Source organism: Chenopodium quinoa, unplaced genomic scaffold (genome assembly GCF_001683475.1).
Source record: "Chenopodium quinoa cultivar QQ74 unplaced genomic scaffold, ASM168347v1, whole genome shotgun sequence".
Lineage (NCBI taxonomy): Eukaryota > Viridiplantae > Streptophyta > Magnoliopsida > Caryophyllales > Amaranthaceae > Chenopodium > Chenopodium quinoa.
In genome coordinates this window covers 1,854,366-1,969,235 of record NW_018742770.1, presented here as the reverse complement: position 1 = coordinate 1,969,235, position 114,870 = coordinate 1,854,366, and the positions used below count along the sequence as shown (strand labels likewise).

Below are 114,870 nucleotides of genomic sequence, written 5' to 3'. Positions count from 1 at the left end.
GCAGCAGGGCAATTTTGGATGATATGCTAAGAATTCTCCTCTGCCTCTCCGCACACATAGCAACGAGGGTCATCTGTTAGATTTCTCACAAAGCGATTTGCGTTTGTCATTAACCGATCTTGAATTGCAAGCCATATGAAGAAACAAATTCGCTGAGGGACTGGCATTCTCCAAATATCTTTCCATTTTTCTGAGTCAGCATTATCGATCTTTTCACCATTTCGGATGATGTCCAATGCCGACTTCAGCGTGAAACCCCCTGAGGCACTTCCATTCCAATAAATTTCATCCGCTGCCTCTTCATCTTCTACTAGATCATGGGAAGCAATCTCTCCCAATATTTCTCGAGGAAGGAAATCGACAAACAACTCGAATTTCCATCCCGTGTGTTGATCCCACATTTCTTTAATAGTCGAGTCTTGGATGCTTATAGGTGGTTCAGGATGTGCACTTTCCAATAATGGAGCCTTGGTTGCCCACCTGTGATGCCAGAAAAAGGTTCTTCCCCCATTTCCCACTGCCATATTCACTCCTTTTCGAACAATGTCCACACTACTCATGATCCCTCTCCAAGTATTCGATGCAACTGACTTGTCCTTGAACATATCCAAATCACAACATTAATGATATTTTGAGAGTGAGGTATTGAGGCATAATTCAAGTGGTTAGTGTTTCTTTCCTTGTTCCAAAACATCTTGGAATATATTCTCATTACTGTCCATTTAGTGACTTTCCAAATATATACTACCTCTGTTTCTTTTTAATTGACACATATTCCTTTTTAGGAAGGTTCTTTTTAGTTGACACGTTTCCTTTTTGGGTAAATTTTTTACCTTGCATTTAAAAACTACCCCACTTGCTTTTTCATTCTCTATCACTCTCTCTCCTCTCATTAAAATATGTGCCTAAATCAAACGCGTCAACTAAATAGAAACGGAGGAAGTGTATAATACTACCTCCGTCCCCTTTTGATAGTCCCTTATGGGCAAATTTTAGTCCCAAAATGTTCACCCCATTTGCTTTTTCTAACAACCATTAATATTAATTTTTTACTAAAATTCCCTCCAATTTGCAACAATACTTGTGCAAAGTTATATTTCCCACGTAAATTTTGTTTTCCCATGTACTTTTATTCACTACGTGAAAAAATGAAATTGACACCAGTTCAAACCCGGCCTAAGGAACCGGTTTGAACCGGTGCCAATGTGAGGGGTGCCAAAAGTGGTTTAATAAGGCACCGGTTCAAACCGGTGCCAAAACTTGGCAATGGCACCGGTTTGGTTAACCGGTGCCAAAAATGGTCAACAAAAATTTTTTTGTTGTTTTTGGCACCGGTTAACCGGTGCCGAAAATGCCCAAACATATATATATATATATATATATATATATATTTTGTTTTTTCCATCTAAAAATTAAATAGCCTAAAATAAATAACAACATCAAAACATAAAGCCAATATCAATCATCATCAAAATTTGCAATATATGATCAAAAAAATATTACAACATAAAAAACTTTGATTGCAGCATATAAATTAAAAAAAAATTACAATTTAATTTTTTTTTTTTAAAATTACAATATAAATCAAAAAAATTAAAAAAAATCCATTCATTCTTGTATCTTGCTTCTTCGATTTTAGATCTAGAATTCATACCTGCACCAATTAAAACCAAAAAAAAAAATTGATTAATATAATTAAACTTCGAAATCGATCAAAACAATAACCCAGAAAAAAAAACTTGAAATCGAAAAAAAAACCCAGAAAAAAAAAAACTTGAAATCGAAAAAAAAGCCAGAAAAAAAAAACTTGAACTCGAAAAAAAAACCCAGAAAAAAAAAAAATTGAACTCGAAAAAAAACTTCAAATCGAAAAAAAAGCCAGAAAAAAACTTGGTCTCGAAAAAAACCCAGAAAAAAAAAATTAAACTCGAAAAAAAACCCAAGAATAAAAAATTAAACCCAGAAAACGAAAAAAAATTTAAATCCATTTAAATCCATTATTCGAGTAAACCCAGAAATTGAAAAAAATTTAAATCGAAAAAACCCAGAAAAAAATTAGAAATCGAAAAATAATTAAAATCCAAAAAACCCAGAAAACAATAAAAATTTAAATCGAAAAAAAATTCGATTAAAATCTGAAAAAAAAATCAAAATCGAAATTGATTAAAATTTTGATTAAAAGAAAATAGATTAAAAATTCGATTCTAATTAAAATCGATTAAAATTTAAAAAAAAAACCCAAAAATTCGATTGAAATCAAAACAATAACCCAGAAATACGATTGAAATCGATCAAAATAATAACCCAGAAAAAAAAAAGAATTTAAACAGATTACAATTTTAAAAAAATCGATAAAAAAATCAATCAAAACAAAAACCCAGAAAATTAAAACAAAACCCATAAATTCGCAAAGTCATCGGTCTTGCATGTTGTCTTCATAAACCTAGATAGCTTTAGAAGGAGAAGAAGGAGATCGAGAAAGATAAATTGAAAGAGGAGGAGGAGAAGGAGATCGAGATCGAAGGGAGAAAGAGGAGGGGAGGAGAGGAGAGAGAAAGAGGATGAAGGGTTAGGGGGATTTAAAGAGTGATTCGGTTTTTTTTTTTTAAATTTTTTTTATGGATTCGGTTCAAAAGGCACTGGTTCAAACCGGTGGCCTTTATGTATTTGGCACCGGTTTGAAGTGAACCGGTGCCTTATATCTTGGTTCATTAACCCGCGCTTTTTTTAGCCTATTTTTGGCACCGGTTTGGCATGAACCGGTGCCATTTGGAGGTTGCCTTTTTGTATTTTTCTACTAGTGATTACTTTCTCTCTCTACTTTTTTGCATACCCAATGTCAATTTACCTTTTCGATGTACTTTAACTATTCTTATTTGTGTTTATTAATTCCCGTGAAAAAGGCCCATAAGGGACTATCAAAAGGGGACGGAGGGAGTATATATTAAAAAAAAAAACATTTATGACATTTTAAAAGCATAAATATTTTGTTAAGTATTTCCTATCATATTTATTTAATACTTCATATTACTTATTCTTAAATAAATTATACCCATACGACCATTTTCTCTTCATTAGACCCATCTTCTTCACCAAAATATTAAATAAAATACTCCATTTGTTCCTAAAAATTCGACTAACTTTGCATTTGCACGGTTTCAATGAACACATCTTTGACCACTAATAATAACTTCAACTATATATAAGTAAAATTTTTTAAAAAGTTGATATTTGCAAATTTACCATAGGGAGAATCTAATAAGATCAATTTTGTTAATTTATTTTGATGGTATACATCATAAAATATGGTCAAAGTTATTTTATTTTGATCATATGAATAGTAAGTGAGTCGAACTTTCAAGAATGGAGGTAGTATATTTTTTTTAACAAATTACCTCAACTACTAAATTTTTTGTGATAGTATATTGTTACACAATTTGAAAAAAAAAATAAAAAATAAATATTATGAGTATCTTGATGTGCTTTCAGTAAGGAAATTTTGTCAAGAACTACCAATTAAAGCACGTGTTTTGAAAACAATTACCTATTAAATTTTTTTAAAAAAGAACTACCACAAAGTTGTAAACAGTTAAAGTAGCATTAACACTCTAATAATTCCAAGTAAAATATTCGGCAAGTTTCCCTCTTTACCATTACCTCATCACCATCTAAATTGACTAAATTACCCTTCTTAAAGGTAAAAGGCTAAGTGCCAGAAATTCTTGCAAAATTGTTTAGAGTGGTAGTGCTAATTAAATTTTTTACAAATTTGTGGTAATTTTTAAATTTTTTTAATAAATAATTGTTTTCAAAATACGTGCTTTAATTGGTGCTTGTTGACAAATTTTCCTTTGAGTAATTTTTAAAGGGGAGTACTAAATGCAGGATAATTTTACCTAAATGTAGAATAAGTTATTTTTTAAAAAAAAAATTATATTCCAATTTTGTCCTTGTTTTAAAATAATCCTTTACACTTTTTTTAAATGATTAAAATTAAATCAATCATTCCAACTGTTTAATTTACAACCATATTCTAACATATTCAATCTTGTATCCTATTTAATACGGGTATTCAATACTAAACAAATTCCTAGACAATAATGAAATGCACTACGACATTTTTTTGAGGTATGAAAATTATGTGTTGTAATAGATGAACAATCAAACAACATAAAATTTTCATCTTATACGACTAAGATTTTTGAAGGTCTCTAGCATCCCCTTATACAATTTCTGGGGGTCTCAAGTACCCCCCAGATAGGATTTCCGGGGGTCTCCAATACCCCCGGCTAGGATTTCCGGGGGTCTTCAGTACCCCCGGCTAAGATTTCCGGGGGTCTCTAGTACCCCCGAAAAACAAAGTCGGGGTACTAATAATGAAAAATTATAACAATTCAACAAACAAATAAAACGAAAAAAAAAACCTAAGACTGGATGGTTTATGAGCGGTGAACGACTTCTACGTCTCTAGGGCTTAGATTGAAGAATTTTAAGGGAAATGGTGGAATGAAATGAATTGCAAAAAAAAAAAAAAAAAGTGACTGAAATGAAAAAAATTGACGAGTATAATGAATTGCAAAATAAAAAATGTAAAAACAAAAAGCCCGGTGAAATGGCAAATCAGTTTTTTATTTTTAAAAAGGGTATTTCAGTCATTTTATTATTTTCATATCATTAATTAATTTCTTCATTTAGGTTATTTTGTACTGCATTAAGTACTTGAGTTTTTAAATTGGCAACATTGCCCTCCAATCCTCCATTGTCAAATTAACTTTTTCTTCAATCGTCCCACGTGGCTTTGTGAGTTCAGTTTGTCAACACAATAGTGGGATTGAGAGGATTTGGACTCCTTTTTAAAGAAAACAAAAAAACTTCTTCCTTTCCAACTTTTTTGACGAGAGCCTTTCCAAATTTAATCAACTGCAACTTGATTACATTTTTTTTTTTGGTAAATACCGAAGGCTTTAATATCAAGACATCAAGTGCATCTTCTGTTTCTTCAAGGGTTATCAATTTTAATTTATAATTAGTAAGTAGTGAATTCCAATTCGATTTTAATGGTTGATTTTTGTATTGCATGTTGGATTTTAATTAATCAGTAGTCTATACTCAATTATACAATGCAAGCACTTCTACTTCTGTCTTTCACCTCAATTGTATATTTATTTTTGATTTTTGTTATAGGAAAATGGGTCAGCAATGCAATTACCCCAAAAACAATTCTCCACAAACAAGATCATTTCTACCATTTTCATTTTCCTATGATGTGCTTTTTCTGGGACAGGTATATATTTTACTTCTTTAACAATTATGTGTTGTTTTTCGATCATAATCTCGTACTGCGGTACTGGTATCTATTATTAAGTTTTATACCCAATTTTAATTAATACGTAGTACTTCGTATGTTGATTTGGGGTTGTTCAAATTTATTCTTCCTCCATTCCAATATAATTGCAACAATTGGACCCGTTATACAATTCATCACTCTAATTTGACCACATAATATGACACAATTATAAATATGTGACATATAAAATCTGCTTTGAGATGCATAATTTTATCATTGTTGCAATATTATTAGAACGGAGAATGTATATTAAAAAAAAAAAAAGTGGTAAAACAAGAATTAAGCTTTAGGGTGTTTTGTTTTTTTGTAGTAGTTGGGAGGCATTTTGGTAAAAGCCACGCACTAAAAGAGAATAGTAAACATTCGTCTATTTAAATATACATTCTAATTATTGTTAATTTGTTATAGTAAACATTCGTCTATTTAATACTCCCTCCGTCCCCTTTTGATAGTCCGGGCATTTTTCACGGGAATTAATAAACACAAATGAGAATAGTAAAAGTACATTGAAAAAGTAAATTGACATTGGGTATGCAAAAAAGTAAAGAGAAAAAGTAATAAAAGTACATGGGTAAACAAAATTTTCATGGGAAATATAAATTTTCACAAGTATTGTTGCAAATTGGAGGGAATTTTGGTAAAAAAATTAATATTAATGATTGTTGAAAAAAATCAAATGGGGTGAATATTATGGGACTAAAATTTGTCCATAAGGAACTATCAAAAGTAGATGCGCCAAGTAGTGGAAACTTGGTAATCACTACTAACTACTCCGTATTGAAATTTTTTAGATGTACCGGATGTAGGGTATATAAAAGGATATTTTTTTTTATAAAAACGATTAAATAAGAAATAATTATCAAAATGAGTGAATTAAAATACCATTGATTCGTTGAATACACAAAATTCAACTACGAAGTACTCTTTTTTGAAACCCAAAAATAATACGTTTCATATTATTTGCAATGATTAAACATTTTTTAATCATATTTTATGTCATTACAAATAATATGAATTAAGGTAGTAAAATAAAAAGATTACATAGTAATACAATGCTTCACACTCATCATAACCAAAGCTTCACTACTACTCCCTACCTTATTCCAACCTACAAACAACCCTTATACTCTCTCTCTAACAGCTACTTGATCGATCGACCTATGGCGGAAGCAATAGCAACAGGATTAGCGGTAGAGGCTGCCAAAGCCGCGACAAAGTTGGTGACAGCTTGGGTGTTGGATGAGATAACACTTGCTTGTGGTTTCCAAGATCAACTTGTAAAGCTCCATGACAAATTCTCCAATATTCAGGCATTACTGGAGGATTTGGGAAGTGCTAAGTATGTTGAGAAGAGCAGATTTGTGAATCTTTGGCTCAAAAAGCTCACTGATCTTGCTTACTCTGCTGATGAACTCATGGATGACTATGAATATGAGTTAATCCGCAGGAAATTCGAGCTGAAGAACAACCATCCATCATTCAAGAAAAAGTGCTCCAACTTTTTTAGTAGTGCTACTAACCCTGCTGTCTTCTGTATTCGGATGAGTTGTCGGGTTCGTGAGATCCTTTCGAAGTTTGATGAGCTGCACAAGGAGGCTAAGAACAATGGTATACAGCTCGGGCAGCTAGCCAGAGAAGAATAGCATCGACTAGTGTTGGCTACTATGTTGATAATGAAGTATTGCATCAAAATCGGAAACATGCTGGCGCGAGAGGTTCAGAGTTCATTGGGAGGAAGTCTGATGAGGAGAAGTTGCTGCAAATGATTTTGAAACCTACTGGCGAGGATGTTGATCATCTTTCCACTGTTGCTGTTGTTGGAATTGGAGGTATATATTTCTTTCACTGTATTTGTTCTTGTGCCTTACATAATAATGCATAATTAAAAACATTGTCATTATAATGTTAATCAGTCAAAGCACAACTAATGACTTGGATACTAAATATGATCTGACCTGATTAATAAATTAATAGTTTGCACATTCTACTATATGATCACAATTCTCTCTAAATCTTAAAACACTCATAAAAAAAACATTACTCTGTTATGTATATCTTGTCTTGATGTAAGGTCATGTACGTATTTACATAACAGTGTACTAAGCATTCATATCACTCGTAGTTAAAAGTAAAATAATTTTTTTTTAAATATGTAATTACGATCTGACAATTGATATCTCCTTTTCATTTATCACTTCTTTTTGATTTTGAACATAATTCATTTCTATCCCACTGTCCCAGAACTAATTTTCTTACAATTTCAAATGGATATCGTCTATGTTTTCCAGAAGAAATTGCCTTTTAAAAAAAAAAAAAATCAAATATCACATACCTTTTTAAGGTTCAATATTTCCTCTCAAATTATTAGAAATAAGAATTAAGTGCTATGTTTAAACAAACTTTGGCTTTGATAATAAATCAAGAGTCCCTTCACCTTTAGCACTTGCAACATTTATTCTTTTGAATTTTGATACCTCTCAATTAGTTATTACCACATTGCTTGGAGGCTCTCACAAATTATAATGGATAATAATCTTTTATCTTGTGTAAACAGGACTTGGCAAGACAACTATAGCTCGGAGGCTATATGATCATGAGAATGTTAACGCGAATTTTGGCGAGAAAAGTTGGATTTGTGTGTCTGAGGATTTCAAAGTTGACAGACTTTTGAATGAGATGGTTGAAAATCTTACATCATCCAAATGTGACTTGACAAACACTGGTGGAATTACAAAAAAACTTGGAAGTACTGTTGAAGGGGAAGAAATTCTTTCTGGTGCTTGATGTTTGGGAAGACAATCAAGACTCATGGAATTCCTTCAAAAATGCATTGCTGAGTATTGGCGATCTATGTGGTTGTGTAATTTTGATTACCACCCGCAGCATTGACGTCGCAGAGAAAGCACGTGCCTTCTATCAACATAAATTGCCAGGTTTATCTGAAGATGAAGGATGGGCTATGTTACAACAAAGAGTTTTTAGTGAGACATGTCCATATGATACTTCTTTCAATTATGTTGGGAGAAGAATTGTTAACAAGTGTAAAGGTGTTCCTTTGGCCATAAAAGCAATCGGTGGCACATTGCAGTCAAAGAAGCACGTGTATGAATGGGAATTGATTGAGAATAGTGAACAATGGGATTTTCAACCAGGAGATATAAATGATATCCTTCCATCATTAATATTGAGCTTCAACCATTTGAATCATGTGTACGTTAGGCAATGTTTTGCATATTGCGCAATCTTCCCTAAAGATTTTAATATGAACTAGCATCAATTCATTAATCTGTGGTTGACACAAGGTTTTCTTCATGATAAATCTGCAACTAGCAGCTCCACTTTGACAATGGAATTGGTTGGTGAGACATATTTTAATATCTTGCTGAATCATTCCTTCTTAGAAAAGAAAGAAGGTTATTACGTTGATGGAATAAGGTACAAGATGCACGATTTAGTGCATGATCTTGCTGCCTACATTTTAGAGAATGAATTGTTGGTCTGGAAAGTTGGAAGCAAACGGGTAGATTTCTCCCATGTTCGACATTTGGTGTTTGATTTAGCAGAGAATGAATCGCCACCTGAAACTTTTTCTCATTGGTTGACGACAAGAAAGCTAAGAACATTATGTTTTCGGGGTAGCGTGCCAAGCTGGAAAAACTTGTTTGGCAGTGCAAGATTTGTGCGAGTATTAATCATGGATGATCTTGGGCTAACAGAGGTTCCATTTTTTATTGGGCAGCTTGTTCATTTAAGGTATCTTGACCTATCTTATAATGATTTTGATATACTGCCGGCATGCATTTGCAAACTTTATGAGCTACAAACACTTAGAATATTTGGTTGCAGTAAACTGGAACCACTACCCAGGGAATTGCATAGGTTGGAAAACTTAAGACACATATTGACACAAGATACCCTGTTGGCATCAACAAGACTACGACAGTTAACTAACCTTCAGACTTTACCTCCCCTTGAGCTGCGTGATGGTGAAGGATGGACCATTGATGAACTAGGACCTTTAGATCAACTTAAGGGTGAGGTGATAATCAGAGGTCTTCAACATGTGAAAAACAAAGAAGAAGCAAGACAAGCTGGGCTTGGAAGGAAGGACAAGATTGTGAAACTACATTTGCAGTGGCGTGATGATAGAGAAGCAGTCTCTCAAGTCAACAATGATGAGGATGTTTTGGATAGCCTTGAACCTCATTCTAACTTACAGTCATTATACGTGGATATGTTCATGGGTGTGAGGTTTCCTTGGTGGATAATGACAGCACATATGAATCTTGTAGAGGTGAGGCTATTACGTTGCCTGAGATGCCTAGAGCTTCCTTCGCTTGGGCAACTACCTTTATTGAGGATCTTGATGGTTGGTATGTTGGATGATTTGGAATGTATAGGGGAGACATTTTATTAAAGTGGACATAACAACTCTAGTGCCGGTATTGAGGCCATTGTGGTTGGGAGTGCAGAAAAAAAGGTATTATTTCCATCTTTACAAGAGCTTCGCATTATGACTTGTAAAAGGCTGACCATGTGGATGCCAGCATCACCCTATATACAATCAGAAATTTTATTTCCTAAACTTGAAACTCTTGAGATACAAAGATGCCCGCAACTTGAAAAGGTACCTTGTTTACAGTTACAATCAGTGAAGGATTTGAAACTTGACAAAGTTGGTGACACACAATCCTTGAAAATGGAAAAAATGAAGGTCCTACCTCAAAAGCTGTCATATTTTTCAAAGTTGGAGAATTTGACTGTGAGGTATTGTGAAAACATGAAGAGTATACCCAATGGCCTGATGTCCCTTAAGAAATTGGCGGTACAGAAATGCCCATCACTGGCTTGTATTCCAGATGACCTCTCTTCTCTGAATACATTGGAAATTCGAGTATGCCCATTGCTAGCTTGTATTCCAGATGGCCTCTCGTCTCTGCGTGAATTGATTGTTATTGATTGTGAAGGGTTACAAAGTTTGCCAAAAAGTCTAAAGGAATGTTCATCTTTAGAGCTCGTGTGTATTTGTGAGTGTCCACTGATTAAGGGTCCCATCCCAGATTTGGGCAGATTGGAGGGACTTGTAAAATTGTATTTGATAAATTCAGGGGAGTTGATGATTCCCTGTCTGCAGTGGATCCCAAATCTTCATAGCCTTTGGGAATTAAAAATTGGTGGATTTGGAAATACCCCGAATCTTCCTAAGCTTACGTATCCCCATTCCCTAAGGAACCTATCATTGCAAGACTTCCCTAATATCAAGTTTCTGCATCAACAATTCCTCCCTTCTACCCTTCATTCTCTAGAAATTTTTAGATTTGATGAATTGGAACAAATTCCAGAGTGGATAGGCAACCTGTCATCTCTTCAGTCCTTGACTTTACTGCACTGCAACAAGTTGAAATGTCTTCTACCTTTAAAACATGCCACATTACAAGCTCTATATATTGCTGACTGCCCACTTTTGACAGAAAGATGTGCCAAAGACGGTGGATATGAATGGCCTCACATCTCACATATCCCAAATATTCATATCAGTTAGCAAAATGGCCTAGCCTCATTGCTACCGTTTCAGGTCATATTTTTAATTCTTTAGGGTAGCTTTTAACATGTATTCATTTTCGCTGTATGTTAATAGGTAGATTCTTTAAATGGTACTCGTAGTATGATTATCTTTACATGTCTTAATTTTAAAGTTTGTCAACTGTTTTAGTTGGTCTTAATGTCTAATACAAACCATTATTCTCCTGAATTGTTAAACAGCTGTTTCAGGTCCTTTGCAAAGATTAGAGATGATCGATGTTTGGAGTGGATTCTGCTCTTTAATCTCAAAAGCACATCAGCTTTCAAAATTAAATAATGTATATGTATGTATTCTTCGAGTTGTGACAAAGCTTGACTATAGTAGTCAATCCTTATCATGTATGTCATTGACTTACAGTTCACTTGAATTTACAATCTATTTTAGCAGTCACAAACTTTGCAGTTTTAATTACGAAGTATGTAGGACTGTAGGAGAGTAGATTTGTGGAAACTCTGAAGAGTTTTGTGGGTGGTCAGGCTAGGTGGAGCAGTGTTAATTAAAAATGCTCCACAGGTTAATTATGTTAGATGATCATGTTAAGATAAAAATATATGTTAGAAGATAATGGGACATGGTCCACATAGACTTTAGAAGAATTGCCGCCCGGGAAACGTGCCCTTGGTAGCCAGTGGGTATACAAAGCAAAATATTTTATTTGAGAGATATTGAACGTCTCAAGTCAAGATTAGTGGTGTTCGACAATCATCAAAAACCGGGCATTGACTATAATGAAACTTTTACTCCTGTTGTAAAGATGACTACAGTACGGGCTTTCTTAGCTATTGCTGCATCTAAGAATTGGGAACTTCACCAGATGAATGTTCACAATGCATTTCTTCACGGTGACTTTGATGAAGAATTCTACATGAAATTGCCTTTGTTTTTTCCACCTTTAGAAATACATCAATTTAGTGGAAACTCAATTTATTATGTGTGGATGACCTTGATGTGGAAAAAAATAGACCTCTTTCCTTTTTTTTTTCTTTTTTTACAATACCTCTCTATTGTGGCATTTAGTAACCCCCCTTTCCTAACCTATGGGACAATAAATTAGTAAAAAAAAAAAATTATGAATTTCCCCAAATCATGTAAATATCACTCACAAAGTACATGACAGTTGCTAAAGCCCTGATATTATAGTCACATCACATTTTTAAATACTCCCTCCATTTCTTATTTCTTGCAACAAAGGGGGTTGCACGGTTTCCAAGTTAAAGTTTTTAAGCATAATTATTAAAAAGTAAGGGCATGTAAATAATGTAATTAAGGAGAAAGAGTGAATAATTAATTAAACAACTAAAAGTTCAGCACCCACACGCCACCAGAACCACCAGCAACGAAAAGCTACCACCTAGAACCACCAACGAAACCACCCGAAACCACCCAACGAAACCACCCGAAACCACCCAGATAGCTAGAACCCACGCCACCCACAACCACCACCCAGACCCACCACACCAAACCCACGAAACCACCAAAATCCCTACTCCACCCCTGCGAAACCACCAACACCATCGAAAACGACCAGCTCAAGAACCACGCCACTAACCCCACGACCCTTCTCCACCCCTGTGAAACCAAAAACCAAAAAAAAAAACCACCTTTACCACCTTTACCACCGAACCACAAAAACCCACGACACCACCTGCAAAATCATCGACGAACCACCAAACTCACCAACAATCAGATCTGAAACCCACTAAAAGGGTGGTTTGGAATTTGATTATGAAAGATGAAGATGATGAAATGATAGATGAAGAAGGAGAGAGAAAGATAATGGGTTTGATTATTTGGGTGTGATTTCATACATAATTAATTTAGATTAAGGTTATAATGGATTGTTATTATGTGTAGCATTATGTGTTAAAAAATTTTAAATAAGAGTATATGGGTCAAAATAACAGAAAAAAGTTTCCAAATAAGGAAAAAAATAAGTTTGTTGCAAGAAATATGCCACACCCCAAAATGGCAAATGTTGCAAATATATAGATATTGCAAATCTGTAGAAATTTAAATAGAATATTACTACTTCCTTTCCTTACTCCTTAGTTGCAAATACGGAGTACAGAGTAATAAAAACGGAGATACTCCATAGCATAAAAAAAATAAAATAAAATAAAAAATTGCACAATTGGTTTGGACGTGGCATGACTTACAAAATTAATTGCATAGTAGCACATGAACTTTTCCAATCGTACATAACTTGTTACTTGAGTATAATTGTGCAAAGCCACGCGTTAAAGAGTAAAATCATCAAATTGAGGAACTAGAAATGGAGGAAAGTTATGTATTTATTAATGCATAATATTGATTAAAATATTATAAAAACACATGGTAAAGAGAGAAAAGATGAGAGAGATAGAAAGAGAAAGGCATGTAGGTGGATCACACCTATATTTTGATCAGATTGTATCACGTGATGGGGGACTACATGTTGATTGTTCCACTGAAAGTTTATATAGTACTATTGAATCCTCAGTGGTACTATTTACACATAAATTTAGTACAATGAATGCATATATAATACCATTATGTGCACATATAGTATATCTGTATATTCAATGGTACCATTTGATCATCCAATGATATCAGAATATTTATTCGTTTGTATATATGCATAATTACATAAATACCCTTTGTTATGCATTTCTAAATGCCTAACATTCCTCCCTTTAAAATTCCTCCATCAAATTGCCTCCCTTTTTTACTTCTATTTTACAAAATTATTTTGAAAAAGGGGATACAAACATTCAAACCTTAGCTTCTTTAATAATCGTCTTGCATTTGGAAGATAAATTGGGAGATAAATTGCAGCCAATGATTCTTAATTCTTTCGTCTAGGAACTTAGATCGTCTTCCCACAGTTGCCAATTCGCCATTGTTGGAAGTGGAGTTAAATTTACTGTCTTATTGTTCTTGAAATCTGTTACATTTTGATATGGTAGGATTTACTCCCACCGACAGAAAGAATTTTTATTTATTTTTTCAAATTTGATCTATAATCTAATTGTATCTGTATGATATTAGTTTATTTTTTTCACTCTAATCTTCATATTGATTTTAGGAGAATTTTGAAGGTGTTAAAAATAGTATAGTAATGGGATTTGTTGAAAAATTAGATACGCAGTATGAGAACTGATTGAGGCATATTGGCAAGTTGAAACATTCATAGCCTCATAGGGCATGTTCTCTTCGGTTCAACTTTAATAAGGGTCTGTTCCGATTGACTGAACTCAGCTGAACTGAACTGAACTGAACTGAACTTATTAATTAGTGATTTTTAACTACGGATTAGTGATCTTTGATTATTTATTACTATACATATGTGTATATACAAATGTACATATTAAAATATTTATGAAAAATATACTATATAATTATAATTATATGTATGGAAAATATATTAAAAACTTGAAACCTCTAAACATTTTAAACACATATACTATTTATTATTATTATTATTATTATTATTATTATTTATTGATGATTATTATTATTATTTATTGATTATTATTATTATTTCAATTATTATTGTTATTATTATTATTATTATTATTATTATTGTTTTTGTTGATGTTGTCGTTATAATAAGAGCTTAAAAGAATGAAATTTGGCTTTATATCATTAGCAATATCATTAGACATAAATTAAGAGTTGAGCTGAACTGAACTGAACTGAACTGAACTTATTAATTAGTGATTTTTAACTACGGATTAGTGATCTTTGATTATTTATTACTATACATATGTGTATATACAAATGTACATATTAAAATATTTATGAAAAATATACTATATAATTATAATTATATGTATGGAAAATATATTAAAAACTTGAAACCTCTAAACATTTTAAACACATATACTATTTATTATTATTATTATTATTATTATTATTATTATTTATTGATGATTATTATTATTATTTATTGATTATTATTATTATTTCAATTATTATTGTTATTATTATTATTATTATTATTATTATTATTATTATTATTATTATTATTATTGTTTTTGTTGATGTTGTCGTTATAATAAGAGCTTAAAAGAATGAAATTTGGCTTTATATCATTAGCAATATCATTAGACATAAATTAAGAGCTGAGCTGAACTGAACTGAACTGAACTGAACTTATTAATTAGTGATTTTTAACTACGGATTAGTGATCTTTGATTATTTATTACTATACATATGTGTATATACAAATGTACATATTAAAATATTTATGAAAAATATACTATATAATTATAATTATATGTATGGAAAATATATTAAAAACTTGAAACCTCTAAACATTTTAAACACATATACTATTTATTATTATTATTATTATTATTATTATTATTATTATTATTATTATTTATTGATGATTATTATTATTATTTATTGATTATTATTATTATTTCAATTATTATTGTTATTATTATTATTATTATTATTATTATTATTATTGTTTTTGTTGATGTTGTCGTTATAATAAGAGCTTAAAAGAATGAAATTTGGCTTTATATCATTAGCAATATCATTAGACATAAATTAAGAGCTGAGCTGAAATGAACTGAACTGAACTGAACTGAGCTGAGCTGAACTGAACTGAACTGAACTGAACTGAACTGAATTTCAACGGAACAGAACATGCCCTAAGTTCTATTCAATTTCTTTCTCTTATAAACAATTAACTTCGGCTCTATTTAGTTCAGTTCGGTTCAGTTTAAGTTCAGTTTAGTTCAACTCAGTAAATAAAAACAAGCCCTTAACCATTAACAACTTAACACGTCTTGTTTAATCCACGATCTAAAAAATTTAACACATATTATGAACTTTATGGTACACTCAATGTAATTCTTTTGTTTTCTTTTAATTATAACATGATCTCATTAAACAATCTTTAAGCAAAACAATTAAGGCTTGTTTGGTTGACAAAGGAATTAATTTTCTATGAGCATTTGTATTTAATGGGAATTAAAATCCCACATCAATTTTTCTAGAAATTAATTAAACTTATTTGGTTGTTATAGGAGTATTTATGAGAATTGGAAATTCAAAATTCCAATTATGTTTTATGAGAATTTCTGAGAAATCTCATGATTTTACACTTCCCACATTCTCATTTTTTTATGGTCTACCAAACAAGCCCCTTATTTCCAAATTCATGAGAATTTTCAATTTTCAATTTTCAATTTCTCCATATTATATGCGCAACCAAACAATACCTTAATAATGTAAGCTGTAATCTAAATTAAGCAACGCGTAATTGATATGATGTTTGTCATATTGTCATGTGATACGTCAGTACATTATGTCATTATCAATGTGAAATGAATAAAAGACACACCATTACACCAATAAGGGCAATGACACCACACACGGACATGGGCGGACCCATGAAAAAAAACAGAGGAAAAAAAATTTAGGAAAAAAAATAAAACTGGAAAAATAGTTATATAAAATTGAGTGTAAGAATAAATAAGAAGTTTGCCTTAGCTAAGTTGGTAGTAGGCTAGAAACAATATGTCAAGTGGCCCAATTTTCGAGTCACAGACTGCAGCGAGTATCTTTGGCAAATGTTTGCTAAGAAATTAACATCACAAGATAATATGGCATTCGAATCCCCCTTGTAACATCACTTTTTTTTTTTGGTGTTTTATTTCAACCATACCACTCAACTACTCCCTTATTCCTATTTCCCAATCAAACCCAAATTACTTGTATTGTGTATCCTTTTTTTTTTTAAATAGGTTGATGCTAGTTGAATTATCGAAATAGTCCTCCCATTATCAAATTTCAAGGTCCACCTCTGCACACGGATACAATATTAATTGTGTACTACATCACCCTCTTTCTTTCGTGGGGACATAATTTACTTCATTGCCAAAAGTCACACATCAAAATAGAAAAAATACCATTAATAATATGAGACTGAAGGACGGGGCCAATGGGCCTATTATGTCTGTGATGGAAATATTATACCAGGACTATTACTTTTCTCAATTTTGTCTGTTTCATTTAGATTTATTTAAAAAAATAAAATAAAATTGGATTTGGTTAAGTTGTTATTAATCCTTTGCAAAAAAAAAAAAAAAAAAAAAAAAAAAAAAAAAAAAAAAAAAGACCAATAACATGCTCCTATTGAAAAATTAAGAACCAATCTATCTATCTATCTATCTATCTATCTATCTATCTATCTATATATTACACTAAAAGACAAGCGCCTCAATGTGAAGATGACAAATGTCACTCTCTCATTGGCTTATCTTATGTATAAAATAAATCTATATAATTACTATGTACATATTTAAGCATAGTTATTTTTGTTAAACTTCAAACAATAAAAGCAAGTTTCTATACATGCATAAGATTCTCATGATTTCCTAACATAAATATTGATTTAATTTTTTATAATAAATATATACTTTCCAATACTACAAATAATCCATAAAATCTTTCCAATCTTTATTTATAGTTAAGTTAAAGAATAATAACTAATTTGAAGCAATATGATAAAAGTGGCATAATTAAGGAAACAAATATTTTGTATTTTGGAAGGCTAATATTGTTTTTTTTTTATGAAAATGAAATAAAATCGATAATATTTAGTTTGACGTCAATTATGAAATCAATACAAACATTTAAAAAAAAAATCAGATGTACAATAAAATATTGTGCACCTATTATAAAAGCTACCCTGTAATGAATGAAAGTTATTTATGCTTTATTGATAAAAGTTACCCTAAATATCAGATGTACAATAAAATATTGTGCACCTATTATAAAAGCTACCTTGTAATGAATGAAAGTTATTTATGATTTATTTATTGATAAAAGTTACCCAAAATAATGTAAAAGTTTTTAGTGTAAAAATTACTTTTATCGTTTGTTGTACTCTTTGACAAATACTGAATGTTGAGCCGAAATGTTGTCTTGGAAAAAAATACATAATCTTGAACATAAATTTAATTTTAATCGGCCTTTCATTTTCTATACAATGTCTTTTACAATGACCTTTTGTTTTTCTTGCATAAAAAAAAAAAAAAAAAAAAAAAAAAAAAAAACTGAACCAATAACCAATCTACACAAAAGGAATAAAAGTTAAATTGAATTAGACATTTGACGGAAAAGGGATAGATATAAAATATATTATAACTATTACTCATGTTTTAAATTATAATATTCGTATTAACAATGCAATTACTTATATTTTTTTTTAGAAAAACCAACATTTTGATTTAAAAATCGTGCATTGCTCATGTATTATACTAGATATACAACAATCATGTGCAATAATTTATATTGTTTTATACATAATAATACTTTTAATTATAATAGTATGTGTATATAATATAAAAAAGTATACGTATATAATATAATATTTTATAACATGTGTCCTCCATACCAAGTGTAGTCCCAATCAACACTACACCAATTGGTTGTTGGTGTAGTGGTGATTGAGACTACACTTGGTAAGGAAGACCAGTGTGCTCCCCTGCAACAACAATCGGAAGGGGAGTGGAACCTAATAACCTAGAACTGATTCTCAAATCTAGATTAGCCCAAAGGGTGAACCGGATAGAACACCCAAAACTCAATGCATATATGACGAAAATTAACTTATCCTTTATCTATCTTATACAAAACTCAAAAGTCTATTTTTTTTTTCAAAATATGATAATAACATTTGTAAATTTTTGTTAATATGAAAGATATAAACCTATCAAAATGTATATATAGTTAAATTGTTTAATAACTTATATCGAATGCGTAGTTTTATTAAAATTATTTGCATGTAATCATTAAATGTGTTGGATGTTGTGTAGTTATGCAATGTCCAAAACTTTAGTTGAGCGACTTTGATTTAGTGATTGTACGGTAAAAAGATATTGACTTCGATCTTGAAACCTAATAGTCTAATAAATTCTAAATAGAAAAATTAAAACAAAAGGAAATGAAAATAGTAAATGGCTTTAAATATTGAAATAAACATAACCTTTTAAATCAATTTAGCGAATTCAAGAGACAATTTTAAGGCATTTAAAATTAAATGGGGGAAAATATATGTAAAAAGAACACTTTTAAATATATAAATGTTCATGCACTATTATAAGAGTTTTGTTAACCTTTTTATAATTAAGGTAGGGATAAATTTTAGTAATATATACTCCGTATATTTTATTTATATAAAATTATTAGTATCCATACCTATATACGAAGTATTTGTGTCGTATACTATATTTAATCAGTTGTTGGTTATATATATGACTATTATATAATATATATATAGTTTTTGGCACAATGCTTAACTTAGGAAAATATATGTTCTGGTAGGTCAAATATAAGGTTATTATCGTGTCTATAGATTTAATAAGTGCGACGGGTAAATAAAACATGTATATATTAGATTGATTGTAGCTACTGATGCGGATGGTATGATAAGAAAATTTTAGTTTTTTTTCTCAACAGGAGATATAAATAAATTAGTCCACTTCTTATATAGCTATTTGGAGTATTATTCAATTATTTTTCAATTAATAAAATAACATTATAAAAAATTAAAAGAAATTCAAATAACATAAAATACTACTCAAATAACGTTCCTTTAATTTTTTTTTATTGACCATTAGTACAAGTCCTTTAATAGTAAATGAATTACCTTTGTTTTTATTTTTATTTTTCCTACGGGTTTAATAATTTGATTAAATTTATAATCCGTGCATCGCACGGTCACTATGCTAGTTTATTCATCTAAATTACAAAACAGAAAAAGAGGGATAATTTGGAAAAAAAGTAATTACTAAAAAAAAAGGAGAAATGTAATTTTGAAATACCCAAAAAGAAAAGCAAGAATGTAAAAAAGGAACGAAAGGAGTAATTGAAAAAATTGGCAGACACTATTGTAGTTGTAATATTTGAAATTTTATCCATAAACTTGAACCGAATATTCAAATAACTCAGGGTAATCATGTTTTTTGTAATATATAAACATAGTTCTTGTAAGTATTTTTTACCTTATAGTTTAAATATATATGAATAAATATCTTGTTACACCACAACTATTACTCATATTTTCCCTTAGTATCTGTCAATTTACCCACCTAAAATAATAAATTTGTATTTTACCCATGCATAGTACCCAAAATAATAGATAAAAGTTGTAATATAACACATGGTAATCATGTTTTTTAATATATAAAAATAGTTCTTACAAGTATGTGTTATCTTAGAGCATCATCACTCGTGGTATAATTTTATACCACGGTGTAAAAACTCATAAAAACATGCAATTTTTTACTACATTGGTGGTATAAAACTATACCATTTGATGGTATATACCATCTCATGGGAAACAATTGCTTCGATCCCCGTGAAACATAAACCAACCAGGTCACACCATGTGACCTGGTTATCATGTACTTTTATTTTATTTTTTTCAACTGCATTTTAAGAAAAAATTATAAAGTAAATAATTATGAAAAAATTACCATTGTTCATAATTTTTCAAGAGCTACACATAGACATCCATATTGATATAGTTTTATATATTTTTTCGAATTCACTTTTTAATGCATAAATTGCTTATTTTATTTAATTAACTTTACAAACATTAATTAGTTATTTCCAATAATAAAATGAAATATAATTATAATTAAATTAAGGGTATTATTAATATAAATAAGAGAGAGAAAGTGTGGTGGTAAACTTTTTTTATACCGTGGGTCGAATGATTTTTGGAAAAAGTATATTGTATTGTGGTATAGATGATGTGGAGGAGTGAGAAAGTGGTAGAGAGTGTAACACCCCAATAATTCTCTCTTTAAATATGTGAGGACCCTGAACAATATTCAAGAGAATTACTGGCGTGTTACCGCCACGTGTTCAAACGTCAAGGCTTTATCAGAAAATAGCAGCGGAAAAACTAAATCAGTTATAAATAAGTTTTAAAACCAACGAATGAAACCAAATTAAGTCATACAACTTGGAACCATTAAGGCCCTTATTCGAAACCCAATAAAAGTAGTAAGTGATTAAATTTAGTGTTCAAATAAATTCAAACCCAAAAGAAATAGTGTCGAATAAAATCAAATTAAAATAAATTCAAACTTGCAAAAGAAATAAAATGCAAACAACCAACTCTCTACTCAAGATCTCACAACCCTGATGAATGCTGCATGTGTAAGAACCTGTGGTAATTCTGCTCCCTAATATTACAAGTGTAAAAATTGGATCGTCACAGGGTCATTGAAAGGCGAAGGCCATGACCAAAGAAAGACACACAAAGCACGCAATCAGCAAAGCTGAGTACATACAAGCTGCGAAATAAATTAAGAAATCCATAACATGCTACTAATAATCAATCATCATGCATCATTAAATTATACACTCAACACACGACTCAACTATTTATATTACTAAGACTCCATTAATTAATAATAGGTAAATCATTATTTTTATTCATTGGATTACGCAATAGACAAGGTTGTCCAACCCATGCTCCATTTGGAACATCAATAAAAGAAAAACTCCATGCCTCCTTTCGGAAACATCAATAAACATCCAACGACCACGGGCGCGACTCCGTGACCGTAGTTAGTATATGTGAGATCTCACCTAACTCCTAGTTTTGAAAAATATTTGAAATAAGAGACTCGTAGATCAGACGACCTCGAGAAAAGTACACGACTAATACCCCATGTACCCCAACCCCTGATTGTCATTACTCCAGAAGTGCACCAATCCAGAGTTTTATTGCTCATCCATCTTGCACTTTACGTGATCTACAGGTTTAGACTTGGTGATGACTCATATGCATAACAATACAATCAATCCAATATCAATTCAATCAAGTAAAACAACTTTCAATTTCAATTCTTGATTTATTAGTGGCAAGCAACATTTATTATTTATTCCTTTACTACCTCGGTGTAGAAACACCTTGAGTGCATAAGGCACCCCAAAACCTTAACCTCGTCTTAGAAGACTTAAATTCTTCCTTTACTTATCCTGCTTGCATAATCATGAATGAGTAATAAATTAACAATTACACCAATCATATACCTTTGCCTCTAAGCGCACCTTGCATAATTAGAGTACAAATAATACTTGCAATATAAAATAGTGCATGTAATACGAAATTCACAATGTATAACCAAACAATTTAACTTAGTCATCCCTATACATGATACTAAGTTCTCGATCCGTCGTCCTTAAACATGCACCTAAAAGAAAGGTTTCGTAACTTGTACGTACCTTGAGCAAACGAATTTGTATGCCACTTTACTAACTAGAAATCACCTTTAATAAACTCCTCTCCTAAGCCAAATAATAACATCTCAATCAATACCTAATCAATCAAATTTACAGCAATACTAACTTACTTTAAAACCTTCAAAATCCAAATCAAACAACACTTTAAAACCTTCCCTTTAGTTAAAATTAAAGGCTTATATATAATTCTTTAAATTTTCTTTATAAAAACCTTAAAATACACTATTATACATGAAATTATAGCAAGTTCAAAGTCTAATAAAAATCTGAAAATTATATAAAAACCCCTAATAAAAATCTCCCTTTTCAATGGGTGATTAAACTCTCTTTATAAAACATCAAAAGTAGTACTTAGAAACTATTTCCAACACTTAAAACTTCAATAAAAACATATATTTATGCTTAATTAACTTTAAACATAATTAATTTTATTAATCAAACTCAAGGATAATATTTTAAGTATGAAAAAACTTCGTTAAAATCAAAAACTGCCCGAAAATCAAAAACTTTTCAATATACTTCCTCCGTTTTCTTTTACTTGCAACACTTTCCTAAAAAGGAAATGTCACAATACTTGCAACACACTATAAAAGGAAAGTTATTTTAGGGAAAAACTATACTATATCCCTTATTTAAAGCACATGGCCCACTATATTACACTTCTAACAACCACTCATCCTATTTTAAAGTTTATTGTATCATGTAAACCCCCACCTTTCTTAATTACCGCGCTAAAGGGTCTGTTGCATCTAAAAGAAAACGGATGAAGTATTAACTTTGTGTAATTTAAATTAATGCACAATTATATGCAAAAATATTATTGGTCAAAATAGTAAATTTTAGAGATTGTTTAAATGTAACACTTAACAAAGTGGATGTAGGACTTTGTATTATATTTTTTAAATAAAATATATTATTTATACACATTAGTATATTTGAGTGATAATCTACATTTAATATATAATCAAATATGGAGTATATATTTTTCTAATCCGTAAGATAAACTTGACTTAATTATTAGATATGGATGGAGGAGGCCAGGGTGAGATCCATGAAGAAACTTGAAAAGGTCACATCCCACAAGCGTAGTCTCAAGTTGAATTTTTCAGGATAAATAATTGGTTGAAATAATTGGTTGAATTGAGTTTGATAATATTAGTGAGGTTGACAACATAGCACAGTTAGCTTACCATGAAAGGATTAAAAGATTGATTGTATTATTCACAAAGAATTACATCCAATTATTTTACAAGTCTAGACTCTAGAGCATATACAATAGATGTGTGTGCGCTAATAAAGTAATAACGAAAGCTAATGTATAATGTATGGAGTACAAAATAACAGAATATACTCTCCTTGAATTAAGCAAATAAAGTCAAATGATATAGACTATATATGCTGAAAATCCATGAATAACATTGATTGAGAAACAATACTAAGCAAGTCAAGATATTATCTCGGAGTATCCTTAATAATAAGATATTTGACAATTATACATATTACCAAAAAAAAAAATTAAAAAAAAAAAAAAAAAAAACTAAGATAGGGACACGTGGCAGCCATGGAAGTAATGTACCTGTTTTAGTATAGTACTAGATTAGCCCCGTGCGATGCACGATTTTAAAACAAGAAATGAATTATAGACTCTTTAGCACATGTTTTTTTGATGAGACACGTCCATATGATTCCTCTTTCGATAATGTTGGGAGAAGAATTGTTAAAAAGTGTGAAATAGTGAGTTATGGGATCCCCAACTAGTAGATATTGATATCCTTCCATCGTTAATGCTGAGCTACAACCATTTAAATACTGCGCAATCTTCCCCAAGGATTCTAAAATGGAGAAAAATCAATTGATTACTCTTTGGTTATCTTCACGATGAATTTGCAACCAGCGACACAATGGAAATGATTGGTGAATTATTCCTTGTTAGAAGAGGAGACAGATATTTTCTTCTCGAAAGAGGAGCGAGCTTTCAGAAATGGAATAGTGTACAAGATGCACGATTTAGTGCATGATCTTGCAGCCTACATTTCAAAGTATTTTTGTTTAGAAAAGGTTCCGTATATTATTGGGCAGCTTATTCATCTCAGGTACCTTGACCTATCTTATAGTACTATTGATGAAATACCAAAAAGTCTAGAGGAGTCTACATCTTTGGAATGCATTTCCATTCAACCCTTGAGTATCTGGATTTAATGAGTTGGAACAACTAACTTGTCATCTCTGTGGATATCAAACTGCACCAAGTTGGCAAATCTACCTTCAACACAGGCCCTATCTCGTCTCTCTAACTATTAAAGGCTGCCCAAGGTATGTCAAAGATGTTGAACCTGGATGCATCAAATTCGAACAAGTAGAGACCTTCATTTTGTGCCTTAAAATACTCTTACATATACAACAATGAGCTCACAAAAAACAATGTAATACTAGAAACGCTAGTACATTTTCTTCTTTTAAACTCATTCGTAATAGGTGCCTCGTAGATTGAATAAGCAATAAAAGAATACCAATCATTTGAGGATCGATCGATCCTCTTCCAAACTTTTCCTCATAATAAAGTAAGCTTGTGATGGAATCAAATTCCAAATGATCTACAGTTTGCCTACATTAAATTAGGAAATCAGCACGTACTACATTAGAGGCCGAAATTTTCTTTTTCCTCAGATTTCTTTGGTCTCCGTAGAGGGCTTCTCCTAGCAGGTTCACCGGAGTCCTTGTGTACAACAGGTTCTTCTCCATGTTCAGTGTTCCTGACTCTCAAAAGGTTGCTGTTAGAGGAAGCAGATCGCATGGCCCTTGGCAACTTTAAAGGGATATTTGCTTCGGTTGTACTGCTCTCTGCCGCCTTTTTACTTGCTGCTACATTGTCAGCTGCACAGCTCTCTGCCTTTTCCGGTAGATCTACATGCTCACCTTGTACTGATGTTGGGGCTGCTGGAACAAGCTGAATAGTGGATTTCCGCCATTTTTTCCTTTGGATGGGCCTTGGTACATTTGATTTTCCCTGCAACAAGTTCAAAAACATAGTAAAATAACAATACAGAAGTATCTAGATAGGATATAGCACAAAGATATTGTAGAGACAGAACATACAGCTGTATTCCCAATATCAGCCAAAGGCTTTCTTTTGGCACCATTTTCTTCATGTTGTTCAGCAGGCCTTTCAGTTAAAGCATTCTGAAGTAATGTTGCACCTTGGGTGGCAAGATCTCGATCGTGCTCTACATCATTAGGAGGTATACAGTCCTCTTTGCTCTCACCTTCCCTGTTACTGCATTTATTGGAGGAGCAACCACAGGAGCTGGAGCAGCTACCTCCGGATGCACGGCATTCACACTTCATGGTCTTGCAAAATGACTGTTTGCTACACGTACAGCAAATAGTAGATGTAGAGTTCTCTTTTACAATATCAACTGAATCTTCTCCTTTCAAACTTCCACCATCGGTGTCCAATGACTTTGAATCAGACCCTGATCGACCACCCTTCCTAGAGTTCCTTTTCTTTACCATAACATCATTTTCCTCCCACTCGCCATCAGAGTCCTCGTCATGGCAAGAATACTCTGAATCAGAAGTATCCATGTCCTCCAATAGCTCTGAGTTGTTACCCGCAAACTTGAAAAAACCAGAGCTTCTAATACCCTAATAAAATCAATGAAGAAAAGAATGAGTTGTAAGGAACTATAACAGATAATGAAATGCCAAAGTTTTTAACAATTAATAATATAAATCAAAGCACAATATGGGAGAGCATATATACCTGTCGCAGGTCATAAGTTCTCACCTCACCACGAGTTGCGAGCACCTATGCCATAATGTAAGCAATTTGTTCAAAATTAAATGCCAAAAATTTTAATTTACAAGGACATCATATAAAAATTAGTTTATAATGATAAACCTGTTGTATTTGCTGCTTGACTTCTGCATTTTGTTTTTCCAATTGTCTAACAAAACCATTAAGTTTGACTACCTTCTCTTTCAAATCCTTTATCTCAGAGTCCTTCTCTCTACATTCGAGTTCTCTGTCACGTACCATGCATCTTCAAGCAAAACAAAATAAAATTAGTTGGGACAAAATGAGCATCATGATACTAACTTTTGAATATCCATATGAACCATAATCATTGTCTAATACAACATCTAAGCAATTCTTTACAACAAAAAAAAAAAAAAAGCTTCTCCTGTTAAATAAATAAATTAAATTAAATCCAAGAGTACTGATGTAAGATCTTCAAGTACCCCCTTCACCATGTGTCAAATTGCTTACTTCATCCCCTCCGAGTTTCATAAAATTAACAATAGCACTAAAGTAACCAGTACCTGGAGGATGAAGCCAAATTGAAAAGATAATTCATCAAGCTTTTGGCTTCAGCAAGAGAACGAACTTGGTTCCAACGTCCCCTGCCACTAAAGACACGTTCACGCTCTTCTGCCTCAGATAGTTGTGAGGCCATTGAGACTAAGGCGCTTGAAGATGTTGCAAGCATATTTTCAAGTGCAAAGATCCTTGAGTTTCTTGCACCAGGGGACATAGTTTCAGGGCATTCACTGCATGAAACCAAGCATCAAAAGCTGAGGTGATGATAACATGGAGGAGATATTTAATAAAAATGAGATCTGATATTAAAGGTAAATAAAAGTAAGCAGCACCTCAAAATATTCTGCTTTAGCATTTCTGCTTCTTCCTTCAGCTTTGCAATCTCTTGTGCCATCTTGGTTCTCCTGGAATATTAAAATTGGTTAGTCGCCTTAGTTTGGTAAAATGTGTTGGGATATAGGAATGAGGGAAATAAAATAAAAGTTTCTACCAATTCAAATTAAAGAAAAAGAACTTAAAGCCACTGGCTACATAACGGAATGACATCTCCAGAGCACTAATGCAACCGTCCAGAAAACTTGATACAGAAATTTGGTAAATGTGCAAAACATGATAAAATAAAATAGAAACTCACTCTTCCATTTGGCGTTCATACTGAGAGCGAACCTCATGTACCCGTACAGTGACTTCTAACTCATGCTCAATTCCTTGCATTAATGCCTTCACAACAGAGAAACATTTTAGCACTTAGCAGCATTTTACAGATCAAAAAAAAAATCAACAAACAAATGTCTTGAAACCCAGATTAATCTTACCTGTGCTCCAGGACCATTACCTATACCAGCACCAGATAGATAAACAGAGAAACATGAACACAAGTTAGAAGATTAGTAAGCCATAGGTGTACACTTAATTAAACAAGTTTTTGTTCTAACCAGAGCTGTCTCGAGAAGCAGCCTTTCGAGACTCAAGAAGCTCTTTAAGTCTTTTTGTTGCCATAGATGCCTCTTCTGTCTTACGTTGCAGAACCTGACACATATACATGAGCTTCAGCAAGAAACTCCTAACATATACATGAGCTTCAGCAAGAAACTCCTAACATATACATGAGCTTCAGCAAGAAACTCCTAACATCCATGCAGAGGGGAAAATAGCTGAAGTTACCATCTTTTGCCTCTGATTCAATGCCAATAGTTTGTGCATCTCGTACTCATTCCTTCTTCCCTCCTTCTTAAGCTGTGGGGCAATAAGCAAGTCACAAAGTCCGTAAACAAAAAGTTTACTTTTAAAAGAGAGGACAATTTCACAAGCCCTAACAAGCACAATTGTAAATAATAATGAATAGAAATACAAAAATAATGTGGGTGGCATCATTTTCTCAATAATAGAAAGATCAATTGCCAGGTGTAATTCTGTGGATGAACAAGAAAAGCCCAATTATTTAGCTTGTATTCATATATGATAGCTTATCTAAAGCACTGCTGGAGAGGTTTGCTAAAATGTTTACAAAAACTGCTCATCACTGGACTTATTGGCATATTCATTGCTCAAATTTTAAACCCAGGTAGACCAAGTCATTGAACAGAATTATGTTTAAGTAAAATTAGACAATCGAAAACAAGACTAGATAAATTAAAATAAATATATGAAACAGGCATTTAAAGCATCCTTAAATTAAAACTACTAAAGAGAAACATAACACAACACATTATATTTACCTGAAGCACTTCTTTTTCCCGCATTGCTTTCCATGATCTAAATTGCTCCGACTCTTGCTTGATTTTGTTTTGCAATTGGACCTGTTTAGGTGCCAAGTTCAGAAAACAAAAATATAGTCAAAGTGAATGAATTTAGACAGACTTTCTTTTGTGACCCATCAATTTTTACCTTCTGAGTTTTTATACGATGTATCTCATCCTGCAACCTCTTTGCTGCATCATCACTTTTCTGTTTTTGTCTTAAAATCTGAGCTTGAGCTTCTTGCTTCTTTTTCAACTCAGAAACCTGAAGGCAAACATTTTAGCTCAAACAAAGTTTATATATATATTGAAACAAAGAAAAAAAAAAGAGAGAGAGAAAATTGAAACAAGAATTACAAACTAAAGAGCTCACCTGAGCTTCTAAACCATTTAGCTTCTGAATGTATTCTTCCTTGAGCCTTTGTGCACCATCATCAGAAGTCGATGAAATACCACCAAGTTTATGCCTCAAATCCTCAATTTCTTTCTGTCAACATATAAGGACTCAGAACAATGAATCTTCAATAGGGATCCCACAATCAATATTTTATACTCACCTGCAATGCCTTTTTTTCATGTTCCAATTCAAGAACTTTCTTTTCATAATGTTGTTTCAGGACAGAAGAATCAATACCAGCAAACCGCTTCATCTCAGCCTAATTGACACAGCATGGATCAATATTACAGGTTAGCATTGAAAACTAAATACACTGGTCATTGCGTAAACACAGATACAATTACACATAAGTTTTAAATGGTGATGTTACATACCTCCTTTTGCTGAAGTTTCTTATCCAATTCTTTTAGCTCCATGTCCAGTCTTTCTTGTAGAGAAGAATGCTCTAACTCCTTCTCTTCAATCTCATCACCTAAATAAAAACATAATTGAAACGTTCAATTAAGACAGAAATAAATTATATAATAATATAAGTTACATAAAAACCTTAAATTTTGTCAATAGGCATGAGCATAAGACTGAAAAGAATAATATATCATAAAATAAGACAGAACAGGATAATATATCATAAAATAAGTTACATAAAAACCTTAAAATTTGTCAGTTGACATGACTAGCATAAAGATTAATTCAACTGCAACATACCAGCCATATCCTTTGCATCGGAGACAGATGAGTGCTCACTGAGATTGCCTAAATAAGCATTCTTAGAGGGTAATACTTCATCATCTGATTCCAAGGAATCAGGAAAACCCTCGCGCTTCATGCTATTCAAATGTTGTAATCGCACTAACTCTTGCTCCAAATCTTGAATTTTTGACACGTACCTCTTGACCAAATCAATTTCCTGTAACATGTTTTCAAAAATTTTAATAAGCAAAACTATATGCTTAATAGAAACAGATTTATATGTCACTTTAAAATAAAACTAGATAACCATGCCTGATTTCCCAGAGACTCAATCTCATCCCATGATTTTCCACTCCTTGCTGCTTCAAGCTTCATAATCAGTTGGTCTTTTTCAACCTGAATCAGAAAGTTGCACATCACCTAAATGAAAAAATAGCAAACTACACATATGGTTCATTTTCCAGTGTTGTTATTAAAAAATACCTGAGCATCAAGAGCGCGTTGAGCTAAATGCTCACAACTGATACGACGTTCTTGAAGTTCACGTTGCAGCTCAGCGTTGCTTTGTTCAAGCAATGTTATTTTATGCTTCAAAATCTGGATATCCAGAGAGGATATGTTAATTTCACAATCATAGTCTAGTCATGACAAAAGCTTCTATAAACTGCAGTACCTGAAGCTCATCAAATGAAACACTAGAGTCACCACGATAATAAAGCAACTCTGTCTGAAGCTGCTCAATTTGACTACGCATTTTTTGCATCTGAGCTGCAATGGGATCACGATTTATCTGCAAGATGAAAACTAAATGAAAAGAAAGCCCAGAAAATAAAAGAAATTAAGTACAATAATAGAACTGGAACTTACGACTGCCTTGTTTTGAATGTTACGAGCTCGGTTTGCATACTTCAGGGTATTGAGAGTCTCCTCCGCATTCGTGTCAGCAGGGCTAACACACGCTGAAACAAAAAATCAGAATGAAAACCAAAGAGGTAAGTATAAATAGAATTAGGTTCTGTTTTATATTGTTTAACTGACAAAAATGTTGGAGACTAACATACCAATCATAACGGTTTTGCTATTTCCTCCAAGTGAATCCTAATAATTTGAAAACGCACAACACAATTTAATTATAAACATAAAATGCAAAATAAAGAATAGATATCATTCTGTTAATATAAAAACAGAAATAGCAAGGAATGATAGAAAAGAACTGACATCCAATCATATTCTAATATATACCTGTAACAGCCGAGTGAGCTTGCTGTCACGGTATGGGACATGCCCTCCCTCTTTCCTTTTCTTCTCATCTCCAAGCGCACTGATCACATTCCCAAGGGACAGTAATCCCTTGTTTATATGAATGCCTGACAGCACATTATAAAATGAATACAAAAGACAACTGAATAAGTAAAGTGTAATTCATATATATTTATGGCATTGTTGTAAAGAGGAATGAAGATGAATTCTTCATACCTTCTTTTAGACGCAATCCATCTGCACCTGTCCGTTTGGCTCGTTCAGAACCAGCAAGGTCCACCAAGTGAAGCTTCGCGCTTAAAATATCATCAGCAGTGTCACCGACTTTCTTTTGCTCCATAGAAATTGTAAATATGGCATGAGAACGACTGAAGTCCAAAAAAAAAACATGAGAAGTATCATTCTTGATGAAAGATTATGGCAACTCATTACGACCTGGGGACTGCACAATTGAAAAATAGACCACACAACTAATTTGCTAAAATAAAACTAGTCCTTGAATAGAGAACTAATGTAGTAACTAACTTCAGCTCACTGTCTTCACAAATTTTTCAGAGATTCATGAGTGTAATACCTGGATTGGCTATTCATATTAGTGCTACCAGTAGCACGAGCAATAGACCCACGAGTCAAGTGCGACGCCATCTCTGCCTTTGACCTCACCTCTGCCTCCGTAACACCGGCTAACGTGATCCCACCATTGACTGTTTCTCTAATTTGTATGGGAACTCTAGCAGGCCCACAGTGCTTCGTTGTATCGCCTTTAGATAATGCAGGTGGACTTGTTTCAAGAAGATCAAACACTTCCTCTTTGAAAATCTGATTAATTTCAAACATTTTCTTATTAACATTCTCATATATCACAATCATCAATACAATGAACAATGTAATACTCAACTAAGTTTACCTCAATAAACGACACTCGAACTAAGAACTCGGTTGAACCCTTCATCGACTCAACTCGAGAATAAATCGTCTGCATAACTTGAGGGATAATTCCACCAGCATTGTCTTCCCCATTATAGTTAGTTCCCATGGTGTAAGTTTTCCCTGACCCCGTCTTCAGTAAAACAAATACGAAGTACAAATTAAAATCATCATACACCCAAATTCAGCATTAAATGAAGAAACCCAGATTACAAATCAAGTAAAACGCATTACAAATAAACAAACAGTTTATAACAACACCAATTATCCAGATAAAATACAAAATTAAGCAATTAAAAATAACAATCAGCCATAAATTTCATCCCAAACACACAAAATTCAATAATTAAGCTACAATTACAAAAGAACTAACCTGTCCATAAGCAAGTACTGTTCCATTATAACCCTTGAACAAAGCATCAACTAAAGGAGCAACACATTCATCGAAAATTCGAGAGCACGGTGTTCCTCCATTTCCAAAAACATAATCAAATGTGAACGAATGAGATCCAATTTGCACCTAAATCCACAAAATATCACACAAATTAACCCTAATTTTCAAAAAATTGCTAAGAAATTAAAATCAAAGAAAAACCCCTTTAATTACTGACCTGAGGTTCACCGGGAAACACGGTAATACAATCGGTACAACCGAGGAGAAGCTCGGGAGTAATCAAAGGACGAACATTTACAGCGACACGAACACATTCTTTGTCCTGTGTATTCTTTCCGTCGCCATTGTTGTTCTCCATTTAGTTAAATAATCAAAACAAAAAAACCCTAAAAAATTGGGGATTTTTTCAGAATGATTAATTAAGGTGAAAGCGAGAAAAATACGAAGAACATCCAATTGAATCGAGAAATTTGGGGGAAATTGTTTGAGCTTCGAAGATTGAAATTGAGGAGAGAGAAAGAGAAAATGGTGACCTGGAGAGGAGAGAGAAAGGGGTAAAATGGGGAATTTTAGAGAGAGAAAAATGGGGAGAGAATTTGAAAATGGAAGAATGGTGGAATTTGAATTAATGGAGTATGTTGGTGCGTATGATTTTAGGGGGAAGAGGGACCAAAAAAAAAAGGAAAAGAAATTGTTTTGTGAAATTAAATTGTTTGTAAGTTTTTTTTTAATTAATTTTTTAATAGTTTGTGAATGGGTTGATGAGAGAGACAAGCGCTAAGTTCGAATTCAAATTTTGTAGGAGGGGTGGTCACGTGCTTTATCAACGGTTCTTTTTTGTGTGTCACGTGAGTTGACTTTGTGATTGACTGATTGTATAATTTTTTTATTTTTTATTTTTAGGTAATGAAATAATTGAGGTACCCTCTATGTAGAGGTGGTGGACCGGGCCGGCCTTTGTCAAGAAAAGTGGGCTCACTTTGGGCCAAGTCCAAACCCGTTATTTTTATCCAAAGATAGAAGATTTTTTAAAATCAAACTTATTACAGTGTATATTGTAATAAATCTAATAAAATCTCACTTGACTATATTTTCATAACGTATTAATCATTTAATCACAAAACATTGTCAAAGCGATGCGTGTGAATAATAATAAATCAAAACGTGTCAAAAAAATGGAATTAATATAAATTTTGGGTTAGAAAATATGTCCAAACCTGGAAAAAAAAAAATTAGGTTGAGCCAATTTTGATCAAGTCTATCTCTACGTCTATGGGTTAAAATATCATTTGTTCTTTACCACATGTTTATTCAAAACACTTGTAATAAGATATTGTGGTTTAATTAATAAAGGTGGAATATTCTTTTTGTAGGGGAAAACAAGCTATTGTAGTATAGAATACAAAGTAGTACATAAGGAGATATTTTTGCGGCGCAATGATTCATCCATTTATATTAACATAAAACGCTAAAATAGGATATTGAGGTAGACTTCCATCTCCTTAGTGAAACCACATCTACTAGTGGAAGACGCCCCACAAGAGTACAAGACCACAACCACCTACCAAGGGAGAGCCATGTTTTTCAATATACTAGTACAAACCAATGTGTTTTAAGTATTCAATCTTTAATTTAAGCTTCAATGAATCAAGCTAAATTTGGTCTAGTGATAAGGATTACACCTTGTAATTTTGAAATTGGGGATTCAATCCTCACTAGAAGCATTTTGAGGGTAGAATTCCTTACCTTTCCTATCACTCTTAAAGTATCTATCCCACAAATATCAGATTCAAAAAATTATAAGAGTTGAGGTAGAGTTAGAGTTCTTCTTCTTAAGATAGCTGGAAAAAATAAAAAAAGTTCAAAGCTTTTAGCAAATTCTATGTGGATGATATAGTTTTAATTGTTTACATTATTAGGTATGTATGAAAAATTAGTTTTGAAACCAACACATATTTTAAAAAAATATAATTCCAATTGTAGCATTATTTATGAAAATCGATTATAAATTTATGATTTTTATAAAACACCGAAATAATTATGAGTATTTTATAATGAACAAATGTAAGAACATTTTTGTTTAATGAAAAAAATGTAAAACTATAGATATGTAATTTTGCTAATCTAAATACTCCAAATCATTAAAAGTTAATAAGGGTTTTGTTTTACGCATACCATTCACATGGCTTTTCGTTCCGTCACGTAAGAACAAAATATATAAAATCTTACGGAGTATTATCTTATCAACTTAAAATTAAATTGACAAATTTCTTCCTGTTAATGAAAAAAAAAAAAAAATTGACAAATTTGTTGTCCCTTTTAATTTTTTTCCCCCAATTCTACTCAAAAAAAAAAAAAAAAAAAAGTGGAGACCATCTTTTCAACGGCTGAGATCACACGAAGTAAAATCATACATCAAAACGCAGAGCTTCGATAAAGCGGGAAAACAAAGCAAAAACATCCTCCCCGTTGGTTGGAACATGGACTCAACGATGCCACGCAATCATTCATAAATTAATAAAAAAATCTAACAACAAATAAGATAACGTTTTTTAATTCACCCAAACATTCCTAAACGCCGCGTTTTCACCAATCATTTTATCCAAATAAACTTTTTCATTAAATTCCTTTTTAATTTTCACTTTTCTCTCATCTTCAACCGTAATCTGCACAGTTTGATTGATTTGCCACTCTTGGGTTTGGATTTTCTCTCTCCTTCCTTTAAATTCTTCAAAGTTCGTTGTTTCTCTTTTTTGATTACTGTTTGATTGTTAAGTTAGAATTAGAATTAATATTAAAACGATTGATGATTGAAGTAGTAGAATCGTTCATGATCATAAAATGTTTAGTTCTTATTGATTGATTTAAGATTATTAGTTTAACAATTTTTGATATTTATTCTGGTTTTTTGAGCTGATTTATGTAATTTTTGCATCATTGCGGTTGAATTCCGTGTTGTTTGGACCAAATAGCTTAGTTCGCAGTACTTCTCCCGTCTCTAAAAGTTCTTTCTGTTTTGATGAATATAATCGCGGTTTAAACAAAAAGAACGGTTAGAGATGGATGAAGTATAATTTTGTTGGATTTTTTTTCCTGTTTTAATAAATTGGAATATGACATCTTTTTACTAGTGCTAATTTTGGTTGATAGATGTTGAAACTCATGATAATATTGTGTTGATCAAGCTGAATATTATGTAAATCAGCTCAAGTAGTTGTAATGTTCAAGGAAATATAAATTTTGCTAGATTTTTTTTTTTTTGGTAACAAAATTTGTTACTTAGGGTTTTGGTTCGAGATTTTGGAAGATTGCTATTACTATGAAATTTATACTTAGTGCTAATTAATTGATCATTGAAATGAAGATGGATTGGTTGTTGGGGTATAAAAGTTGTTTTAGTCTTCAATGAAGGTAGTATAACATAGTTACCATTAATTTATGATCAATGGTACATTATATGGAGTAATGCTTCTGTTAATAAGTTGCATTCGAGTTCTATGGTAAGATTGGTTTTAATCATGCCTTTTATCAGATGGTTTAATCAACATCTGCTATTTAAGTGACAAAGATCGTGTATAGTGTTACATCTATTTGATTTGTCGTTTGGGGTTATGCCTGATTGTGGGTTGTTTTTGGTTGTCTAATGTTGTAGAATTGTAGAATCACTAACATGTTCTCATGTATAACTTCATTATTTTCCAATGGCAGGTCTTGTGACATTGGCACGTAGTACCACGATTTGTGTACTGATCTTACTTTCCCTGTTTCGAATTGTATGGGGTTATCTGATGAAGCTGATACCTGAATTCTAATAATCTTGGTAACATTGAACAAGTGCTGTCACATAAAATATTTTAAAGAATGGTGGTTGCCTCTTCTTTGCAATTTTCTCATGAAATCAGACTGTATAGTTCATATGGACTACCATACCCGTCTAAGGTACAAACTTTTACTGGGTTACAAATATGGCAGTGAAATTCTTATAATCTGACTTTGCAATTCTTTGGACCTCTTAGTTCTATTACTAAAACATATCTATTTCAGCCCATAATGCAAAATGGTCGACTTCCTTTCTCCAGCTCTACTGTTTCAGCAAATAATGCAGTAAGTTTACCTTTGTAAACAGAACTTAATTAATTTTCAGTTTATTCAGTTTTCTGAATAGCAACTTTTGTCAACTTTAATGCTGCCGGTGCAAGTATTATGTATCTGTAGCTGATATGCTTGATTAGAGAGGCTCCCTTTTTCCAGTGGTGTTAAGAGCAAATTGCTATAATAATGAATAATCTGTCAATGTTCTATTTCCTGTTTTTTTGTATGGGGATGAATAAATATTCCATTTGCATTTTTGGAGGTTTTTATGCTTATTTGATTGTATATTCAGGTAAAGGATGCTTGGAATTTTCATTTTCTAAGCAGAGCAATCAATAAGAAAGCCACAGATTCCTCCAAACATAGGACCTTCCTGTGCAGATCCGTTCTTTTACCAAATGGAGGAAATTGTTCTTCTCTAATGCAGAATGCTCCTGTTGTTTTAAAGAGGTACCTCTTCTGGTGTTGTGTCTTGTCATTTACCTTCCTCATTTAACCATTTGTTTATTTATTTATTGATTGTTAGAAATTTGCTGATTGTTTGACTTGTGATTGATGTATACTACCCTTCTATAGACCTGGCAAATGTGTTATGTCGTGTTCAGGTTTGGTCTCATGTTCAATTGTCGTTCGCAAAATGTATATAATAGAATAATACGATTTATTCAAACGGGCTATGTTCAGTTTAGTTTTGTGTTATGTTGTGTCAACCCTTCCTGTTTTCTCTCATAAATTTTGTCTTGTGTCAAAGACTTCTTGCTCCATGCTTCTTTAGTCTACATACAATTTTGGGTAGAATCTTGTGAGAACTTAGAATTCAGATGATATACCTGGCAATCTAGGGGATACCTATCAAACAGGCTTGTTAGGCATTGTGAGTCTAACTTGATGAGTTGCATTCAAACTATTATCAATTGTCCTCTGTATCCGTGTGTTTCTATGTCCCTCTCTATTTTTTTCTCCTTTTTAGTGGTATTAGATGAAAAAGAAACAAAGAGTTGTAGAATTGAATGTTGGATTTTGCTATCTATTCTAATTTGTTGGATCTTTGCCTACAGTTGGCATCCACTGTTAATGCAGTACAACTTAGGGTTTTCACATGCTTATTGTGGATGTTATTTATTCATATTTGGGTCATGTATGCAGGGTGTGTGACAGTTTATCTTCGAAACCAGTTGTGTCTCAGTTGATCCCAGCCATTGGTGTCATTGCTTTAGCATGGGGACTTCTGCCACTTCTGCGATTTGGCTGGAGTGTTTTCATTTATGTATTTATCTTTCCTTTACTTTTAGTCTCACCCCTGAAATTCAACTAAGCTTTGTGACTAATTTTATTTACTCAGTACCCATTTTTAACTCCTTTGTTTCTGTGTCTTTTCCCTCCAGAAAAATGGTGGCAATTGGAAAAGGAGTAGCACATATTTTTTTGCGTCTTCTTATGTTCAACCATTGCTACTATGGACTGGAGCCTTGCTTATTTGCAGGTGCATGGAGCATATTTTTCTCAGTTTTTAAACTTCTTTCCCTTGACTGCTATAAAAGTATCTATCACTGGGAAATCATGTGGTATCAACAATAGAGTTATCTTTTCCAGGGCGTTGGATCCTATGATTTTACCTTCAGAAGCAAGCCAGGTTGTTAAGCAGCGGCTTTTGCATTTTATACGATCATTTTCCACGATGGTAGCCTTTGCCTATTGTTTATCTTGGTGAGCTTCTGTTCTATCTTAATCTTTGATTTATTGCTAAAAGAAGCTGGATGCCTGGATCTGCTTTTTAACTGCTCTGGAAATCTACGTTTGGTTCTTTGCAGCATGTCTTTACACATTAGAGTAATGTGGTTTCCTTGATGATAGTTGTTAATATTAGTACTTTAGGATGATAGGATCCAACAATGGTCTTATGTAAATATGTTTGGATTGTTTTTTGTAACATACTAACACCTAAATTTTCAAAAAGTACCATTGATATAACTATATTCTTTCTTTACAAATTTAAACATATGGCTGAAAAAGTTTGACTGCCAGCTGCTGTTTCTGATGCTAGTTGTGGTTAATTCCTTGATTATATCATTCAGGGTTTCTTATGAAAGATTTTTTATAGGGCTTTTGGCATCATCATTCTGTTTTAAAATGGTTGTTTTTGCCTTTTTTTTTTTTTTTTCCCTTTTTCCTTTTCCTGGCAGCTTAGTTCAACAAGTGCAAAAGTACTTTATGGAAGCTAGCGACTATAATGACTCAAGAAGTGTATGTTCTAAGTTCCCTTTTTCTTTTTATTCTGGTAGCATGCATTTTCCTGATATAGGCTGTTGTATGCAAACAAAAAGTGGTTTCTGCTCTATTTTAAAATTACTGAGTCTGATTTTCCATGATTGTGTGTCACTCTTGCCAGTCAATGTGCGAGAAAATTTAGGAGCTCATTACTAGTTGAAAGTTTTGTTTATGGTTCAAATTTCCATTCAACCGGATTACTTTGCCTCTGACAATGAATTCTACCTTTCTATTTTATTTGTATTCTGAGCAGATGGGCTTTCAGTTTGCTGGGAAGGCTATCTATACAGCTGTATGGGTGGCATCAGTTTCATTGTTCATGGAACTGTTGGGTTTCTCTACCCAGAGGTGGCTAACTGCTGGAGGTCTTGGAACAGTATTGCTCACTCTTGCTGGGCGTGAGGTGCTGCATGTTTTCTTGTATTAATAAATCATTGGTGATTTCAAGCATGTTTCAATAATCGTTATTGTTAATTATTGCTACAGATATTCACTAACTTCCTGTCAAGTGTGATGATTCATGCAACAAGACCATTTATTCTGAATGAATGGATTCAAACAAAGATTGAAGGTTATGAAGTGTCTGGTACTGTGGAGGTGCATATTTTTCAGATGCTTCAAGAACTGTTAATTACCATTTCTTGCATAAGCTTCATACTTCACTACTTTGTATTATTTATTCAGGAGTTTGATTTGGCCACAAATTGTCTACTTTAGATTTGTAGTCAAAGTGGGTATTTAATTGCTGCTGCTTGTGCAACATGTGTAATAATAATGGTTTTATTATCATCTCAGCATGTTGGTTGGTGGTCACCAACTATCATCAGAGGAGATGATCGTGAAGCAGTTTATATTCCAAACCACAAGTTCACTGTCAGTATTGTGAGAAATCTAACCCAAAAGACTCATTGGCGCATTAAAACCCATCTTGCTATTAGTCACCTGGATGTCAACAAGATTAATGTGAGTATGAAATTGATTTACATTGTATATTTGTATCTAGTCAGTTCTTGCTCTCCATTCTGCATTTCAAGTAAAAATTCTCTCTCCTTTTCGGCAGATTATTGTAGCTGATATGCGCAAGGTTTTAGCTAAACATCCCCAAATAGAGCAACAGAAGTTGCACAGGAGAGTTTTCCTGGATAACATTAATCATGAGAATCAGGCACTTCTGGTTAGTACAATGCATATGATAATCATTTTCCCATTTGATTGTGATAAAGTTTTTAAAGCTAGGTCCACATTTTTTTACGCTAATGAAATAGGTTTAGGGCATGTTTACTTGGACAGAGAAAAGTAATTGGACAGAATCATTGTTATTATAATTGGACAGAGAAAAGTACCAATTTTAAATGTGGCTCCATTTGATATTTTTATGATTGTTAACACGTCTTGCGTCACTGAGTTATTGTTTGTGGAAGAAAAACTATTTGGTAACTTCTGGACCAACTGGGCTGGTGAGTCCTAAGGGAATTCTTTGAAACTCTTGTTGGGACGTAGTGCTAATTGGCTGTTGGAATTTGCTTCCGTCGTCTTTCAGATTGTCGAAAATTTTGATCTTTAATCAACTACCTCTGGATCTTGAATCAGTTTACTGACTATTTCAAGTCATCAGCTATGGGTAATAACATGGAAAGTCAGCTTATGATTCTTTCATATTGTTTTGCAGATAATGATATCCTGCTTTGTGAAGACTTCTCGCTTTGAAGAGTACCTTTGTGTTAAGGTAAATTCACCGTCATCAGATTTTTATTATCAATCTGTGTTTTTTGTTTGATGTTTTAGGTGCTAGCAAGAAGTTTCCAAGTAGTAATGGTACTTGTCATCAATATAATAATTTAGGAGCCAGATTTTCAATCTTTTCACAACCTTTCAAACCCTCATTTCTCAAAATCTATAATTTAGGTGATTATTAAAGTAGTAAGGGGATATAAATCTAACACCTATTGACCTAACAGTCTAACACCATTACTACTTTAGGAACTTCATGACAGCCCTCCTGATTCAAGCTTTTCTAGACCTTCCTGAATCCTGAATCCTGATGTCTATTTGAGTTTATTCTATTTCTTCTGGAAACTTTAGTCCTATACAATTTTCAACGTATGTGAACGCGACACAACATTTAGCTTGCACAAGACCACACTGTTCACTGCCAGTCCTTACAATTGTACTCATCAGATGCATGCATATGTTCAATACAGCTACAATCAACAATAGCTAATTTGATTTTGCTGCCTATTATGTAATTTTGCATTACGACTTGATGTGAAATCTATAATTTAACAACGCTCATGATAAACCTGTTTTCTTAAAACAGGAAGCAATACTCTTGGATCTTCTTAGAGTAATCAGCCATCATCGTGCTCGACTTGCCACACCCATTCGAACCATACGAAAAGTTTACACTGAAACAGACGTCGACAATGTTCCATTTTCTGAAACTGTCTACAGTGGTTCTGGAGCTGTTAATAACCATCCTTTCCTACTAATAGAACCTTCTTACAAAATAAATAGTGACAATAAAACCAAATCTCCGACCCGTAAAGATGAAAAGTCTTATGTAGCCTCAAAATCTGACTCCAAGGTAGATGTCAAAATTGACGACCAGGATAAGGTAGACATCAATGATAAAGGGGCTTTAGAAAAGGATCTCAATGTATTGAAGAAGGATGATGAAAGTCAAGCTACCTCACCAGCACCAAGGACGGCATTAGATGAGAATATTGTACTTGGTGTTGCTTTAGAGGGCTCAAAGCGAACCCTTCCTATTGAAGAAGAAGAAATTTCACCATTGTCTTCTTCAACCGGGGATTCAAAGGAATTGGCTGCATCTCGAAATGGTGTTGGATCTTCATCAGGTGCAGAGGACAAGAAAGACGATCAGTTATCATCAACTGGTAGTGCGAACCCAGGTGATAACCGTGAGAAGACGAGTGGGTAAAACATTACTGTCAGTTGTCACATATAGTTCAAATGACTCAGCAAAGAAATGCCGTATAGCTGTCTATTTTTCTCAAGGCTGGCATATTGCAGGGTACCATCTTCCAGTGTTGTATATTACAATAGTTAGTATTTGTATATTCAATAGAGAAAAGTAAAGGAACATGGCTATTATTGCCAAGTTATAATCAGCACTCATCGTCTCATCTCCAATCATCTATCGAGAAGCTTAGGGTTGCAAATATCCTTGCAGCTCTAGCACATCTCGGGCTTGACCATAGGGAGATTAACTTAGGTAAATATTTGTAATTAAGGTCTTCTTACTCTAGATAAAGTGGGATTTTGCCTTCTCAAAAGACAACTCTAAACTTCTTGTTTCCTTATTTGTGTACATGTATCCAAACGACTAAACTGTTATTGTCATGCTGAAGAAACATGCCCAAAGTTTTTCCAGAATATTAAGAAATAATAGGTACGTCAAGAAAAGTGTAAATTTGCTCATTAATGTAGAATTTGATTTCTGCATTGCTAAAATATCGTAGAGGAAGAACAAAATGAATGACAGGAAAAGCTTAAGTCAAGTTAGATTATGTTTGGCACATACAATCAGGAACAGGGTAAGTATATATGGACTGTTTCTCCTTCCTCACTCTAATTTGTCCTTGCCTATTTTTGTGCCCAGCTACAACAGCATTCTGAAAGTCATGCCAACTAATACTCTGATTCAGGAAAAGCTGGCCTAGCAATGCCATGTTTGGTCTTATAGTCTTCAGATTCTGATATGCTCGATGACCCAACTGTACACAAAAAGGTTTTAAACCAGGTGATTAGTAAAAAGAACATGTCTGAAAAGAAGTAAGATCACTGATTGCACATTAGGAGCATAATCTTATAAATGATTCTCGGATTCTCCCCTTGTTTCTAAATAGGAGTTGCTATTGTTTTTGAGGTCAAATTTGACTAAGTTTTCGTTTATAATGACATAAGTTACTCTGCTGGAAAAATATGAATGGAATTTCGAGAAATTTATGGCATACTATCAGAAGAAGGAAACACAAATAAAATAATAATAATAATAATAAAAGCTTACCATCGCATTATGCATGTTTCCTGGAGAAGCAGAGATGAAAATATCACTGTGCATGCTCACATAATAATCCACTGCAGCTAACAATGAAGCTTTGCCTTCAACCTTCCCACGCTCATCAGCAGTGGCAAGACTCCTTTTGTCTTCTATACGGGGAAACAACGTACATAGAGTTGATATTCTGGCTTCACCGCCATATACCTGAACAAAGCAATTTAGTAAACCTAGCTAAAAAGCCTAAAATTCAAGCTCTCAAATAGAGGGGGGTTAAAGGAACAAAGTTCAAAAGGAGAACCGCCATTCACTGTTTCATAACACAAACCTTATGGGAAGCCAGGTAAAGGCGAGTGTTATTGGTGAAGCCTAAAGCTGCAAGCAACAACCCAATCTCTTCCGGTGTCAATGGGCAACGTCCTTGATTTCTTAATTCTTCATCAGAGAACTGAGTTTTCATAACTCTTCCTTGCCAAATGACTTGACGATATTTTGCAAGAGCTAATTTTTCAGCTCTACCCCCACCAAAATCACAAGCTGAATGTGCTGCCATATCCTGAGATAATTATTGGAGGAAGCCAATTGTTACCAAAACCCCTCAGAAACAATTGCCCGTCAAGTAGAAATATAATAGTCATTGTGCATAATATGGCATATTGTGAGCTCTTCCTTCATAACACTTCTTCTCAACAAGCATAAACTTGTCCTTTAGTAGGGGCAAAGAGAGGAGAGGGAAGAAGGGAAGGTTGGGGAAGAATAGTGATACTATTAGAAGACTAACGAGTCCCATAAAGGCTCCAACATCTACTGTAGGTATTTTTCAAATGATTTAAGCATCCTTGGTAAAGATTTTATCATCATAACTTATCCTAACAGTTGACCGTGCTTAAACTATCCATCACCGCAGATAACTATAAAATTAAACTAGCGATCAACTGATCATGTACTAAAACGTATAACCTTACTTAAACATGGTTTATAACATAAAAGCCAGGAATAACTATAAAGTTAATGTAGACAACTCTGAACAGTATTTTAGTGGCTAGGTGGTTAAAAACAAACAGGCATGGATTTTCCAGGTCTGTCCAGGTTGGCCCATTTACTTTGAGAGATATGAAAGGGCAGAAGAACACAGTCAAAATCTTTTGAGCAAAATGAGTTTGGAAACTGTTCAAATCCCTCTAGTGAAAAGATAGAATAGAGAGCTTGTAAAACTAAAATCTATAATGGATAGACATGGGGTTCAGAATGGATTTCCAAATAGAAATGAGTTGTCCAGATAGTTGTGGGTCTAAGTCTAATTATGAAAAATATTATTTCTTTGGTTCTTACTTCTTCCCTCTGACCTTAATAATTTTTCTTATCCATGAAAGAGAATCACAATCACAAAGCTACAGAAGCAAATCATAAAACAAGATAGTGAGAAGAACAAAACTAGGAGAAAATCTCACTTTATCAAACCGAAGATGCAGCACAACATACTTTTCCCTCTGTCCAGAAAATTCACCAGATGAGCGCAATCGGCTGACAAGGGTGTCACCCAATGCCCTAATATGTGGAACAAAGAGTAATGCTTCAAAGTTGACCTTGCAACGAAGCTGTTGAATGGTTTTAGGCAAGTTGTCAAAAGCCAAACGGTGTGAGAAAGGGGAAATTGCAGCAATTCCATACCTAGTATAGTTCAAAAGATATTAATCCAAGAGTCCGCTAACATTACCGTAAGAATGGAAGATTACCAGAGAAAAACTAAAAGAATCACATGAAAGAACACAAGTTTCAGACGGGGTAAAAGAAAGCATAAAACATGTAGCATTAAAGAGAAGAGCAAAGGTTACTTTCAAGCAGTTGTACTATGTATGTCATTTGTCAGTAACCGCTTAGCATGCTTGTTTTAGCATTTCAGGCTATAATGACTCAATTTATTTACTCAAACAATGTGCATCAAGTGTTTGGAGTATTTAAGGATATGGCAAAGAGTAACTTACCTATGCAATATAGGTAATACATTCTCCAAATACCAGTCAGCTGATGCATGGACAGGTGCAGTCTTAATTCGGGTTTCTCGTATACCTGTGCCATAATACTCCCTAGTGCTCCAAAAGTATTCAACAGGCAACTCAGTAACTATGGAAATTTCATCCCTCAAACTACTGATAAAGTGATCCAAATCAAATACTTCAGAAAATGAACTGCACAAACATATCGCACTGTAAGTCAATATTATGGCCTTAACAAGCTGTAAATTAAAGGAATCAATCTTCAGACAAGGCACCTTGAATCTTGCCATACTGTATTGACTTCCAGGTGTGGGATTACAAGAGTTGCATTCAAAATTTTAGCAACAGCAACGGCATCACAAATCTGAACAAGGTTAACAGATCTGTTATAACAAAAAAAAAAACAATTCATATAATGAATTCACATACACCAGTAGCAACTAGCAAGTCAAGAGCATAAATTTACCCCCATTCTCTGCTGGTTTAATCCTCCATCAAGAAACACTTGTATATAGCCCTGCGACTTCTCAGGCAAGGCTGCCAACCAAAAATTGGGTTAATTATAATTAAGTTGCACCCTATGTAACAAGGACACACTAGTTTCTAGTACTTACGAGTACTTTTGGTATCATGACATGATTTCCATCCTTGGTGGGGCAAAGGAGACCACAGCTCAAGCTGCTGTCGAAAGGGCTGAAACAATGCCGCAACATAATAAAGACCAGCAAGTACTCAACTTTCGATTATCACGATTCGTCTACAATAAGATAAAATCACAATGTTTAAAGGCTAATAAGCACATACTCACAGTTTGCCATTGTAATGCCCCCTGCAAGAGGCGCATATGCCTAGGTTTGGGCGCATTCCATTCCTACAATTTGGAAGCCAACAGTACATAGAATAGAATCATAATCTATCATATGAAATGCATATCAGACCATTGAACAGCCAAATCCACAATAAGTAAACAATCAATGCTACACCATCAATACCTCCAACTTCAACAAATATCAAAGATATATACCTAACATATAAATATCATTTCCCTAAAAACTATGATAATAATCATCTTCAAGCAAATCAAATAAAGTCAAAAGTAAAATTCTTCTCTAAATCATTATCATTACAAATAATCACAGTCATCCCATATTTATTTTCCATCAGATATATTTGTCAATACGTCTAGTTCACTATAATTACATTTAAAAAAATATATATATTATAAATATTAATCTATTTCATTTCCAACCCACAAAAGTTCAAGATAGAATCTTTTCAACTTAAACCGTTAAACCCAGCACCAATTTGATGTACCCACCAAAAATTAGCAAATACCCAGATAAATTAACAGCAATAATCAACATCAACAAGTAATGAAATGTCACCAATTTTGTTCTTTTAAAAGAAATGACATGATTGATGAGAGAGAAACTTACAGAGAAAAGAGAAGAATAAGAGCGAGCGAGGGGAGAGAAAAGATGAGGGAAGAAAATGAGTAGGAGTAGCACAAACAAGGAGATAAATGTCGGTGATTTGTGGGAGTAATAACTCCGATGATGTTGTGACACCTTCATCATCTGGAAATTCAACAACTTCCTTTTTTTTTTTTTTTCTTGAGTAAATTTGATTTTTGAAGACTTGCTTATGTAATTGAATGAATAATCATGTCGACATTTGCAATTGATTCGGTCACACAAAAATGGAGATCAAAGAGTCGAAATTCGAAGAGGTAGAGATGGTAAGTGGGATTTTGATACTTTGGGAGTGTGAGTTTCTAATTTTAATTGAATTTTGCATTAAGCATTTCAAGATGGATATTCTTTAAGGATGAGTGTGTAATTTTTTTATTTTTTTATTTTTTTTTTATTTTTTGTGTAATAATTATTTGCAACGATTTGACATAAAGTATAGAGGAAAAATGTCTAATCGTTGAAAATAATGTAACGGAAGTAGTAGGTGAATTGTTCAATTGAGAAAATTTGATGAAATTAGATAAGTGAGAGTTCATAAGAATACAAGTTTTCAAAAAATATACGGAGTAATAGTTTACAATTTAGAGGTAACCCCATTCAATCATGTTGATTGACGAACCATTGTAAATCAGTCCCTTTTGTGAGCTAGTTTTGCAATATAATACATTTTTTAATTATTTTAAAAAATCCTTAGATCTAGCATCACAATTCATGAATGACGAACCACCACCATAACCCCTGTCATCTCGTCGATCAACCACAAACCACCACAATCATCCTCTTTGCGTCCTTCTTCTTCCCTTCTTCCTCCTTCCTCAACAACCACTTCAATGCCGCTTCGTGATGGTAAAAAAAGACAACCTATTAGCAAAAGGGTGTAAATTAAGGCCATATCAAATTATCTAACCTATAGGGGTAGCATCTTCTTTGTGAAAGCAATTTTAACCACCTTAGGTGGTGATGGCGTTGCTATGATTGACTAATGGAGGAGGAAGAAAGTGCCAACTATTCCCAAATAAAAAGTGAAATGTCTTTTATGAAATCAGGATGATGAACATGTATTTCCTCGACAATTTGTTTATCTAGTGTCAATTCTCTAGAGTGGAAATTTCTATGGGAAATTAATTCCTATTGCTATTAGTAAAATCCATGTAGTAGATTATGAAATTTAATTGCCATAAACTAGAAAATGACCCCTTAATGAAAGTAATCTTAAATTTGGCTAATTTTTTAACTACTCCGTATGATGAAAACAAGATTGACCATATATAGTATCACTCTTGAGATTTAGGATTTTACCAAAACTTGTATATCTCAAATTTGGATCTGGTCCGAACTAGTTAAAGTCAAGATAATCTTCTCAAATGATCCAAGGTGAATTGGGACCTTGTTCACCAACAATCATAAAATCTTAGTATTTGACTTCTGATTTATCCACCATATGTAACAAAGGTAACTTTCACATAGTCTATTGGTTAATACTTCATAGGCATAACTCTGCAGGACTCATTGTCCCTTCAGGATGAAGTTAACCTTTGCATTTATTTAACATCTTTTTTTCCTTATTAAAATAAGTAATGAAACAAGAGAACCAAGAACCTCTTTTGCTTTGATTTGGACAAGGATCACGCCTATCAAGTAATGAACACGATACCATTGTAAAAAGTTCTCGTTGGTATAATATATGGAAGATTAACCTAATCTTTAAGAAATGCAGCCAAATTCTGCATCTTTGCACAAAGATCAAGTTCCAAAATATACAAAAATCCCTCATATCAGCAACCCAACAAATGAAAGGTATCGTTGTGCATACTAGGCAGCATTGATTACAGGAATTGTAAATCCCCATCTCCTATGAATTAAAATGTTGCTCCCGACAACTCAGCTAGCAACTTCAGATAAGAAGCTTAGTAGATGGTTCTGCTGCTTCCTCTGCATCTGTGAGAGTGACAAAAGAGTTAAAAAGTCAAATTAGAAATTTCTTTAACTTGGCAATAAAACAGATAGCACACTGCCTCAAACCACAGAGACAGGTATTTGAAAGTTGTTCTTACTTTTTTTTTCCCAAGAAGAGAAGGGGGGGGGGGGGCAATTTGTCAATTAAGCATTCAATTACAAAAATGATGAGGCTCTACCAAGTCACCAACAAAGTTCATAATTTTATTAGTGTCTTGCCAACAGAGAGAAAACTAATTGTTATACAGCATAATCACAAAAAAACTGCATATGCCCACAATATAGCTCCATCCAAGCAAACTATTCTATAATTCCATCATGAAGCAGAGGCTACAATTACTCTCTTTGACCTCATGCGATAAAATTCCATTCAAGATTATTCTCTATCCACAAAGATAAGACAGCTATCCCATGTACCAGGTCTCTATTACTTTCTCTCCCTTTTCTTTTCACATCTATAATCTCTCAAAGGACTTCAACCAGCAAGTTTCCTCTCAATGACAATCCTCTGTAATCTTCAATTTTTTCAAACATCTATCAAAAGCTTTTTTTTCCACCACTTTTTTTCCATAATACTTTTGAACCATCGCCAAAATTAATATCTCCATCAGATCTGCATCTTTACTTGATGGAATATCTTTCCCACCAGTTACTATATCTTATGTTTCCTCCACTTTCCCACATCTATTGGGCCTCAAAATTATCTGGATTCAGAGCTCCAAAGTCTAGATAATAGTACGTTACACCTAAATAGATAATTAATCCTCACAATCAATCAACTGTTCTTAAGAATCAACAATTGCTTTGACCAACCACAAAAACATAATTCAGCACCAAGACTTAACAAAGTGACCTTTCTTGCAAATGGAAATGTGGTTCATTAAAAGATATGCAGGGGGAAAGAATGACTAGAAGAAAATGGTTACAGCCACCAGCTCTTCTCCCACAAGATAATCTATTTTTGACGGATGAGCTCCGCACAAAAGCAATGAAACAAGAAAATAGTTCACCAACAATATGAAGGGAATCTATCACCAACAATATGTAGAAAATAGTACAAGGACAAATTACTTCTGGATTCGGGCTTAAAATAGTTCACCGATATAACCCACAATTTAAGAGTTTTAGTGAACATAGAACAATAGATCCCAAAAGTTATACCTGTTTCAATAAACTCAATCAAGGAGAAATCTCATAAACTTATACCTTTTGCTATCCTCAGAAAATAATACAGAAATTCTCAAGTAATTGATCAACTAAATCATAGATGTCAAAACAAATATAACCCAGATGTCGAAACAAATATAACCCATTTTGCAAAGAAGAGCGAAATCATTGAAATTAGCATAATATAGCTAAAAAGAGATGCATCACTACCCTAGTTGTATGACTTGTATCATAAGGTCTCATCCAGTGGCTCTCTATGGAGGGTTAATTTCATGCATCCTAGAGAAGATATTAACCAGAAGTGTGCGGCTACGAGTTTCTCCTCATCTAAACTTCTGCTCTAATAGTTGTGTTTTCTGCAATAAAAACCAGAACGTGCATGATCTCATCAAACCACCTAAATCCTAGTTTGGCTCCATTTTCCATTTTGCTTGAAAGCTATCTCAGCCATTCATTTTTAAGATCCAATTGCTGTCTAAGGCGTTCGCTTGGGTTTAATCAAAAGTATAGCCTCTTTATACACATGTGTTGAGCTGCAAATCATTATGTTTAGCTGATACATAATGATAAATTATGATCCTCTTATCTCCAACAGATACCCTCCTTTCTAGATTATGTTAGTGAAAATTGTCAATCGTGCTTCATTAATCAATACTTGATGTTGAGATTGATAAGGTAGCACATAGATTCGGTGTATTTATACTTCTAAGTTGTTGCGAAATATCTTTCTTTCTAATTTCTTCATTTAAACACCAAAACCCCAAAATTTCACACGAAAAACCCTAGAATTCCTTTGAGGTCTATGTACATACCCCAATATAGCGCCAATCATAGAGCTCAAAGCCACAAATTTTTAGTTCAACATCTAACCCGATATTCTAATAGCATCACCCTAAAACTAGCCACATCTTTACTCATTAGTTTGCTAACATTTCTCAGTAAATTATTCAATCATCAATCCTTCGCACGCCACCTCCTCTAACAAACACATTCACGAACATCAACACTTCTAATCGCAAATTTCAATCAACACCTAAATAAATTGATATCCAATAACTAAACCTAGACACGATCATACAATGTCACACAATCGATTATACGAAAGACCCCATCTTTACATCACACCCATTTCAATTTACAAAAAAATTTCAAAATCAGTATATACCCTTTTTAAATCCAAACAAAACCCAACATCAAAAATTCACATTCTCATCAATTTACCCAATAAACAAACAATCCAAAAAACACCCAGAAAATTAAATAAACAGAGATTAAAAATAGAGTAAAAATACCAGAAGGGATGGCGACAACTTCACCATAGATGGCTTTAAGGCGAGAAAGAGGAACAATGGCGGTTTCAGGGGAAGAAGCATCAGCGTAAAGCTTCTGTTTCCAATCCCAAATTGATTTTTTCATAGCTTTGTTGGAGTCTGCAATAGCTTGTTTCTCGGATTCTAGGGCTTCAATTAAGTTTTCTTGGTTCATAGACCTGACCCCAAGAGCTGTGAAAGAACCCAGTAAACAAATGTTGACGAAAGTGTTGCTGTTTAACAATCTGTTGACGATGTTCATTGCTCTACTTGCTAATTCCATCTCTCTCTTATCTCACACTTCTTGAAACGATGATTAAGCTTCTTATTTTTGCTGTGGAAGTTTGTATTAATACAGAGATCGAGCATTAAATTAGTCCTATTCACCTTAACTATGATGAATTGAAATTATTTTTTAATTAATTGAAATTATTTTTACTAATTTTCTATTATAATTGTTCTTTAAGAAAACTGAATTTTACTGAACTGAACTTATTTTTACTGAACTGAAATGAATTTTACTAAACTGAACTTATTTTTACTGAACTGAAATTAATTTTACTGAACTGAACTTATTTTTACTGAACTGAAATTATTTTTACTTAATATTATTTTTTTAAGGTGAAAAGAATAGGGCCTTACTCATACTTCTTCCGTTTTTATTATGTCCATTTTGACCGTCATACTTGTTAATGTACAACATTGATTAAATTTTATTTTACGTATAAAGCACAAATAATGATCATAATGGTGCATGAGAAGAGTGTTAATGTTAAATTGGAACACTTGATAAAAAAGACTACTGTTTTTTTTTTAAGGAAATACTTTTTTTTTGGGTGCGAAGGAGAGGATAAGCCTCGGGAAAAAACAAAATTAAGGTGGAACAAGTCCTGGCAAAGCCACCCCTACAACATCATTATGTAAAATACGCCCTAAATCTATAGGGGGGATTGAATCAACTCGATCGGGTTGTTCTGTGAACCTTTGGAGCAATTGTTTGCATCTAGCAATAATATGAACACATTCCCCATTGTAGGTATAAGCATTATTTAAAACTTGCACTAGTGCTTGACTATCTAATTGTATTCATTTTGTTTCATTCTATTTATGGTATACTCTTTTTACCATCTTGCACATTGAACAAATACACGTTTCCATACTCTCTCTATTACTTTATTCACTTTTTCTTACACAAAATCACCTTTTATATTTTCTTTCTTATTCCGTACTTTATCTTGCACACAGTCACACTTTTATTTATTATAGTAAGTAGGTAGAACATAAAAGAACATATTTAGTAAATCGACACTTCTTAAAACTCCATATCAAAGTGTTGCATTGAAGGAGGCAGCTCTCTTAAAGGGGACAATTTCCTGTGTTTTATTGAATTGGTGCAAGAGTTGCAAGCTATGACATGTGTTACTCCTAGGGGTGTCAATTCATTAAACAGTTCGGGTTTGGGTTGGGTTTATCAGTTTCGGGTTATAACGGGTCGGTTTATAACGGATTGAAATAATAAGCGGGTCGGTTTTGAAAATTATCGGGCCAGTTCGGTTTGGTTTTTTTAATTGCAGTTTCTATTCGGATCGGGTCCTTATCGGGTCGGGTTCTAGTCGGTTCGGGTCATAATCAATTTGGGTTGAACTGGGTCGGTTTGAAAACGGGTTTAGCCCATTTAATGTGGGTTTCGGTTAAAAATAGTTCGGGTCTTAATCAGGACGGGTCGTAATTGGTTCGGGTCATAATCAGTTTGGGTTTAACTGGGTCGGTTCGAAAATGGGTTTCGGTTCAAAATAGATCGGGTGAAATCGGGTCCAACCATCGGTTATAATTGGTTTAGATTGAACTTAGTTGGTTTGAAAACGAGTTTACCCAATTTGAAACGGGTTTCTAATCAAAATCATATCGGGTTAAAATTGAGTCGGATGATTATCGAGTCGAATTAGTCAGATAATGGGTAGGAACGAGTCAAGTCATAAATAAGTTGGGTTTATCGAGTAGTGGGTTGAAACTGATTAGATCATAAACATATTGGGTAACAGGTTGTAAATGACTCGGTCATAACGGGTTACGGGTTTTAAACGGTTTGGTCATAACGGGCTACGGGTCGTAAACGGTTCGTTCACAACGGGTTACGGATTATAACCGGTTCGGTCACAACGGGTTACGGGTTGGAACGATTTAGGTTTATCGGATTTTTATCGGGTTTTAACAGTTTTCGGTTTAAAACGGGTCAGGTTACTATCGGGTTTAAACGTAATCGGTTTGGGTTGCTTTTAGTTTCGGGTTGTAACGGTTTGGCTTGATAACGGGTCGGGTTAGTAACGGTTTGCACAAATTCGGTTTAGTTCAGTTTCGGTTTGGAAAAAATTGGGTCGGGTCAGTTTTCGATTTCCAAAAAACGGGTTTTAAACAGTTCAGTTCCTTTTCGGATCGGTTCGAAACAGTCGGGTTTAACGGTTCAGGTCAGAAACTGACAGCTCTAGTTACTCCCTATATACTATATAGGTTACATAATTACAAGATTTTATTCACATGTGCAAAGTTCTTAATTTAACACATTAAGGATTCAAGGAGATGCAAATCGAACAAATTGGATAGTTAACCTATAATATTCACGGTGTACCCTTTAATAATTCAAATGGTAATCCTAATGTTTTCAAAGTTATTAATAAATACCCTTAATTCCTCTTGGGATCAAGTTTTCATTAGTGCTCATTTCCCATTATCTCTATCTCTATCTTTACATTTAGATTGCAAATCAAACATTTTTCATGTTGCTTATGACAGTCTAGAGGAATTTCCTACTATTTCTTTAAAAAAAAAAATATCAATTTTTTTTTTAAATGGTATGATCCACCTTTGGCCAAGATTGGGCAACCAATCAGAGTACTTGGGTACAAATGGGCATCAGGATCGAGCGTGAATGACTTGGAGAGCTAGTAATTAAAAATTGATGTCCGCCATTAGCTTGGACAACCAATGACTTCACTCTTAGGCCTCACATCTCATTGGCTTAATGGTGTTTATAAGGGAAAACTTTGGATCATTAAGCTGATTTTCCATGATAATTATTGACATAAATGGTAACAAAATTGCGATAAAGCCCACAAGATCAAGTTTCATGCCTAGCCAATGTACATTTTGTTTTGTCCACTGCGTGATTTATCTTATCACCACAGGCCGTTTCACTTCATGCCATATCCCCTAACTCTAAGCTCCACAGCTCACCACTTCGTGCCTCATGTTAGACCGTGATTAATAATGGTTCATATCATCATACATCAACCAACCATTATTCTTCTTAAGGTTAAATTGCATCTCAATTGAACAACAATCCAGCATTTTTTGGCATATTGTGTCAATATGGTTTACACAAGAAATTCAATAAGAAGCTGAACTGTATTCCTGTAAGTTTATTTGCATCCAAAATGGTAAAATTACTGCAGATCAAAGAGAGTGGCGATTTTTTTTTTTTTTTTTTTTTTTTTAAGATGATGATGGTAAATGATAAAATTTTCGGGGAAGAGAGTAGAGGAATAATGGTTACATTCAAGCAAAGTAAGAGTGATATGGAAGATGGGAATAATTTTCATATTGCAATGGGGCTGCACAAGTTCTCAATCCCAATGCAGAATACTCAATTACACGACATGAAGTCCTGGCAAAGAACAATGGTAAGCATAGAGTCAAACAAAAATCTACAAGAATTGCACACATTTCACCCGCATAAAATAAATCAACAGAACTTTTTTCCTTAACTTCCAATATTCACACAATATAACCTGGAGGCAAACGGCAAATTAGGGTGCAAAACCAATGTCCTTGAAGTATTCATGTTCAAGAGCACCCCTAGCTGTAATCCTTTTGCTAGGATCCAAGCAAAGCATTTTCTGGAACAAAACACACATATATAAGCAAGGCACTACATCCAGTGAAATCTTCTAGACATGTTTCAATTTAGCTAGCAACCACAGCAAGTGATGCTTTTAGGAACAAAGCAAAAGTGTAAAGAATAGTACGAATCATATTTAAGCTTCAGTGAATCAAATCTACCAGTGTAACAGCTACACGAGACAGACCATCAGGAAATGAAAGGAGATAGAGGCTATTTCTTCAACTTTGAACCCCACAGGAAAATAGTCCAGACTCAGAATGGTAAAGAAGGAAGATGAAGCTAATTTTTTTTCTCGTATCCCAATTAAATTGCTTTTTTGACTAGAAAATTGTTTCCAAATTCATGGTTTTTTGGTGCAAGTGCAACTGATATACTACAGGGGTACGAAAGTACAGGTTAGCAAGCTGAGCTTTGAAATGCCATCAAAGGCAAAGGATCTGTGCATTTGGGATGAGGCATAAAAGATGATAAACGCCCTGAAAGAGGGAGGGTCAGGGCACTTGGGCCCATAGCACAGATAAACCAAGGAAGATATTTGAGCAATGAAGCTTAAGCAAATTCAGGCATATTGTTTCAAGAAGAGATATCATACTTGGATATTTAAGGGCAATAGGGCTTTTCCAACAAGAGAATAAAACAAAAGGAAAGGTTACTGGAAAAAGGAAAAAAAATCAAACAAACAAACAAAAACAAGCAGAGAATAATGTGTAAGAACTTACATTTAGAAGATCAATACCAGCTGCATCAAGATTTGGTACTATTGCAGACAGATCCTACAACACATAAAATAAAAGGAGAGTAACTCTAGCAAAAACACAGTAGACAAGTTAGGGGTAAAAACTAACAAAACAAAATGAGGCAAAACCTTGGATATCCATTTAGGAAATGAAGATTTGAAATCAGGGAGGGAGGTCACTCCAGGCCATGTCTCCTCAGTTGGTGTACCTAAGGTCCTATAAAACGACAATTGAATAATAAAATATCTATAAGCAGTTCTGTCAGATGTGTAAAGAAATAAAAGACCCCAGAAAAGCACAAGGAAAACAAATAAATTAGGATTATGTTAAAGCTCAAATTGGTATATCGGCAAAAATGATCGAGACAAGGGCAACCAATTATAAATTCACAGGCGTAAGGTTATCTTGCTTGACACCGAGAAGGGTGATGATTTAAGAAAGAATGTCAGCATTTTAGGTGATTGCTTGCAAAGTTGTAATAGATTGAAGCAACCTTTACGTTCAAAAAAAAAGGGGGGGGGGGTGGGGGGGGGAAGCAATCTAACATTACTATATGTTCTTTTACAGAGAAGAGTCAAGGATATGTTGAACTATGGATTGCTATCTAAACGAAGTCTCCAGAATTATGATATAGCATCAATGAAAACTCCATTCTTATGGACGAAAGATTACAATTTCAAGTTGAGAGAGAGAACAGAATCAGAGATAACAGCATAAATAGAAATGAGACCTGAAAATCTTGAAAAGTTCATCAATCTCAGAATCTCCAGGAAATAATGGCTTCTGATTCACCATCTCAGCAAAGATACAACCCACAGACCACACATCCACAGGAGTAGAGTAATGACGAGATCCCAGCAATATTTCTGGAGCTCTGTACCACAATGTCACTACCTAGAGAGAACCATTAAACATTTAAACTGACATGAAGACAGTTCAACCAATCACAATTTGCAAAGAATTCACATATCACTCAGAGTGCAAATCTGTCCAGCGGTAGCATGCATGTTAAATCAACATTTATTTAGCTCATGATTGAAGTATATAAGCCTCTTTTCAAAGAAATGAATAAACAAATACTTATACATACATGTTTTCCACCCTTGATAGAGCTTCTTTTTTTAGGGGTTGAGGTAGGGCGAGTATGTAGTCATCAATTGACACTAGGCTGAACATAAAATATAATGTTGAGCTTGTATAATTAGTTATGCATGTTAAAAGAAGCCTAAGCAACTAGAAATGGGAAATGTAAATCCATCTAGACAGAGGTCAGCTGTGATGCTGCTGGTGTAAAAAGCTTTTGTATAATTATATAGTTGAAATCTACGGATGATGATCTCTATGGATACAAAGGACAGAAAAATACACTTGCTAATGCATGTCATTCTAACTAGTACAACATAAGAGAATCCAGCATACTAAAAGCCTGGCCCTACCCTACCTCATGCGTAAAAGTCCTCACAGGAATACCAAAGGCCCTTGCCAATCCAAAATCTGCAAGCTTTAGCGCATTAGTTTGGCGATCGATCAGCAAATTTTGCGGCTTCAGATCTCGGTGCAGGACCCTGTGAGAGTGACAATATGCAATACCACGAAGAATTTGATATAGAAACCTCTGCAGAAAACAAGTCAATTTTCAATGTCAGTGAAAGCAGAATAGGCTTTCCAGCAACACCCAAAACACGTTAACAATAGTAAAGCAAAGTAACCAACCCATGTCTGGCACCAATGCCATAAACCCATAAAGATGAAAATAGAAGCCATGGCATCTTATTCTTTAAAGTCAAAGACAAAAGAGAGGGAGATTTGCAACCAAAGCCAAAGGCAAAAGGACAAGCAATCTTCTTGGGGAAACAAAAACTATTCTCACCCAAAAAAAAAAAAAAAGGACCAAGTCCTTTCCAGAAAACTTTCCCACAAATGATACAACAAAAGTCCAGCTAATACATATGCAGCCAGGGTAAAATGAATCACAATTTAATGGAACATGGAAGTCAAAATTTTCCAACAAGTTAAAAGACCTTACTTTTATCATGCGTGGATCCTTTGCAAAATCAGGGCATGAATCCATGTGTTTCTTCAAATCAAGGTCCAAGTACTCAAAAACCAGATACAAGCGTTTCTCACTGTGCACAACATCCTGCAACCTGTCTAATTTCATTAATACTATCACAAGTGACACTAGTCACTGGATAGACCCATGCCATACATGTACAACAATGAACATAAATCTCAATTGTCAGCATATTGCATTCACTGGCAACAAGAAATGGTCATGGATTTTCTTTTAATCAAAAAAATTATCGCATAGGAATAGTGTACAGATGCAAATGCTATCTATTTCACTATTTGGCTTTGTTATATATTACCCACTGTCACGGTAAATACATTTAAAAAAAAAAAAAAAACAAAAAAACAAAAAAAAACAAGGGTGTTTACATGAATACTAATTTACCTGCCACATTCTAAAGCTACTCATACCTAGAAGCATCACAACAGAACACAACCTAACAAAATTTAGCTATTTCATCATCAACAGTTGTGTGAAGTAAGAGTTGCATAATTGATAATACAACAATTATATACCTGACAATGTTGCTATGCTGCATCTCCTTCAAGAGTGAGATTTCTCTGATCGCCGTACTTGGGACTCCCTCATCCTCTTGTTCCAACCGGATTTTCTTCAAAGCTATAGTTTCGTTTGTAACCCTGTCTCGTGCCTTATAAACCACTCCATAGGTTCCTTCCCCTATCTTCTCAACTTTTTCATACTATACACATCAACATCAGTTCATAATTCAGGCAAAGACCTCCAAAATTTATTTAAATCATAACAATATACAAATCATTAAATGATGAGAAACCTGATCCATTATGCTCCAGTATCTCTACCAGCGTACCACTGAAAACAAACAAAATCAAAATAACAAAATCAGATATAATCAACAACTAACAGTACCCAGGCCTGACAACAAGAACAGCGACCGCCTCGCAACGAGAAAGAAAAGGTTCAATTTCAATATTTTCCATTCTAATGTATAGGGTTATAAACAAAATCCTGTGAAATTAGGTTGAAAGGCTGAATTGGTTCAATGACATTAAGGCCTTCTTAAGCATCAAACTTCTAAATGATCTATTCGGTTATGTAGATATTCATCAGACATTCGGAAATTGGATAAATTTAGTGTTGATAATCTTCAGAGTTGGAACATACTCTTAGATGTTTCTATAAAAGAAACACTTGTATATAATTTAAAATGCCAATTGGATTCCTGTCATTTTAATTACCAACCGCTAACTAATCTTCTATCTTGCCCCCCACCCTTTCTCCATCTCTGGCCCTGACTCACTGTGTCACTGTGGTAGGTAGGCAAGGCAGCGATGAAAGCTCCTAAAATAAACTCTCTCTTCATAACTGTGATTCCAAAAATAGTGTATATTCTGTGTTTATGAATTAAACTTTTATCTCTCTCCCGTACGAATTGTAATCTTCACATAACACCACAAAAATCAAAGTCAAAGAAGAAGCAATCCAGCTATGAATGTATGAATGATCATCTTCCTGGAAGCATATCATTTCCTTCATTTCAAGCTCCGCGATGACAGTGAAGATGAAGAGAAACAGAGTATGAGGAGTGAGAAATACAAAGGATAGAGCATTACTTTCGTAAATTTATCCAAGTGAAATAGACAGTTTGAAACATTCCACTCTTCAATTGAAATTCCAATTAATAATAGCAAATTTGTCGCGAAGGATTTAGAATTAATAGTTTATCCAATACAGAATTTGGAATTGATAAGCAGTGTCTGAATTTCCAGATTTAAAATGTAGGATTTGAAATTAAATCCTAGTACTTAGTATCCAAACACAACCTCAGAGGATTCAATAGGGGTGCTAGACCTTCGAGCCGAGCTCGGATAGTACGCTCAGCTCGAGTTCAGTGTAATTTAGGCCGGATCGGCTCCGGCCACAATAATAGTCTAAAAAAAACTCGGCTCGTGGACTCGATCAGACTCGAAAATGCACCACATTAGCAACTAAATTTGACTCAATCATCAAATTAGGCTCAAAAAATTCACATAAAATTCTTCTCACTTAACAATGTAACTGTAAATTGCACATTACCAAAATACTAACATCAAAATGGCTACTTATGATCTTTCATAACTTCAGTAATTATAACCAACAGTTCAATAATCCACCTTAGAAGAACCCTAATTGACTACAATGATACTTAAACCAACAATACTGTGAAACTAAACCCTAGATTGTAAAATGAAAATCCAATTATTAGAGGAAATGGAAAAAACATCTCACCTTAGAAGCTAATTCAATGGAGGAGATAATGCTCAGAAGTTGCTTCGATCGAGTAGATGAAGCTCTGAAGCCGCTTCAATGGTGGACTCGAAGTACGCTGCAATGGAGGAGAGAGAGTGGGGTTTGCAGCTTAAAAGTGAAAGGCTCCAAATGGAGGGGAAATGAAAATGAGAATGTAGCAGGAAAGATTAATGACAACCATACAATGTCAACCGTTGGATGTAAATAATATCAACGGTTACCACTTTCGAGTTACTAGGTTGCAGTTTTGAGAGAAGACGAACCTTTCTCTACTTCTAAACTCTGATCACGTAATTATTTTTTTTCATAAAAACATGACATTTTTAACAATTAGAGTATACTCATGCTAAAACACGGAATATATTAGTCGTATATATCAATGTTTTTTTATTACTACTCCATACAATATTATTAATTTATTTGTGTAAATATGATGATGGAAGTTATTGAATTTGTTTAGTAGAAGTTATGGTGAAAATTAGTAGGTTTTTTTTTAAATAAAATTAATAAAAATAAAAATAAAGTTAACAAAAATTGAGGATTTAGAGTTTAGAGTGTTGTGGTTAAAGTTGAAAATTGACTATGCAATTATATGATAGATAACCCACAATTATAATTCATTCTCATTTATGTTCTGGTGATGACCTAAACAGTGGGGTATTTAAAAAAAGGGGGGTAAGTTAATCGATAAAGTAAAAATAATATCTCGCATATAATGAATACAACATTAACCAAAAAAATATAAAAAAGGTTTGTAAAGGCTTGAAGTACAAAAATTATATATTAATCACTCAACATGAGCTCTCCTAGATTTCATAGAATAAAAGGCATCCATGATTGAATTAATTTCTAATTTTCTAGCAATCTCTTTCTCAATATACACTAGCAAGCTAAGTAGTTGAAAAAAAAAGGTCATCTTCCGTCTAATTTTGAAGACTAGTTTTCACAAATTTCATTGTCCTAAAAGCTCTTTTTTGTAGTTGTTGTATCAATCTGTCAACTAATGGTTAAACAATTGGCTTCCTAGTTTCCACAAAACTTCTACACATATCAGTAATGGTACTTGGTACTCAAGTCCGATTCTTTCATTTATGGGGTGCTTATGAACAAATATCTCAATAAAAATGTTCAAGTTATACTTTGTTAAGCCCAGGAACAATCCACATGTGAACATTCTCTTGTTCCACACTAATTCACTAAAAAGGGAGAGTGTAGTGGTAATGGAATTCCACATTGAAAGAATTCAAGAGTTACCACCACAATATAAGACTAATGGGCTACTCCTCTCATTGTCATATGGTTTTGAGGTGGAACTTCCTTGGTCTTGTAAAGTGGTGGACTTGCACTCTCCTTTGACGAATGCAGCCCAAACCCGTATTTAACATGGTATCAGAGTCAGACCCACAATCTCACGATTGGGACCTTAATGGCTAAACAAGATTTTAGTATAATGTTTCTCTACAAGGAGACAAATAATGAAATAAGTAAGTAACTTTGAAGTTCGTTCACTAGAATGACTATTTAGTTACTGCAAGTGATAATCTATGATTGCATTAAATACATCCACCCAATTACAATGAGATACTGTCATAATGCCTTTGTTGCATTGAACACATCCACCCAATAACAATGGTACACTCTCATGGTGCCTTTGCGTATCCCTTTTTTTAGTACCATGTTAAATACAAAATGATTGTAATTTTTGTAAAACAGATTCCTAAAAATCATCTCTAAAATTTTGAATCAATGGCTTTGTACCAACAAATATAATGTCTTATGATCTATGCTACAATACTTAAGAAGGACCATTTGTATATCCCATAAGATCTTTCATTAAGTGTTAATTTAAATAAATACGAAATCAAATGCTATCAACTTTTTAAAGCATATTTAGCATTTACGCATTGTGAATATGATTCTGGATGACCAATATCTATCTCCTCAAGGACTAAGAAAATTGGATTAAACAATTACTGTAATTTGTAATGGGAGCTCAATCTAAGTATCGTAGGACGTTGCAACGTGTCAATTTGGTTCAACTATTTCCCTGTTTTAACCCCTTCCACATCAATTAAATGCTTCATTTCATTTATTTGTCTAGTTTGTAACTCATCATGACGCTTAGCAAAAGAACTAACAGTGATAACAATAAAAAATAATCATTTAAAAATTCATGAACCTTAGCTATTTTTCCTTGATGTAGCAATTAGAGCTAGTTGGAACTAATGTGCTAGACAATATGCACAATAAGTATAGCAATTTATTATATGAACAAAGTCCAAAAGACATTTTACCACTCTCGCATATTATAAACGCCATCATAACCCAGGCCTCTAACTGCTAAATACTTAGATGAAAATGATTAAGGGCAATCACTGGGTTTAATTAGGGATATTAAAATAAAGCACGTCATTAGAGAAGTAGAAAATGAATAAGAGCCACCATTAGATTTACTCTTGATTTGTAATAAATAATGTTATGACCAAAAGATTTTGATTGGCCATTCAATAGGCATATTCTAGTTTTTAAAATATCAAACTTGTTTTTATTGCATGCATCTTCCATAGTATTTCAATAAATTTAATATGTTTTTTTACCGTAACACATGAACTACTCATACCCTACATCATACATGGTAATGCATACAGTTCAATTTAATTTTATACAAAAGATAATAAAAAAAGAAACATTGTTATTATGCGAGATCGAGATGGCGTGATGTTCAATAGGTTTGTGTACTAAGGCCTTGTTTAGTTCAATTTTTTTCAACTATTTTAGAAAAAGTAAGGTCAGATTAGGAAAAAAAAAACATATTAGACTATTGTTTTATGTGCATTTTTTTATCACTAAATATCTTTTATTCCGTGATGAAAAATTTCATGAAAATTACATATTACTATGTAATAAATCTATAACTAATACTAAAATAGCAACCGTTGATGTCATCTTTTCCAAAAGTTGTACACACGGCGCTACCTTATGAAAACTTTTCCCGCTCAAATGTTAAGCTCATCTATCTAATATCTATATACCTAAACTACATAAAAGTTTCTTTGGAGGGAATTTTCTCTCCTAAACTCTTTTTTTTTTTTTTTTTAAAGATTTTTAGAATTATTAATGTGTCTAAAAACTTTTTTACCACATAATTATCTATTATGATGGACTTTTAGACCACATTTTTCATGAAACTTCTATATTTAATTTCAATTACCATTATTAAAAACCGAGCATAGCTCGGGCATTATCTAGTACATATTAATAAAATACACATTATAACGAATCTGACCACACTTGATTTATTATCTTACCCACAAGGTCAAAGTTTGATCTAATCTTATAACATATTAGATCATACCGGATCAGATTACACAAGTAAAAATAAGATAAGCTAAATAAGCCATAATATAGAGTAAACACTAACAAGTCAAATCCAAAATATTCCGTGGGCACGTAGCTAGGGATGACAATTTAATCCGAGTTTGATTTGAATCCGATCCGATTCAAAAGAAAAAATTCGATTCGAATCCGTTTAAAATTAGTCCGAATTTGAATCTGATAAAATATATCCGAATCCGAATAGGAGGTGGATCGGACTTGACTCTGCGCAAGTCCGACGGAGTCCGATCCGAGTCCGAATCCGAGAGTATAAGCATATGCTCTATAACTTATTATTTGCTTGTTTTGTAGCAAAATTTTGTAATGTAACTAAGTTTATAATTTAAATATGGTATGTTTATACATTAATTGGTATGCCAATACAAGTAATTATAGGTATATGACATTAAAAAAAAAAATATTCGGATCATTTTAGATAAACGGACCGAATTCGAATCCAAAAATTACGAGTCGGATCGAATTCGGATCCAAGTACCGGATCTGTTTACTAAACGGATTGAATTCGGATTTAGCCACATTTGACCCAAATCCGATCTGTTGCCATTTCTACACGTAGCATAGCAAAAGATTATAGAGTGGAGTTGAGTCGGGGGAGAGCACGTGATATTAAAATCACGCAAATGTAATGTTTTCACTTTCTCATTAGAACAAAAGGCGGGAGCACTACATTCGAACACTCATCATTTTTCATTTTCCCCCTCACTCACTACTTTCTCTCTCCTGAATCACCATAACAAACTCTGCCAAAAACCCTTTTCCCCCTTCTTCTCCTACTCTCAAACTTCACAGTTGGTTAACAATGGCGGAAAATCCAGAAAAAGTAATTTCCGATATCGGCAAAAAACTTGCTCAACAAACTCGTCTTTCTAAAGATTTTCTCATTAAATCACTTCGGGTAAACTTCACTGAAATTTCTCCCTCTTTTGATTTTTTTTTTTGTTGTTCACAAAATTGTTTTTAGTTGTCTTATTTTTTCGATTTTTTCTTCCGCTGCAACCCTAGGGTTTGCGGCTTAGTGGGAATTTCTAGTGTATTGCATGAATTTCTCAGTTATTAAGCTATTTTTGGTACTTATTTTCCATGTTCAAGCTATTAATAGAGCTGTTATTGGTTGTGATATAGTAGTAGCTTGATGTTGAAAACCCTAATTTACGGGTATACTATTGGATAGAAGAATGGTTAGAATTGATGAAATGAGTTTGCGTTAAGATTAATATTGATGATTTTACTTGTGATTGGTGATATAACGAGAAGGAAGAGGAAGGAGGAGAATATTGAAGTGTGCCTGATTGGGTTTTTAAGTAGTCATTGTATTTATTTATTTATTTTTTTGATTGATGGAGATGAAAGTTACTTTTGAGTAATCCATGAGTTTTCCTTGATTTTATGGTAGTCTATTGCACTTGAATTTCTCTAGGAGTATGGGGATGAGGACTTGTTAGAAGTGTCTGACGAAGGTATGATATGCTTTTATTACGATTTTTGAGTTTTTCGATGGAAGTCTGGAACTCACCCTAAGTGTTCATGCTTGTATGAGGTGTTTAATATACATTGGACACAGGTAAGTTACGGTAATTGGAGAATCGGAGAGTTAGATTGTCTGTTTGTTACTAGATTACCTTTTAATCTTAAATTTAGGGAGAGGGATTGGGTATGTTATGGATGTGACTCATGTAAGTGACAAAAAAACTGGTTTTTATCTATTTTTATATGCTTGAGTTGAAGTCTTTAAGTGTCATATTGTGTCACTGTTCAATGATCTGATGAATTTTACTGCGTCTTTGAATTGAGTCCTACTGTCCAAGTAACATGAAACTTTTCCGATGTGCCAATTTTGGTGTTTTTTTTTTGCTGCTTTAGACCAAAATTAAAGTTTTGCTATATTCTTTACAGCAAGCTGCGAATGCTTTGCTGGACCTTGATCAGGTTCCCTCGCTAAAACCTTTCATAAGGCCATTCAGTCAGTCTCTTGCAAAGCATGGACTGGTTCATCATAAAGACAAAGATGTCCGGTTACTAGTTGCTGTTTGTTTCTGTGAAATTATTCGGGTCCTTGCGCCTGACCCTTCATTTGATGATAAAATCTTTAAGGTATACTTTTGAGTTTTGACTCTGCTATCTTCTGTTTCTTAGTTGAGTGCCACACATCTGTTGATTATTTTGGATTTGCAGGATATTTTTGAGCTTTTTGTTAGTATGTTTATGGATCTTGCTGATACCACAAGCCCTTATTTTTCAAGAAGAGTTAAAATATTAGAGACCATTGCAACTCTGGAATGCTGTCGTCGGATGCTAGATCTGGACTGTGCTGATTTAATCTATAAAATGGTCAAAACATTCTTCTCTGTCGTAAGGTATTAACTCTTTTATCAGCTCAGAAACTAGAAAAGTTTTTGTTCCATCTTCCCCATGTATACTTTTCCCTCCCCTGCCTGCTAGTATTAAATTTAATTCCTAGCAAAACATTCTTGTAAAGATCTGAGATAAGGCTGTAACGTACTTGCTTAATTTGCTTACATTTTCTTTGGAAATGCTTAATTCTCAAGAAACTATGTGACTCTTCTTGCTTGAGGCTTGTAGGTGACTTAAGGACATAATATTTTTTTGACTCTATTTACATCCTATTGGGCCCAATAAATATAATGTGGATTTAATGTCTGTCTGTAGTCATCCTGTAGCACTGTCAAAATCTCTTGATTTATGTTTAATATTCCATATTATTCATCATCTTTTGTTTGCTGTGGTACTGTGACAATGTTTTCTAGGGAGGAGCACCCGCAGAGCTTGATTAGTGGTATGCTGTCCATCATGTCACTAATATTGAATGAAGAAGAGGCTCCTCAGCCACTTCTGGAGCTGATTCTAAGGAATCTAAGAAACAAGGGAGAGGTAAATAATCAGTACTATACTCAATGGTGTTATGCAGCAAACTGATGTTAAGGGAATTGGCAGAGGGGCACTTTTGGCATTATCTTTATAAGTTAGTTATCAGTAGCTTGGGAGTTGGGAGTTAAATCAAGAAATTCTATGTATAGAGAGGATTAGGAAGAGGGCAAGGATGTTAATTCTTGATGAGACTTTTGTTTATCATTTAGGTTGCTATTGGGAGAGAATGAAACCTCTTGAAAGCTTGAAAATCCTTCATATAGCTGCAATTCCAGTTTATTAATCAAATTGCCTTTTTTCTTCCGTTATTTTGACCTCTAAGGCTAAGCTATATGATTCATACCATGTTATATACAAGTAGCTATTATATATTAATTTCTGCTTAGTAAACTGCCCTGTGGTTCTGAGTGAAATTTATGATGATTTTATCAACTTCATAGGTCATTTGTCAAAAAGAGGGGGATCCTTTGCTTTTTGGAGTTGGTTTGATATTTGTGTTTTGGCAAAGCCTGCTTTCCTGTTTTATGTTGATGAGAATTTATTCTAGGTTTCACTAAGGCTGTGCATTATTCTTGGTGCCTTTTCTGCTCTGTTTCAGGGTCCTGCTCCTGCTTCTTATCGTCTTGCCGTTGCTCTTATTCAAAATTGTGCAGAAGCTATCAAGCCTGCTGTCTGTGGACTTTTAATGTCTTGCATTTCAGATAGAGAGAGTGTGACAAGTGATCTGAAAGAATATTATCATGAAATGATATATGAAATCTTTCAGTGCACTCCACATATGCTTCTTGCAGTCATCCCAAATTTAGCTCAAGAATTAGTGGTGGGTTTACTGGCTATTTTTTGTCAGATTCAGAGGATCTTCTTTGTGCATTTTAGGTTACTTTTAACTGCCTTTTCTTATTTATGTTATATTCTGTAAGTAACTATCTGTCTCTAAGGTGCAGACTGATCAAGTGGATGTCAGGATAAAATCTGTTAACTTAATTGGAAAACTTCTCGCACTGGTTGAAGATCATGGTATACAAGAACACCATTACCTATTTGTTGAACTTCTGAAAAGATTTTCTGACAAATCAGCTGAAGTCAGAATCAGTGCTCTACGCGCTGTTAAAACTTGCTACTTGGCTAACCCATCTGCAATCGAATCAGACAAAATTCTTTGTAAGTTTACAATTTTTACATTCTTCTGAATTCTTCTGCATTTGAAGATTTCTTCTTTTATGACTGTTCATCTGCTGTGTTGTTGTAGTCTTGATAGATGCATTCTTTAACAATATTTTTTATTATGAAGCTTCCCTTGAAGGCCGTCTGCTGGATTTTGATGCCAGTGTAAGGACAGAGGCAATAGCGATTGTTTGTGATTTGGCCAAGTTTAGCTTGAAAAACTTCCCGGAAGCTCTAATAGCTCGGGCTACTGACCGACTTCGTGACAAGATGGTGATTATTCTTTTCATATATATTGTCTCTCCTAGATTTCTTCACTCTGTTCATTATGCCCTCTTTAAACTTCTTTAAGCTCTTTGTGCTGCTAAACTATCCCTTTAACTTAAGCTTTGCCATCATCCTCTCGTTATATAGACCTCAGTTAGGAAGGAGGCCCTGAAGAAGTTGCTAGAAGTTTATCGTGAGTATTGCACCAAGTGTCATGCAGGGCAGATAGAACTTAATGAATCTTATGAGCGAATTCCCTGCAAAGTACTGGTGCTTTCTTTTGATAAAAATTTGAAGGAGTTCAGGTTAGTGTCCCCTTTGATTAATCTGACCATATAATCTAACAAGTCATTATTTATTCAAATATCAACTTCTGCTGTGAAATTTGATAGGCCCCAAAACTTGGAGCTTCTTCTGGCAGTGGATTTCTTTCCAGCATCTCTTCCAGTGGATGATAAATTGAAACATTGGATCTACCTGTACTCAATTTTCACCTCTGCTCATGTTAATGCACTAAATCTGATATTATGTCAAAAAAGAAGGTACTGCTATTCACAATTTACTTTTTCTTCTGATTTAATTGGCCATCTCAGTTTTCATACTCACTATTGTGGTGAATTGGTTGATTATTGGGTTCCTAGTTTCTTTCTTTTACTAACTGTTTCCTCAAAAGTCAAGGAATAATATTTTTTACAATCACTTATATTTTGGATGGCATGCCTCTTGCTTGAAGTAGATGACTTATATTTGTTATATGAGTCTGTGTGGATGGGAAGGATCACAGATTTTGTATGCATGATTTTGTGAAGACATATACAAACAAATGAACAATACTTCTATTGGTCTTTTGAAACATTTCTTGTGCTAAGTTTTACTAGTTGTGGTAATGTTGCTCAATGTTTGACCTTAACAATTCTTGCCAACTGTGGGATGAATACTTGTTCATGCTACTGATGCTGATACTTTATAGTGTGCTGGCAAACTTTATGACTTGGGAGATGTTAGTTTTTTTAACCAGTTTTTTTTAACCTGTGGCTCAACAACTATTCACTGGTCCCTAATAATGTGAAATGGCCATTGTAAATTTGTAATGGCTGGTCTGGCCCTGATGATTTTATTTGACAATATTGGCTGATATTGTACATTAGTGAACAATGGGAGAGGCAGAACTTTATTGATTTGAAGGAAGTATATGTACATTTATAGTTAACTGGTGCCTTTTGAGATGTTTCTTGAAAGATGAAGGAGGATGTATTTCTTTTTACCTTTTATTTCTAGTGATTTTCCTTCTATTATCTGGTTTATTTGTTCTCTTACCCTCAAGCAAGAGTCATGACTGCATATTGAAATGGCTGATTTCTAAGGAAAGACCTAGCATAAAATGATTGCATCTTTGAAGCTCTTGTAAAAGGATAGAGATACTAGTTCGATCTAAGAATCATCTTTTGTTCTTGGGAATTGAGGGTTGTTACTTGTGCTTGCTTTGTGTTAATGAATTAAAGAATGATGTATGTTTTACCTTTTGTTGGTCTTCAGGTTTCAAACAGAGATGCAAAGCTATTTATCCCTTCGGTTAAATGCAGAGGTAAAAGGCTAATAATTTCTGTAAATCACTACAAAAAAAATTATTTTGCTCTCTGCATATATAGCTCTTGTGTTTATCTTGTAGTTTGTTTATTATTCTGCTTCTACTTTGATAGTCTTAGATCTTTGTGGTTTGTAATAGTTCTAATGTATACATTATTGATTATTGAAGGATAATGTAAATTAACTGCGGAAATGTGATTATTAAAGATTGATGCTACCCAAATACAATCCTCAGCTTTTGTTGTTTATTAAGCTATTTCGATGCTGTAATTCAAACAGATATACAATGTTCCTTATTTTTTTCATATCTCATGATAGAAATATTCTAGGGTGGAAAATGTTCTTTAACAAGTTAACAACTTCTCTTGGTTTTTCTTTGTATTACTTTTGCATGTTTTTCTGTTCCATGGACTCTCTCTGTGTGTGTGTGTGTATGGGTGGAAAAGGTTCTTTAATAACTTCTCTTGGTTTTTCTTTGTATTACTTTTGCATGTTTTCCTGTTCCATGGACTCTGTGTGTGTGTATGGGTGGAAAAGTTTCTTTAATAACTCCTCTTGGTTTTTCTTTGTATTACTTTTGCATGTTTTCCTGTTCCATGGACTCTCTGTGTGTGTGTGTGTGTGTGAGTGGGGGTCCTTTCTCATAAATATGGCTGATAGAAGCAATGGATGATGATTGTTTTTCAGTTGTCTGTTGCTTTTTTTATTTAACTTTGAATCATCTTCCTAATTTTATCTGGAATTATTAAGTATTAACAATGATTTTGAAAAAATATTGACAATTAACTTCTGTAATTATATTCTAAACTTGTATATAAGTCACTTCATAAGAATGGAAGAAATAATAGTCACTGAAATTAATCACTTACATGTCTCAGGCATCAAATGCTGTCCTCTTCTGTATGTCCTCCACTGTCCATAATCTAAAAGATGCCTGTTCCTATGTTTGGATTTTGCTTAGATGTTGGTACCTTGAATCATATATCTTTTTTTTTTTTTTTTTATTATTTTTATTATTTTTTTTATCTACTGTTAGGTTTAATCATTTGTCATCTTAGGTTCTATATGCTACAGTGTTTTTGTACAAGGGTTTAATGAGACTAGTAAGGCCTCTAAATTTGTTTATAATATTGTAGGGAAATGATACAAAAGAGGTGGATGCGAGAATAAAAGGTTCTTTCACACGAATGTCAGCAGCATGCCTTAATTCTGTCAAAGCAGAAGAATCATTTTCTAAGCTGAACCTATTGAAGGATGATAACCTTTTTTTTCAATTGTCCCGATTGTTGGAAGAACCAGAATTTTCAAGTGCAGAGGCTTTGAGGGTGTGTATCTTTGCCTTATAGATTTTGGATCCGATTGTGGTTATACAGTTTACATGGTTGACATAGGACATATGTCTTTCTCTACGTCTTGTTCCTAGGCAATGTATAAATGGGCTGAAGGTGCATTAAGGTGATAGGGATCATTTTGTGCCCTTTTGTTCCTCATTGAAGTGAGGCACACTTAATAAAATTATTCCCTCTGCTGTTAGTCCCATCTTCACTTTGTGCATTGACAATCATTCGTACGTGTCAGAGGTGTACTGTTTGCAGACAATACTTAATATCTACTGCAATGCACAGTAAAATACATCTGATAATGTTTAAACAAGCAATATGACGTTTGTTTTGTGATGTTAAGAACTCTGGTTCAAGTTAAGATCTCTTTAGTCATAGAAAAGTACAATCTTATTTTGTCTGTGTAATTATATATTAAAAGATAAATAATGGAATTTTAGGAAACTTTTCTCAAATATTAATCTCCAACCCATAGCACTCTCTCAATGCCTGTAGCCTAACACAACTCTCTTATCCTTTGTCCTGCTATGAGTGTATTTCATTTGATAGCTTTTCCCCCCAAGTCACTCCCTGGCCCTGCACATCCGTTTCTTGCAGATCCAAGGTTGTCAACCACTAATCAAAATTAGATAGATATAAGAACTTCTATTACTTACCACTTACCAGATTGAATCCTATTATGATTCATTTTTGTAGAATGGGGTGGTTATTTAATAAACTACTCGCGGTTGATGTCTTTTGATGGTGCTCCCTTGTCAGCTGCTAATACCCCCTTTATCTTTAAAGGAAAAAAAAATGTTACCCACTTGCCTGTTTCCTATACTAAACATCCTTGTGATATATCACAACTGGCTTTTAAATTCAGTAAATCTGGACAAATAAGTTGTTTTCCCTTCAATTCTCTTGCTATATGTCATACAATTCTATATTGATTATGAGTATCATTTTTTGTTCCGTGCAGGAGAATTTTTTGAAAAGCATTGGGGATAAGCATCCTCTTTTTGAATTTTTGGAACTGCTCTCTTTGAAATGTTCAAACAATATATTTTGTGCTGAGCATGTTCGATATATTTTGGATCATGTTTCTGGCAACAGATGCAGAGATAAACATCAGAAGGAATCTGCTTTTAACCTCCTGTCTGTAAGGCTCATTAATTTGAAATCCCCTCAGTGATATGCGATTGATGAACAAAAGAAACTCAATAAATTTGATAAGATATAGTCATTACTCATTTTTTTGTCTTACAATAACAAGTTTCGTTTGTTTTTATAATTTGCATTCATGGTCATCTTTTTGAATCAGGATATTGTCAGAAACTTCCCGAAACTTATGAGAGGTTCAGAAGAACAATTTAAAATGCTGATACTAGAGGAGGATTCCTCATGGTGTGCGAGGTTACTTCAGATGTTAGCAAAAGCTGGTCCATTTATAACCATGGAACTCAGGTTTGATCCTTATAACACTTCCATATATTTAAAATTTTAGGTGGACAGTTTCTTAGAGAAATGCCTGTCAGTGACTATCATGGAGCAAGTTTATACTGAATTCATAACTCTTGTTCACAATGTGCAAATCGTTAACTCTTCCCCTGTCAGCCAATAAGCATTTTATCTTTTGTTGCTCACTCCATGGCATCATTTTTTGTTATAAATTAATCTGTTCCTGGAACTTGAATCATGCACTTGAATTTTGGTGTTTTTCCCTATAAGTGTGTTTTGAGAAACGGGCAGTGGTATGATGTGAATATTCTTGTAAGGAGCAAGGTTGGCAACAAATCTACATGGAAGTTCAGTTCATCAGTTCATAATAGACGTTCTGATGAAAAACCTATAGCTCATGTAAAATTAATGGTCAAAGTAATGGTTAGGATGCTGACTTTCATTCACAATTCAACTTCATGTGAGTTTTGTACTCCCTCTTTTTTTGTAAAGTTTTCTAATGCGGTTGTTTTTATTTAATAGTTACATTTCCTTTTTTTTTTTTTTTTTTTTGTTTTTTAAATTTTTAATTTTTAATTTTGATATGATATCTTTCTCCTTTCATGATCCCCACATGTTATTTATCTTCTCTCACATCCCTTCTTTTCAATAAACTATTACCTCAACTATCTTTTCTTATAATTTTAAAAAAATCCAACTACCTTACAACATCATAGTCCCTCCGTCCTTATTTTTTTGCCCAATTGTCAATATTTGGGTCAAACTTAAATAACTTAGACCTCACATTCCCATTAATCTTTAAGATATAATGTAGTTATGTGAGATCTTGTTGGATTTGCCACATTGTATATATTATTAAGATCAAGCTTTTCTAATTTTTATTTGTATAAAAAAAGAGATATATACATTTTAAGACGCGTCTTGGGGTCGTGAAAAGTCAAATGGGGCAAAAAAATAGGGACATAGGGGGTATTATATTAAAGTCAGTTAAATTACCTAAATGTATGTGTCGGTCAAAGTGTAACACTTAAAAAAAGGGGGTATTACCTTTTTCTCTTCTAGGCAATTTCCTCTCATCTGACATATTGGTGAGAGCACTGGTCTGTTCTTAATGTTTTTTGATGCTATTTGTATTGGTGTGCTATATTCTGAAAGGAAAGAATATTGACGCTATCTTATATTTTGCATGATTGTGTGTAGTGAAATCTACCCGCTGCTGGAGAGGTTATGCCTTGAGGGGACTCGTGCTCAGTCCAAGGCTGCTATATCAGTCATTGCTGCATTACTTGATCCTTCTGAACAATATCTTTGGGCGGAGCTGTTCCAGGTATTACTTTCTTTATCTGTCTTTTAATCAACATGTTTCCAGACTTTTATCTGTTTGCATCTAAACGTTTGTATCTGAAGCTGAGTCATTTTAAACCCGACCTGTTACTTTTATTTCTTGTTTGATCAGATTTTAATTACAAATTTAAATCAGATCTTAAATAAGTATTTTAGCTATTGAATCTCTTTATATTTGGTGCATTGTTGCCGTATATGTTTCGTACTGATGTCTTATCCAAATTGTACCATGTCATACATCCAAATTGTACTATTTCATGCATCCTAATTCATAATGCCCCTAAATGTATAGGGATTAGGAGGCTGGGAAATATAGATTCTTTGATGATACATTTGATGGGTTGGTATATATGATCAGACACTCTTAGATTCTCAGCAATACTCCACTGATCTTGTTCTCCTGTGTATGCTTCCAGAAACTTGTGAAGTCACTTAATAGTGACTGTAACCTTCCCACTGTATTGCAGTCTCTGGGATGTCTATCACAACATGCTGTTGTGGTATTTCAGAAACAGGAAAATGAAATACTATCATACATACAGAAAAGAATTTTTGAGGCAAGTTATTTCCTTGATTGATCAGTTAGTGACTAGCTTTTTGTTCTTTTTCTTTTTCTTTTTCTTCTCTCTCTCTCTCTCCTGCTGAGATGATTCTGTGAATTTATGGTTATGCTTCATTTTTTTCTTTCTAATATATTGTGACTATATCTGTTGCAGAACAAAATGTATGGAGATGCTGTTGTGGTAGATGAGAAATCTGGAAGCAATGTCTCCTTCCGTTGCATGAAAGTAAGTTTCGTAATCTATAAGTCCATCAGTGGAATGTTGATTGTCTTTTCTAAATATGAGTTCATGTTGTTCCTCCAAACTCACTTTTTTGTTTTATTAGGTATATACCATGGTTTTTGAGTCTTTAATTTTGATTCTATATATCGTGGTTTGGTTTTTGATTATTAAATTTAAACTGCAAGGTTGAAGGGTAAATAATTGTAATGAATTTTTACTACTACCTCCATTTCATATTATTTGCAATGATTAGACATTTTTCCTCTCTACTTTATGTCAAATCGTTGCAAATAATATGAAACAGAGGTAGTATATCAATCCACTGCTTCTTGCTGCTTACCCCTCATGTTTATGCAAAACTAGGCCGATTTTACATTTCAAACGAAAAATGAAGTTTCTATGGCCATTGTGTTTGACTTGTACTTCAAGCCTCTTTTTTTTTTCTTTCCTGGCTCCCGTTAACAGCTACTCCACCATATCTTCTCCACAACTACAACCCACAGCCACAATCCTAGAGAATATTTGCCTCTGTCATCTCTGTATCGAACTAATGGACATTTTGGACCCCAAATTCTTGCTGAATATATCAGAAGAAATAGGAGAATAAACAAGCTAATGTTAATTTGCCTGATCAATAGTGTTAGATGCACGAGAAGCTTAAATTATATAGCAGTGTTAATGTCGTGCATTGTAAATTGTTCATCAACAGGAGCTTTAAGTCCCCACATAACTTAAAGCTCCTGTTTGAGTTGGATTAATTTAGCAGTGAAATTCTTCATTGGGAGGAGCTTTTATGTTTCACAGCTGGGATAAGCAAGATGCTATGTGGACCCATGGTCCTAGGCTGCATCTATCTATCTATCTGATTGATGATTGTCCGCCAGTCTGGAGGTAGGAATGTATGTATCGGCAAAAGAATTAGGTGACTGATAAAGGTCTGCTGGGAGGAGAGAGAAACTGGTGGTGGTGGTTATTGCTTGGCAAGCTGAAATCAGGGTCAAAAATCATGATTTAATTCAACATAGAGGTTATTAATTGTTATTTATTAATTTTAATATCAGTACACCTCACTCTCTCTGTTTTTTTTTTAAAATTTTAAAATTTCTTTTTTATTTTTTTAAAAAACAATTATCTGCAATCTCGTGATTCAGGCCAGCCGGATTTTCATAAGCTGGTAGTTTTGGAAGGGAAAACGTCATGTGAACTATTATTTTAGTTATAGCATGTGTGGATAATTGTTTTTTTTGATAACATGAGGTCATCTAATCATTTTTTAGATAACCAACTTAAGTCAATGAGGTGACAATTGCTTTTTATGATTTATCAAGACCAATGACATTGACTAAATTTTATGCTCCCTGCCTCCCTCTGTCCTAAAATAATGGAAACACTTGCTTTTTCAAGGTCAAACCTCACAAACTTGACCGTAAATTTTCACCAATATATAAGAATTGGTGTCATGTGATTTTTTTTTTTTTTTTTTTTTTTCATCTCTATGCATTTTCAACATTGCCAACCTTAAAATTTGTATTTGTACATAACCATATGTATTAATAGTCAAAAACGTGTCTTGGAGACCTTGAAAAGGCTAGTGTTGTAACTATTTGGGACAAAGGGAGTATTTCTTTTAATTGGCTTAGCCGGAGAAGCTTGGTTTGCATATGACCAGTTGCGGAGGATCTCTATTGGTCCCTATGACTATTTCATGATGATTACTTAGTGACATGGTCTTTTTATTTAAACATTTGGGGTTACATACTAGGCCAGGTCATTTGTACTTTGTTCATGTAGGCGTAAGCATGCATCTATTATAATGCTTTACTTATCAATAATGCTCTACTTATGATAAAAAAAAAATCATCAGTTATCACCAAAAAAATTTATAATGCTCTACTTATCAGTTGTCACCTTATGTGTAAAAATTTGTCTTCTGATTTTAACTTTTGTCAAATCACTTATGCTTCTTTAGTCATTTGTAGTTTGTTCATATTGGTCCTTTTACAACAACAATAAACAAATCCGTCAAGCGTATTGTTATTTTTTTGCTATTAAGGCTTGTAGGTCATATAGGATAGCACAGTATTGAAAAAAACTTTTAAATCCAGCTAACCATTAGCATTAGCTGGAGTGGTGGAGTTACTTTTAGACATAAAGACAATGTGAATGTGAGACTTAAGGGTTTGGAATCATTTCACTTTGCATTACTAATAAATTGGTTAGAGATAAGAACATATGAATTGTTGACATATGGATCTAGAATGAATGAGCACTAATTTTTTTATACATGTGAGAGAGATATGGACCCATGTATATGCTTCTAAGTCTCTTTTATGAAGTCAATCAAAATGATAACAGGCTGTATTATCCACTTTTCTCCTTATATCCCGAAATATTAATGCATCATGGTACTGTATGAGTTTTCTTAATGTTTATTTTGTCTTTGCTACATGCTGTTAAGCGTTACTATACAAGAATTTCTAGTTCTAGACCCTCTTGACTATCCTGCTTTTGTACTTATCTTTGCAGATTTATGGGCTAAAAACCCTAGTCAAGAGTGTCTTACCAAAGAAACAAAATTATGGGAAAGTACAAATAAGTAACTTGTTGGATATTTTGTCCAAAGTGCTACTAACAGATGATTTTGCTGATGCTGCAACAGTATGGTAATTTGTCTCCTCACTGCTGCTTCATCTTGGCTTTACATGCGTATTGAGTATTTGCTGAGTTTCATGTTTGACATCATGCTATGTTTTATAACAGCATTGATGTATGTCTAAGCCAAAGAATAGCATGTTCTATTCAACCTTCTGAAGAGCCTTCAACTACTAATACCCTTATGGTTTTTCTCAGAACAAGACTGCTTGCATTTGAAAATCAAGTGCCTTTCTTTACAATGTTTTACTCTGTGAACTTGTTTGTTTGTGTGTGGAAGGGTGGGGTTAGCACTTTCTCTATTTTGTAAATTGCTAAAATGATAGTAAAGGAAGACCGGAAGAACTTGTTGGAGGCTACTTTGAAAGTTTTGTTTTCTTATGGGTATTTTTCAATGATGTGATGCGTGGTTGAATTGTTATATAAGGTATGGATCTCTGCTAGGGTACACCTTGCCCTCTTTTTAGTGAATATTTCCTTTTTTTTTTCTTCAAAAAAGTAATCTTTTCTAACAACAACAACAAAGCCTTAGTCCCTTCTTCATAAGGAACCGTCAAGAAATATGACATAACAAGATAACTGGTTGAAAAAGCTAGATGAAAGGTGTGTAAAGTGAGAAAAAGAAAGAGCATCCAAGTAAAATTTAAGAGAGTTTTACAAGTGTATCAAGAATGAAATTTTAAAAAGTGTCTCAAAGATTCAAGTTTGGTAACAGGAAGCCTTTATGGAAATTATGATGCAAATTTGGGATGCGTTTATTTATCCCAAAGTTGAATTAAATGAGGAGTTTTAAATTTGGGTTTATTTTACATCGTATACTTTTGTAATATTGTCTGTCTGCCTAAGTTATAAATTTATAAATGCAGTGATAACGACATGGCTCACATTAGATTAGCAGCTGCTAAGGCTGTTCTGCGGCTTTCAAGACGGTGGGAGATACATATTTCACCCCAATTATTTCAGTCAACTATTCTGATGGCAAAGGTATGGAGGTTCTGATGTGCTGGTGTATACTGTTGGCATAGACCAGTGAACAATATCTTGTAAAATAGCTTCACTTATCTGACTATCTGATCAAAATCTTTCTCTTGTTCTGTTTACTATTCATAACAGTTTTTCTCCTTTTATGCCCTTGTTATCCAAGCCTTTGACTTCTTCAAGAGAATGTTTTAGATTATTTTTCATGTATTAATTTTACAGTAGAATAACTACAAATAGCTCTTCAGCCTTGTCATCCACTGCCCTTTTCTGATACTTGACAAAGAATTATACTTCTGAAAATAATACACATGTGCTAATCTTGAGATATCCTGAAATATTATTAGTATTCTTATGATAAGGGATTAGATATCCAACACTTTGAAATGTTTTAGATTATTCTTCATGTATTGATCCTACATTAGCAAAACTAAAAAGATCTCTTCAGATTTTCCATCCACACCCCTTTTCTGATACTTAAATGAATTATACTTCTGAAAACAATACACATGTGCTATCTTGAGATGTCCTGAAAATAGTAACTTTTCTCAAGATAAAGTAAAGTTAGAGAATGACTAGGGAAAGATTATCCTTCAGACCTTTATTTAATGATTAGGAAATGGATAGTGCAAATACTATCAAGGGCGTAAAGGTGAAGTCTTATCAATTCCTTAGATTGAGGGGATGAGACAATGTAACTATAACTTTTTGACAGTGGGGACTATTCAAGGCATTCAAAATTTGCATCTTTATCCGAGGAAGGCAATTCATTACTCACTTGGGTGTAAATTTTATTCTGAAAATAAAAGTAACATATGGTAATATGAGGTTGCCTTTATTTATTTATTTTTTCCCCGGGGGTGGGGGGGGGGGGGTGGGGGGGAGGTGGGGTGGCCTATTTTGGTTGAGGGTCTTGAGGAATTTTTTTTTTTGCTACTCTTCATTGGATAATTAAATCCTAGGACCGGCAGATAGACTGAAAACATTTAGAGTCCTGCACTAATCATGTCCTCCTAAAACTTGATAAGATTGCAAATTTGTTGTTCTGAGAGAAGAATAATGAAGAATGCGTGAGATTAACAGTGTTTCTCTGCCTTTATGTTTTGGTTATTGACTTAAAAAAACCTATAGCTACTGTCTGTACATTGTGCTAGTGGTAACACCCCTAGTATTATTGCAGGACACTTCTTTTGTACGTGAAGCATTTCTTGATAAAACTCACAAGTTACTGAAAGGACGTGTTGCCTCAAGTAAATTTGCTTGTGCATTTCCTTTGGCTGCATCTGATTGTGTCAAAGATCTGCAAGATAAGGTTTACCATCAATTTTGCAATCCATTAGCTTATAATATTTTCATAAATTACAGCTAACTTAGTGTAATCTGCTTGTCAGTCATTAAATTATTTGATAGAGTTCATCAAGGAAAACAGCAAAGCTGCTCGCATTTGTTCTACTTTGGGAAAAGAAGGATCAATGACCGATAGCCCAGCTTACACAGTGGTGTTCTTGCTCCATGTTCTTGCTCATGATGCAGGATGTCCACCTGTAAACTCTCATAATGAAGAGCATACTGCTCAGTTTTGCAGGTAGTTGTATAATCTACGTTACATGAGGCAATTATATCACAATGCATGTGCTTGAGCTAGTCTTTGTTGCAGGCCACTTCTTCTCCTTTTGCATCTGTTGGTTAACTCTCAATTTGTTGACGGGGACTTGGATCTTGCCAAAAAAAACTTTCTGTATTTGCGAAGTATTTTTCGGGCCATCAGAAGAGCCGAGGATGTTGTAGATCCTGAGAAAACACCTGTAAGTTTTTTGGATATAATTTTTATTTTTTTATTTTATTTTGTTGTATTACTGATAATTGATTTTTTTTTTAATTTTTTTTTATATGTTGCAGAAGCTGCATATGTTAGCAGAGATTGGACTGTCAGTTTTAAATTCTCTAAAACATACTTTCATTAATTTGTCCCGTGCCCCTGGACTAGTTCTTCTTCCATCATCGCTGTATAGAACTAATGAGGCAAGATTTCCAACTGCCATGTGATAACCTTAGAATATGTTTATAATTGATCATTGCTGATTCCCTTCCTACTATATTTTTTCAGGATAATTGCTTTTCAGTAGAATTCCAGGTCAATGAAAATTTTCTGAAAAAGCTTGTTCAAGTCTTTGAATGTGATTTTACTCAGGTATGTCATATTAGTATTTTGTTTTTAATTTGTTTTTGTGACTAAAGGAAAGCTCATGATCTCATTGCATTTTGTTGCGCAGTTGTCTAGCTCAACTGTTAAGCGTAGTCGCAAATACCTGAAAGACGGTTTGCAAGGTCAGAATGCCCTTGAGTTACCCATGTCTAAGCAAGTTGAACTGTCAAAAAATAGGACAGCAGACAAAAAGGTTGCCGAGATAGAGATGGCCTCAAATTGTGTCCTTGAAGCATGCCCCAAGGGAAGACAACAAAGTGCAGTAGATAACTCTTCCGTTGGAGAACTACAATTGCTAGTTGGTTCATCAGTTATTGAAGAGGTTGAGGCAAATATTTCTGCAGATATTGTACATGTACCCGCAAAAGAGCATCAAATCGATTCTGAGTCTGCAACTTTGGAACTCTTTGAAATTGAATCAGATATTTCTACTCAAGAGGTTGATATCTCGTTGAAAAATTCACCTCAAAATGAGAGGAAAAGGAAAAAATTCTGTGATTTTACAGAAAATCTGGGTCACTGTGAAACAAATGTCAGACAAAGTTGCAGCTCAGGCGTAAGGATTTATTCAGACTTTTGATAACTTTCATTTTTCTGCTAAACATATTTTTGTGCCTTGCTAAAGTTGGTGTGCATTAAAAGTTGCTAATTGTGAAGTAGGCTTATAATTCTGAATGCTATTAGTTTGTAGTAGAATTCTTCTTTTTACTGATTGGCAATATTGCACTTCTTAAGTTCTTAATAGTGGTCATTGCCTTTTTTTTCCAAAGAATTGTACAAACTCCTTTACTCAAGAAGCTGAATGATGAAGGACCTTGTCATGAAAATGGGGAATATTTTCTTCTCTAAATTTTGACTATATTCTCTTTCCTATATTAAGTATCTAAAGTGAAACATATTCCTGAATAAAAAGATTATGTACGCAGATAATTTTCCTGGCATGCAATGACCTTGGTTCTATGACCCTTTTACTCTTGATTTTTTATTTTTATTTTTGTTTTTATTATTATTATTATTTTTTTTTTTTAATTTTACATTTTTAGACTGATTTTTGGATAATATCATACCACTTCCTGCAAAGAAATGATTCGTAAAACTGCCCATCTAGCTACCAATAGGTTGGCTTGGCTTATTTGTATCTGATTTGGTATGGGGGAATATTAATTGGCTTTAATTTTGATTTCATAATTCATTTTTGATTGCATGTCATGATCTTTTGTTTCATTGTGATTAAAATTTTAATTGCTTTCTCTGTATGCAATACTGGAATCCTTGATCAATTTTATCGTCACCTGATTGTGAAGTTTTTTTTTTTTTTCCTTTTTAACAGGGGTCAACTGTTTCCCTTCTCCGGCAGCGGTAAGTTGTCAAATTCTATATGTTGTTGGTTTTGACATGGTTAAATACATGTCTCTCTTCCTTTATCTCTCTGGTCCTATTAAGATTTTTTTAAGTGTGGTTGCTTTCAGTATGCTGTTGTTTGCGAGCATCTGATGCTACTCATTGTTCTGTTTGGACTTGGATCATATAGTTGAATTAATTACAGATTATATCAACTTAAAAGTAAAAATATGGAATAAGATGCAAAGCTGAAGGTCATTCAAAAATGACTAATTCTTGTTTATTGATTGTCTTTGATCTGTGACTGAATTTTCCTTATGACTATTACGTATCTCTGAGCATTAGACACTCAGAGAACGTCTGGGGGACATTTTACATTCATCATCTAGAAGATGTGTTGAATGCTTTACTCCCTCTTTTTATTCTGGTGACACTCAGAAGTTGGGGCTTCAGTGGTACACAGCACATTCCTGAACATGATCAGGTCAAATGTGTGTTACTTTTAATCAGTTTTTATAAAAAAATTATTATTTTCATACTAGGACTTGCAAAAAATAAAAGTACTTAAAATTTTAGCTGTGAAGAAGTACCTGAAAGGTATATCAGGAATACTCCATTCATGTCACCAAAGACCTCTCTTTTTGGTATACAAATGTATTGAAAGTTTCTACTTTGCTTCACTAAATGTTGGCGTTTTCTGTTGTGAGAGGATACTTGTCCTCTGTCATGCACAGTTGTGTCTCTTCTTCTGAAACTTTATATTCCTGTAATGTTCAGTCAGTGTGGTGTTTATAGGTTGGACACTTAGTAGTTGTGACGAGTTCCTTGGATAGCTAAATCTGGTCTGTCTGAGATGGCGGTATGTTGAACTTGCCAAAATATGCATATTATATGCACCACTTAGTTTTTGAGAAGTTTATCTATTTATTTTCTGAATCATTTCCTCAGTTAGTGCCTTATCAATTGATCAATCAATCACTTCCTCAGTTAGTGCCTTAAAGTTATATTTTTCTCCTTGAGAAACTCGTTAGTGGTTATAGAGTGAATATGTACAGATTACTAACATATTCAAGATATCATTTGTGCAGCGGTTCCAAAAAACAGTGTTCTAATGACATTGGAAGTAGAATTACCACTGTTTCAAGAGCAGGCGGTGCTAAATCACAAGGATCAGGAACAAGTCAGCGGAATATTCTGTTAGATAGAACAAACTCATTGTCAGGTATATATATCTCCTACATATAGTTATACTGATTTGGAGATGTTGGCTAACTTGTTTAGATTTGAAATGCAAGCAGCTGCTTCTGAGTTGATGTGATTTTGTTTATTCTTTTTAGTCCATTGCTTCAGTTCACCTTGTAATCTAACTCTTAATTTCTCAATTCTAAAGTGAATGTCTTGGATCTAAATCTAGAGCAAAGACAAGTATGGTGTAGATTACTAGACTGAATAAGTTAAAAGTGATGATAAATTTCAATTCTCCATAGCTTAATTTGATTTTAATCTTTGATTAATATTAAAAACATCCCCAATTTTATGCAAACATATATAGCTTGGTAATGTCCTTGGTGGCATGCTGTGTAGGCATGTTTGAAGTATGAATATTACTATTGGCTTTACTTTTGTTGGCTTTAATGTGCTACCCTATGCTCTAAACTCAGCGACTATTGTTGCTGATATTTGGTGAGTAGTAAGCATAATGACCATTAAATGAATATGTTTTCTACACTTCTTTTTCTTGATTGATTGCCTAATTGCCTTACTTATTTTCCCCTTTAATTTGCTTTTATACGGTTATACCCTCAATATATTGAAGTGCTGTAAAAAGTGATTTTCTTCCACTTTCAATGTTATCTTAGCTTCTATGTATTGTATAATTTTGTATATATATATATATATATGTATGTATGATAAGTCATTCTCTCACGCAGTGAATGGCTTGCCGAAACATTCTCAGCCTAAGAAGAGTTGTCTGGGACTCAAAATATCTACAGACACATCAGAGTCCGATGTTTCTCATGAGAACCAGGATGCGGTAAGTCCTACTCGGCCTTCCCATACTTTTTAAAATTGTGTTGCTGAAGCTTACCAAGGGTGAGCTATCTACTTAATTATTATACACTTTGTGAATTTATTTTGGGGGAGATTGTGGGTAGACAGAAGTGCACAAAGCTTTTGCCTTGGGTTTAGTTTTGCTTGTTCGGTTTCTGAAGCTATTTTTATGTGATGGTATAACCATGAACACACCTTTTCATTGCTTTGGTTATGTATTGAAGTTAAGATAGTTTTACGCTTATCCATTTGAATCTTTGGCTAATTTTTGGCAATCTTAGATTCTTAGGCAGGTTTGCTTTCACAACCTTACCGTACTTCTGTGTTCATTGCAGATTGCCTTCAGAACTCGGAGACGGAAAGTTTAACTTGTTAACTTATGTTTGCTACATACTAGTATCAGACGCGTGTATTCCTGAGTGCAGTGCATAATTATTGACATGCAAGCTTCTGTAAAGCTAATAGCTTTTTATATATATAGGGTGCTTCTGTAAATGTCCTGTAATCAGCATCTGCTGTAATATCCTTACTAAAGTTTATAGAAAGGACTGATTTTGGAGCTATCTTGCCGTGTAAATACAACATTTTGTTAGTCCAAAGACATTGAGAGCATCTTGTATCGTGCTCTCAAACGCTACATAATTCTAACTTTTACTGGGGAAGAGCTGGAAGCTTTTGATGTTCGACAAGTCTCGGTAAAAATTGATAATATAAGTATTAACAGTGTGAAGACTCAACTACTGAGCTATAAGCTATGTAGTAGTATGTTGAGTAATTAATTACCATTTGTTTTTATAAACGAATTCTTTCTTCTATTCAATTTTTATAAGATTATGATGGCAATGATTCGTAGAGGAATTGTTAAATTGCTTGGAGGAGAGCTAAACTGTCAATTTGTGGTCTCATTATTTAAGTTATTACATTTTTTAATTTGAATTTTTTGAATTAGTGCAATGGCATTATTTGTCAAGTTAATAATTAAGCATGTAGTTATCTAGCCATTGGAAGCAAAAGATAAAGAGGAGTGTTGCAAGATAAAGATCCTTCTGCTGCATGTTTGAAGCAAACCTAAAGCCTTAGATGCCAAGCTTGATGCCTTAAATTGCAAACATAGTTTCAGCTGAAGGCTATAAGAAAACTCTAATGCAATGACTTGCCAAAAACTTTGTTTCGATTATAAATTTATGACAACCTTGTTACGAGTCTCTTATGTGTTATTCTAACATTTTTCTACTACCTTGCTTCTTATTCATGACTATGCATTGTGTGAATATATGGCTACGAGCCTATGGCTATGCATAACTAATGTAATAATTGAAGTTGGTGGAATTCAAACGTTACTCCCTCCGTTTTTAAATACTTACTCCATTTCTCCATGCGCGGAGTCTTAGGAAAATTGGAGAAAATAATAAAATATGGAGGTAATGGGGTAATTGAGAAAATAAAAAATGTAAAAAACAAAATTAATGGAAGAATAGGAGGAGAGAGAGTATTATGTTGGGTCCACTAAGTGTGAAAATAAAATTTAATATTGTAAAAGCTTTCTAAAAAAAGGAAATGGAACAAGTATTTAAAAACGGTCGGAAAAAGAAAGTGGAGCAAGTATTTAAAAACGGAGGGAGTACAAAGTACTTCAAATTCAGTTTCATCCGTTTTAACCAAGCACCTTTAAAAACTGAATATTACAGAGTAGAAGAAAAGGAAGAGAAGAGAAGGATGATAGTTTTCACTCCCCTTTAATAAAATTAAAAAAAAAAAATGTAAAGGAAGTGAAGGGACAGAAAAATTCTTTACCCACCTAAAATTTTCCAATTTAAGTAGAAAATGCAAGTGATTTTTTTTTTGGGAAATGTCTTGATTATTACCTTATAATTTCTTTCTATTCTTATCAAATCCAATATTATTTTTCCAAAACCATACAAATACATAGATAATATTTGCGTTTATGTTTTGGTCGCGGTGGGACTGACAGCTTTGGGCCTTGTCTAGGCCGATGGTAGGGGTGGGTAGGTGGTTGTCATCGCGGTGGGGTTAGGATTTTTTTGCTTTTATATTTTGTGTTTTAAGAGTTAAAAAAATAGTTAATTATTAATAAAAATTAAAATTAAAACTTATTTTTTTTTACCAATCACGTGGCGACATGGGTAAATTAAGCTTATTAAAAGAAAATTACCTATTCTACCACTTAGAACCTTTTAAGCGAATTGAGCATAAAGGTCGGATTATTAAAAAATAATTAGATTATGGGGTTTTTTGGGCGGAGGAGTCTTGTATGTGGCTAGCCACACGGTGCGCCACATTAGTTTATAGGAGTAATCTTCATTTATATTTACGAGTAGCCTCTATTTTTCATAAGAGTAACCTCATATTGTCCATAAAAGTAACCCAAATTCATTACACGAGTGAATTCAACTAATTTAGAAATAAGTAACTCCATTTGTTCATTCGAGTAAACTCTATTCTTTTGTTTTAAAAAATGAAAGAATAATTCTACTTATTAGAGAGAGTAACCCCTAATTCTCATTGAAGTAACCTATAAACACATTAAGGTAACGTCATTTGCTTATAACCGTAACCCCCCTATTGCTTAATTAATTTTTTTATATGTGATTATGTGTAATGGCCACACCAATAAGATTTTTTTTTTTGTTTTTTGAAACAAGCCACATATAAGACTTTGTATATATATGTGGAATGATAATATTTTTTGTGAGTGTTAATTCAACTAGTAAAGACAGAGAGAATTGACATTTTTTTTTTTTCAAAAAAAAAAGAAAACCTTTGATGCAAATATTATGAACGTAATTCATGATAATTTTTCATAAAAATTTCATTATTATTAAAATACAAGTAGTCGAAGTAGTACATGTATTATTATTAAACTTGCATTTTCTCGTTGATTAAAATTAAAGTTTCGATTTTTAAGAAGCAGCCTACTTTTGCAATCCAATCTCTCTTAAATTTTCCGACAATTAATCAATCATCATCAACCCACTTCTCCAGTCTTCCCCATCATGGCGAATTTGAGGACTGATGCTCCCATCTCTCGCCGTATTACCCGTGCTTTCTTGGATTTTCTCGATTCTGGTATACTTCTCTTTCTCTCTTTGTCTTTGTTTTGATTACGCTTTTTCCAATTTTAGAGATTAATGTTGTTTTATAATTCATTGCTTCATTCATTATTGTTACATGTCATTGAGTTTTCCTAGGTTGTTGATGTATTTTCTGCTGTGAATCTGTTGTTGATTTTCATTGTTGTTGGATTATGAATAAAAATCAGTACTTGGGTTTTGAAAATATGCATTTGAGTCTTGCAATCACTCTCTATTGCTATAATTTTCTGGGAAGGGGGGGGGTGATCTTTTTAACAATATGACTGTATTTCAGATGTTCTTAACCCGGCGCCTCGGCGGGTTTTTGAAAAGCTAGCCATGGCTGGGGGTTAGTATAGAGTGAGGTTTGCTACTGATCTTATTGAGAGTTTTCAGGAAAGATAGTTGGAATTAAAGGTAGGTTTTTTGTAGGTTAAGAGTTGGGGTAAGGCCTTACTACAGTACTACAGATAGGTATAATTGAGTATCAGTTTATGGGTTCAAGAGTTCAAATACCCAAATGGAGCTGAGTGCTGGGCTGAAGTTAGTGATGGGTGGCAATGGAGGTCAGCTAGACAGGTGGTGGTTTGGTTGGTGGGGATGGTGATTAATGGACAGGGGCGAGGCGGTGCCAGGGGGGTGAGGCAGTTGTAAAGATTGGAGATGTTGAAGGGTTTTTTTTTTTTATTTTTTTTGTTGTTAATTCTTGTTTTAATTGTTAAATCTAGCTATAGCCCTGTTGTTTGTCGATTTAGCACCGTAAATATGTCAATACTCTCTTGAATTTTGATTATCCTCTTCCTAGTCTTGGAAGGGGAGGGGTTGAAAAAGCCTTTTTACAAGATTTTTCCATACATCCTTGTAGAGTATTGGGTATAAATCATTTGTCTTTACATTTCCTTGCCAGGAAAAAGGTAATTAAATGTTTTGATTACTTAATGGCATCACAGCTTGAATCAAAATATCTTTTCTTTTAAATCAATTATGCTTTTATAGGAGTTGGTGACAAGTTTCTATGCTACATACTGTTATACACTCTGTGCCGTAATCCTTTGACATGCTTGCTTCAAATTTATTTATGTATTTGTGTGGAGATTGAGGGTGGCTTGACTTAGGGGTTCCTGAAAGCCCTTGAATGAGTATACTCTTTTGGGTCTTTAATGATTAACAGACAAGCGCCTGCTGCACAAGAATATTATCAAACATACATCATATTTGACTTGTAGATAATTAATTATCCTATCATCCATGCACATTGATATGTTGATATAAAATTACTAGTCTCAAACCCTTCTGCCTGTACTCCTGGTGTGAAATTCATGTAATTATCAATAACTTATTCAATTTTTATAAATCCCTTGGCAGTTGAACCTGCCCCTGGAGTTGATCTTGAAGGTCTTGAAGTTGCCAAAGATTGCTTGACAGAAGTATTCAGACTTCATCAACTGCCTGAGAGTGAGCAACCAGAACCTAATTTATTGTTAAACATTTTCAGTTCTCGAGAAAGAGATACTGAAAGTGAAGTCAGAATCAGCCGTAGCGAGGAGGCCCAACCTGGACCATCTGCGGAAAATCATGCTACGGGTGATGTTTCAGGAACATCCAAAAATCAGGTTTCTGCTCATTTATTACTTCTAGAAAATAACAATTCCTTGTCCGTTCAGTCATGTTCTACTATGGTTGATTTTAGGATTTGTTTGATAACCCCCCCCCCCCCAACCCTCCCCTTTTTTTTGGTGAGAAAAATGATATTATCTATTTTGTTTTCTATATAAGTTAACCTTGAGATTTCATTTTTGTCTTGGTAGGGTAATGTTGAAGTGAGGGAAAGCAGTGATACAGGTATATATTTTATAGCCTCTGTAATATTCTGTCATGGTATTTTTGTTTCTTTAGGATATTAATTCTGTCTTTCCCTGACAAAGCTATGTGGGTAACTGGGTATGTAGTCATTGTAATGCAATCCCTATTATTTAAGGAGAATTTCCATAATGCGTATATGAGGTTTTGCAAAATTCCATTTTTGGTACCTTTGTTTTGGATATCCTATAATCCTACTTTTTGTATCTTGTGTTCAAAATTTAGTTCCACTTTAAAGTTTTTGATACACTTTTAGTTGCTACTTGGTGAGGGTTTGATTCCTAGATTATATGGGCTACAGATTTCTGTGCATTTCATTCTGCATATAAGTGTGATATGGTAAGAGACTTGCAACCTTTTCTGTTATGATATATCTAGTTAGGATATGATTAGGACTTGTTCCTCTATCTTTCTGACATGTCTTATTTATGTATGAAGGAATCTTGCATCTGTGTCCCCTCTTTAATAAAGTTTCTTATTTATTTCGTTAATAACTAGTTTATTGGGCCTTGGCAATGCTCTGAGTTATCACATGAATAACATTTATACTCTAATGCATGAATGACATGATATAGATATATTATTATTTTTATTTCATTTATCTATCATTCATTTTGAAAGGATGACTTGCAATATGGTTTAGTCGTGGTCAAGACTTTATTGTTTAAACTTTAGATTGCGGTTTTGAATCTTGCATGTTGTAAAGTTATATACTTCATAAACATAAACTTGGTTAGGAACAATTGTTTACATATAGTATAGAAGATTACATAAATTGAAAGACTCGTTGAATCAAAGTTTATGAATATATCAACATACGTAAGAAAGTTGTTTTATAGCGTAGATTACATGAAATGATAGATCCTTTGAATGAAAGAGTGCCACATGGCACATAAAATTGTATAGGAATGCCTTTTAGAAAGGAAAAAGTAAGATAATAATACATTGAAGCCTTTTATTTTATATAGGAAAACTTTGATTAATTATGAAATGCCCCTCAACATGTGAATGTGAACATATTGACTGCAATTGTTTCCTCGACAATGTAATTATGCTGTACTTTTCTCTATGCCGCCAAACTCCACTTCTTTTGAGTTTGACAAGTTCCCAAATATTCTAGGTTAATTTATCACTGTTGTTTTGATAGATATTTGCCTTTGCAGGGGTATCTAAAGATGAACTTTTTGGGCAATTTTTTGATGCTTTAGAAAAAATCCGATTCTTCAGGACAACAGCAAATGGAGATGATGATCATGTATTGCTAGATAGAGCTACAAGCATGTTTCACGATGCTGTCAATGTATGCAACTTTTGTCAAGTTTTAAATTTATAGGCCATTTTCTTATCAGAAGAATAAGCATCAATATGCGTGCATGTCTTTTGGAGAATGTTATAAGCCACTGATTTTTGCACCATGAGAGGTGGCATTTTGGGGGTTTGATGGGTCTTGGGTGTTGCTCAATGTTCATGCATTTATTTGCATCTATCCATTTAAGAACTGAATCAAATTCGTTGACCAAATATTGTGTGGAAAAAGGCGGGTGGGTGTAAGAAAAAGGTGATCACTGATTAAAGGGCTGGTAATATATTATTTGAATTATATATTGCATATCCTAACATCTATATACTGAATGCTTTCGGCGTATTTTAAGTTTGATTGTCAAAGCACCTGGGTGTTTAGAAAAGATAGTTTTATTGTAGGTACTTCTTTAATCATTGCTTTGGTCTTTATTAAGGTGGGAGTAACTGAGTAAGGGTGCTTATTATATAAAAAATTATGTCAACGTGTGTGGATCCAAGGTTATATGTATGAGGTAGTCAGAGTTTGCTTTGCGTGTAGACCTGTCCCAGTAAAGTGCTGGAAGATTAAAAAATAATAAATAAATAAAAAAATTGAACAGAAGTACAAATAACAAGCTGTTTTCAGGTTAGAATTTGACATAATGACATTTAAACATTTTTTTTTGGTTAGATCCTTCCGTGGTGTGCTTTTATAACAGTGTGGTTGTAAACTATGCATACGCTATTTACTTAACACAATTGTTTAGATTATATTATTGGAGATCTTTGCTTGACGTAGTAAGTTTCACTGTATGCAGGAGATGGAAAGATCTGGATGTAAGATATTTGATCGTAAAAACTTGGCTGATGCTCTGAAAACATTAGGTAATCGTCAGTTATCGTTTCAATCATTGGACTTATTGCCATCTATAAGACACGGTGTTACATTCCAGGATTTTATGTGCTTGTATATGCACCTTTCTATTCTCAATTTAATTATTTTGCACATTTCACTATCAATCTCTCTCTCTCTCTCTCTCACATGCATTGCATGTCTTACTCTGTGTTAGGTAACAAAGCTGTGCAATCTAATGAATACTCAGATGCTATTGAGCGGTATACTTGTGCTATTGCTCTTTGTGAAAATGCAGTGTACTACTGTAACAGGTAAATTTCACAGATTTCTACAAGTGTTTTTTCCCTCCATGTTATCTTCTCAGTTTTGCTTTTAATTTAAGGCTTCTTCAGTTTTTAACTTGATGTGATGTTCCATAGTTTTATCCATGTTTAGAAATAGCAACTGAGTTGTCTCTCTATCTGTTGCTTGGGTGAACCAAATCTGTGACCATGCCTCCCAAACTTCCATTTTAACCATTCTTTCTACTGTTGCTGTGTGTCGAACCTTGTACCTATCAGTTAGCTTTCTGCTATACATGTAACCTTGAACTTCTTCCAGTAGTAACTGTCAAAAGGACTAGCCTTTCTTGTCGCTTATGAGTTATGATGATCCTTCTGTATCAGCATACCTAGCCGTCTTGGTGCAAATGTGCTGCCCGATGCCTTAAACACTAGAGCTGAGAGCTTTGGTGGTTATGGTTAGGTTGGGACATTGGAATTGGGAACTTGATGTTTTTTGCTTTGGTACAATATCTATTGCTACTTTGACCGATAAATTTGTATATGAGTTGCTGATTCACGGACAATAGCCTTAGAAACTAACCTCTCCATCACCATCAACCATTGATTAGATATTACTTATTGATTTATTGGAAGCAGCACGTGCACTAACCACAGCGCTGGGGTCTGGTTAAATCCTGTGGTTAGGGAATATTACCAAAAATGAAGTTATCCAGACCACCTTTCTTTTCTTTCTTATTGGTATTAACTCAAGTAAGAAAGGTGGTCTGGATAACTTCATTTTTTTTTTTTTACCTTTTCTTTTGCATTAATTGCTTCTATTTGGCACTATAAATTTGATAAAACAAGAAAAGAAAGAAAAGCTTCTACTTGGCCACTTATTTGATTGAAAATATGACACAGTAAGTATGGTGATTGTTGGATACTGAGTTGCATCGTTTATCATATGGTGAGGCTTTTTGTTTTGTATTTTGTTTTGCAAATGTCAAATCCTTTTCTCATTCCAGATGTTGATTTATGTTTCATTTATATAATCAATTGAAATTGTCTATGTTACAGTGTTTGGTGATTATATTTGGTTAACTTCACCCCAAGTAATTTGTTTTATGCACTTTATCCTGTTTTTATTCACCCAGAGCAGCTGCTTATACTCAGATGCACAAATATAACGAAGCTGTTAAAGATTGCCTCAAATCCATTGAAATTGACCCAAATTATAGTAAGGCATACAGTCGGTTGGGTCTTGCATATTATGCACAAGGAAAATATAGTGATGCAATCAATAGAGGCTACAAAAGAGGTCAGTATGGTAGCTGTCTCTAGTTGTTTACTCAAATTTCATGATCAAGGAACTGTATGCTTTCAGTATGTCTAGGGATGATGCTGTCAATAATGGTTTTGGAAAAGGTCTGTAATGCTAACTCAGTATATCAGGACCCAGAATTTGTGTACTTTCAGTTTTAAAGATTTCCTGCGTGATCTTAGTTGAGTTGTGCAAAATACAAATATTACGGTCATAAGTTATTAACCCTTTACCTCTGTTTCTGCAAGAAGCATTGTCAAACTTATCCCTTGGCAAAGAAATATGTAGAGCTGCCTACCACCATAGCCTTCCCCATCTGACTAGGCATCCTAAAGTAAAAACAGATATAGAAAAAGAAAAGGAAATCGAAAGATGATCAGCTTGTCTTTCTACATTTATAAAAAGAGTTAATGCTATTGATAGTTTGATCTCACTTTTTCCATCTTCTCACCATTGCAGCATTGGAATTGGATCCAAATAATGATGCTGTCAAAGAAAATCTTCGGGTTTGTACATAGATAATTACTTTCTCTCTTAGTGCCGCACTTGTTCCAGTTTCTTAATTTGGCATTGTTGTTTGTAGGTGGCTGAGCAGAAATTGAATGAAGAACAGGAGCAAAGACGTCGTTATCAGGTAATTCTCTAGCTTTTCCAATATCAAGTAATTTATAGTGCAGAGGCGTGGCGACTAACATGATCTCATCATCCTCTCTTTCCCCTTTCTCCTATAAAAGGCAACCATTGTCTGTATTTTCCGGAGTCTGAGTTACAGTGGTGACAAACTAGAGAGTAAATTAAAAATTGAGAGAAACTGCCTTTCTAGTTTCTTCTCTGCATTTATTAAAGTTTTTATGTTGACTTTTAATGAACCTATCTCTCTAAATTGTTATTTGCCTTGGAAGCATGAGTGGAGGAAACCAAATCTTTAGCAAACATGGCTTAAAATTGTTATCATCTTGTATTACTATAAGCTTTTACATTCTTCGATGTAGACTATAGCTATAGAATTTGACAGGGTCTTAATTTGATCTATGATTTACAAGTAATAGTTGACATGTGGCATTAGTAATGCTCTCATTCTTCCCAGGATTCAAGGAACCATTCTACTGGAGCATCAGGAACCCAAGCTGTCCCACCACCCTTTGCATCCGTTTCATTTGATGCTGGTACTATTCCTGCCAATTTTGCGAGCATGTTCACTAATATTGCTGGAAATGCATCTCACAACCAGAATGGGCAAGGCAGGCCCGCGGAAGTTCATCATGAGACACAATTTCCATTTGCATCAACAAACTTTGATAGCAATGCTATTCCCTCAGATATTGCTAGCATGTTCATGAATATGGCTGGGGGTACATTTCAGGGGCAGGAATCTCAGAGCAGGTCTGCTGAGCAAAACCATGACAGCGGACCTACTAATCCGCTCTCTAATTTTGCTAGTATGTTCATGAATATGGCTGGACAAGGTTCTCATGGACAAGGCTCTCAAGACCAACCACAAGGAGGTAATAATGCTGGTGTTGATGGCCCAGAAATAAATGCTGGAAGCGCAAGCTTCAGCTTCAACTTTAATGAGCAAACACCCGAGGATTTAAATAGGACTCTCCGATCAATGATGGGAATGTTCTCGGGGGACCTCAAGGAGATCAACAGAGTGATGATGATGGAAGACCTGCCTCGCGATAACTGCAACAAGCCAATAAATATGATCACTAATTCACTAGTCTGTCGTTCCTGTTATCTTCATGATATTTATATGATATTCACTGAGATCGATGATGGGAAAGTTCTCGGGAATCCTCAAGAAAAATTCAGAGTGATGAAGACCTGCCTTAAGATAACTGCAATGAGCCAATATATGTGATTATTATTAATCTGTCATCTTAATGATAATTCTCATTTTTTTTCTCTTGCTATGTTTTTTTCTAGTACAGATGGTGCAGGCTTCCCCCAGTTTTAGTTTTAAGTTTGCACAATTGGTATGCATTAACTCCAATCCTTTCAATAATTTGTACATATATCTTTAATTGCATATTAGTAAAATAATTAAATGTTAATTAACTACTCATTGACACAAATCAAACATGATTGACTATATAAGGATAATATTTTAAGAGTAATTTAAAAGATTTTCGAGCCTAATACATAGTGCTAGATTCCTAATAAGAAAAATCATTATAAAACGGAAGGGGCAATATTCAATTTAGGACAAAAGGAGTAATCGATAAACAAATTGTACAAGAAGGGTCAACAATCAAATCTCTTACCAAGATTCCATACACTTGTAGGGAATCCCAGCCCAAAGCAAGCTTTGGAGATAAACTCCACTCCACAAGTATGAGCTTTAATTTCGTTTTCGTTGGGAAGGAGTGTGGATAAGGCGTACGAATATTATGGACGGAGGAGGAGTGATCAATGTGACTTTGATTGACTCACCATCCTTTCCACTTTACTGTGGAACAAGCTGACACATACCAAACACTGACTAAGTACATCCTAATTAAACGAGTAATTTCTAAATGACCGAATAATCTTTAACTGAGTAACCACGACTACATTTTGTGACCACCCATATATAAAAAATTGTGACACTTTTCAACAATTTCATACACAAATATTAGAGGGTGTCAATTTGGATGATCGGATTAGATCAGATAAATTTTTAAAATTAAGTCATACTAAATTGTTATGTCCATGTGAGTCTAAATATGAATCAGATATTTTTCAAATCGGATCGAATGGCTTTTGACAGCTTTAACAAACACCCCCACTAAATTTGTTGGCATTCATTCCTTCACATGATTCAATCATGCGTTAGTTGCATTTTGGGGGAGATATTTTGAGGTAGGGCCCAAGTTCATTGACTAATTTCTTTTGTGAATTTTATGCTAACAACTTTACATTTTGTTACAATTTTGTGATTTACAATGCATGCAACCTATTATTATTATTATTATTACTCCTCATTATTTAGAGTAAAACTCTAACCATTTTCCTATTGTGAAAATCTATTCATTATCCACTATTCAAGAGGGGATGAGTGGATGACTACTTTGTTTGCCTCGTTTTTTCTACGCTACAATAGAATCACATACTCCCTACTTGGCAAAGGATAGAGGATCATGTCAAGTCTTATTAAAGTCAGTTTTAAATTTTAGTTTTGTCATTAATAAAAATGAATAACTACTGCCTCTGTATATCTAATCGTTGCAAATAATATGTAACGGATGTAGTATTAGTGTAGCGAAAAACCAAAGCTGTACAAAGTGTTGCCATTTTAAATAATGGAAGTAAAATAAAGCATAGGATCACAAATTTGAAATATATGAACACCAACAAACAAGATCACAAAGTAATTTAAAACAAACACAATATTATCATTAGTCCAACCGGTATAAATAAAGTAAACATCACATACAACACGATATCATATCATATCATACGGCTGCGATAATACGATTATTCTAAGCCTAATTAAGAGTTTGGCTTATACACCACAATAATAATAATCCCAGAAACATAACACAGAAACATTAATTAGTTTAATTATATCTTCATCTTAATTAATTAAGATTAAAATTAAGATGGTATTCATTTGCCACAGTTGCATGGATCGCATTGGCAGTTGGCACCACACTTGCACCCATTCTCCGCAGCTACTCCACTCTCTGCTCCTTCAGAGAACCTGTTTTCATTTGTTAAACATAATTTCCATGAATATCAATAACATAATTAGTAAAAATTAAGAAAATTAAAAAAAAAAAAAAAAAAAAAAACTTACGAGATTTTGGGGGCAACACCGGAGACGAGAACGGTGGGGTTAGAGCTGTTCTCCACGAAATCAGGGAACATCTTGCATCTGAATCAACATATATAATTGAAACACCATTAATCCAAATTCGTAATAAAATAATGGATCTCGCTAACGAAGCGCTAGATAAGCATTTAAATACTACTAAAAGTGGTATAAATTTGGAAAAAATAACAAAATTACGCGTCGATCGATGTAATTAACTACTAAAAGTGGTATAAATTTAGAAAAAATAACAAAATCAGGCGGTCGATCGATGTAATTAAGGTTCATTTTACCTTTTTCAATCTTGCTAACGAGCGCCCCGACATTAGACAAGGATAAATTATATTAGTTGAAATGGTATTAAGTTGGAAATTCATGACAAAATCACGCATCATTCGGTATAATTAATGTTAATTTTACTCTAATATTTATAATTTAATTCTCTTATCTAACGCCCCAGACGCTATTAGCTTTTGCCTTTTTAAAAAGCTTGTCCAACACCGCCGGACTTTTGTTAGCTTTTGCTAAAATAAAACCCTTTTAAATTTCATAAAACCCTTTCACATAATAAAATAAAGGGTAAAATTTCATAAACCCTTTCAAACAATAAAACAAAGGGTAAAATTTAACACTGAATTTATGATGATCAAAATCGTTCTATAAATAAAGGGGGGCCGACTAACATGAATCGTCATAAAAAACCGTGCATAAACAAACAAAGCAATAATAAAAAGGATGAAAATGAATTACCCTCCGCAGCCACTGCCGCAACCGCAGTTAGATCCGCAACCACAGTTACCACCACAGCAAGACATTTTCAAGAGTGATTGAGAGTTGATGATGATTGATACTATAAAAAAAACAGAATGGAGCGAATAGATAGATACTAGATAGAGATAAGAAAGAGAGTAAGGGGTGGCTTTACTTATAATAGTGTAAAGTGAGGACTTAGGAGGGACAGTGTTATTATTAGACGTACACTTGTCATCATCGTATAACACCATGGTTTTAGACCGTCTAATGTTGGCAATTGGCATCGAGATTCGGGGAACACCTCTATCCTCCACGTATTGTTTGCATCGGGACTCGGATTAGAGGTGTCAATTCGGATATTTGAATCTATATCATTAGGCAAAAGCTAATATGCACCATTGGAATGTTAGATAAGATAATTAAAAGTGGACATTTTAGAGTGAAACTAATATTAATTACGTCGAACGATGCGTGATTTTGTTATGCATTCCTAACTTAACTATTTCAAGCAATATAATTATTCCTTATCTAACGCTCCGAGCTATCGTTAGCAAGATTCATATCATTTAATACCAAATTATATAATCTGAATGTTTTGACACCGGGTCGTATGACACTCTCTTGCCTTTTTAGCAACAAAAACACAAGTCTGGTTGGAACTGTGGTCTGTGAGCATAAAGCAACACAATCGAGCAAAAGTATCTCAAGGAAGCACGCGTTTATTGGTAACGAGTTTAGAGTCAGGGCTTGTGATGGTTGATAATTCAAAGCGGGCGCAAATAATTCCAACAATAAAGAGGGTTTCTTGGGAGGTTATCTTGATTTGAGGAGATAATTTAAGTCTTTAAAACAAGACAAACACGAAGGCTTAAAAACTTAAATAATATGCAACCGGGTAAGGAGTGAATGATTACATCGGGTGTATTTTTAAACTTAAGTTATGCTAAATTATTATGTCTATAAAGTCGAAATTTTCGAATATTTTCTAAATTGATTTTGAATTGGGTTGGATCAAGTCGGGTGTGGTTGGACCCATCGATAAAAACCCAAAAAATGCTACTGGTATTAGTTATTTCGATGGGCCCCCGTATCAATAAATTTACAGATTGCAAAAGCTGGTACCCTTTATACAAAGTTTGTTCTTTGTTCACCAAAAATTGAGAAAAAAAAAAACCTATAATAAAAACAAAGAAGCAATTTCCTCGATTTCTCAGTCACCTGCATTATTTTCACCCAAATTCAAAAATAATAAATTAAAATCTAGTGTGCCGCAAAATACAATCACAAATTTGGAGAGATAGATAGAGAAACAGCCACTTCAGTTCATCTTCTACCTCTACTTACTCAGGTTTTTTCTGTCTTTCTTCAGAACTTAAGATTAATCAGAATTTTACTTGATATTTCATGTATATGGAAATGCTGGGATTATTGGATTATAATAGTAAAGAAAAAATCATTGGTTTTGATGGAAGGAATTGAACTGAATATCTTATTTTATATGTAATTTGTCGATTAAGAAGCATTAAATTTAAGGATATCTCAAAGAAGCCATTTTTTGTGCTGTTTTTATTTTTATGATCTGCCCAACTCAATTCTAGGTAATTTAAGCATTATGGGTGACAATAAAGTTTGAAACTTTTGTAGAATTAGTGTATTATCAACCTTTAATTTGAAAGCTCAAGTGGTGGGAATGGGACCCATCAATGGTGGTTCTTGATGACTTACTTTTACCCTTTTTAATTTTGGACTGGGTCATTTTTTTTATTTGTTCTAATACTATTTCCTGTTTAATGTTGCTAGAAGTTCCTAAATAACTTAAGAATTAAGTAGTTACTAAGGTTTAAGAAACCAACAATTTGAGGGTTGAGCTTTAGAGGATTGGCCTAATTATATGATAGGATTATTCTAAATTGAACTATAGTGGCAGCTTTTAGTTTGATGTGGAATACCGGCTTGCTACATTCGCTGCGCTTGTTTGAGACCTTGATTGTTCTCTTTACATCAGAGCTGGCATATATCGAAGCCAATGCTGATTGAATTTTTGTTAATGGAAGGTGTTTATAGAGAAGTGGTTTTTGACAATATGTGATATTAAGGGTTATGCCTTTTTATTTTTTCTAGGTGTACACTTAGGAGATGACTCCCTATGTAGTTGGGGTCCTTGTTCCTCTTGTGTTTACTCTTATAATTCGTAATACTAAGCGTGGGAAAAAAAGAGGATTGCCTATTGATGTTGCTGGGGAACCTGGATATGCAATCAGGAATGCTCGGTTTACTTCCCCCGTAACAACAGCATGGGAGGGCGTCTCAACTCTCGCTGAACTTTTTGAGAGGTCGTGTGAAAATTATAGAGATGAACCCCTTCTTGGAACCAGAAAGCTGATTGCCAAGGAGACTGAAGTGACAGCAGATGGGAAATCCTTTGAGAAACTTCACTTGGGAGAGTATGAATGGCTTACTTATGGAAAAACCTTTGAATCTGTCTGTAGTTTTGCTTCTGGTTTGGCACAACTTGGACATTCCAGGAATGAACGTGCTGCAATCTTTGCTGATACACGAGAGGAATGGTACATCGCAATGCAGGTACTTGGTAAATCTTTTTGTTTTCCATTAATTAGAATAAGAAAAAAGGGAATTGAAAAACTTGCAGATTAGGCATATGCTTATCTTGGAAGAAACTTTTGTGCAGTAGGACTTACTTTTGTGTATTTGAACATCATATTACAAGAGTTTGGATTTATAGTATTAGTTATTGATTTTTCCGCATTCTGCTCCCAAATTCCCAATGGGTTTGGTAGTCTTGAAGTACTTCCCCGCCCCCCCCCCCCCCTTTTCTTAAGTAGTCCTTGAATGAAACATAACATTGGTGTTCTTCGGCAGGCTTGTTTCAGGCGCAACATAACTATTGTGACAATATATTCTTCTCTTGGAGAGGAAGCTCTATCTCATTCATTGAATCAGGTTCTCTCTCTCTGCTTCTTCTTTAATTTCTTTCCCCAGCATTTATTGTTGCAGGCACTCGCAGTGGGTTTACCCCTTCTTCATTCTTATATTTGTTTCTCATTACTGTGATTTTTCTATGCTTTGCCTTCAAAACCTTTCAATGGCCCGAACATTCTTTAAGTATACCGACAAAGAATTGATTCCTAGCAAAAGTAGCAATGGTGCGAAGTCCTTCCACATAAAATTGTGCTGAATGTTATCCGTTTGTAATTATAGTATTAGGATTTGTGGTTAATTTTCAGTTATGGCTTATGAAGTTATGATGCACTTGACTTTTTTGAGCATTATGATCCATGGACTATAGAGCCGTGCATAAATGCGGGGTGTTACCTGTCTAATTGCAAAATTTTCAATGCCTGTTCAATCACAACTTGCATGCTTTAATCACTCTTGTACCTTCTCTTCTGTTGACTAGAGATAATTAGGTATTTAAGATAAGTAGGAGGAGTGTAGGAATATGTTCTACTGTATGCTTTTCTTGATGTTAATGATATAGTTTTCTGAAAAATTCCCGTTAGTCTTGAAGACTTAACAGTAACAGGGGTACAATTTTTGGGAAAACCAAGGGGCTAGCTATGGGGGATAGGGCTGTAAACCATTTAACAGAAAAGCTACAAGCTTGATTTTTTTTTTTCTATGATCACAAAACTTTTTGGAGGGAAATTTTTCTAGAGAGAAACTGCCAAGTGTATAGTTTGGCAATTACTTAGTCTATTGTATATAGATCCCTGTTACTTGCACTTCTCTAAGCAGTTTTTCTTTTGTTTTTTTTTTTTTTTTTTTTTTTTTTTTTTTTTTTTTTTTGCAGACAGAGGTCACAACTGTAATTTGTGGGCAGAAAGAAATGAAAAAGCTTGTAGACATAAGTGGACAGCTTGACACTGTAAAGAGGATTATATGTATGGATGATGATTTCTCATCTAATGCCTCTTTGGTGGAGGAAAAATGGACTGTCAAATCATTTGCTGCTGTGGAAAAGCTTGGACGAGAAAATCCTGTTGATGCTGATTTACCCCTAGCAGCTGATGTTGCTGTGATAATGTATACCAGTGGAAGTACAGGCTTGCCAAAAGTGAGTAGGCTACTAGAACCATTTAATTTTTAAAATTTAGTTTAGAATGTCTGTTCTCCCCTCATTTCTCCTCTACTGCTCTGAACCTGATCCACAGCTACAGCTTAGCTCCTTTTGAGTTATCGGCATTTTATGATTCGTTCATTATCTTTTGATGTTTATAGGTAATTGACTGATTACATAGACATTGTAGATTTTCATTAAGTGATACCAATATACTATGATACCATCTACTGATAAACCCATGAAACATAATCTTTACCGGCTTAGCTTTATAACTTCTCATAGCCTTTCAGTTTCTGTCGATAGATGCTTTTATATTGCTTGATAGACAGAGATGATAGTTTCATGTGAACCATACCATCACCCCAATGTATCTAATTAAGCTTCCCTGCCTAAGGCTAGTTAGGATTTTCAGCCTTTCAGGTTCGAGGCTTCTCACTTCTACTATTCCAAAGAGGCTCTTTTTGCCTTAAAGTTGTTTCCTTCAGGGCTCCTGATCCTGGAGCAACTAACCTACTATTTGCTTATGAAAAAGTAAAATGTAATCAGACATCTCATTTAGTCCATTGTAATTTAAAGTTGAATAATTGCCCCTCATAAGCTCATTCAACTTTCTTCTGAATGGACAATTTTGTTTGTCTGATTTATGATTGACTGATTAAATAGCAAGACAAAGATGCTGTTTCTTTGCCTCTATAGAGTCAAAATGCAGTCACTGCAGCAATAAATTTTTGGTATACGTCTGGAAAAAGAAACAAAACTCAATTTAAGTGGTGCGTTGATTGGCTATCCACTTTGCAAATTCTGGGCTCTCTAGGGTTCTGGGTAGGTATTCAATGTCTTTCAAAAAAAAAAGGTAGGTATTCAATGAATATGAGGGTTCTAGGTACTTCAGATAACATTTAGGGCTTTTCATTATGTAAGCCCACTGTTGTGAAGTACTATCAATGATCGTGATTTGTGATTCTGTGGGGATTTGCTTTAAAGTTGTTGGATTTTGATTGCTTGTTAAAATTAGTGCCCAGTAAGGATTGTACTGAAAGTTGATGCTATTTGATGCTTTCAACACGAAATAAAATGGGAAGTTTTAATGAATATCTACTTAAGTATGGGTGATCCAACAAAAATATACTAGAAAATTACACAAAATATGCTCAACTACTAACTATCTGAACAAAAATGCATTAAAAGATATCAAAGATGCAATTTCCGGACTATATTATTAGGACATACAGAAAAAATACTAGAATGGACTTTTATTTAAGACTTATTCCATACCTTTTTCCAGTCAGATTTAATGTCTTGCATCATGTGGTAGCAAATTTTACCTCTAATATCATTTAATGTGGTTTTGTTCATATAATTGACTGTTGGGTATATTGATATATTTTTTTGTTTTCTAATTTGTTTATTGGGTACATTTTTGTTGGACCGCTTATAATTGGGTACATCTATGTTTGATCTTAAGTGCAGCTAAATTTTGTTGCTTGTTAAATTTAGTATCTGATACTTTGGATTTTGAAGAAGCAAATTAGTAGTTTAGAAGTTGTAGCTAGTCTGCAATATCCAAATGTACTGTATATTTGGACTTCATCATCTTTTATGCCTTGAGAAGTAGGGTTAATAATTGAACTGTTAGGAACTTCATGTTGGCAATGACTTGCTATTAATCTAGAGATTTAGGAAAGGGCCTGAAGTACACTGTATAAGTTAGTAAGATCTCCATTTCTCAATCTCGAGAGTCCCTTCTTTAGTAAGTAGAATCCTTGGTTTATATTTCTTCATAAACACAACACTCGGAAAATGTTGAGATTTGATTGTGGTATTTTGGAGATGCTCAACAGCATGGGAGACCGTAGAGTCAGAGACTGAAAGCATCCTTTCCCATCTCTGCAAATTTCTATACTTATGTGTGTATTTTGTGCTGTAATAGAAGATGAGTATAGTGTCTTTTTGTAGAAGAATCTTATAGTTTGCTGGTGCAGAGGGTGCTGTGTCTGCCTTTTTTATTTTTAATACGTTTGCTAATTGGCTTTATAGGTTTGCTACTATGCAAAGAATAGGAATTTGTTTCGGTGGCTGGAAAAAAATGAGTGAATTTGGATTTGGTTTTCTATTCGTGAACTTGCAGAATAGAACAGTTCTCCTTGCATTGCTCTGTTGTTTATCTGTGGGGGTTTCCTTTATTTTCTAATGGAGATGCAGTCTGGCTGGCAAATAATTTTCCCATTGTTTTTTATTCCAAAAATATATGTATGGGGAGGAGATTTCTTGCTTTCTTGTAGTTGACAATTTGACATATTCTAAATGAGTATGAGAAAGTGCTATAGTATGTTTATTCTGATGGATAAGGTTTCTGCAGAGAGTTCTTCTCATAATCCCCCACTCCCTTCTTCCATAGAGTTTATATGCTGTATGTAAATTGATTTCAACTTTCAGGGGGTGATGATGACGCATGGTAATGTACTTGCTACGGTTTCTGCTGTCATGACTCTTGTTCCCGGACTTGGCAAAAAAGACGTTTATTTAGCATATTTACCTCTAGCTCACATCCTGGAATTAGCTGCTGAGGTATGATCTATGTTGAATTTGTACCATAGGATTCCTTGCTGCCTAGGTGCCTAGCTGGCCAATAAATTTATCAAATTATCAACACATGCTCAATTCTCATTCTATAAATCCATATCTTTTCTACTGCAGAACATAGCAGCTGCAATCGGAGGGAGAATAGGATATGGATCCCCACTTACATTGACAGATACATCAAACAAGATTAAAAAGGGTACAAAGGGTGATGCCTCTGTGTTGGCACCTACACTGATGGCTGCTGTACCGGCAATTCTGGACCGTGTTCGAGAAGGTGTACGCAAAAAGGTTGGTAAGAATAGTCTTTTTTTTTTGGGTGATATCTTGCTCTTTCTCACATGTTTGGAGTACTTGTTAAAGGGGTAAAAAAAAAAACCTAATGAAAGAAAACATATTATTCCTAGTGGGAATGGAAGTAGTAGTTGATTAAGGTCTATCTACTTTAACTCTTTAAGAGAGGCTCCATCCTTTCTGTCTCACTGCAAAATACATTCTGACGATCAACTTCCTTCATTTCAGACCTGGGAATCTGAGATTAGCCTCCTGAACATTCTGTAACATGATATACATTTATATTTGAGTATTTCTCTGGTCCTTATATACATCTCTCTGTGCCCTAAAACTTCAAGGCTCTAGCTTTAAAGATGTATACATGAACCTACACACATAAGAAAGTCTGTTCATTGTTGGACGTCCCAATCCCGTTAAGAACCTTCTGTTTATTGAGAGAAAAATAAACTTCTGAACTAATCTAGACTCTGCTATATATGGTTGATACAATGCTCCATGCTTGTGCAAAAATGAGCACAGTAAAAATTGCTTTGTCGTAGATGATGTGCTCCTTTAAGTTGGCAATTGCGCAATTCATTACTGCAGACTACAGTTGTGTAGCTAGTCTTTTATATTACTCTTATAGTCCAAGTTTATAGTTCCAGCTTCAGGAATTACCAACCGTTAAACTTACATCGTCCTTGCCTATTTACTAAACTCATGCACCTATCAAACTAGCAGAAATTTGCTTTCCTTATATTGTTCTATCTTGTTTCATTTTTATTGGCATCCAAGGGAACTTTAGTAGAACCATGAAGATAGAACATGATAGTGTATTTTTCTCCTTCCTCTTTATGATTGTAAAATTTGAAGATTTTAATGTTGGATTATTCTGCGGTTTAGGTTGATGCAAAGGGTGGATTGTCCAAAAGATTATTTGATTTTGCGTACAACCGCCGCTTATCTGCAATGAATGGTAACTGGTGTGGTGCAAGGGGTCCAGAGAGAATTCTTTGGGATTTACTAGTGTTTAAAAAGGTCCGAGCAGTGTTGGGAGGTCGTATACGTTTTATTCTTTCTGGAGGTGCACCTCTTTCTGGTGATACACAAAGATTCATCAATATTTGTATTGGGTTAGTATGTTCATTGTTGTTTTTCATTTCCTAATTAATCTGTTGTTCTGTCACGAGCATCTACATCTGCATTTTAACAAAAAGCTAAATAGGTGACATACAAAATGTGGGACGAAGTGGAGTTGGTTGTTATCCGTATATGTCTCATATTTTCCCACTTAAGTGCTCTTATGGGTTTTCATTTGGACTGTGAATACTTGATATTGATATCTTTGTATTAACCTCTTTCTGCAAAAAGCTCTTAAGTGAGAAGCTATTGGGATTTTTATTTTCTTTATATTAGTATATGCTCCCTGTTTAACTTCTTTATAAAATATTATTAAAAATATACTTTCTTTATCTCTTGCTCATTGTGTATTTAATAAGCAATTTGCACCTTGTTGACCTAACAAGAGTGCTGTGTGCTTTTTTTTTGTCAATCTGTTTACAATCCTTGATAAAAATTGAAATTCTCTTAGATTGTGGACAGTTGGATTACATAATCCTTCAAAGTATTTCTTTTCACATAGACCTGCCACGTCTTTAGTCTATTTAAAGCCTAGCATCTATGAATATATTCCATGTTGTATTTCCTTTCAGTTGGTAGAGCTCCATCGCCTCCATGGCAAGTGTTTGTGGAGAAGGGAATCTCATATCATTGTCGAATTAGTGTTGATTTTTTACAATTAAGTAGTATATGTCTTTTAAAATTTCGCTGTAGATAAAAGAAGCTCATGTCATAGTCAAGTTGGTGTTGATTTATTGTAATTACTTGAATATCAAATTGGTGTTTCATTGCAACTATCTCTGGAAAGTAATCTATACTAGCTCAAATATTTTTATAACCTTCAAGTTGTGCTTGTATGGAATTTTTTTGCTTAACATGTTCAAGTCAAAACAAGTTTTGTTTTCTTATTCTGGAAGTCTGCCTATAGTTGACCAAAGTGTTTCTTTGCATATATCGCAAACCAATGTGTCTCTTGCAAAATTTAACATCTTGGTCACATTCAGTGCTCCTATAGGTCAAGGTTATGGGCTTACCGAGACTTGTGCTGGTGGAACATTTACCGAGTATGATGATACTACTGTTGGTCGTGTTGGACCTCCTGTTCCTTGCTCATATATTAAGGTGAAGTATATTGTTTTTTTAAAATATATTTCAAATTGCTACCACAAAAAAAGAAATATTGTAGGCTTTTTTGTGAATTCACATTTATTACCGTTGCTGTGCTTAGGAAAAACACTAAACCTTTTAATGTAGTACTTTATCAAGAAGCTTGGTTTTAAGCACGTCTATTACATGCTTTGTCAATTGAAATTGTTTCTACTTGAAAGCGAGGATGATTTATAGTTTTTCACTGGACCAAGATGCAGGACCATGGTCTGAATACTTAGTCTTTTACATGTCTTGCTGCAACATCTACAATTACTGTAATACGATGGTTGTTTGTATTTCACATGTAATTAGTTATAGTCTCTGTATTGAAACATGTGTAACATACCATGTTGCAGTTAATAGATTGGCCTGAAGGAGGATATCTTATCAGTGATAAACCTATGCCTCGGGGGGAAATTGTTATTGGTGGTCCAAATGTCACACTTGGATATTTTAAAGATGAAGACAAGACCAATGAAGTGTACGAGGTTATCTTTCATCTTCTGCTGGTTATCCTGTCATGCTTTGTGAAAACCATGGCTTTATGCACTCAATTTTAACTTCATTACTTTGTAATTGGAAGGTTGATGAGAGAGGGATGAGGTGGTTCTATACTGGTGACATAGGACAGTTTCATGCTGATGGTTGCCTTGAAATAGTTGACCGTAAAAAGGACATTGTTAAGCTTCAGCATGGGGAATACGTTTCTCTGGGAAAGGTATTGCTTTACACATAAATTTATATCTTTACTACGAAGTATATATCAGTTCCAAAACCTGATGTCTTTTTTTTTACCTGTAGGTTGAGGCAGCTCTGATTACAAGTCCCTATGTCGAGAACATCATGCTGCATTGTGATCCTAATTATAGCTACTGTGTGGCTGTCGTGGTAGCCTCAGAATCTGCTGTACGAGATTGGGCAGTCAAGCAAGGAATTAGTTTCACCGACTTTTCTGACTTGTGCCAGAAAGAAGAAACTGTTAAAGAAGTTCTTGGATCACTAGTAAAGGTTAGTCTACTACAGAATTTGATTGGAAAGAGGAAACTCTTTTGAGTTAGCATGCGTCTAGTCTAGTCATGTCTATTATGATTAATACTTCTTCAAATGCTTCTCACCCTCATGAGGCCTCATCCTTCCAAAACAATTTGGAAAAAGAATGCCCTTCGTAACCCGCATTTGAATATAAATAATGTTTACTATAAATTTTTGGGATTATGTATGTTTGGCTGTTTCGTTAAGAGACTTTTTAAGTATAAATAAGTCGAAAGACTTGAAACAGTAGGATTTTTGTTTTTTAACAAAAAAGCTAGAGATTTGAAGTAATGGATAGCATTTGCTGATTGATATCTTATGCTATTATGTAGGAAGCGAAAAAGGCTCGCTTGGAAAAGTTTGAGATCCCTGTAAGAATCAAATTGCTTTCAGAACCGTGGACACCAGAGTCGGGATTAGTTACAGCTGCTCTGAAGCTCAAGAGAGAAGTTGTCAAGAAGACATTCTCAGACGAGCTCGCAAAATTATACTCTACATAATACACTCTGCAGAATTTGCTGCTGTATGATAGATATGTCGCACAATAAGGTACTTTCACCTGTTTAATTCCTTCTGGTTTATCTTTTGTAACATAATTCCTGTCGACACAAGCCTCGTTTTTTAGAGGGGGGAGGGGGGGGGGGGTACATAAAATACCTATCTACTTCATCTGCTTTCTCAGTTTATTCTTTCATTTCTTGATGTTCAATAGGAGCACATTGAATTTATTTATTTTTTGGTTCTCTTTGTGATAATGTCACAAGACAATTTACAGAAATCCCAAAGAATGAACCAAAACCATTGGATACTTTATTAACATGCTGCTATTAATGTTGTTTTCGGAAATTTTGATCCCACTGTCATTTTCTGAGCTAGATTTATTCTTCGAGGTCGTTGTAGCCATTTATGCAACCACTAGTTAGTGTGGGAAACTTTGAACTCGTAGGATAGTGAAGCCTACCTACTACGGAGTATTTATCAGTTGGCTAACTCTACTTCAATTTGGACTTGTGTGGTGAATTGATGATGTGATATCAATTACAGCGTAAAATGGATAGGCATGATTATTGCCTTCACGATGTTAGCTTTTGAAATAATGTTCCGTTCTTGACAAGTATATGTATGTAGAGGGTAAATGTCATTAAATATTTACATTAGGAATCTCGTGCATGACTAGGGCTTTCCTAATGTGATAGTTTGATGGCTATTAGTAGACGATAGGAGTTTATACTAAGACCACTTAATCGTGACTAAGAAAGCATTTGCGTAAGCTTGTGAAGCTCCCATACTTCTGAAAGACTATGCCCATGTTTGTTTTGTACTAACGTTGGCATCACTTTTTGCCCAGGAATCTGCTGTAGTTTGTTTACTCGGTGGCTAACTCTTTTAGGAATCCTTGGTATCGTTTGATGAAAATTTAACCATTTTAATGTCGAACAAGTTATGTATACTTTCTAATGGATCGGATCGTTGATGGATAAGGACAATTATTTTTTTAAGGCATCGGCCGCATTGGGTAATCGGGTATATGTTCCTTTCCAACGATGGTCCTCGGGACATTAGTACGCCCACTTTGCCTAAACTTTAATGTGCAAGAACTATCACCGTGTTTCAAAGTTCAAACTTCTTTGAGGAAGAATTTTAAAAATTGAGAAAGGTAAGCAAAGATATTCAATCATCATCCAAGTGATTTTTTAGTATGCATAACTGCTAGACATGTCAATTTCTGACCTGGCCCGATTCTAAACTTGAGTTACTAAGAGATAACTTGAACCTGACTCGACCCAAAGGACCTGAAATCCACCCAATTTGACCTGTTTATCATATTTTGTAATGATCCAAACCACTTGAACCAAACAACTAATACGCCCTGTAATTAACCTGAATTCGACCCGTTGACCCAAATTGACAAGTCTAATAACAACATAAGGGTGAATTAACTTAAATCATACACATTTAAACTCTTATCCACTCCAAATGGATGTATGATGTAAATCAAAGCAATACCGGATTCTATTTTCATTCGTTTGAGTTTTTCTATACCTTCTAAAATGATACTCCTTATGAAACTTTCGATTCTAAACCAATGATGTTTTACTTAGTTTTGTAAAAACTTCCAACTTTTTTGTTGCAAAAGTTGAGAATTGTTATTACTACCTTTCATTTGATCTCTCTTTTAGGGGTGGTTGATGTCCATGCTGTCCTTTTACGTAGCTTATTACCAACCTCAACTCCCTTAAAGAAGCAACTAAAAGTACGTGTATTTTTTAAAACCTTTCACAAGCCAGTTATGTATCTACATACTTCTTAATCATCACCTTACTTATACATCTACATTCCACTAGATCCAATTGACATAATTCCATATAACCCTATTAATGTCTATCGACTTTGACATCTTGTAACGCTTTATATGGCTCCTTGCACTTTTACTCTTCGCCCTAAAATATGAAATAACCCTACTTGAATTCGACTAGCTTGATTGTTTCGACCATCTCTAAATCAAACTTAACCCCTTCATAGCGATAGATGGCTACTCTATTCACTAAACTCTACGTATTTTACTAAATGTCACAGTGAATCAATCCCAACCGAGTTTATTCATTGGTACAATCCCAACCGAGTTTATTCATTGGTACGACCCGAGATATCTAATACACTCATACTAGAGTCTTGCTTAATAAGTAGCAAAGTATATCTAATGATATAGATAGAGTCAAAGAAGCAAAGACATAAACAAAAGGGACCCTAAGATGTGAAATTGGAAACTGAAATGAAGGCTACCTTAATCAAAATGGGAACAACTTAGACTTTTCTTCCATGTGACCCCATACCTTGTTCTTTCACCTTTTTTATTTTTTTTCCTTTGTTTTCTTTATTTTTGATATACTTTTTATTTATCTTTTCTTGCTTTTATAAAATTGTTTCGTCATTTATATATTCTTGCTTAATTCCATTTTCTCTTCCAGCCTAGCTTGCATACTTGCATGTTTACTTCCTTTTGCTTTTCATTCATATCAAATTTATTGATCTTGTACGACGTGTAAAGATCTAATAGGATAAGTGAGAGCGGAAAGAAAATCATAATATTATTATGGGTAAGTGTGAAACCCGACTCAAACGAAGGAAGGAAATGAATAAATGAAACACCTTAACTTAAAATGGGCCAAGTAAATTGAGATTGATGGTATAATTTAAGTAGTGTTTTTCCGTTGAAGTTTAAGCTTGTTTTATTGGTAGGCCATGAATTACATATCATAGAGCTCGCTCTATGCTTTATTAACAAGTTCTTGATTTTCTATTTTATGACGTTTGGGAAAAGGGGGAAAAAGAGAAAAGAAAGAATTTCTTTTTTCTAAAGCTTTTACATTCTTTTCGTTTTTTGCCCTTTAAAAAGCAAAATTGACTTTGTAAAATTGAATTTTTGAAAAAACAATGATAATTATATTGTAGTACATTATACTACTCAGTATTCCTTCATAACTACGGAGTATACAACAATAATGATCTATTTGTATTATGTATTCTACTTTTATTTGAACAAGAAGATTCAAGTGTATGTGATTACACTTAAGTCATTGTGGAAATTTGAAATAACATATTAGAGTTTACCAGATAAGTGTTAGAATATGTCTTGAATCAGTTAGTTGCCTTCAAACAAATCAACAAATGTCACAAAGGCTATTCAAATTTAAGAATGTTATAGATAGTTTTGACTATAATACAACACACGTGATAATTAAATGTAATATACCAACAATAACTTATAACTACTTGAGTTATGCTCATAGAATTTGAAACACACAAACTTTATTTTGAAACATAGAAAATTATTACACATAGCGTGTATGTAGTATGAACCACCACTTTCTAATACGTTATAGTACAAAATCATAAATTCACATTACAACTCGCAAAGAAAACTCTAGACTTTGACCTTAGTAAATAATAAGAAATTATGTCCTTAATGATGGTTTTTTGGGGCAAAGTGGAGGTGAGATGCATTAATTCTCTTAATCTAAGAAGGTTGTCAAGAACAAAATTAACAAATTCCAAGCCTTAATTTTTTATAATATCAAGATTTGACCATAAGCCAAATGCAAGACTCACCCCAACTCTAAAGCAATAGTTTTTGCGAAACAATGTTGCGTAACAAGTGGAAAGACAGCCGACCAACTCTCTCTTTTTTCACTATTGGGATTATTCACAAGAATTGAAGTTTGCTCTAAGAAATGTTGGAGGATACAAAATATCTTTTGTATTAATAGAAAATTGATTCTCCTAATTATAAACAAAGTAAGGGTCTATTGTGATTTCTATTGAGCTGAACTGAACTAAACTGATTAGAGCTGAACTGAACTAAACTGATTAGAGCTGAATTGAACTAAACTGTTTATGAGATAAGGAAATTAGGAATTGAACTGATTGGAGTTGAACTGAATGAAATAGACGTATTAATAGTGTTATGCAACATTGTATGTCTTTTTACACTTTTATAATGAATCATACACGTTTCCATTTCGCTTAAAGCCGAAATTACTATTTACTGATCTATGTTAATTTGGATTTCTTTGCAATTCTATTTAGTTTAGGTCATTTTAGTTTTAAACAATAAGGTCTAAAGTGAATATTGATGGACTAAAACATGGTAACTTATTTTTATGGACCTAACTTTAATTTGTTTATTTTTTTTAGAATGGACCTAACTTAAGTAATTTATTACAAGTATAATTTTCCTGACTCAACATGAGTTTTACAAAACTTGGTTTGACAAGTTAAGGGAAGGTGAATTGAAGGAAGGGATCATAATTGTATCCTATTGATGCACAAACTACTAACCTCCTTGTAGAGAATTTATGAAGCTAGATCGGTTATTATCTTAATATAGTCTCGTTGTTTTCATGTCCAAATTCTTATATCTAATACGAATATTGTTTATGTTAGGATTTTTTACTTTTAACAAAAAAAAAAAAAAAAAAAAAAAAAAAAAAAGGTATTTTACCAACAAAACTTTTAAAAATTTTATTTTACCCCCAAATTTTAAAATTGTTTCTTTTACCACCTACTATTAAATCTAACGGTTTTAAAAAAAATTCTTCGATTTTTGTGCAAAAATATGTTCTTCTTAGGTTCATGGGGTATTTTGGTCCTATTAATCCAATCCGAGGTCAAAATTGACAAAAAAAATGATCGAAAATGCCTCATTTTGCATGTTTTACGAAAATTGAGGTATTTTTAAACACGCAAAATGATACATTTTCGATCATTTTTTGTTAATTTTAACCTCAAATTCAATTCAAAGGAAAACCCCTAAAGATCATGTGTTTGGCATGAAAATCAAAGAATTTAAAAAACTTTGTTAGATTTTTATAGTTGGTGGTAAAAAACAATTTAATTTTTTTATTAATGGTAAAATAAAACTTTTAAAATTTTTGATAAAAGACAATTTCTTGATTTTTTTTTAGTAGTAAAAGTAAAAAATTCCTTTATTTTATCACATTTTTACCTCACACATCTAATATGAGATACTAATGCCAACTTTGTTGCTCAAAACTTGAAATTGATTTCCAAAAATATAGAAAATAATTACAAGTATTTTATTTAATTTTTTTTTTTTTTTTGAAGACTATTACAAGTAATTAATACTGAGTAAATTTTCTTAAAAATTAAAGATAAATAGAGTACTCACCTAACAACTGTGGACGCAACAACAATACTACAACTAATTCAAGGTGGTAAACTGATTTATTGTAGTGTCACTTTGACAATAATATACAGTATCCGAAAGTATAATAATGGGAAAAAAAAATAGCAGATCAAAAAGGTAAGTACATAAGTTAAATGTAGAATATGGGTGTAATAAAATTACCACAAATCTTCAAAAAAAAAAAAAAATGCAAGTGTACGTTAATTTATCATAAAACGGGTTAAATTTATCTTAAAAGCAAGCTACTTTTTAAAACGAATTGAACTGAACTAAACTGAAATTAAGATGAAGAGAATAGGCCCTTACTTTTAAATTGATCGTCTTACAATAAATTAACGTACATCCATTTTACATACTCATAATAATTACAGCATGTTGGCATGAAGCAGAGAAAGAACGTGGGTTGAAGTGAAAATGAATTTGGGGATTAATAATGAGTACAAAATTGATGAAATATTCTTAAATACTACTCGTATTTACTAGTCGTGGTAGTTTGAATGGTCTAATATCAGCAGACAGCAGTAGTACTATAGTGTAGAATGAGGTGAAGCAGAAGATAGAGGTAAAGTTTGACCAATGTTTATTTTTTGAAGCAACAGTAAACAAAAGTACTCTGTAATCTGCATTCCATGCTGCAACCAAATGATCAAACATCTTCATCTTTTTTCGTGCTCTTTTGACCTTCTTTTCTTTTTCTTTCCAATACATGCTTTCTTTTATACGGATTAGAGATACACTCTCTCCTTATTTCAAAATACCATGTATAATGCATGTATTCTACAAGTATGACAAGCTAAGATCAGTCTAGTGGAAAAAATTACACCGTTTAACTTAGAGGTAATTTAAGTATAGGATTCTTTGCTCCTGTTCACTCTCAAATTAAATGTTTAATTCAGAGTTTGTTCTCTTACGTTGAAATTCAGTTCAGTTCAGTTCAGCTCCTAATTTCCTTCTCTTATAAAATATTTAGTTCAGTTCAGCTCAGTTCAGTTCAGCTGAGTTCAGTCAATGAGAACATGCCCTCAGAATACCGAAATAAATTAACTTTGAAGATTTAGATCTAGATATTTTTATTTATTTTTTACTTTTTTATTCTATGAGTATTTTGGATGTTCTAATGTGATGTACATATTTCTAATCTATGATTGTAAATTTCAATTAAAAATTTACAAACTATTTTTGAATTATACATTTTCAATTAATAATATAGTTTTATGAGAAATTTATTGGAACTTTGTGATAAGAAATTATTTGTCCAAACTTATTTAGTTTTCCTTAACTTATTTTATCTTAATTTATACTCTGTTCGAACTTAAATTATTTTTTTTTTTTTTAAAGAAAAAATTATTATTTTTAAACAAGATAAAATAATACCATGTGATGGAAATAATAGAGGCAAAATTTACCCGTTATAATTTGACATTGCATTACCAAGTACCAAATAATCCGTAACAAACTTCAATTTATTACTGCACAATTTTTTTTGGACAAAGGGGTAAATTGTTAGAGATTTGACATATAAAGGAATTAGGAAGATATATTCCTTGTGATTTATTTCTATTAATATTAGATTATTTGGATATAATTAATGCACTACTAGTATGATTTAGTGTATAGTATACAATGGCTAATAAAACAAAATCACATTAATAAATATAAAAGAACTAATAACGTTTAAAACAAATGAACACTAACTCCAACCACTAGACTATTGGCCTGTTCTGTTCAACTTAATTTCAATTCAGTTTAATTCAGTTCAGCTTAGCTCAGTTCAATTAAGTTCCTAATTTCCTTCTCTAACAAACAATTCATTTAGCTATATTCAGTTTAGTTCAGCTCAATTTTGTTGTTTTCAGAAAATCAAAACAAGCTCTAACTTTGTTTCTCGAACTTGTATACATAAATACAGAATCAACAGTATAGTATCGAATAAAGTACAAGTATATAATAACGTATATATACGTTAGTACAAAAATGAACATATTAGCCAACATTGGCTATACACAACACTTTATGCTCCTTTTAAGCTCATCATCTTTTCTCACACATTTATTATTATTCTCCTTCTTCCTTCTTCCTTCCTCCATACCATATCATATCATCTTCTCTCTTTTTTTTTTTCTCTCTCCTTTACCCAAATTCCACCAATTCATCACCAACCAAACACTCCCTTATTCTCTCTCCTCCTCCTTCAAACCCCCAAAATATGAATGAAACAACTTACAAAGAACATGGTTTATTATCTTGTTATTTCCACCCTAAAGAAATTATCTTAGGAGTTTGTCATCTTTGTCTTAATGAAAGACTCCTCATTTTAGCAGCCAAACAAGGTGCTAAATCTAATAAGTCCTCCAAATATGATTATGATTATTTTAAGAGTAGTAATAACTCTTTTAATAATAAAAATTATGATAATAATTCTTATTATCATAATAATAAGGCTAAATCTTATGTTAGCCTTCCTAAAATATTTGCCATTGCTTCCTTTTTTAACACTAAAGATAGTTTCCGCCACCGCTGCCGCCGTAGCCGCCACCGTGAGTCTCACCGGCAGGATGTGTTTGATGATGTTGATGCTACTTCCACAAGTTTAGAAGGTATATAATCTTCTTATTTATTTCATTATATTTTTTTATATATATATAAATAAATATTTTAACAACTACTATCATGTGATTTTTTTATTTTTTATTTTTCAAATAATTGATTTTATTTAGGAAAGAGTGCCTGAGTAGATAATATTTTTTTTTATTAAATGTATGTTAATTCTGAAAAAGAAATTGTCGTTTTCTTTTGCTGGTTGAAAATGTCATTTTTCAAATCGGTGGAGTCCTCCCAAATAATTTATCATGTAGACAGAATTTAATCTCGTGTTTTGAATATTATTGTGTCCTTGATGTTTAACTACGAACTAAACCAGCTGACATTTCGAAAGTCATGAATATCTTAAATGTCTAATCTCGTGTTTCAAAGTATTATTGCATATTTGCATTAGTCATGTAAAATACACTAATATGACGGTTATTAAGTAAAATTCTAAATTAACATTATTGTTAGGAGTAGTATTAAAATCGTAAAATGAGAAGAATTA

General features: G+C 33.6%; 13 protein-coding genes across 15 annotated transcripts in view; 8 read left to right on the top strand and 5 right to left on the bottom strand.

Moving 5' to 3' along the window:
- The first annotated feature begins 6,507 nt into the window (after positions 1-6,507).
- LOC110724490 (putative disease resistance protein RGA3) lies at positions 6,508-8,618 on the top strand. The gene is made up of 4 exons (XM_021903911.1): positions 6,508-6,955; positions 7,027-7,176; positions 7,902-8,123; positions 8,245-8,618. Exons 1-4 carry the CDS (start codon positions 6,508-6,510, stop codon positions 8,616-8,618), a joined length of 1,194 nt encoding a protein of 397 aa, XP_021759603.1.
- LOC110724640 (putative disease resistance RPP13-like protein 1) lies at positions 7,088-10,916 on the top strand. Its single transcript, XM_021904067.1, has 2 exons — positions 7,088-7,176; positions 7,902-10,916. The coding sequence occupies exon 2, from the start codon at positions 8,694-8,696 to the stop codon at positions 9,762-9,764; it is 1,071 nt and encodes a 356-aa protein (XP_021759759.1). The 5' UTR covers positions 7,088-7,176; positions 7,902-8,693; the 3' UTR covers positions 9,765-10,916.
- LOC110724489 (putative disease resistance protein RGA3) lies at positions 9,861-10,889 on the top strand. Its single transcript, XM_021903910.1, has one exon. It carries the CDS (start codon positions 9,861-9,863, stop codon positions 10,887-10,889), a length of 1,029 nt encoding a protein of 342 aa, XP_021759602.1.
- A 13,624-nt stretch (positions 10,917-24,540) lies between the features above and the next one.
- Positions 24,541-33,199, bottom strand: LOC110724637 (kinesin-like protein KIN-4C). Its single transcript, XM_021904062.1, has 27 exons — positions 32,139-33,199; positions 31,901-32,047; positions 31,508-31,660; positions 31,175-31,419; positions 30,817-30,968; positions 30,583-30,707; positions 30,402-30,438; positions 30,208-30,299; positions 30,014-30,130; positions 29,824-29,937; positions 29,653-29,736; positions 29,356-29,557; positions 29,025-29,122; positions 28,811-28,909; positions 28,627-28,740; positions 28,402-28,518; positions 28,233-28,313; positions 27,679-27,750; positions 27,450-27,543; positions 27,330-27,349; positions 27,149-27,234; positions 26,847-26,918; positions 26,517-26,744; positions 26,095-26,236; positions 25,957-26,001; positions 25,290-25,838; positions 24,541-25,200 (listed from the first exon to the last, which is right to left on the bottom strand). The coding sequence occupies exons 1-27, from the start codon at positions 32,277-32,279 to the stop codon at positions 24,832-24,834; spliced, it is 3,795 nt and encodes a 1,264-aa protein (XP_021759754.1). The 5' UTR covers positions 32,280-33,199; the 3' UTR covers positions 24,541-24,831.
- Positions 33,200-34,502: 1,303 nt separating this feature from the next.
- Positions 34,503-41,651, top strand: LOC110724638 (mechanosensitive ion channel protein 2, chloroplastic-like). 2 transcript variants are annotated; one of them, XM_021904064.1, is made up of 14 exons: positions 34,503-34,656; positions 35,630-35,860; positions 35,966-36,025; positions 36,306-36,463; positions 37,160-37,280; positions 37,399-37,496; positions 37,607-37,720; positions 38,197-38,257; positions 38,535-38,684; positions 38,768-38,878; positions 39,077-39,244; positions 39,342-39,455; positions 39,951-40,007; positions 40,599-41,651. In XM_021904064.1, the coding sequence occupies exons 2-14, from the start codon at positions 35,783-35,785 to the stop codon at positions 41,220-41,222; spliced, it is 1,914 nt and encodes a 637-aa protein (XP_021759756.1). In that variant the 5' UTR covers positions 34,503-34,656; positions 35,630-35,782; the 3' UTR covers positions 41,223-41,651. The 2 variants fall into 2 exon arrangements, with proteins under 2 accessions (XP_021759756.1, XP_021759755.1); XM_021904063.1 differs by having other exon boundaries at positions 34,506-34,618.
- A 54-nt stretch (positions 41,652-41,705) lies between these two features.
- LOC110724639 (uncharacterized protein At1g04910-like) lies at positions 41,706-46,595 on the bottom strand. The gene is made up of 10 exons (XM_021904065.1): positions 45,736-46,595; positions 45,108-45,170; positions 44,914-44,992; positions 44,766-44,836; positions 44,575-44,663; positions 44,288-44,491; positions 43,754-43,973; positions 42,631-42,858; positions 42,312-42,509; positions 41,706-42,018 (listed from the first exon to the last, which is right to left on the bottom strand). The coding sequence occupies exons 1-10, from the start codon at positions 45,874-45,876 to the stop codon at positions 41,809-41,811; spliced, it is 1,503 nt and encodes a 500-aa protein (XP_021759757.1). The 5' UTR covers positions 45,877-46,595; the 3' UTR covers positions 41,706-41,808.
- A 765-nt stretch (positions 46,596-47,360) lies between these two features.
- On the bottom strand, positions 47,361-50,548 carry LOC110724635. The gene is made up of 2 exons (XM_021904061.1): positions 50,187-50,548; positions 47,361-47,709 (listed from the first exon to the last, which is right to left on the bottom strand). Exons 1-2 carry the CDS (start codon positions 50,485-50,487, stop codon positions 47,666-47,668), a joined length of 345 nt encoding a protein of 114 aa, XP_021759753.1. The 5' UTR covers positions 50,488-50,548; the 3' UTR covers positions 47,361-47,665.
- Positions 50,549-53,736: 3,188 nt separating this feature from the next.
- On the bottom strand, positions 53,737-59,332 carry LOC110724634 (cell division control protein 2 homolog). The gene is made up of 9 exons (XM_021904060.1): positions 59,158-59,332; positions 57,704-57,741; positions 57,426-57,610; positions 56,866-56,986; positions 56,281-56,454; positions 55,570-55,733; positions 54,968-55,055; positions 54,822-54,875; positions 53,737-54,097 (listed from the first exon to the last, which is right to left on the bottom strand). The coding sequence occupies exons 2-9, from the start codon at positions 57,710-57,712 to the stop codon at positions 54,008-54,010; spliced, it is 885 nt and encodes a 294-aa protein (XP_021759752.1). The 5' UTR covers positions 57,713-57,741; positions 59,158-59,332; the 3' UTR covers positions 53,737-54,007.
- A 3,838-nt stretch (positions 59,333-63,170) lies between these two features.
- LOC110724633 (sister chromatid cohesion protein PDS5 homolog A-like) lies at positions 63,171-83,179 on the top strand. 2 transcript variants are annotated; one of them, XM_021904059.1, is made up of 28 exons: positions 63,171-63,469; positions 64,468-64,665; positions 64,747-64,928; positions 65,340-65,463; positions 66,059-66,280; positions 66,405-66,621; positions 66,752-66,897; positions 67,039-67,196; positions 67,284-67,433; positions 68,428-68,476; positions 69,615-69,803; positions 70,780-70,959; positions 71,122-71,264; positions 72,459-72,585; positions 73,019-73,159; positions 73,319-73,390; positions 75,914-76,050; positions 76,906-77,023; positions 78,198-78,329; positions 78,409-78,602; positions 78,675-78,822; positions 78,917-79,039; positions 79,125-79,208; positions 79,291-79,779; positions 80,554-80,582; positions 81,653-81,786; positions 82,496-82,599; positions 82,952-83,179. In XM_021904059.1, the coding sequence occupies exons 1-28, from the start codon at positions 63,374-63,376 to the stop codon at positions 82,982-82,984; spliced, it is 4,119 nt and encodes a 1,372-aa protein (XP_021759751.1). In that variant the 5' UTR covers positions 63,171-63,373; the 3' UTR covers positions 82,985-83,179. The 2 variants fall into 2 exon arrangements, with proteins under 2 accessions (XP_021759751.1, XP_021759750.1); XM_021904058.1 differs by having other exon boundaries at positions 78,663-78,822.
- A 2,309-nt stretch (positions 83,180-85,488) lies between these two features.
- LOC110724631 lies at positions 85,489-93,350 on the top strand. The gene is made up of 10 exons (XM_021904056.1): positions 85,489-85,703; positions 87,074-87,321; positions 87,517-87,550; positions 88,732-88,868; positions 89,668-89,734; positions 89,920-90,016; positions 91,123-91,286; positions 91,749-91,795; positions 91,873-91,923; positions 92,377-93,350. The coding sequence occupies exons 1-10, from the start codon at positions 85,631-85,633 to the stop codon at positions 93,151-93,153; spliced, it is 1,695 nt and encodes a 564-aa protein (XP_021759748.1). The 5' UTR covers positions 85,489-85,630; the 3' UTR covers positions 93,154-93,350.
- A 1,292-nt stretch (positions 93,351-94,642) lies between these two features.
- On the bottom strand, positions 94,643-96,104 carry LOC110724632 (metallothionein-like protein type 2). Its single transcript, XM_021904057.1, has 3 exons — positions 95,836-96,104; positions 95,071-95,148; positions 94,643-94,974 (listed from the first exon to the last, which is right to left on the bottom strand). Exons 1-3 carry the CDS (start codon positions 96,087-96,089, stop codon positions 94,881-94,883), a joined length of 426 nt encoding a protein of 141 aa, XP_021759749.1. The 5' UTR covers positions 96,090-96,104; the 3' UTR covers positions 94,643-94,880.
- An 800-nt stretch (positions 96,105-96,904) lies between these two features.
- LOC110724630 (long chain acyl-CoA synthetase 9, chloroplastic-like) lies at positions 96,905-106,887 on the top strand. Its single transcript, XM_021904055.1, has 12 exons — positions 96,905-97,186; positions 97,960-98,421; positions 98,719-98,799; positions 99,650-99,913; positions 102,356-102,487; positions 102,617-102,790; positions 103,676-103,905; positions 104,896-105,013; positions 105,397-105,528; positions 105,624-105,758; positions 105,842-106,048; positions 106,405-106,887. Exons 2-12 carry the CDS (start codon positions 97,975-97,977, stop codon positions 106,570-106,572), a joined length of 2,088 nt encoding a protein of 695 aa, XP_021759747.1. The 5' UTR covers positions 96,905-97,186; positions 97,960-97,974; the 3' UTR covers positions 106,573-106,887.
- Positions 106,888-113,747: 6,860 nt separating this feature from the next.
- Positions 113,748-114,870, top strand: part of LOC110724629 — a 2,873-nt gene continuing 1,750 nt past the window's right edge. Inside the window, exon 1 of the mRNA XM_021904053.1 lies at positions 113,748-114,376. Coding sequence (XP_021759745.1) covers positions 113,986-114,376 — 391 coding nt within the window. The 5' untranslated portion in view covers positions 113,748-113,985. The remainder of the gene's footprint in view (positions 114,377-114,870) is intronic.

Coding starts and splice junctions, on each gene's coding strand:
- LOC110724638 (XM_021904064.1), top strand. CDS start 35,783: ATGGTGGTTGCCTCTTCTTTGCAATTTTCTCATGAAATCAGACTGTAT. Junction 38,879..39,076: donor AAGTGTCTGGTACTGTGGAG/GTGCATATTTTT, acceptor TTATCATCTCAG/CATGTTGGTTGGTGGTCACC. Junction 39,245..39,341: donor TGGATGTCAACAAGATTAAT/GTGAGTATGAAA, acceptor CCTTTTCGGCAG/ATTATTGTAGCTGATATGCG.
- LOC110724630 (XM_021904055.1), top strand. CDS start 97,975: ATGACTCCCTATGTAGTTGGGGTCCTTGTTCCTCTTGTGTTTACTCTT. Junction 98,800..99,649: donor TATCTCATTCATTGAATCAG/GTTCTCTCTCTC, acceptor TTTTTTTTGCAG/ACAGAGGTCACAACTGTAAT. Junction 105,529..105,623: donor AGACCAATGAAGTGTACGAG/GTTATCTTTCAT, acceptor TGTAATTGGAAG/GTTGATGAGAGAGGGATGAG.
- LOC110724637 (XM_021904062.1), bottom strand. CDS start 32,279: ATGGAGAACAACAATGGCGACGGAAAGAATACACAGGACAAAGAATGT. Junction 31,661..31,900: donor CAGTACTTGCTTATGGACAG/GTTAGTTCTTTT, acceptor GTTTTACTGAAG/ACGGGGTCAGGGAAAACTTA. Junction 29,558..29,652: donor TTGAGTCTCTGGGAAATCAG/GCATGGTTATCT, acceptor AACATGTTACAG/GAAATTGATTTGGTCAAGAG.
- LOC110724633 (XM_021904058.1), top strand. CDS start 63,374: ATGGCGGAAAATCCAGAAAAAGTAATTTCCGATATCGGCAAAAAACTT. Junction 65,464..66,058: donor ATCTAAGAAACAAGGGAGAG/GTAAATAATCAG, acceptor GCTCTGTTTCAG/GGTCCTGCTCCTGCTTCTTA. Junction 70,960..71,121: donor CTGCTTTTAACCTCCTGTCT/GTAAGGCTCATT, acceptor TTTTTGAATCAG/GATATTGTCAGAAACTTCCC.
- LOC110724640 (XM_021904067.1), top strand. CDS start 8,694: ATGGAATTGGTTGGTGAGACATATTTTAATATCTTGCTGAATCATTCC.
- LOC110724639 (XM_021904065.1), bottom strand. CDS start 45,876: ATGATGAAGGTGTCACAACATCATCGGAGTTATTACTCCCACAAATCA. Junction 44,664..44,765: donor TAAACCAGCAGAGAATGGGG/GTAAATTTATGC, acceptor AACCTTGTTCAG/ATTTGTGATGCCGTTGCTGT. Junction 42,859..43,753: donor TGCATCTTCGGTTTGATAAA/GTGAGATTTTCT, acceptor TAATTATCTCAG/GATATGGCAGCACATTCAGC.
- LOC110724490 (XM_021903911.1), top strand. CDS start 6,508: ATGGCGGAAGCAATAGCAACAGGATTAGCGGTAGAGGCTGCCAAAGCC. Junction 7,177..7,901: donor TGCTGTTGTTGGAATTGGAG/GTATATATTTCT, acceptor TTGTGTAAACAG/GACTTGGCAAGACAACTATA. Junction 8,124..8,244: donor AGGGGAAGAAATTCTTTCTG/GTGCTTGATGTT, acceptor TTGACGTCGCAG/AGAAAGCACGTGCCTTCTAT.
- LOC110724632 (XM_021904057.1), bottom strand. CDS start 96,089: ATGGTGTTATACGATGATGACAAGTGTACGTCTAATAATAACACTGTC. Junction 95,149..95,835: donor TGCGGCAGTGGCTGCGGAGG/GTAATTCATTTT, acceptor ATGTTGATTCAG/ATGCAAGATGTTCCCTGATT. Junction 94,975..95,070: donor GGTGTTGCCCCCAAAATCTC/GTAAGTTTTTTT, acceptor AAATGAAAACAG/GTTCTCTGAAGGAGCAGAGA.
- LOC110724635 (XM_021904061.1), bottom strand. CDS start 50,487: ATGGAATTAGCAAGTAGAGCAATGAACATCGTCAACAGATTGTTAAAC. Junction 47,710..50,186: donor AGTTGTCGCCATCCCTTCTG/GTATTTTTACTC, acceptor TCACTCTCACAG/ATGCAGAGGAAGCAGCAGAA.
- LOC110724634 (XM_021904060.1), bottom strand. Junction 56,455..56,865: donor AGGATCCACGCATGATAAAA/GTAAGGTCTTTT, acceptor TGTTTTCTGCAG/AGGTTTCTATATCAAATTCT. Junction 54,098..54,821: donor CTGGTATTGATCTTCTAAAT/GTAAGTTCTTAC, acceptor GTTTTGTTCCAG/AAAATGCTTTGCTTGGATCC.
- LOC110724631 (XM_021904056.1), top strand. CDS start 85,631: ATGGCGAATTTGAGGACTGATGCTCCCATCTCTCGCCGTATTACCCGT. Junction 91,796..91,872: donor CTGTCAAAGAAAATCTTCGG/GTTTGTACATAG, acceptor TGTTGTTTGTAG/GTGGCTGAGCAGAAATTGAA. Junction 91,924..92,376: donor AGCAAAGACGTCGTTATCAG/GTAATTCTCTAG, acceptor CATTCTTCCCAG/GATTCAAGGAACCATTCTAC.
- LOC110724489 (XM_021903910.1), top strand. CDS start 9,861: ATGACTTGTAAAAGGCTGACCATGTGGATGCCAGCATCACCCTATATA.